This window comes from Miniopterus schreibersii, assembly GCF_964146895.1.
Source record: "Miniopterus schreibersii genome assembly, chromosome: 13".
NCBI lineage: Eukaryota > Metazoa > Chordata > Mammalia > Chiroptera > Miniopteridae > Miniopterus > Miniopterus schreibersii.
This window is the reverse complement of record NC_138113.1, coordinates 11,350,767-11,461,237: the sequence shown is the minus strand read 5'-3', so window position 1 is coordinate 11,461,237 and position 110,471 is coordinate 11,350,767. Positions and strand designations below refer to the sequence as shown.

The 110,471-nt window shown below is 51.5% G+C and overlaps 10 protein-coding genes and 1 long non-coding RNA gene across 27 annotated transcripts; 5 read left to right on the top strand and 6 right to left on the bottom strand.

Moving 5' to 3' along the window:
• The first annotated feature begins 5,099 nt into the window (after nucleotides 1-5,099).
• On the top strand, nucleotides 5,100-11,512 carry LOC308566019. Its single transcript, XR_014000102.1, has 4 exons — nucleotides 5,100-5,634; nucleotides 5,719-5,848; nucleotides 7,194-7,303; nucleotides 11,435-11,512. It is a non-coding gene; the product is annotated as an uncharacterized lncRNA (long non-coding RNA).
• Nucleotides 11,513-11,661: 149 nt separating this feature from the next.
• On the bottom strand, nucleotides 11,662-17,168 carry TCF23 (transcription factor 23; the record flags this gene model as incomplete). The annotated part of the gene is made up of 3 exons (XM_081155880.1): nucleotides 11,662-14,300; nucleotides 15,974-16,216; nucleotides 16,947-17,168. The coding sequence occupies 3 exons, from the start codon at nucleotides 17,166-17,168 to the stop codon at nucleotides 14,121-14,123; spliced, it is 645 nt and encodes a 214-aa protein (XP_081012006.1). The 3' UTR covers nucleotides 11,662-14,120.
• Nucleotides 17,169-22,848: 5,680 nt separating this feature from the next.
• PRR30 (proline rich 30) lies at nucleotides 22,849-24,138 on the top strand (the record flags this gene model as incomplete). Its single annotated transcript, XM_081155857.1, has 1 exon — nucleotides 22,849-24,138. One exon carries the CDS (start codon nucleotides 22,849-22,851, stop codon nucleotides 24,136-24,138), a length of 1,290 nt encoding a protein of 429 aa, XP_081011983.1.
• A 1,341-nt stretch (nucleotides 24,139-25,479) lies between these two features.
• Nucleotides 25,480-29,387, top strand: PREB (prolactin regulatory element binding; the record flags this gene model as incomplete). 5 transcript variants are annotated; one of them, XM_081156329.1, is made up of 9 exons in its annotated part: nucleotides 25,480-25,867; nucleotides 26,454-26,646; nucleotides 26,843-27,063; nucleotides 27,245-27,325; nucleotides 27,425-27,549; nucleotides 27,750-27,923; nucleotides 28,071-28,143; nucleotides 28,320-28,479; nucleotides 28,663-29,387. In XM_081156329.1, the coding sequence occupies exons 1-9, from the start codon at nucleotides 25,733-25,735 to the stop codon at nucleotides 28,755-28,757; spliced, it is 1,257 nt and encodes a 418-aa protein (XP_081012455.1). In that variant the 5' UTR covers nucleotides 25,480-25,732. The 5 variants fall into 5 exon arrangements, with proteins under 5 accessions (XP_081012455.1, XP_081012457.1, XP_081012458.1 ...); XM_081156331.1 differs by having other exon boundaries at nucleotides 25,497-25,867; nucleotides 26,521-26,646; XM_081156332.1 differs by lacking the exon at nucleotides 28,320-28,479 and having other exon boundaries at nucleotides 25,503-25,867; nucleotides 28,663-28,716.
• On the bottom strand, nucleotides 29,342-35,393 carry ABHD1 (abhydrolase domain containing 1). 4 transcript variants are annotated; one of them, XM_081156336.1, is made up of 9 exons: nucleotides 35,251-35,393; nucleotides 31,502-31,662; nucleotides 31,005-31,187; nucleotides 30,769-30,814; nucleotides 30,533-30,645; nucleotides 30,226-30,399; nucleotides 30,001-30,049; nucleotides 29,740-29,905; nucleotides 29,342-29,616 (listed from the first exon to the last, which is right to left on the bottom strand). In XM_081156336.1, exons 2-9 carry the CDS (start codon nucleotides 31,597-31,599, stop codon nucleotides 29,423-29,425), a joined length of 1,023 nt encoding a protein of 340 aa, XP_081012462.1. In that variant the 5' UTR covers nucleotides 31,600-31,662; nucleotides 35,251-35,393; the 3' UTR covers nucleotides 29,342-29,422. The 4 variants fall into 4 exon arrangements, with proteins under 4 accessions (XP_081012462.1, XP_081012463.1, XP_081012460.1 ...); XM_081156337.1 differs by having other exon boundaries at nucleotides 30,001-30,043; nucleotides 35,251-35,376; XM_081156334.1 differs by lacking the exon at nucleotides 35,251-35,393 and adding an exon at nucleotides 34,339-34,594.
• Nucleotides 35,394-38,138: 2,745 nt separating this feature from the next.
• CGREF1 (cell growth regulator with EF-hand domain 1) lies at nucleotides 38,139-50,015 on the top strand. 4 transcript variants are annotated; one of them, XM_081156326.1, is made up of 7 exons: nucleotides 38,195-38,242; nucleotides 38,414-38,472; nucleotides 47,516-47,627; nucleotides 48,675-48,740; nucleotides 48,826-48,896; nucleotides 49,029-49,153; nucleotides 49,363-50,015. In XM_081156326.1, the coding sequence occupies exons 3-7, from the start codon at nucleotides 47,521-47,523 to the stop codon at nucleotides 49,804-49,806; spliced, it is 813 nt and encodes a 270-aa protein (XP_081012452.1). In that variant the 5' UTR covers nucleotides 38,195-38,242; nucleotides 38,414-38,472; nucleotides 47,516-47,520; the 3' UTR covers nucleotides 49,807-50,015. The 4 variants fall into 4 exon arrangements, with proteins under 4 accessions (XP_081012454.1, XP_081012452.1, XP_081012451.1 ...); XM_081156328.1 differs by lacking the exon at nucleotides 38,414-38,472 and having other exon boundaries at nucleotides 38,139-38,242; XM_081156325.1 differs by lacking the exon at nucleotides 38,195-38,242 and having other exon boundaries at nucleotides 38,368-38,472.
• A 1,070-nt stretch (nucleotides 50,016-51,085) lies between these two features.
• On the bottom strand, nucleotides 51,086-62,361 carry KHK (ketohexokinase). 4 transcript variants are annotated; one of them, XM_081156324.1, is made up of 9 exons: nucleotides 61,765-62,361; nucleotides 58,276-58,392; nucleotides 55,909-56,043; nucleotides 55,574-55,708; nucleotides 53,669-53,741; nucleotides 52,823-52,969; nucleotides 51,723-51,811; nucleotides 51,457-51,614; nucleotides 51,086-51,370 (listed from the first exon to the last, which is right to left on the bottom strand). In XM_081156324.1, exons 1-9 carry the CDS (start codon nucleotides 61,854-61,856, stop codon nucleotides 51,285-51,287), a joined length of 1,032 nt encoding a protein of 343 aa, XP_081012450.1. In that variant the 5' UTR covers nucleotides 61,857-62,361; the 3' UTR covers nucleotides 51,086-51,284. The 4 variants fall into 4 exon arrangements, with proteins under 4 accessions (XP_081012450.1, XP_081012448.1, XP_081012447.1 ...); XM_081156322.1 differs by lacking the exon at nucleotides 55,574-55,708; XM_081156321.1 differs by lacking the exon at nucleotides 55,909-56,043.
• Nucleotides 62,362-62,598: 237 nt separating this feature from the next.
• Nucleotides 62,599-70,487, bottom strand: EMILIN1 (elastin microfibril interfacer 1). Its single transcript, XM_081156316.1, has 8 exons — nucleotides 69,815-70,487; nucleotides 68,743-68,871; nucleotides 68,065-68,285; nucleotides 64,979-66,901; nucleotides 64,509-64,625; nucleotides 64,054-64,071; nucleotides 63,759-63,896; nucleotides 62,599-63,328 (listed from the first exon to the last, which is right to left on the bottom strand). Exons 1-8 carry the CDS (start codon nucleotides 69,982-69,984, stop codon nucleotides 62,964-62,966), a joined length of 3,081 nt encoding a protein of 1,026 aa, XP_081012442.1. The 5' UTR covers nucleotides 69,985-70,487; the 3' UTR covers nucleotides 62,599-62,963.
• Nucleotides 70,488-76,528: 6,041 nt separating this feature from the next.
• On the top strand, nucleotides 76,529-77,759 carry OST4 (oligosaccharyltransferase complex subunit 4, non-catalytic). Its single transcript, XM_081156315.1, has 3 exons — nucleotides 76,529-76,613; nucleotides 76,739-76,876; nucleotides 77,528-77,759. The coding sequence occupies exon 2, from the start codon at nucleotides 76,740-76,742 to the stop codon at nucleotides 76,851-76,853; it is 114 nt and encodes a 37-aa protein (XP_081012441.1). The 5' UTR covers nucleotides 76,529-76,613; nucleotide 76,739; the 3' UTR covers nucleotides 76,854-76,876; nucleotides 77,528-77,759.
• On the bottom strand, nucleotides 77,626-97,022 carry AGBL5 (AGBL carboxypeptidase 5). 4 transcript variants are annotated; one of them, XM_081156313.1, is made up of 17 exons: nucleotides 96,944-97,022; nucleotides 96,510-96,588; nucleotides 95,599-95,685; nucleotides 94,030-94,290; nucleotides 93,640-93,811; nucleotides 93,157-93,320; nucleotides 92,427-92,604; nucleotides 91,982-92,160; nucleotides 91,123-91,579; nucleotides 90,477-90,646; nucleotides 90,006-90,141; nucleotides 89,142-89,344; nucleotides 88,296-88,510; nucleotides 80,593-80,748; nucleotides 79,467-79,579; nucleotides 78,531-78,661; nucleotides 77,626-78,157 (listed from the first exon to the last, which is right to left on the bottom strand). In XM_081156313.1, exons 4-17 carry the CDS (start codon nucleotides 94,242-94,244, stop codon nucleotides 77,986-77,988), a joined length of 2,661 nt encoding a protein of 886 aa, XP_081012439.1. In that variant the 5' UTR covers nucleotides 94,245-94,290; nucleotides 95,599-95,685; nucleotides 96,510-96,588; nucleotides 96,944-97,022; the 3' UTR covers nucleotides 77,626-77,985. The 4 variants fall into 4 exon arrangements, 2 of the variants coding, with proteins under 2 accessions (XP_081012439.1, XP_081012438.1); XR_014000137.1 differs by lacking the exons at nucleotides 95,599-95,685; nucleotides 96,510-96,588; nucleotides 96,944-97,022 and adding exons at nucleotides 79,124-79,170; nucleotides 95,353-95,503; XR_014000138.1 differs by lacking the exons at nucleotides 95,599-95,685; nucleotides 96,510-96,588; nucleotides 96,944-97,022 and adding exons at nucleotides 79,124-79,170; nucleotides 95,031-95,131.
• Nucleotides 97,023-101,526: 4,504 nt separating this feature from the next.
• On the bottom strand, nucleotides 101,527-109,869 carry TMEM214 (transmembrane protein 214). Its single transcript, XM_081155832.1, has 17 exons — nucleotides 109,661-109,869; nucleotides 108,519-108,718; nucleotides 107,748-107,898; nucleotides 107,334-107,468; nucleotides 106,995-107,077; nucleotides 106,449-106,554; nucleotides 106,255-106,336; nucleotides 105,876-105,977; nucleotides 105,368-105,509; nucleotides 104,839-104,930; nucleotides 104,510-104,558; nucleotides 104,202-104,315; nucleotides 103,874-103,991; nucleotides 103,236-103,332; nucleotides 102,871-103,039; nucleotides 102,590-102,735; nucleotides 101,527-102,380 (listed from the first exon to the last, which is right to left on the bottom strand). The coding sequence occupies exons 1-17, from the start codon at nucleotides 109,803-109,805 to the stop codon at nucleotides 102,254-102,256; spliced, it is 2,058 nt and encodes a 685-aa protein (XP_081011958.1). The 5' UTR covers nucleotides 109,806-109,869; the 3' UTR covers nucleotides 101,527-102,253.
• Between the last annotated feature and the right edge of the window lie 602 nt (nucleotides 109,870-110,471).

The following is a 110,471-nucleotide window of genomic DNA, read 5'->3' as shown; positions in this document are numbered from 1 at the left end:
TGTGCTTTTTACTTTTTATTTATTTATTTACTTAATTTATCTTTATTGTTGAGAGTATTACACGTGTCCCATTTTCCCCCCAATTGACCCCCTCCACCTTGCTCCCACCCCCTCCCCAGGCCTTCACCCCGTTATTGTGTTCATGGGTTATGCTTATACGCATATAACTTCTTTGGTTAATCTCTTCCCACCCTCCACCCCCCTTCCCTCTTTCCTCTGAAATATGGTCATCTGTTGCATGCGTCAGTGTCTGGATCTATTTACTTCATCAGATTTTTTTGTTCATTAGCTTCTTCTCAAAGAAGATCCTTCAGCTTTTCCTATAGTGCTGGTCTGGTGGTGATGAACTCCTTTAGCTTTTTCTTATCTGTGAAGCTCTTTATCTGACCTTTAATTCTCAATGATAGCTTTGCTGGGTAGAGCTATCTTGGTTGTAGTTCCATGTTTTTCATCACTTTGAATATTTCTTGCCACTCCCTTCTGGCCTGCAAGGTTTCTGTTAAGAAATCAGCTGACAGTCATATGGGTGATCCCTTGTAGATAACTAACTGCTTCTCTCTTGCTGCTTTTAAGATTCTCTCTTTGTCTTTAATCTTTGGCATTTTAATTATGATGTGTCTTGCTGTGGGCCTCTTTGGGTTCCTCTTGTTTGGGACCCTCTGTGCTTCCTGGACTTGTGAGTCTATTTATTTCCCCAGGTAGGGGAAGTTTTCTGTAATTATTTTTTCAAATAGGTTTTCAATTTCTTGGTCCCTTTCTTCCCCTTCTGGCACCCCAATAATACAAATGTTGGGCCTCTTGAAGTTGTCCCAGAGGCTCCTTATACTATCTTCATATTTCTGGATTCTTTTTTCTTTTTGCTCTTCTGGTTGGGTGTTTTTTGTTTCCTCATGTTCCAAATTGCTGATTTGATTCTCAGCGTCCTCTCCTCTGCTGTTGATTCCCTGTAAATTATTTTTCACTTCAGTTCCTGTAGCCTTCATTTCAAATTGGTACTTTATTATGTTATCGATTTTCTCAGTTATTTCCCTAATAGTCTGCTTAAACATCCTTATAAACAAAATTCTGAACTCTGTTAGCTTGCTTGGATCTATTTCATTTAGTTCCTCTTCTAGAGATTCCTTCCGTTCTTTCCTTTGTCACATGTTTCTTTGCCTCCACATTTGGCTGCTTCCAGGTGCTTGTTTCTATATATTGGGTAGAGCTGCTATGTCTCCTTGAATTGGTAGAGTGGCTTTGTGTAGTAGGTGTCCTGTAGGGTCCAGTGGCTCAGCCTCCCCAGTCACCTGAGCTGGGCATTCTAGGTGCTCCCCTGTGTGAGCTGTGTGCACTGTCCTGTTGTAGTTGAGCCTTGGTTGCTGTTGGCGTCACTGGGAGGAACTGACCCCCAGGCCAAACAGCTGTGTGGACCAGCTGCAGCTACAGCCAAAGAGCTGCTGTGCTGGAGACACCCCTATGGAGCAGGATTTGCTTCAGTGGGGCTTTGGTGTTCACCAAGTGCGCCCCTTGAGTGTCACTTGCGGATGTGGTAGGGTTGTAATCCAGCGTGGTCAAGTCTGACCACCAGGTGCACTGTCTCTGGGGCCTTCTGTGAGGGGCAAAGTCAGCCTGTGCCAGTGCCTTGCCCAGGGCCACCCAGCATGAGCTACACAGCAAACCATAGTTGGCTGCTACTTGTGCTGGGCTTGGCGGTGCCCAGGAGTTGCCAAGCTATGAGCCAATGCAGGTGCCGCTAGTGCCAGGCCTGGGGCCACTTATCAAGCTCTATGGGGCCCGCTGCTGCTTGTTTGAGAGATTTTAGGACAGTCCTAAGCATAAGGCTCGAGAGGCCACTTGCACAGAAAAGGCCCTGGAAATGGCCCGGATGAGCCTGCAGGTGGGGAGGGGCGGGGCCTCCGGGAATCAGGGGGCGGGGCCAACTGTGCCAGTCAGGTGCTGGCCACTCAAACATGGCGCCTGCCTGCCGGCTGTGTGCGGGGAGGACTTGCTAGAGGAGCAATGGCCTCCGCCAGCTCCTCTGCCCGGGAGGAAGCCGCCCTCCAGCTCTCGCCCCTACTTCAGGCAGGTTAGTTCCTCCCGAGTGTCCCGGGTCCTTTCAGGCTGCTGCCCGGCGCTGGGCTCAGAGGGAGCGTCCGAGTGAGTCCGTGCCGGGCCCTTTAAGGAGAGTCTGGGGCTCCCGCAGCCTCTGTGACCCTCAGCCATAGTCCCCGCCAGTTTTCACAGCCCGAAGTTATGGGATTTCTCTTCCGGGCCCTGGAGCCCTGGGCTGGGGGCCTGCTGTGGGGCTGGGACTCCTCCCTCCTCTGGGAAACCTCCACTGCCGAGATGTCCTCCTGGGTTTAACCCGCAGCTTTGGCTGTGGGCCCACAGCCGCGTCTCCGCAATCCGGCCCGGGATCCACCCACGTCTCCACCGCTCCTACTGGTTTGGATGCTTCTTCAGTTCCCTCCTTGTAGGGATTCTGTTCAGCCAGATTTCAGGAGGCTCTGAGTGATGGTGGTTCTGCATTTTAGTTGTAATTTTGATGTGGTTGCAGGAGGCGGTGGGTGCAGCTGCTACCTACGCTCCATCTTGTTTCTGTCCCTGCGGTTTGATTCTTGGTCAGGGCCCAGGCCTGGGTTGCAGGGCCTCCTCACACCCCCATACTGAGGATTGAGCCTGCAACCCGGGCCTGTGCCCTGACCAGGCGGGAATCAAACCAGCAACCTCTTGCTGCAAAGGGTGACAGTCCACTGAGCCATACCAGCTGGGCAATGGAGAGTTTTTTTGTTTTTGCTTTTTAAGTTTTGCTCTGCAGTGGGGCAGAGAAATGTGGTAATGAACAGGAGATCTAGGGTCAAGGAAAGCTTTTTTTAAAAATGGGAGATATTCTACTAGAGAGCGCTTGTATGCTGATATAAATGGGAGAAGTAACCAGTGGTGAGAGAAAAGCTCACAGAAGGAGGCAGAAGGAATAATTTTAGGAGTGAGGCTCTTCAGAAGGGCAAGAGCGAGTGGGATCCTGGCCCATGTGGAGGACAAGCCTGGTCCATGGGGAGCCCCGGCACACAGATGGTATAATGCTGGTGTTCCTGCCCGATTGCTCTTGTTTCCCTGTGAAGTGTGTGGTGAAGGCAAGCTGACGGAGGCAAACAGAAAATAAATGTGTTAGAATGTGGGAAAGAAAACATATCAGGGAAGGTTGCCACAGAGTGTTGAGTACCCACTTGAGATTTTTAGTGAGAATTTCAAAGGCCAGTGAGCACAGTTGTGTGTTCAGGCAAGGCCTGGATGGGAGAGAGAGTGATGGTGCTGGGTCAAGATGGTGCCAAGCAGACTTGGTGTTGCTGGCAGGATTTTGAAGCCCACCCAGGACCTCCCCTTGTGACCTGGACCCAGTTCTAGGTACCAGCATGAGCCCATTGTGTCCCACCAGCTCCCCACTTCAAATCAGAAAGGCCATCAAATAAAGGGACCCTCTCCAACCTCATGGGAAGGGACCTTATCAAGCACCTAACCGTGAATGGGCCCCTACCCTTGCCTCCACCTACAAGGAACATCAAAGATTCCTCTAGGACCAGAAGCTGTTGACATCAGAGGTAGACAGCTATCCCAAGACAGCAACAAAACCTCTCAGAAGCATAACAACCCTCAGGAGATCACGTAATCTTGTTAACTGCCCCGTAATCCAGCCCCCGCCTTGCTTTCCCCCACCTTCGTGTAATCTTCCTTACATTCCTTCCCTAATTTCAAATGCATAAAATAAACTGCAAAACTGTTACTCTTCAGATCAAGATTTGAGATCTTGCTTCCTGGCAATGTTGTCAGTTTGGCTCAAATAAACTCTTATAAAAATTCTCTTAAAAAAAAGATGTTGCCAAGCAAAAGCAGTGGGGGAGGGTGGGCACGGGATAAGGGTATTTACAAGGGAGCAATTATAATAAAGAACACGGGGTCTGGGAGGACCTGAGGGAAGGTGGTTAGTGAAACAGGTGGTGAATGAATCAGAGGTCTCAGTGTCGCCAGGGAAGGGGTTCCTGCCCCTTTAAGGATAGAAATTAAGAGAGGAAGTGAAAGGATTTGAAAGGTTTACTGAAAACAAGGAGGAGGGAGCTTGATGCATCAAGGGAGTGCACACTAGCCAAGGATTCGACTCCCCGAACTGCTGCCAGGGTCTGGCTTCCACAGGACTGGGCTCCTCACGTGGGCACGGAGGAGATCTCTCTGCTGTCCAGGTTCCCCCGTGGGCTGGTAACCATCGGTGCGGGTGCAAAGCAGAGCTCTCTGGGGAGTGCCTGAAGAGAAAGTTTACCCTTATTTAGGAGAGGCTTTATTACTGAAGACATTCCCATCTGTTTAAGAGAGGCTCATCCTGTCTCATCAGTAAGACTGAAGAGATAGATATTGGACCGCAAACACTAACCTAAGTGAGATGGAAGAATAGGAGGTAGGAATAAAAATACTGCCAAATCAGGATGCTTGAAATAGAGATTTTGGAGATGGTAAAGGGCATGACCCTAGGAGTGAGCGTGGACAGGAAGGTCAGGAGCTGAGATCCCAAGATGTTGGATAATGCCTCTGGGCAGACCAAAGACTGGCCCAATATAGAATGTATACATTAAGAACAATCTTATGAAACTCTTCTGGCTTAAAAATAAAAATAGATGTTTGAATAAGCAGCTTGTGTTCTGCTTTCTTTAGACACAGGTTTAAAAGGGTGGGAACTATGGAGGTGCATACTTAACTGGGTGAGGGATTTCTAGGGGGCAGGAGGCTGGGCTGGGTTTATAATCATTTGTAATGGATCATACAAGCCTGCAGGGGAAGAACCTGAAAGATCCTGGCCCATCAAAGTCTTAGCTAACCTTGTTTTGCTTACAAATTGCACAAACTTTTTGTTCCTTTGTTGGGCAAGCTCTGCACACATGTTTACAATCTGGTTAAAGAATCTTCCTAGCAATGACGTTATTACATACAAGCGTACACGGTGGTGCCCATAGTAACAGCATGGTGCCTCTGGAGTTTGATGTTCTCAAATTCAGTTTCATGAAGACCTTAAGAAAGACTCCATTTTCCCATTCACAGGAGAAAAAAAAGCCCAGCCAGATAGTGTTCACAAAGGTTGATGTGACCCTAGTTGTCTTCCTGGGAGGCAGTCACAGCAGTAGATCCCCAAGATCTACTCCTTTGGCTCTGGTCCATTTCTGTAACCATGTCAAGAAGCCATCGACAAGCAACCCAGCAAGGCTGTGAGGATCTGTGAACTTTATTAAACATTTTGCAACCCTGAGATTACCTGTTTAAAAGAGGAATGATATTCAATTCATTGCTGGTCAGGAGGCTGGTCAGATGCCAAAATAATTGAATCTTGGCTGCATCCAGTCAGGAGCATAAAAACCAGAGGGAGCTTCTATAAGGACCTCGAAAACCAAAGGAAACAGAGGTGACAACTGAAGGAAGCCCCTGGAGGGGCTGGGGTTAACAAAGGGAAGAAGTGGGAGTTACTGGAATCCAGAAGCTTAGAGGAAGAGCCTGAAGGGAGGTGAACCTCAGACCTTAAAGGAAGAGTTGGTACAACATGTTTGAAGTGCACAATAACTGGGGGTCCTCAGAAAGGGGAAAAGCTGGAAACTCGAACCAAGCCCAGCTGCCAAGGTAAAGAGCTATTGCTACCACGATATTCCAGGTGCCCAAAGCAAACAGCAAGAAGCAAGTCCTTTCTCTCCTTCTGCCTTGCAGGCTTCCTCTAGCGCCCCCTATTGGCAGAGCCTCGCAAGGTGCCAGCAACTAAAAGAGACATGGTTTGCAGAAGCCCAGCTCCAGAAGCCTTAGGAAACAAATATAAGTTTTCAGTTTGGGGCTATTACAGGTAATGCTGTTATGAGCATTCTTGTACATATCTTTGGATGCACTTATGTTTGGGGTTATATACCCAGGAGTATACTTTCTGGATTAATAGATACATTTATTAACCATTCTGGTTAATGTGTGGTGCTATCTCACTGTGATTCAATTTGCATATTTCAAATTACTATTGAAGTTGACCAGCTTTGACCACTTGGATATCCTTTTTACTAAGGATTAAGTCTCTAGGCCATTTATAACTTTCTTATTGCTCTATGAAGATTTTAAAATATATTCTTGATACAGCCCTTTTGATTATATGTATTGCAAATATCTTCTCCCTGCCTGTAAACGTGCCTTTTCACTCTCAATAGTGTCTTGTGATGAATAGATGTTCTTTTTTTTATTAATCCTCACTCTAGGACATGCTTATTGATTTTAGAGAGGAGGGAAAGAAGAGAGAGAAACATCAATGATGAGAAAGTCATTGATTGGCTGCCTCTTGCCCATCTCCTACTGGGGGGCAAGCCCACAACCAGGGCATGTGCCCCTACCGGGAACTGAACTGCGATCTCCTGGGCCCTAGGTCAATGCTCAACCACTGAGCCACACCGGCCGGGCCCGGTCATGTTTGATAGCTCTTGTTCCTGCATTGTCTTTTCAAATTACTCTTTGTTTCTTGAAACATATTAAACATATTTAATGTACATTTTGTACCTAAAAATGATAATATCTGCAGTCACTGCAAGTGTGAGTTCACAGTTTGATGTTTCTGCTATCACTTGCTTATGGTGGCATGTTTCCTTCTGATTTTTAGAATTGTTTGCTATGAATTTGAAAGTTTGTTAGAATTTTATCCATGGGAATCCTTCAAAGCCTGGATTTAAAGCATGTTCTTCCAGAAAAGAATTATACTTGCTGATGCCTGGAAACATTACTAAATCAAGACCACTTGAAATTTTTGCTTTCCCCTCCCGAAAAAGTTTAAGGGCTTAGAAATCTCTAAGAGACTCTCCCTACTCCCACCCTGAGACAAGAGCTATTTGGACAAGTATCCTTAGCTCTCTTTTACATACTGAGGGTGTCGGCTTTGGGGGATCCCCACCTTATGACAGTGTCTCTGACCCAATATCCTATTTTGTATGTACCACAGGCTTTGTCTCTGGTCCCCAAATTTGATCTGTTAAACCTTGGCCTTGGGCACCAGGAATCTGCAGATACTGCCAAGGCAACGCTGACCTCAGTGCTCGCTTACCATTTTTGGTTTTAGGCTTTTTTTTTTTTTAACCCCTTCTGTTATTCCTTTCCCTATCTTTCTGCTAGCTCAATGATACATTTAATAATAGATTTTACTACTCTATCATTTTCAGTGTTCTGTACCAGGAGAATTTCTCTACACATCCAGTCCACCATCTTGTCAGAAATGGAAGTCCAATCATTTTTCATAAAAAATATGTCACTCAGGCACAAGTCCTATAAGGTAGGTAATTTCTTCAGCAGTTGGTTCAGTGTCTTACAAACCCATGTTTTCTCTTTCCTGCTCTATTTCTTCATGTTTGTTTAGAATGTCTCTGGAGAAATTCCTTCTCTAACTTGCATAGTTGCCATATTGAATGAAAGCTCTGTAAGAATAGTAATTATTGCACTAAATAATGAGATGATTACCCAGGACAACTTTAAGTTGGGAGGAAATAAAGGCTATGGGAGAACTGATCAACCCCATTGATACCCTTCTATCAAGGTCAGCACCATCTTCTTTCACGATTTTGCAATTTAGGAAGAGTCAAGAGTTGTTTCAAATGATGTGATCTCCCTGAGTGGGGATATACATTTATGTGGAGAAGATTCTGCCAAAACCAGAGGAGATATTTCAACATAGATGTGTTGTCAATTTCATTTTTGTGGGCAGCTTTTAGACAATTCCAGTTCTCACCTTGCACAAAGATCGTCCTTGCAATGCTTTAAAGAAAATAATCCTCCAATAAAGGTGGTTGTCGGAAAGCCTACCAATCTCTGTCTTTTTAAGCTGGAAAGAGCATTTTTCTCCTTCTTAAAAGGGTTGTAAGAGGACCAACATATAATGATCGACTTAGGATTTTTACTGTTTCTGGGAGGCTGCTGATGGCTCTGGCTTCTCTTAATCTGCGCGAGACCAGCCCTTTTCCATTCTATGTCTTAAATAAGCATGGCATTTACAACACACTTCATCACTTCACTGCTAGGGTTTCTCTTTTTTTTAATAGGTCTTTATTGATTTCAGAGAGAGGAAGGGAGAGGGAGAGAGAGATAGAAACATCAATGATGAGAGAGTCATTGATCAGTTGCCTCCTGCACGCTCCTGACTGGGGATGGAGCCCACAACCTGGGCATGTGCCCTGACTGGGAATCAAACCGTGATTCCTGGTTCATAGGTTCACTCTCAACCACTGAGCCACTCCAGCTGAGCCACTGCTAGTGTTTCTAACAGCTGGTTTCTTGGGAAGATTTGCAATATCAAGATCTCTTCTACAAAGTGACACTGCCTTTCAAAGGAGCTAAGAAGTTCCTCAATTCCCACCCACCCCCGCCTCCTCCCCATAGCTCATACATAACAGGAACTCCATGAAAATCTATTAACCCTGGGTCCTGCCTAGAATTTCATAAGTTTTTAGTAATAGCATTTGTCTCCCATGTAGAGCTCCACCTTTCCAAGGCACAAGTAGATATTCAATTAATAGTAATATATGAGGAGCGCACCTGTCTGGGTCAATGGTATACTTTTATGACAACCTTCCAAAAGCAAAATAGGTCCGTCCTGGTCGTCCTTAAGTGCAGGGAAAGAGTGGTGGTGGCATGTTGTTTCCAACAGGCACTTAGTGAGACAGCTCAAAAGGGAACCTCACTTCTTTGGCCAGTTGATGGAGTATCGCAACCGTGTTTGGGAGGCACATTCAACCAGCCTTGGCATGAGGAGGAAGAGGAACTTTGCTGATTGGCACATCCCACAGCTGGCAGCCCTCCCAGTGTCAGGGCCAATGGCTTCTTGCAATGAGATGTAGCCCTTCCCAACAGGCTTGGCACATGCCCACACGTCAGCAGTTATAGCTGAGCTTTGTTTCAAATTCTGGTTTATGCCTCTGCTCTTCCTCTCAGAGCGTATCAGATGATGACAGTTCTAAATTCACCTGTCATGGAAGCATCAGTTATGGCTGGCTCCCTCCCAAGCCCTATTCCAAGTTTGCATGTTTAGAGAGTGAGGGTACCTATATTTTTACCAGAGCTCCAGGGGCTCTGCCAGCCACCGGGCAGTGAGCTGTGGTTTCTGGGGTGTGTGGCACAGAATCTATTTCCACCCATCTTGGACCCAACCCAGTGCCCCTGAAGCCTTGCTGTAACTGTAGTCACTGAGGCCAGCCTGATTTACTCAATGGTTTTTCTCCGTCCGGGATCCTTAATGTGGAGGATTGTTTCTATTCTGATGACTAGATCATAGTCTTTTGTAATTTGTTTTCAGGTTAAAAACCCCTTAGCCGTCTTTGCCCCGTCGCACATCTCAGCTCATTCAATGGTCCTTAGGCCCTTAGCTCCTGCTGCCGCCCCTGCTAATGTCTCGCCGACGGCTCGCGGTCAGCTCTTCTGGCTCTCAGATACCTCCTGTCAGTTACAGAGCACCCTGCTGCTCCTGCCCGAGGCAGCTGAGGTGTTGGTCTCTTGTCCTTCCTTCGTACGCTGTTCAGCAGCTGACCCCTTGATGTGCTGAGGTGGGGGGAATCCTCTCTCAACTTGAGGCTGGGAGGGCAAGGCCCCCAGAGAGGGGAAGTGCCCAATCACGTGCTCCACACTCCCAGAAGCCAGCCTGGGGCCAGATGCAGGGCAGGACCCTGAACCCTCGGACCATTTACCCAGTGTTGCCAAGACTCCTTGCCTTCCTGCCTGTGTCGTGTCAGAAGCCACCTCACTGTAAGAACCACAGCCAGGTAGCACCTATATTGTCCAGATTGCCCCTTCCGTCCCTCTCCAGACCACCACCAGACCTTCCCAGTTCCCTTCATCCCTTTGCTTTCTCCCCCCACCCAGCACCCCTTCCTCTGGTTATTTGCCTGAGCTTGGACCACCCTGCAGCAGCTGCCCTGGCTCCTCAGGAGAGCGCTGGCTTGGTGGGCAGAAGGGTCTGAGTGCAGAGAGGCACATAGCGTGCTGGCCTCTCCTCTCCTCTCCTGCTACGCTGCCTTCTAGCTGGGGTCAAAGCGAGGCCTTTCACCTTTCCACTTGAGTTCCTTCCCCAGCCCTTTGTCTCCTGTTGACCCTACCTCGATCCCTTTTGCTCTGTGTGTCCCCAGCACCTCTCTGAGGACACCACAGTGTTCTTGGAGAAGATGAGTAATGGGATGCTGAAGGGCAGCAGAGACAGGGAGGCCATGGCAGGGCCTGAGGAGGGCCCAGGGCACCAGGGGAGCAGCCCCACCTTCATCCCCAGGAGACCTCACTCAAGACTCAGGGCTCTGTCCACACTCTAGGAGGCACTCCGCTGACTCCAAGCCCTTTGTCTCTCAAAGACGAAAACCAGTTCGCTGTGTCTGCCCCAGGCAGAGGCTGTAGAGCTGCCACATACAGGATCATAGGGTGAGGTAGGATCTTTCCTTGACCATCACCAATTTATTCTAGAGCAAAAATTCTAAAACTTTTGGTCTCAGGATCCCTTGACATTCTTTAAAAGGTAGGATTCTGAAGAGTGTTTGCTTTTGTGAGTTATTTCTATTGATAGTCACCATATTAGAAATTAAAATAGAGACCTTTAAAGAATATTTATTTAAAATAACATTAATTAACCCACTATATGTGATCAGATATAACATTTTTATGAAAAATAATTGCTTCCCACATTGGAAAATATTTATGAGACGAGCGGCATTGTTTTACATGTTTGCAAGTTTCCGTAATGTCTATTGTAACAGACAGCTAGACTCTTCTCTCTGCTCAAACTCCATCTACTGTTGCAGTAGCATGTGTCATATAGCTTCTGGAAAATTCCATTACACTTGTGCAAGAAAAAGAGTGAAAAAAGGCAAATAACATCTTGCATAATGAAAATAGTTTCAGCCACTCAGAAACTATGGGTCTCAGGGACCCCCGGGGTTCCCGGTCCTCACTTTGAGTATCTCTGATATAGAGCAGGGGTGAGCAAGCTTTTTCTGTAAATATTTTCGGCTTTACAGTCTGTCGCAGCTGTTCAACTCTGCCGTGGGATCAGGAAGCAGCCATGGGTAATATATATAAACAAATGGGTTTGACTGTATTCCAATAAAAACTTATTTACAAAAACAGGTTGAGGGGCACTGGATTTGACCCACTGGCCATAGTTTGCCAACCCCTGATCTAGACTCTAAGCTGGCAGGGGCCCTGGGTTTAGGACTCATGCCACAAAAGGGAGAGGACAGTGCCATCTGATTCATCCTGGTCAGGCTCTGGAAGAAGAGAAAAGAGATTTCTAAGAAAAGACTAGGTTTCTTATTTCTAATTACTATAGTTCCCAATTTGGAAGATCTATGGTCTCCACCTCAATACGTAGATAACCCTTGGCCAGTTCCGCTTTTCCCACAGCCCATCTAAGACTCTGCCCTTAATCCTACAGCTCATCAGAAAGCACAGGCACATCCAACTCTGGGGGAGCTGTCCTCTCCATCACTGCCTCCCCCCCACCCCGATCAGGGGCACTGGGATGCGCCAGGCGGTGCCAGACAACCAAGTGGACCAGCCATCCCTCGGACTCCTGAGCCAGGCCACCTTTTTGTCATCTTGTCACTTTGCCATCTGTGCTCCTGTTTGGGAACCTCTTTTCCACATACCCGTTCCCAGGGAATAAAAGCTGTCTTTGGACTTGAGCCTCAGCTGTCTCCACTATTCTTGTCCACCCCACACCCCCATCCTGGTGGGACAAAAAGTCTCCCAGTGAGCAGGTGTTGCCCTTCCTCTGCTGCAGAGGCAAAGGGGTTACTCCTGGCTCTGGCGTGTTTGTGGATCCAAGTCTCCAAACTGATACTTCCTCTGGTTCTTCTCATTCATCCCCTGGTCCTTCCCTTGGCTTGACCTGAGCCCTCACAGCCCTTTTGCTCCCTGTCCTGTGCTGGGTGCTGTCCGGCTGGAGAAGATGGCCTTAGGACCCCACGGGATTGACTGGGCACTAAGGGAGACAGCTTTGCCTGGAAAAGGCCCGAGGCAGCCTGAGACGCCTGTAATGATGGCGCTTGCTCTTCCTCAGCCTTCCACCAGCTTCATCTTTCTTTTGTCTTCCTTGTCGTCTTTACCAGGGTGACGTGGTCACTCCCCACCCAGGGCACAGACTTGAGTCTGAGCCGGGCAGGGTGGAGCAGGCTCCAAACTAGAGTTTCCTCAGAGATGAGGAGCAGCACCATGCTCTAGGGGGACCCGCCATGCATACCCAAAGCCAGCTTTCCCAATTTCATCTCCAGAAAAAGATTGTGTGCTGCCAGCTTGGGAGGAAACCCATCCGCTCCTCTCCCTATGACCCTCAGACTCAACCAGGAAGATCCTGTTCCTCGGCTTTAAAGACAGAACACTCGAGCTGGACTTGTGTGGTCTGTGAGGACTAATGCACTCATGCCCACCCACACCTGGTCTCTGCCCCTGCCTGGCCTGTTCGGCTGCCCAGAGCAGCTCCGCGCACACTCTCCAGGCCCCTCAGCAGAGACTTGGTAGATTTACGAGTTCAGCCTTGGCTGAGGCCTTCTCCCATGGCTCCCAGCCACAGTCCAGCTGCTCCCCCACATCCCATGCAGCATGGCTAGGACGTTCTGTGTCTCCTTTCCTGCCTCCACCCCAACTTGCTGAGTCACCCCTTCAGCCCCCTTCCCCCTGCTGCCCTGGCAAGTCCTGTGGAAGAGCAGCAACTCATCACACCAGTGACTCCCAGCCACTCCAGCCTGCCCCAAACCTCACTTACTCTCATAATGGCTATGGTGGCTCTCTAAGGCTGTCCCTGTTGGGACTCTAGTCGTCTTGACTCATCCCCTCCCATTCTGAGGCCCTGAAGTTCAACAAAAAGGTGGTTCCTTCTCTGTCTGGACTTTCAGCACCTGGTTTGAAGCTACACCTGATCTGGAAGATTACTTCCAGTATGTGTAGACTCTGTAGTTAGTCCTCAAATTATTTCTTCAGGACCAGAGATAGATTCCACTAGAACTCTACCAGATTTCTGGCACCTCATGGCAGGACTTAGGGAGAGTCTGGGAAGGCAGTGTCTGTGGGGAGGAGCTGGCCCTGGAGCAGTCATTTGTAGACAGATTGTAGAAATAACTCCAGAGCCAGTGAGACTGTAGGCCAAAGTCATACAAGGAACCCACTGAACCCAGGCTTTGTTTTTCCTGGAAGTTAGGTTTCTAACACAATAGAAAGAGAAGACTGTAATTATCCCCTGGAAAAAATGCACGTCCCTCTTCTAAGGTTCTTCGAGGACGTCATTGAATCGGTCCACATTCTTCTTATGGAAGGCCTGAGGTGCTGCCTGGTGGTTAAGGTGAAGCTGCATCTGGCATAGGATCTTCTCAAACTAGTCAGTGGGCACCGAAAGTGTCTCTGGAAACTGGAATGTAAGCAACGTCAGCTTTATGGCTTAGCCTGTAAATATAACTCATCAAGAAAAGGGTGGAAGGGTGCAGGGCCCAGAGAGGGAGAAAAATGTAGTGATGCGGGGCAGCTGGAGAGACCACAGTGCAGCAAGAAGCCTCCTAAGTTCCCTCCGGCCTCTCTGACATCCAGTAAACACGTTTTGGGGAAGTAACAAAGCATGTTCCCTTCTTCAGTTTCCCTTCTGGTTATGCGACCCCAGCCCAGCTCTGTTCACACTCACAGCTGCCGAGAGCCGGTGTGGCCTTGGCTGTCCCATCAGCCCCTGCGGCTGCTGCCATCCTAGGCCCCTGTCTCTGCACCTGTGCAGCAAGCTCTGTCTTCTTGCCATCTCTAGAGGGTCTGTGGAAACTTTAGAGGGGGAAAGCAAGAGGTGGTGCCCTAACTCAACTTCCAGCCCAGTTGAACCCCTTCCTCTCCCATTTCTCTTGTAGCTACCACAGAAGAGCCCTGGGGGTGGGGTGGGGGTGACTTCCCAGGATGAGGATTTGCTCCCTGGTGCTCCTGAGCATTCACAGATGTGCCCGTGGCTTGCCCTGGTCTGCAGGCAGGAACCTGGGAGCTGAATCAGATCTGATGGGTAAGAGTCTAGAGTGAAAACAGGCAGGGCCTGGTAGAGAAGCCAGGTCCCTAAGCTTGAGTGGCAGTCTAGGAGAGAAGGGTGAGTGTGGTGATCATTTGTCACTAAGAGCTGGTGAGAGTGGCCTGGAGGGGAGGAGAGTATCTGTCCCTCCAGAGACTTGGGGCCTGGCCTCTTCCTTCTTTGTTCTTTGGCCCGAGGTGGTGGCTGTGGTGGAGTCAGGGCCAGAGCACCCCAGGCCTCCAGCATAGAGACGAGATCGCATCGGCCACTTCTGTAAGACACGAAGATGGAATGTGAGTAATGCTCACTATTGCGGCTCCTTGGCACCCAAAAGTTCACCTTCTCTAGAAGCCTCCCTACCGTGACTGCTTTGATGACAGTGATCTCTGGCTCACCACCACTCTGGCCCCACATGTTCTCCTGACCACCTGAGCCTGGCAGGGAAGCACTTGAGGAGCCAGCTGAGGAGCAAGGGTCCCAAGAGGAGCCCCTCCCAGGGGGGAGGGAAAAAGAGATGGCAGAGCTGGCTGCAGCCAGGGCTGGGGTGGGGGTGGGGGAAGGGCAAGAAAAGACTCCTGACTTGACCAGTCCTGACCCTTCTCTTGCACAGCCTCCCACCCAAGTGCCTCTGGCCCCAGATGGCAGTGCTACCCATACCCTCTAAGCTGGGGATCTCCCAAGATTGTCCATCCTTCCAGCAGGAGTGTGGGCAGTCCTAGAAATGCCAGGTTGATTCCTAGAAAATGCCAGGTTGATTTGCCCTGAGGTCTGCCCTTTCTTGGCAGGCCCTCCACATGGGGGCTGAAGAGGCACTGCTCCTGGCTGACCAGTCCCACTATCAGAGCTCCAGACCTTACCCACCTCTCATTGGTTCATTCTTCAGTACATTTATCTATTGCTTCCTCCAATGGTCTTACTTTGATCACCATTTTACAACTAAGGAAACAATTATGCCACTCCAGGGGCCACTGTCAGCATTTCAGAGTTGCCCCCATTTAGTCTCAAATTCTTGCATTTTAGCTACATTTGCATGGAAAAAAAAAAAAAAGCTCAAGTTTTAAGACATTTCAGAACTATGATTTTTAGGAGGGACAGATGGTGAAAAGTATCCTCCCTAAAAATAAAGTTGACCTCATTACAATGCTACCCTCAGGGGGGCAGACATGGCTCTTCCTTGTAACACTGTTACGCTCTCCAACCAGCAACTTACATGCCATCTCCTGGGCCTGCTTGGTGGCTGTGAGAGGGGAGGGGGATCTGAAGTCAGACACCCTGGAGTTCAAACGTTTAGCCACTTAATCTCCCTGAGATTCTGTAAAGTAACACTCCTTTGGTTCGAGTGTGGATTCAACGATAAAAAGGCACTAAAGCACTTGGCCCAGCTCCTGGCAGGCATATCTTTAGCATCCAAATAATGTTCGCTGTTATGGACATGATGATTTATTGTCAATCATACTTTTATTCATAGTCCCATTTCATGCTCTGGAAGAGAAGCGGGGCTCTGGTGGGTTATCTTCCCTTTCACGTATAATAAACCGAGGAGCGGGAGAGGTAGGCGTCAGTCTGGAAGTGGTGCTCCACCCCCACCTTGGCTACTTCTAGGGTGATGCTTTCTTAGACTATTGCTCTCCAGAGGAGGCTCTCTCCTGCGACAGAAGTCCAAGGACACTGAGGCCTTGTTCAATGGGATGATGTCCCTGAGTGCAGGACTCTCCTGGGTGTGGTTTCCTTTCCCAGGCACCAGCCTGGAACCTGCTCCTTTTCCTGCCCTGTCACTAGGCACCCCCTAGTCTAGGGGCCTCCATGAATTTCCCTGCCCTTGGAGGGACCACATGCTCATCAAGTCATTTCCAATCATCACTCCCCCCTGCAGGCATGGGGACGGCAGTCCAAGACCCCTCTATCCCAAACCCCCTTCCCCAAGGCCCTGGGCCTGTGGCCTACCTTGAGAGGGTGCAGGAAGCAGAGTCCACGCAGGAAGGGTGGCCAGGCGGGGCCAGGCAACTCGTGCCCGAGCATGCGGGTGAGGTGGGCTATGTAGCTGGTGGCCAGCACCAGCACATCCAACTTGGAGAGCTTGGTGTTGGGGGGCACGGCGGGCAGAGTGGCCTGCAGGGCCAGGAAGGCCTGGCGCAGAGTCCTCACCCGGCTCCGCTCCCGTGCCGCGTTCTCAGGACTGGCCTCACTCTGCACAGAGAACCCCCTGAGTGAGTCTAACCCGACTCCCATCTGTCCCTGGCTTCTAAGAGCATTCTAGTGTAAGGTCTTCCCCTTCTGAATAGCTAGGACCAAGGACATCACCCCAATTTGTCCACTTTTGGCCCTGTCCCTCCTTACAGCTGAGGAATTGGAGAGAAGGCCTCGCCTGGGGTCAGATGGGCCAGGATGGCAGAGCTTGGCTCAGAGTCCTGTACTCTTTCTAAGTCTCCACTGTGCCTCCTCCTAGCGCTCATTCCACCCACACCCAAGCCTGAATCCTGCTTATCAGAGTGCCCGGGGGCCACAGGGAGCACTGAGCAGTGCCCTGCTCAGCAGGGATGACCCTTGGCCCAGCGGGTCCTGAGAGGAAGAGGCAGCTGCGATAAAGAGGAAAGGACACCAGACTGGGGTCAAATCACAGACTGAAGTCCTGGCCTGCCACTGACTGTTGCCCTGGGGCCTTGGGAAATTCACATCGCTCCTCCAGGCCTGTGTTCTCAAGAGAAGTGAGTTGGGCCAGGTCCCTCAGCCACACTCTGGTTAAGAGCAGCTTTTCCCAACCACCAAAGCACAGAGCCTTAGAGTCGAAGGGGCCAGTGTCCCCTCTTCAGGGCAGGGATGGTAACACATAATGACGCTCTGCCGTTGGAGGTGACCTCTCTCAGCCCCTCCTACCCCTGCCTCCCCAGCTCCCTCTGCAGGGCCAGTGTTTCCTTACCCTGCCAAGAGCCAGGCTCCTGGTCCTGGCACCTCTAGGGGTAGGGGCAGCTCTGCTCCACGTTTGGTTGCTCCAGCTGGTCTCTTCCCACAGGTCTTGCCTTGGTCTGCTCAGGCGGCTCCTCCTCCTGTCAGTGCCTGCGAGCAACCTTGGCCTGGCCTTCGCTGGGCTCTGCCTGACTCTGGGCATAGCTGGTGCCCCTCTGGCCTTACTCTGTGACATGCAACACCCCAGGAATGTGGTGCCACAGCTCCAAGGACAGGAACACAGTGCCCGAAGGAGTCCTTGGGCTTAAGCTTGCTGGGACAGGCTGGTCATCCAGCCAGCAGTGTCTACATCTGAGGGAGTTGGCGCCAACTCAGTCCTGCCTCGGCTTCTTGCTCTGGGAAAACCGCCCACCCGGCACAGCCCCCGCAAAAAACCTCCTGCCTGCCTCCCATCCAGCTGAGGGGTGGGGGTGCTGGATGCTGGGAGTGGCCAAGCCCTGGGAGGAGGCACTGCTGAAGAAGGAAAGAGGACGGTGGGAAGGCAGCTTCCTCCTGGAGACTTGCCTGACCCTGACAGCAGTCCTATGATAGACCTGCAACTTTAGCTTTGGGGTTCAAGTTCACGGGAGGGCTCTGAACCTCCTTCTCAGAAGCCTGCCTGAGCACATCCTTAAAAGGACTTTTCCTCCCCTGCCAGTGAACAGGACCTTCCAGCCATGGAGCACTATTCTCCATCTCCCAAGCATACCTCGGATTTTCAACCCAGTGCTTTTCCTTTTACCTTTCTGTCCCCCTGGGATACTTTCCTCCCACTCTGCCCAGGGAAAGGCTGCCCATCCAGTGGGTTATGCCCTTCATTTGGGAAGGCACAGAGCCCAGAGCCTGTGTCTCCCTGTTTCATTGGTGCTCCCATTTATGCACAACCACACCCTGGCTGCCTTCCTAGCAGTTCAAAGTTCTCAGGACATTGCATGCCAGGCAGTGTGCCAAGCACTTTATGTATAGTATCTTTACCTCTCAGGTCAACCTTAAACGAAAATAGACTCTTGCATCTTCATTTTACAGCTGGGAATACTGAGGTATCAGGAGGTGAAATAACTTGTCCAGTGTCAAACATCTAGTGAGTGGTGTGGGTGGTGTGAAAACCCAGGCAGTTAGTGGACTTGGAAGGCTGCCCTCCCCCCATACCATTCTGCCTTGGGTGACTCACTCACCTGTCTGTCCGCATGCTAAACGTGAGGTCTTTGAAGGCAAGGACCAGGATGTTTGCTGAGTGGCACTGGATCCTCCATACAGCTAGTTAGGAGCAGGCAGACTGTAGAAATAGCAAATCTGCCACAGTAGCCCCTGCCTGCCCTCAAGTTACAACCTCTGCCTGCAGCAGTCACCTTGCAAGTCGCTCGTTCCTCAGTTTTGAACTCCAGGGGAGACAAAATAAGTAAAGAGAAAGTACAGAGAGGACAGAGAAACAAAGGTGGCTGTAGATACAGTGAGGCAGACACCCAGCCAACCGGAGAGAAAGGAAAAAAGAAGACAAGTGAAATTGACCTGAATGTCCACCAGTAATAGAAAGAATAAGACAGACCTCGGTATAATGACATGGAGAAACTCTCCAAGACGCAAAATTAAGTGAAAAAACCTAGTTGTAAACCAGTATGTATAAGATCCAACCATGATGAAAGACACCAAAAACAAAGCTGTAAGTGTGAAGGTTTATGTACTTATGTGAACACATAGAAAAGAGACTGAAAGATGTGCACCAAGCTTTTTTAAAAAAATAATTCTTTATTTTACTCTGGATGCAGGGAATTAAACATACACCTCAGTTCGTGGCACACAGTCTGATACACGCAGGACCAATTCCGAAGGTGAAGCCTGACTCCCTCCCCTGAGTATAGGCTGGACTTAGCCACCTGCTTCTAACAAGTAGAATGTGGCAGAAGTGTGTAACTTCCAAACCTAGGTTATAAAAGACACTGCGGTTTCCTCCTTGCTCTCTCTCAGGTCACCCGGGTTACTCATATGACTCACTTACAGCTGGGAATACTGAGAGAAGCCAGTTGCTATGTCATGAAATAGCCCCTAGGAGAGGCCCACGTGGTGAGAAACTGAGGCCTCTCACCAACAGCCAGCACTAACTTGCACAGTGTGAGTGCACCACCTCGAAAACAGACCCTCCAGCCTTCAGGTGCCTACAGCCCTAGCTGACAGTTTGAGTACAACCCAGGAGAGTCCCTGAGCCAGAGTCACCCACCAAAGCTGCTCTAACCCACAGAATTCCTGACCCGCAGAAGCCATGTGAGATAATAAATGTTTATTGCTGTTTAAGTGTGGGGGTAATTTGGTAAGCAGTAACAGAACTGATATGGTGGGAGTTGTTGAACCATGTGCATTGCTGTATGAATGAATTTTAAATTCAGTAAATGATAATACATTTTATAGTATAAATATATAATACCACTTTTGTATTAGGTATTGTATTATATATTCCATTGTTACTTCCATTCAAGCCCATATTTTTAAGTCCCCTGCTGCTCCCTGTTGCAGAGTACTCCACAGTGTGCACCCATCACATTTTGAGCTCCCAGAGCCCCAGAGATGAATATCCAGATTGCCTCCAGCTCCTCATCACCCCAAACAATGCTGTCATGAATATCACGTCTCTTCCTGGATCCAGATTAGATTTTTAAAAACATATGCCCAGGAGCAGGCTGCTGGATTAATGGACTAAGTACTGCCAGAGTGTCATCAGAATGGCTGCAGAGTCTGCACGTCCAGCGGCACTGCACGGAGCCCTAGAACCCCACATCCTCACCACTGCCTGGGAGTAACCAGGTTCCTAGTTTTACAGTCAAATAACTATAAAGGGTGATCTTGTTGCCATTTTAATTTGCCCTTATCTGATTACTGAGTTCAAGCACCTTTTAAGTATGGTGCTTGGTAGAGATTCAGTTTTATTTTTCTCCATAGAGGGAACCAGTTTTATTATCTCTGTATAGGGAGACTTTTCTCAGCATCAGCTACTAACTGGCCCATTCTCTCCCTGTTTAGTTTCAGCTCCCACTTTACCATATATTAAGTTTCCAGATTTGTTTATAAGTCAATTTCTGAGCTCTCTATTCTGTTCCACTGATTTTTTTGGTGGTGGTTTGTTTGTTTTTTGGTCTGTGTTTGAGCCAATGTCACAGTGCTTTTATTATGACTTTGTAGCATTAACATTTGGTAGAATAAACTCCCCTCTTTACTCTTATTTTTCAAGGTTGACTTAGTTATTTCTGGACCCTTAGTTTTCCAGATATATCTTAGAGAGGGTTTATTGAGTCCCTAAGAATTCAACAAAAATTTTGACTGGGATTTCATTGAATCAATGGGTTAATTTGGGAAGTTTGCCATCTTGATACTTGTTTTTTTAAATCCTCATTGGAGACAATTTTTTCCATTGCTTTTCAGAGAGAGAGTGGGGGAGAGAGAAACATCGATGTAAGAAAGACATCCCACAGGTGCCCAGACTGGGGCCAGGGATCAAGCCTGCAACTGAGATACCTGCCCTTGGCTGGAATTGAACCTGGGACCCTTCATTCCGAGGACCAACTCTCTAACCACTGATCCAAACAGGCTAGGGTACCATCTTGATACTTTTAAGTTAACCTTTCCAAAAACATGAAATATCTTTTACTTTATTCCAATTATCTTCTATATCTTTTATTAGTTTTATAGTTTACACCACAAATGTCTGTGTATTCTTGCTTAAGTGAAATCATTCATAGTTTTATTGTACTAAATAGTTCATAGCTTTTGTTGCTCTTGCAAATGTCTTTTGTCTTTTTTATATATCTTTATTGATTTCAGAGAGAGGAAGGGAGAGGGAGAGAGAGAGCTAGAAATATCAATGATGAGAGAGTCATTGATCAGCTGCAGCCCGCAACCCGGGCATGTGCCCTGACCGGGAATCGAACCCTGATCGCCTGGATCCTAGGTCGACACTCACCCACTGAGCCACGCCCAGCTGGGCGCAAATGTCCTTTTTCTTATATTTCCTGGTTGGTTATGGCTATAATCAACTGTAAAGAAATGCTATTAAAGTTCTGAAAGCTTATCTTGAATCTAGCAAACTTGTTGAACTTTATTAGTCATAATATTCTGTTGATTCTGTTGGTTTTTCTGAGTAGCTAGAATAATGACAATTTTATCTCTTCCTTTCCAATGTTTACATTTCTTGTTTCTTTCTCTTTCCTTAGGGCATTGACCAGTGCTTCCAATACTATGTTAAACAGAGCCTGTGATAATGGGCACCCTCTTCTCCTGGTCTTGGTGTATCTACCACTTCCCATTAAGCATATTAGGTATAGGTTTCTTACATATGACCTTTAGCGAATTAAGGCAGTAGCCCTCTATTCCTCATTTGCTAAGAGGTTTTTGGCGAGGAAGAAATGAGGAATGACTGCTAATGGGGATGGGATTTCTTTTGGGGGGGTACAAAATGTTCTAAAATTAGATTGTGTTGATGGTGGCACAACCGTGTGAGTTGCATACTTTAAGCGGGTGGATTGTAAGGTATGTGAATTATATCTCAATAAAGCTGTTAAGAAAATGGTTATTAAAATATATAAGCATATCCCAAGGGGGACTTGGAGCATAAGCCCTGATCAGAAAGAAGAGAAAATAAGAAGTTGGCGGGAGGGCCAGCCCAATTAGGCTGTGTGGTTGAGGAAAACCCTGGGTGGAGGAAGTGGTATATGGGCAGAGAACCCAGCTGGTAACTGGGGCCTGAAGGGACCGAGTGCCCCAAAGAATTGTGTCTGCTTCAGTTTTGTCAAGGGCCAGCCTTTGGATGATCTCTGAAAGAAGCTCCCAGAGCCTCGAGGTGGAGAGTCTATGATGTCAGCACCTGACCTTTGTGACATAGGCCCTAGATGTCATGGAGAACTGCCCCTAGGAAATGGGGCTTCTAGCTCCCAAGCGGTGTGGCAACACCGCCCCTTAGACAAAGTCCTGGTATCTCAGAGGCTTTCACCAGCTAGCCCGGCTGCTCCTGCTGCTGCTGGGTGTGATAAGCCATATTGACTAGGGCCAGGCTGAGCCAAGGGATATCAGCATTAGGGGCAGCAAGGGGACAGAGTGTCAGGAAGCCAGGATGCTCACAGAATCCCTGACTCAGGTTTAGGAGAACAGAAGCCTTCAACAGAAGACCTCACCTGGCCAAAGGAGGACTTGAGACAAGGCTCAGACAGAAATCCAGGCCAGAGTGAGTTTAGAGTGAAGGATGCTGGGGGCAGAGGGGGGTGGGTCCACTCCTTGGTGACTGTTCCTCTTTCTCCCAGGTGTCCTCATTTCTGAAGTGCCTTGTGAAACACAGCCCAGAGGAACCCTCATGGGTAAGAGCTCACAACACCAGAACACCCTCAATTCCTAGTCCCACCTCAGCCCCCATCCTCCAAACCCCCTTCTCCAACTCCATCTTACCCTCCCTCCCTCCCTCCCGATTTCCTCCTCAGCTAGAACCTTCCCTGGAGCATTTTGCCAGCTCTTCTGACCCCAAAGGTGACACGGGTTTAGGGTCTTAGTGAACCAGCCTGGAACTGGCCCCTGAGGGACAGCCAGAAATGGACTGATTATCCCATATCTTGGGCTCTGTTTCTTTCTCTATAGATCCTATGGGCTGTGTCTTCCTCCCTGGCCCATTCAGATCGTTACTGCTGCCCTGAAGCTCCCGAGACGTAGCTCTGCTTCTCCATCCCTATACATCCCTCATCAATGGCTAACTGCAGAGAAGTGAGAAGCCAAGTTTAGATCCACGCTCCTGCCTGAACACCCAGAGAGCCTGGTGCTCTGGGCTGCAACCAGAGATACTGGTCCTGACTGCCAGATCTCTAGCCTCTGGTCTTGACGAATCAGTCCTTTCTGGTTTCAAGGAGATGTTGCCTCAAAACAAGGACCAAGTGCTGCTACAGAACACAGCGCCCTCTGGGCATCCCCCTCTGGGCCCCTCACAACTAGTGGACTCCCTTCCCCAGAACCTCGAGGCTTTGCCTCCCCAGGAACCCCTCCCTGCCTCCCACCCGCCGTGCCCTCCCCTCCCACAGCCCCACTCTCCTGGCTCCCATTTCTACTCTTCTGACTCAAATCCTGACTTTGTCATCCACCCCTGCTCTTCCTCTCTCCCAAGTTCCACCCCCTGCTTTCACCAGAATTGCCTGTCTCTCTCCCCTCCCCCTTCCTCCTCTCCCTCCTACAGGCTATACCCCTCTCCTCTCCCTACCCACCCCTCCAATCCCTTGCAGCCACAGAGCTCCCACCCACACTGCCAGTCTCCTTCCCCTCTACCCAGCTCCGCTCTCACTTCCCAGAGCGCCAGCCTGCCTCCTCCTGGGGTCCACTCTAATAGGCAGACATGGCCCTGGCATCAGTATCAGGACACCAGCCCCCCTGGAGTCGTCGGGGGATGCGTGGCAAGCGAGACGGACCCTGCAGAGTTCAGACACCCGGGAGCCCTGGCCCAGGCCCTGGTGGTTCACTTGGGGTACCGCCGCATCGCACACGACCTTCGGTTACTGCTTTTGCAGAGCTTGTGGCTAGGCAGAACCAGCCAGCCTCCAGTTGTGGAGTATCCTATATGCCTGGTGTGTCTCCGGCCCCGCAGTCCCTCTTGCCCAACCCCCAGGTACAGGACTGGACCCCGCCTGCTTGCCTTCCCCCAACTACTGCCCTGTGTGCAAGGCCAGGAATCCAGACCACTCCGCATAGGCATTGGCTTTGCCCTCCGCCTGCCTCGTGGCCAGGCCAGGGCTTTGCATCTGTTGCCAGAAAGAAGACCAGAGGAAGCAGGATCTCAGAGCGAGGCCACACAGGCCCTTGGGTATCAAACCCAGGCATCTCAGGTCCCAGCAGCTCAAGCCCCAGCAGCTCAGGCCCAGGCAGATTCAGCCTCAGGCAAACCCTCCGAGATGGGGAGCCTCGTGTCTGCAGGCCCTCAATCACCAAACTCCAGTCGATGTTCAGAGCCTCCACTTCAGGCACCAAAACCAGCCACTGTCTCCCTGAAGCCCAAGCTTTCCTCCACTCCAAAGTGGCCTGCCTCTCCAGAGCCTATTCTCCAAAAGTCACCACCCTATTTCCAGAGCCACGGAGGCTCACTGGAGCACCTCCTCCAAACCCTACCACCACCCCCAGGCCCCAGATCTTGGGAAGCCCCAGAGACACTCTGAAGGGCTGGCTGGCTGGAGGGCAGGTGTGTTCTCCAGCCCTGAACCCTGGAAGTCCCTTATGGAGTCTGCTTTCTCCCGGCTGAACAGAACCAAGGGTACCGAGGCCCCATTCAGCCTTCAATGTATTCAATAAAACTTACCCCTGCAAAACTTGTGTTTGTGTGCTGCTGAGCAGACACAGTGGGTATCTACAGGGGGGCCAGAACCCAACAAGGGATGGGGGAGTCAAAGGAAACAGAGTAGCCAGGGAGAGTGGATGCCATGTACCTGAAAGGGCGTGGGGCCTGAGCACCTGAGATGTGCAGGGCTCTAGCTGGCCCTTCGTACATTTAATTCAATTTGGTGAGACAGATAACGGCATTCCAAAAGATGAAGCCACTGGGTCGCTTCCTCTGGGTGCACCTTAGGTTAACAAGGATGCATGCTGATGACGCCAGGGGAGCAACAGGCGGTGTCCTTGCAGGAAAGTGCACTCCTAGCAGTCACTTGAAGAAAACCACCGGGACCTCACACTGGAGATCAGAAACCCAAGGACCCCCTCAGGAAGCTGGAGTGTGGGGCAGAGAGATCGGCCCTGCTGGGGGCTGGGCTGCCAGCTCTGAGGATGTTAGAGGGGAGCAGCCCCCACCTACAGGAGCAGGGTCTGAGCCAGGAGACTGGCCAACTCCCACCACTGCCAACCATGGACAGGTGTTAAGGTGAATCGTTTCCTAATACGAGGCAGCGGTGGATTCGGGATTTGGAGCCAGGTTTGTTTTAAAGTCCGCACTGCTTCCATTAAGAGGCAAGAGACAAGTCACACTTCCAGTGCTGAACTTGGGACAAATCACTTCCTCTCCGGGGTAAAATGTAAAGGCTGCGCTTGCAAGAGTCTGCGGATCAGTCTGGAAAGTACAGCCCGAATCCCAGGATTTTTTTTTTTTTAAATATATATTGATTTCAGAGAGGGAGAGAGCGATAGAAACATCAGTGATGAGAGAATCGTCATTGATCGGATGCCTCCTGCACGCCCCGGATGGGGGATCGAACCCGCAACCCGGGCACGTGCCCTGACCGGGGAATCCAACCGAGATCTCCGGGATCCTAAGTTGACGCTCAACCGCTGAGCCACACCCGGCCAGGCCCAGGATTTTTTATTAAAGTTTATTAATATCCCTTAACCTTCATTAGTTCCCCCGCCCCCAACCATGCTGGACCTCCCAGCAAAGCCGAGGCGCTCCGCTCCGGCCGTGCGAAAAGATGGCGAAGCCTGACGTCACAATGGGGCGGAGAACGGAATCCAGGCGCGGGTGCCGGGTCGCCGCGCTGCCGGCTATTGCTGACGCGTATTGGCGCCTCTGCGCCTGCGCGAGGAGAGCGGGCCTGGTGCGCTTGCGCATTGAGCGTCGGCGAGAGCTGGCTGGGAGGGCCCGGGCGGAGGTACGGGGTACTGTTTGCGGTTGCAGTTTGGGCAACTCCGCGGGTGTGAGAGGGGTCGGGAGTCGTTCCCGCGGCGACCGAATCTAGTTCACTAGCGGCCCGGGCAAGCGTCGAAGGGCCGGCGCGGCATGTCCCGGGTGCCGCGGTGCGGACAGTGAAGCCTGCGGCGAGCGGGATGGGTCGGCGCCGGGCGCCCGAGCTCTACCGGGCCCCGTTCCCGTTGTACGCGCTTCAGGTGGACCCCAGCACGGGGCTGCTCATCGCTGCGGGCGGAGGAGGCGCCGCCAAGACGGGCATAAAGAACGGAGTGGTAAGAGCGCAGGGCCACTCCGGCCGGGTCGCACCACGGGCTGAGGGCGATTCCGGGAGGGGGGCGGGGGCGGGCCGCACCTCAGCTTCGGACCCAGCCCCTACCCAGTGGAAATCCCCGGCAAGCTGGGCATCCCGACGGGAATTTCAGCAGAGAACTTAATCACGGCTATTGAGAGACGCCTAAGGTAAAGTGAAAATTGTATACACATCGCTGCTTAGGCGCTTCAGCTCCGCGTCAGGAGCAGCTCCGGGGGTCTTATCCTGGCCTATTCCGGGGAGGCCACATAGACTGTCGTCCAACAGCAGCGACAGTGCTGCATTTGGCCCTTAGGTTAGGTTTTCTTAACTGTTCTAAGCGTCACTCTACTGCTCTGTAAACTAGAGGTAATGATCCCAACCCTGCCTGCTGTACAGATTTGTGAGGTTCAAAAAAGGGGCCTGGGGGTTGAGGTTGGAGAAAGCTTTGTGCACTAGGAAGTGCGGTAAGCAAAGGGTTAGGGTATTAGACATAGGATGCAAGTTTGCTCTTGAGGTAAATTCTGGGCACCCCTGAACCTTGCTCATCCTGGCTCGCTCTCCCACAGCATTTTCTGCAGCTAGAGCAGATTAACGGGCGCCTTAGCGCCTCCTTGCTACACTCCCATGATACAGAGACACGAGCTACTATGAACTTGGCGCTGGCAGGTAACATCCTTGCTGCAGGACAGGATGCCCACTGTCAGCTCCTGCGCTTCCAGACCTACCAGCAGAAGGGCAAAAACAAGGCAGAGAAGGCAGGTGAGAAGCCAGCTCTCTAACTTTTGGGAAAGGATTAAATGAGTAAGATAGGGCTCATCTTGGTCTCTGAAAAAGTGGGGCTGGAAGTGAGGTTATGGTAGCAGGCAGGAAGCTGGATGTTCACCAGCCACGTAGAATGGGGGCCAGTATTACTTACTATGGAAGCCTGGAACCTGGTGGGCTGTTTGTATTGCAGGTTCCAAGGAGCAGGGGCCTCGACAAAGAAAGGGGGCGGCCACAACAGAGAAGAAATCTGGAGCTGAAACTCACCAGGAGGGGGTAGAACTGATAGTAGAGAATTTGCAGGCAGTGCAGACAGACTTCAGCCCTGATCCACTGCAGAAAGTTGTATGCTACAACCACGATAATACCCTGCTTGCCACTGGAGGGACAGATGGCTATGTTCGTGTCTGGAAGGTATGGTTTAGGGGCTTAGGGAGGATGCATGTCGGTAGCAGCAAGGCCAGAATTGTGAGAAACCAAACATGGGTTCTGGGAGCTTGTGAGTGAAGTCGGCTGAGTGGCCATTAGAAGAGGGTAGAGATCATTGCATTCTTGCTGGGTACCTGGGCTAACCATGATGGTGGTTTGGCTGCAGGTACCCAGCCTAGAGAAAGTGCTGGAGTTCAAAGCCCACGAAGGGGAGATTGAGGACCTGGCTTTGGGGCCTGATGGCAAGGTGAGCAGGTGAGAGGGTGGACAAAGTAGGTGGTTACACTGCTTGTTCTGTAAGTGGATCTCCTAACTCTCCCTCCTTGGAATCTTGATTCCTGACCAGCTGGTGACTGTGGGCTGGGACCTTAAAGCCTTCGTGTGGCAGAAGGATCAGCTGGTGACACAGCTGCACTGGCAAGAGAATGGACCCACCTTTTCTAACACGCCTTACCGCTACCAAGCCTGCAGGTGTGAAGATCCTGGAGGGTGGCTAAAAGAGGCTCAACCTAGATGTGGTAGGGGAGTGGGAAAAGACTTGGGGGAAGCTGGGGAGGATCGTAGCTGTGGCAGGTATTACCTCAGGCCTGACCAGGGTGAAGGAGGATACAAACTCTTGAGGAGGACTAAGCAGGCCCCAGGAGATGAATAGCCTCTCTCCCGGCCCTCAGGTTTGGGCAGGTTCCAGACCAGCCTTCTGGGCTACGACTCTTCACAGTGCAGATTCCCCACAAGCGTCTGCGCCAGCCCCCACCCTGCTACCTCACAGCCTGGGATGGCTCTACCTTCTTGCCTCTTCGGACCAAATCCTGTGGCCATGAAGTCATCTCCTGCCTTACTGTTAGGTCTGAGACAGTGCTGGCTTGGCTGGGTGTGAGGGTGGCTGGGGGAGCTCCAGAAGGAGTCCTACCTGAGTTTCTGAGGACTGTTGTTAGTGAATGAATGTTGTTGCACAGGCCTCCTGGACAATGAACATTTATTGTTTGTTGCAGTGAATCGGGCACCTTCCTAGGCCTGGGCACAGTCACTGGATCTGTTGCCATCTACATAGCTTTCTCTCTCCAGGTAATGGGGTAGAGGTGGACACAGCCCTGAGGGCTCTTTGGGGTGGGGGCTCTAGGCCTGCTTCTACCCTGAGTGCAGCTAGGAGTCTGCCCAGCCTGTAGAGGGAAAACCTTCTGGGGGCAGGGGACATGTGTCCCAGAGGAATGCTTCCATTCACTTGCTCTCCCTATTCCCAGCGCCTCTACTATGTGAGAGAAGCCCATGGCATTGTAGTGACGGATGTGGCCTTTCTACCTGAGAAGGGTCGTGGTCCAGAGCTCCTTGGGTCCCATGAAACTGCCCTGTTCTCCGTGGCTGTGGATAGTCGTTGCCAGCTGCACCTACTACCCTCACGACGTGAGTCATTGGGGTGGGCAAGTACCACCCAACCTTTAGCTGTAGCAAAATTTGCCTCCTGGAGAATGGGCTGCTTGTTTATAGCCATCTGTCCTCTCCTTGAATGGAGTCAGTTGAGGGTTCTGTTTTTTGGTCTGTGAAGCCCCTTTGCCCACTGACCTCTTCCCTTATCCTCCCCTGCAGGGAGTGTTCCTATGTGGCTGCTGCTGCTGCTATGCGTTGGGCTTATTGTTATGACCATCCTGCTGCTCCAGAGTGCCTTTCCAGGTTTTCTTTAGCCTCCTGCTGCCAGGGAGTCGAGTCTGGGACTCTGTCACCTTTTGGACCAGAGTGGGAGCCTGGACCCCAGCGTTCACTTCACCTCTACCTGGGTCCGCAGCAAGGTGGCCTCTGATGAGACTTGAGCTGTCTGCCCTTCCCAGTTCAAGTTTGGATATGGCCTTATGTGACTGAGTTCTGGGAACCTTGCATTCATCATCTTTGGATCCACCCAGGACAGTGGTGTCTACAGCCTAGGCCACACCACCTGCCTCTTTTTCTTTGTCTACTAGAGGCTCCAGAGTTGAGCTTATTCTTTCTCCAGAAATGTGAAGATGCCCCAGAATTGAGTCACTGCTGTCCTCCTGCACAAGCAATCCATTTCTCCTCCCCTCACAACCTGTGGCCATTGCTCTTCACATGAGCCCCTTGCATTTGCTGGGGCAAGCACCAGCCTTGGGAAGGAAGAGGCAAAAGGAAGTCCCAGGCAGTAATCTGTGGGTTCAGCTGGGTAGCTCTAAGCCAGCCTGGCTAAATATGCAGTTAAGTTCCTAGGTGGTCTACCCTAGTCTCGAGAAAAGGGAAAATGAACCTCAGCCCGTTTGACAGGAAAAGTTGATATTTAATAAAGAAGGGAAGACTGAACGGAGACCCTCAATGGCACTGTTGTCAGCTCTTGCCTCCCTTAAGGTGAGAGAGCCCTGAGGCTGAGCAGCTCTGCTGGGTGCTGAAAGATGGCTTTGGCATACTGATGGAAGAGGCGGCTCATGTAGCAGTGCTGCCAGGGGAGCAGCCCTTCCAGGAAGCCAATGTGGCCACCCTGGGCTGTGACGAGCAGTGCCACATGGGGAGACTGTCGGGCAGCCTGTAGTGGAAGGGCTAGAGGAGGGGTTGGAGAGGATGTCAGGAGCCTAGGCCTTTACTGAGACCCGGGCTCCCTCCACTTGCACCACATGGCCCATTGTCCTTGGGGCTTAAAGCATCAAGATTCAGGGTGCTCACCATGGACTGGGGAGAAGGGGTCGTCAGCTGCATTGAGGCATAGCACAGGTGTCTGGATGGCATCGACTTTGGTTCTTGGGCTTGCTGCCTGGTAGTAGGCAACACAGTCTTTATATCCAAAGGTCACAGCTGTGTAGCGCTCATCAAATTGGCGGATTGTGCGGGCCTGTGGGTGGTGGAGGGTGGGATGGGCCAGGATAAGGATAGGAAATAAGATAATGGAAGAACAGTTGGGTGGAGGGGGCATGGCTGAAAGACTACCTGTAGCACAAAGTCTATATTGACTGCCTTTTCCATCACCTTTCTGTTTCTGCAAAAGAGAGCACAGGTTTGGCTGTATTCCTGGACCTGACCCAGAGCCCCAGCCTCTGTATTATTTCACGAGTGAAAAAGCCCAGATACAGAACTGATGCGAGCACTGGGAGAACCTGGCATGTCTGCCATCCTACCCTGTCTGCTGCCCCCTCCCACTTGCCAAGACCCTACCTGTTCACAACTTGGCAGAGCCCAGCAGTAAGGCGATGATTAAAGAGCAGTGAGTTGAGTGGGGTCTCCAGGGACCTAGTGGTCTCAAAGGAATCCCAGCATGCAGATAGAGTCAGTGCTGCCACCAACCCTGCAGCCTGCCCTCTTCGTGCCAGGTAGTTCAGCACTATTATCCTGCAGGATTGAACCAGTGACCATGAAAGAAGGGTTTGCGTTAGTGAGTTGGGACAGAGTAGATGGGGAGAAGACATGGAGGAAAGAAACAAAGGAAGACTGGGCGTTTGGGTTAAACCCATGCAGCCTTTACCCTCCAAGAGAGATGCCCACGGCCAGCAATGGTGCTTTGGAGTAGCGGTGCTTTATGTGATTCACGACTGTCTCCAGGTCTTCAGTATTGCTGGCACAAAAGGTCCTGTGGGTCTGAGGCAAATCAGATCACTGGGTAGGGAGGGAAGCCCTGGCCAGAAGGCAGAAAAATGGAAGGGCCAAGGATCTTTCAAGGGAGTGGGGTGAAGAGCTGTTAGGAGGAAGGAGGGTACTTACCAGCAGTTCTTCCCCACGACAGCCCCGGTTATTGAATACGACAGCCCTGTGGCACACAGGTACATCTTAGCCAGACCCTCCCTAAAAGCCCCTCCCCTTTGGCAGCCTTCAGAAAAACCCCAGTCCAAAGGTGCCTTTCATTTAGCAACACCTCCCCATAGCAAGTGTGTGAATTGACCTCCCTATTACCAGTTGTCAGATACCACCTAGCTCCTCTGAGTTGTGCCCATCCTTACCTATAACCATCCTTCAAAGCTTGGTCAACAAGGTGCAAGATATATGTCTCCTGGCTACTGCCTGTAATACCAGGAAGCAGTAATACAATGGGCTGGGTGGCAGGGTCAGGGTATTGACTGTTGTCATGCTGGCCAGCCCAGTCTAGCAGGAGCTGTCCTCCATCTGGGGTTTTGATGACTTCACTGTGGTTTTGGAGAAAAGGGCACACAAAGATCATTAGGAACTCCATGAGCTTCAAGAAGTTTACCCCTGCCCCACCTGCCAAAACTCCCATTGGCATCATTTGAGGGTATGCATTATGCAAAAATAAGGTGTAATAGGGACATAAAAGGTTATTACCTCATGGTTGTGCAATTAAATAGCCTTCCATATAGCCACTCTCATTGTTACCCTCAACACTGAAGTAGACGGGCAAAGATTACCTTCATTTTAAAAGAGGCAGACAGGATTGCCCTACACTTGCAGCTTGGTGTTCACCCCTTCTGTCCCTTCTTACCTCTGGTAAGGGACTGGAAGCCGAGGCTGCAGTAAGACTCGGAAGATGGTTTGTAGCCGCCCCTCAAGACACCATAACGTAGGGTAGAAAGTCTCCATAGTGATTGGACAGTACTGCTCCAGGAAGGCCAGAAACCGGGACCCAGCCACTAGGTGAGGCCTCTGTAATCACACAATACAGTCCGCCTCACTCCCCTGGTTTTTGTGCCAAGCCAGTGAGGGTGCTCAATGCCAGAGTGACCCCTCCAGAGGCCAGCCTGTATGGCACTACTTCGGGTAGGCATGAGAAGTCTAGCATGCCTCAGTCTGGAATGGCCAAGTCGCCTCCATTAGTATAGTCCAGCTAGAGGCCTGAAGAACTGCAGTCCTGGAGTGGAGTGTCACCTCTCCAGAACTGACCCTGCACCCACTCCGAACCAGGCTAGGAGCTGCTGCAGCTGACTGGGTGCTGACTCCCCCACCTAACCCCAACCTCATTTTGGAGAGAGCAGGTAATATAAATTGCCCAGCTGCTCCCCTGTAGGAAGGGTTGGGATCCCAGACAGGCTGAGGAAATGCAGCACTGTTCAACCTGTGACCTTTGCTTTGCAGTTGAATTTTCCACTGCCATCTTCCTAAAACTAGCTCTGGCTGCCCTGGCTCCTCTAATATGAGCACCCCATGTTGCATATTCCATTTCCCTACTGCGTGCTCACTGCTCAAGGGCTTCTTCCTACCACAGCGCCTCATTTTCCCTGCTGTTAGGCCATACTCTAAAGGCGGAATAGTCCCATGTGAATAGATTTTCTCTTCCTTCATGCCAGCCAGGGAGAAGGTAACGTCAGGATAACAGGGACATGAGGTGAGTGGGCAGTCTGCCCTGACTCACAACCTGTCTGCTTGGTTCTGGATAGACCAAGTGAATGAGAAGAACTAGCCATATGGAAGGCTTATGAAGGAGGAGTAGCCCATACAAAGCCAAAAGACCTCAGACTCAAGAAATAGAAGTTGTATTTCTGTCGCAGGCCCTAAGGAACCTGAGGACCAGATTCCTATCTCTCCTGCAGTCTTGGTACTCAAAGGGGGTTAGGTAAATTATGAACTAGAGAGGCCAGGTTGGTAGTGTGACTGTGCTGAGATGTGACTTGTACCCTGGTCCTTAGCCCTGGAGTAGTAACACCTGTGATTCATTGTGTGCAATATGCAGGCACTAGGCTAAAGCCCAACCTTATGAGATAGGACATTTTATAAGTGAAGAAACTATGACTCAAGATTAACTTGTTTCCCAAAATCACACAGTAAACGAGGCAAAACAATAATAGTTATATTACCACTAATACTAACTAGTAGGTAAAATTTGTTGAGTGCTCATTATGTTCCAAGCATTGTGCTAAGTATTTTACATGATTATATCCTGTGATTTTCACAACAGCTCTGGAAATAAGTAATGGGATCCCTCTGTGGATACAGGTTTGAATGTGGAATAACTTGCCAAAGGTCATGAAGCTTGCTTGCTAAAGCTAGTTGGGGAAGCTGCCAAGTCTGTCCAACTCTAGAGCTTGTGCTCCTAGTAACTGTACTGTATTACCTCCTAATCACCAAGATTTTGAGATATCTATTAAATCCTTGGTCAAAGAGCTCAGTGGTGTAGAATAAGGTCCTAATAAATTAGGTCACAGGTTTGATTTATGTGGGTCAGTTTTATTTTAACTACAGTGAAATATTTCTTGACTCATTCCTGAGAATTAAATAGTAATATGTCATTGGTCACTGTGGATAAATCAATACCAGTCTGTTACCATGCTGGGCAATCCAAATGCCATGTCTTCAGGGCCTCTGGAATGGCACTTTTCCTGCATTTTTACTAGTATAATAGAAGGTCAAGGAAGGGTTTGGAGAATGAAGTAGCAGAGGTCTCTGACTTCTGTGTGGCTTGTTGCAAGCAAAGGAACAAAAGTTTAGTTAAGGTCTGAAATGAGTGACTTTCCAATCAGACATATAAAGTAAGATCTATAGGATATTGTGAGGTTTGGACTTTTTAAATTGTTTTATTAAGGCAGACTTATAAAACACCATGTGGAAGCTCTGGAAATACAGAAAAGTCTAGGTAACATTAAAATTTCCTATTGATCTTTTTAAAGGGCTTGATTCAATACATTTCTTATTAGACTCAGCTACTTAGAACAGAGTTTAATGAAGATGAAAAGATTTAGATTTTTCTGGATATGTAAATTATGTATTTTTCTAAATTTCAGTGAGAATATAATCTCCAAGTTCATCAAAATCAACCTCTTCAGACTTTCTCACTGCACTATACATGGAGAGCCTAGGACTTAAAGCAGGGCATGAATGAGCAAGGCAGTTAGTTATCCATTAATCCTGGGCCAGGAGGGGACCTCCGCCAGCCCCGAGGGAAGCAGGCCCTGCTGTCCGAGGGGGTGGTGTTGGGAGTGAGCCACAGCCCCGCAGGCTCCGGCTCCTTCACTCAGTGCAGCTAAGAAGAAACTTAGCTCGACTGCTGGGAAAGGGAAGGCGTAGTGTGTCCATCTCCCTGCCGCCTCGGGATGCCTGCCGCCCGCTTTCCCCAAACGTCCGATCACATCCTAGGGAGCAGCGCCCCTCCGGCGCCTGAAGGGCCAGTCTAGCGCGGGGAGCATGGGGGATGCGGGGAGTCCCGGCAGCAGAGAAACGACTCCAAAAGGTGGCAATGGCAAAGCGGAGCCTGGCTGGAGCGCGGGGCGGGGCGTCCAATTTCAACCTCGCCAGCTCCCACCGAGGGCTCGGGCTCCCCGCTGGGCGCTGCCCCCGGCCCCGAGGGCCCCCACCCGCCGGCCGGAGCTCTGGACCCGCACCCCGTACCTGGGGCACACATGCCCAGTAGTAGCCCAAGTAGAGGGCAGCGCCAAGACTCAGGAGCAGAAAGAACTGCTCTGTCCAGGTGCCATTCCGGGGGCTCAGGGAGGAGCTCAGCATAGCGCTGCGGTTTCCACTCCCGAGTTCTGACCCGCGGCGGGGCCCCGACTTTGGTGGGAGCGCAGGTGAGCGCGGGCCTCGCCCGCCGCCCGCTATTGGGCCGCGCGGGCCGCGCCCGCCTCCGCTGCCCGCCCTCCGCCGAGCGCCCGGACCGCCCGAGGGCCGCTCGCCCGGGACCTCGCGCGGGCGGGGCCTGCGGCCCGCCGGCCTCCTGCTTCCTCCTCGCGGTCACGGGCGGGGCAGCCCCGCGCACTGCCGGGCGCCCTCCCGCGCGGCCGCCATCTTGGCGAGGGGCCGAGCCAGCCCCTTCCCCAGCTCCGCCAGGCGACCGCGAGTCAGGCGCCGGGTCAGGGCCCCAGCTCCGTCCGTCACGCCCGGGACTCGGCCGCTCCGGCGATGACTTTCTGCGCGTCACACAGTGCAGCCATTCACGGCGACCTTCACGCTCGGGACCTGGCCAACGCACGTGGTGACGGACCCCAGCAGTGTCACAGTGTTAGCCACTCACGTGTGTGCAGCCCTCGTACTGGACACACCCATTCACTGTCACGGTCACAGTCAGGTTTCGGCTACCGAGTGGGTGGCTCACACACACACACACACACACACACACACACACACACTCGCGCGGGATAAAGTCGCCCGCACAGCGCCATTCTCCGGGCTAGTCCCGTCGGGTCAGTGCCGCTCGCCCTCCGTGCGGCCCTGGGGCGCCCCAGGGGCGCTGTCCCGTCTTCCTCAGGACGCAGAAACAGGTCCTCTGGAGCCTGGCTCTCAGCCTCGACTGAATACACTTACCTGGGAGTTTTAAGAACGACCAGTGTCCGGGCCGCGCCCCCGATTCGGCTGCTCTGGAGCAGAGCTTAAGCATCGACATGACTGGAAAGCTCCGCAGACTCGGCGCGTCGTGAGGGCTGAGCCCCTGCCGCCGACGCGGGGCTGCGGAGGGAAGGTCGGCTGCGGGGGACCCTGAGGAGGGCGCCTGAGCTCCACCGAGGCGGGGAAAGTAGACGCGAATATTAAATGGCGACGCTCTTCAGGGAAACGGAACAGTGAGGGGCTTCCCAAGCAAGGGGGAGCGAGAGGGAACAGCTCCCGGGACGGGACCGGCCTGGGCAAAGCCTGGGCGCGACCCTTCCTAGGGAGCCCAGCGAGCCCGCGGGGCCGAGCGCGTGCGGGCAGCTGCGGAGGACGAGAGCGTACCTGCGGGAGGAAAGCCCTCAGGGAGTGTTACGGAGGGCGGGCAGCGGGGTCAGGGGTGTGTTAGGAGAATCGCGCGCGCGACTTGGAGAACGGCCGGGAGGAGAAAGGAGTGGAAGCAGAGAGGCCAGTTAGGAAGCTGTTAGCAGGACTTTGGTAGGATGATGGCTGCCTAAGGGGGGAGGGGGGTGAAGATCTCCAAGATGGGAGACTGAATGGGTAGGCGGTTGGAGGTGTGGGGGGGAGGGATCAGGGATGACCCCCAGCTGACGGCTTTGATTCAGGGGTGCGTGGCAGGACCTGTCCCTGAGATAGGGACACTGAGGGAGGGGAAGGTGCGAGGAGGAAGGCGATACATTCTAGCTCAAACACGGAGAGGTTGGGGTGCGGGTAGGTGTTCTAATTGTGTTTTCTTAGGGTCTGTATTTGTCATTTTGGCATCCATGAATCACAAAGCCAGACTGATGGCCAAAATTGTTTATATCTCTCCTGCTATATGGAGTCTATACTCTGAGCAACTTCCTTCATTTAACTCTCACACACTAGGCCAGTATTCCCCCTCTCCTAAATCAACACAGGGCCAGGTACTAGACAACTAGGGACAGCTCCTAGCCTCCTAAATCCACCAGAAATATTCAAAGTAGCCAATCCCGAGGTGTTTACCCTGCCCTACTTGCCTTTCCCGATTAATAAAGGCTGTGGCCTACATCTCCTTCCGTCTGCCTTCTGGCCTACCTTGGTGCTCCCGGCGGTGGTCCTGTGGGCGAGCTACGCCTCTTGTTTCTAGGGGAACTGTAACAGTAAACTTCTTTCCATGGCACTCACCTCTTGTGTTGTCACTTATGAATTAAGATCCAGGCACAAATCCGTAGGCTGTTCAATTTCTAAAGTGGTCTGGGACTTGGAGATTGGAATTTGAGATTTGGTAGTCATCAACATTTAGATAATATATTAGTTTGCAGGGTTGCCATAACAAAGTACCACAAACTGGGTATCTTAAACAACAAAACTTTATTATCTCCCAATTCTGGAGACTAGAAGTCCAAGATCAAGGTGTCAGCAGGATTGGTTTCTTCTGAGAGCCGTGAGAAAGAATCTGCCCCATGCCTCTCCTCTAGTTTCGGATGTTTTGCTGGTAATCTTTGGCATTCCTTGGCATGTAGAAGCTTCACCTCAATCTCTGCCTGTATCTTTACATGTTGTTCTGTGTGTGTGTGTGTGTGTGTGCGTGTGTCCATAAATTTATATGGGTACCAGTCGTATTAGATTAGGAACCCACCCTACTCCTGTATGACGTCATCTTCACTAATTATATCTGCAGTAACTCTACCTCTAAAGGTCACATTCTGAGGCATTAGGCTCAGGACTTCAACATACAAAATTTTAAGGGATGCAATTCAACCCATAATACAGAGCGCTGGAAGCTACATGATCGGATGAACACATGAACAGATAGGGAGTGAGGAAAGAGCCCAGAGAAATCTGAAGCACAAAGAAACTGAGAAGAAATGACTCTACAGAGAGATGGTGTTGCCAAAACCAACGGGGGCTGTGACCCCAGGAAAGAGCACACGATGACCTTGATGAGAGCGGGTTTGTTGTGATGGATGCTGATGGGAAGCAGCTGATGGAGAGGGAGAAGATTCCAGAGAGGTAAGAAGTCATTTATTCAAAGAACTAAGTCCTTGGGTGAGGAGGTAGTCTGGAGCCTTGGTGGAGGAACTGACCACTGTGCCAAAAGTTGGTGACACTCCATTTTGACCGCAAAGCTACAGCCACACTCTGCAATGCTCTGTGCTGGCAAACAACTGCCACCATCACCCTTAAGATGATACTCTTCCCAGACTCCCCTCCATGCCTCATATGGAGCCACTTCTCAGTGATGTGCACAGTCACAGTCACACAGTGACACTGGCACTGGACGTGGGCAGTCACAGCTGCCACTTGCGTATCTCAAGCTATTTAGGAAGCGTTCACCCAGATACCGTAACACACATGCCACTAATACCCTCCTGTGCCATCACACACCAGGCAGGCAGTCACACGTGGCCGGACTCTTTCAAGCCCACGCTGTCACACTGGGCACACGGTCACACAAAATAACCCCCCTGTATCACAAGTTCCTCGGACACGCAGCCACATACACCAGTCACAATCGCATTCTATCTTGTCGCGCACATCTGGGTCCCTGCAGGCAGTGGCCCCCGCAGCATCGCCAGGGCTAAACATGCTTCCGATGCAGAGCATCCCCACCTGTCTCTCTGTCTCTCTGTCTCTCTGTCTCTCTAGTTGTCTGTCTGTGTCACACACACACACACGCACACGCACACACGCCCTCTCGGGGAGGGGGAGGGGAGACTGGCGGAGGCTGCCGGGGGCCCAGCGGGCGGGCGCACGGGTCGGGGCGGTGCGGGCGCCCTGCCCTCGGGCTGGCGATCAGGACTCTGCCCGGGCCAGGGCGGCGGCTGCGGCGGGCGGGCGACGTGGAGCGGCCACGTGGAGCTGCCCGGGGGAGGGCCGGGCGGCCGAGCTGGCCACAGCCCCGAGCCCGCCGCCGGCCCGCAGCCGGAGCCTCGCCGCGCCGCCGCAGGTGGGTGGGAGCCCCGCCCGGCCCGCGGGCTGGGGGCGGCCCGGGGCGCTCGGCGCGGCTGCGGGGCGGCGGGGCAGCGGGGCAGCGGCCGCGCGGGGGCGGGGCGGGGGCCGGGCGGCCTCGCGGCCTCTGGGTCGGGATGCTGAAGGCGCAGTCCCTCTGCATCCCCAGGGCTCGGACGCGGCCGCGGCGGACCCGGGCCCTCTCGGGAGGGGTCACCCCGAGAGCAGGTACAGGGGTCACCCCCAGGGCAGGTACAGGAAGAGGGGGGAAGCCTGGGCCCCCTCTGCGTGACTCGGAGGCTTCGCAGTTACCCGAGGGCTTTTCCCTCCGCCTGTCTCCCTTCGCTCTGACAGCCCTGGGGAGAGGGCGCGGGCAGGAGTTTCTCATTTGACAGGCGGGTTAAAGGGGCCCGGGAGGGCCGAGGCTCCAGGCTGCAGCCCAGCGCGGGCGGGGGACCCTTGGGCCGTATAGCCACTGCCTCTCCTCTTGGGCAGGGGGAGGGGAAGGAGGAGGAGGGGAGGGGAGGTTGGGGGTGATGCTGGGAGGCCCAGGAGGCGCCAGAGAGGTAAATTAAGGGAGAGGATTCTGGTCCAAATAACTTCCTGACAGAATTAGCCAGGAATGGAATGGATACCCTGTGAGGTGCTGGGCTCCATCCTGGAAAGTCAAGCGGAGGCTGAAGGCCATCGTCATGGGTGCTGGGGAAGACGTTTTGGCACTGGATTGGAACTTACGCAAGGCAAAAGGCCCTGCCACATCCTAGAGCCTCTGAACTACTCAAGGAGCATCTGCTCCCTGCCAGCCTTTTAACCTACATTATCATGTGGCGTCCTCCCCATGCCCTCATGAGATAGATGCTATTCTGGGTTTTTAAAATGAAGATCCCAGGGCCCAGAGATGTTAAGACACTTGCCTAGACCACCCCGTTAGCACTGTGAGAGGCAGGCTTTGATCAGAAGTCTAACCCCAAGGCAGGCTCGCCTCTCGTGCACTGGTTCAAAGGCCTGAAGAAATCCGAGGTCAGAGGGCCCCTGTGAACGTGAGTGTGGATGTGTGTGCGTGTAGGATGTGAATAACTTTACTGAATTACATCATGACTGTTAACTGACGGTTGCGGTGGCTTTTATGTGGTCATAGGGTAAATTATGTTTACACACATTATAGTTATAGAAAATGATTAGGAACGTTTTTGACAGGCCGTGGTTCAATACTTGTTTTATTTCTGTTGCTTACAAATGCTTTGTAAATGCTTAGAAATGTGTGTGAACAACCCGCATTATGCCTGTCTCATTACTCATTTCTAGTGTCTGAGCCTGACTTCCTTTAAGTAATGGAGGGAGGTGGGTTACCTGTACCAAAAATGTCAAAGTTGGAAACATTGCTTGAGAGAGTATTAGTTAGATGACACCAAAAGTCCATGTGCACTTATTTAAGTTTGTGAAGTGGACTACAACCAGAATGCTAAGGTTGTCACCAGGGCCCAGGATATTCCAGGGAGAAGGTAGAACAGCTTGGGCAAAAGCATGGAAAAGTGAAAGTGAAAAGTATGTCAGGAGACTCCACTAACCCCTCTGTTTGAGGCAAAGTGTTAGTGTGACTAAGCACTGGAAGATGAGTTCACCATGATAACTTGATACCTGATTGTAGAAGACCCTGAATGCCCAGGTGAGGACTCTAGGCTGTAATAGAAATAGGGAGCCATTGAAGGTTTTGGAGTAGTGGAGTTCCAGCAAAGGAAGATTAATCTGATGGAGTATGGAGGGTTTTTTAAATGGAGAAGATAGAAAAAAATAAAATCAAAAACAAAACAAAAAACACACACAAAAAAGTGGAGAAGATAGCAGAGGCAGGTACAAGAATGAGAGGCATTAGTTTGTGCAACAAATAATTCATTATTCAATTAATATACACTCTAACCCTGTGGTGTAAGTGCTCTCTCCATTATGAAGTTAAGGTAACTAAAGTTTAGTGAGGATAATTAACTTACCCAAGGTTCTGGGGACAGTGTGTGGTGAGGCTGGGATTCAAACATGTCTGTCTGGTTCCAAAGCTCTGTTCTCCTTCAATTGCACATACTGATTAGCTGCGTAAGTGTGACAGATACATAGGACCAAGAGAAGAGTGATAGTAATTCATGCGGGCAGGGTTCAGGACCAGGTACATACTTTTCAGGGCCCAGTGCAAAAATAAAATTAAAAATTTCAAGACGATGAGAGCAGAGCATTAGACTAAGCACAGGGCCCTTCTGAGAGCAGGCCACACACTCGTGAAATCAGTTCTAATTACTGTGACAACTTAACAGGTCACCTCAAAACTTAGTGGCTGAACACAATAGCATTGACTTTGCTCATAAATGTGCGGCTTGGGCAGGGCTGTGGAAACAAATACACTTCTGCTCCATTCTGTTGGCTGAGGTAGCTTGAAGGCTGGGGGTTGAAATCACCTGAAGGTTTGCTCTCTCACCTGTGTGGTCCCTGGGCTGGGAAGGTATGAGCAGCTGGAGGCCAGAATGGCTGGGGTTCCTCAGGTGTCTCTATGTCTATATGGCTTCTCCACTTGGCTTTTTCAGCATGGTGGCTTCAGGGACCCCAGACCTCTTCCATGGCTGCTCAGGGCTCCAGAGGTGCATATCTGCATGTCATGAGAGGGAGAGAGGGAAAGAAGGAGAGAGAACCAGAACCAGGCATAAGCAATGTCACCTTTTATAACTGACTTGGAAATCATGCAGCATCATTTCATCTATTCATTAAAAGTGAGTCCTTAAGTCCAGCTCATATACAAGGAAAGGTGAATTAGAATTGAGCTTTTGTGGGAAGGAGTGTCAAGGAATTTGTAGAGCCCTGGCCGGTGTGACTCAGTTGATTGGGCATGGTTCCATGCATCAAAAGGTTGCCGGTCGGATTCCCACTCAGGGCACAAGCCCAGGTTTCGGGCTTGGTCCCAGGTAGGGGGTGTGCAGGAGGCAGCCAATCTGATGTTTCAATCTCACATTGATGTTTCTCTCTCTTTCTCTCTCTCTTCCCCCTCCCCCTTCCTCTCTCTCTAAAAATCAATAAAAAAAAATGTTTAAGCCCTGGTCAGTGTGGCTTAGTTGGTTGGGCGTCATCCTGTGCACTGAGAGGTTACTGGTTCGATTCCTGATCAGGGCACATGCTTGGGTTTCGGGCTAGATCCCCAGTAGGGGGGTGTGTAGGAAGCAGCCAATTTATGTTATGCTCTCACATTGACTTGTCTTTCTTCTCCCTTCCTCTCTCTCTAAAATTCAATAAACTATTCTTTAAAAAAAAAAAAATCTTAAAAAAAATAAAAAGAACTTGTAGACCTGTTTTCAAACCAGACTGCTGGTCTCCTGAGCAAGTAGATTAGTGAGATCTGATGGATACTTCCCCCCAATGTCTGAACTGCTACCACTAGAGGTATTCTTTCTCCTCTTTTAGAAGCCCATTGCTAGTAGGTGATATATCAAGCCTTAATAATAGGCTTTGACAGCTCTGTGGGGTTTAAATTACTCAGTGCTTCCTGTTGGCCTAGGTCCTGTCAGTAAACAGATGGGGAGGAGAAAGCAATTAGACAATGTTCTGGTGAGGAGACCAGGATGCTGGGTCAGTGTGAAGCCACTGTCAAGCAGTCCAGGAAAACTTCTGGAAGGAAAAAGGCGAGGTATTGTGCTTTACAGGTCTCGGGTCGTTTAACCTGACCACACCCCATGAGAGGTTACAGGTAGAGAGACTGAAACACAGATGTCACACAGCTAGTGAGTTGCAGAGCCTGGATTTGAAGGTAGGCAGCCTGAGGTTGAGGCCCACACTCTTAAACTTTGGACTATGTCACCTATTAGCAATTCTATGTTTCTCTGTCTTTCTGTTAATCACTGTTTTAACATTTGAATCATTTCCTATTTATATATTTGCAAACTTTAAGGAAGAAAAGGAATAAGGTATTCTACTTTATGTTAATTTATAAGATAGTGCCTCACCTATAGTAGGTGCTTAATAAATATTAGAGAAGCAAATACCATTTATGCTTATACTACAAGCTTATATTCATACTTTCCTTCCCTTCGGATGCTCACCCTCTCGGTCTTTGTCACCAGAGGTCTTAACTTCTGCTGGTGCATCCCATGGTGTCCTCTGTGGCATCCACTCCATGGTTCATACCTTGTGGCGTTTTCCGTCTGGCCACCTGGCCCTCTCAGCCATTATGTGCCCCTCCTTCCACCTTGGAGATTGGAACCCTCAGCTGCAACTGACCCCCCAAAACAACACCCCTCAAACCAGCAGCGCTGAATACAAAGAACTGGGCGAGGTGGCCATTCACCTAAACTCCCTTTCAGCCATTGCTTCCTGACCACGCAGGCACTCTACCGGCAGGGCCTTCTCTGCAATCCTCGGGGATCAGGCACATGTCTCAGCAGTTCTTCAATTTCCACTCAGTCTCCATGGGGTTTCTATGGAGATTCTGTCTTCAAGCCCCTGCTGAGGCCCAGGTGGTGGTGAACTCCTCCCTCCTGAGAAGCCACGTAGCCTTGAGCCCTAGTTGCCTTCCCTCCAGTCCTCTATCATTTGTGTCCTTGAACTTAATTTGTGGCATCTTTCATGATACAGACATTTAAGCTTTTAATATATTCGAACCTGTCCACTTTTTTCTTTACAACTTCTGAGTTTGAAATTTTTATCATATTTAATGGCTCTGTTATATAATATGATTTGCTTAGCCATTGCCTAAATGTTAGACCTCCAAGATGTTTACATTTCTTTGACTAATAGTAATAGCACAGCTAATACCCATATAACTTCTTTTCTGTTCTTTTTTTTAAAAAAATTATATCTTTATTAATTTCAGAGAGAAGAAGGGAGAAGGAGAGAGAGGTAGAAACATCAATGATGAGAGAGTCATTGATCAGCTGCCTCCTGCCTGCCCCTTACTGGGGATGGAGCCCGCAGCCCGGGCACGTGCCCTGACTGGGAATCGAACTTCGATCTCCTGGATCTTAGGTCGATGCTCAACCTCTGAGCCATGCCCGGCCGGGCCCGTTCTTCTTTATGTAATTCCCGGGATGGTTTTGTTGGGTCAGAGTTTCACAGCAGTTAATACATGTTTGCAGATTGCTTTCTAGAAATGGTTCAGGTTTACAATTCCACAAACAATATTGGTTAATACTCACTGATTTGTTCATTTCCCTCACGATTATCAGACTTAAAATTTTCTATTTTTTTGTGTCAGTTTTGCTTTTAAGTTTTTGTAGGAAATTGGCTATATCTGCTAAGTTTTCAAATTTCTTCTATTTCGCCCAGCCGGGCATGGCTCAGAGGTTGAGCATTGACCTAAGATCCAGGAGATCAAAGTTCAATTCCCACTCAGGGCACATGCCCGGGTTGCGAGCTCGATCCCCAGTCGGGGGCATGCAGGAGGCAGCCGATCAATGACTCTCATCATTGATGTTTCTATCTCTCTCTCTCTCTCCCTCCTCTCTCTGAAATCAATAAAGATATACCTATAAAAAATTTCAATTTCTGTAGTCATGTTCACATTTTCATTCCTAATATTGTTTATTGTCCCTTTCTCTTTGTTCTAATGGAAATTGTCAAAAGTTTGTCTATTTTGTTAGTCCTTTATAAAAAACACCATTGTTTGGCTTTGTTGCTCCTCTGTATTGTATTTTTCATTTATGCTATCTTTTATTATTTCCTTTTTTTTTTTTTTTTTTTAATCTTCACCTGAGGATACTTTTCCATTGCTTTTCAGAGAAAGTGGAAGGGAGAGAGAGAAACATCGATGAGAGGGACATTGACTGGCTGACTCCTGCATGCCACCACCGGGGATTGAGCCCCCAACTCGGGCCTGTGCCCTAACTGGGAATTGAACTGGCAACCTCTTAGTGCACGGGTCAACACTCAACCACTGAGCAACACCAGCCAGGCTTATTATTTCCTTTTAATTTCTTTAAATTTATTCTGTTTTACTAGCTTCTTGAATTGGAAGCTTAACTCATGAACTTTAGCTTTTCTGCTATTATAAACTTTTAAGTCAACCCATTTCCCTCCAATACCACTCTAGCTATATGTCTTGTTTTGATGTATATTTTCCTAATATTATCCAATTCTAAGTATTTACCAAGTTCCATTATCTTCGTCGATCCTATGTAAGCACGCCTTTTTAATTTCCATATATATAAGATTTTTCATGTCACTTCTGTTATTGATTTCTAATGTAATTGCATTTTAGTTATATAACAGTGTGAGACTGATTCTTGGACGTTCATTGAGCCATACTCTCCGGCGCACTATTTGTTGGTTTTTATAAATGTTCCAAGTGTTGAGAAGAATATGTTTTTGCCAAGTGATTGAAGTGGGGTTCTCTGTCCATTGGCTCAGGCTTATTGAATATTTTACTCAACATTCTACATTCTTACTAATTTTCAGTTTGCTTAACCCTTCAGTTGCTGAATGTGGTATGTTACATTCTCCCACCATAATGGCAGATTTGATCTTTTGCCTTGAAGTTGTGCCAGGTTTTTTTTAAGACTTTATTTTTCCTTAGGGCAGTTTTGGCTTCACAGCAAAATTGAGAGGAAGGCACAGAGATGTCCCATTTACCCCCTGCACCCAGACATGCATAGCTTCCCCCATTATGATCATCCCCACCACGGTAGCACATAAGGGACTGGTAAACCTATACTGATCCTAATCGTCCAAAGTCTATAGTCTACCTCAGGGTTCACTTTTGGTGTCCTATGTTCTATGGGTTTGGACAAATGTATAATGACTTGTATTCATTATTATAAGATCTATTTTATTATTAGGCCAGCTGGGGTAGAGGAAATTCTATTCCTCCCTCACACACTGTATTTTCAATAATTTATTCAGATCTATTTTCCAGTTCATTAATCCTTACGACGTCTGTGTCTAATCTGTTTAACCCTCATTGTATTTTTAAAATCAAACTTTTCTTTATATTTGCATGAGTTATATTTGGTTCATCTTAAAATCTACTTGGTCGTTTTTATGCTCTTGTTCCATTCTCATAGTTTAAAGCTTCTCTTTAATGTCTTAAAACATATTAAATATTCTTTATAGTTCGTGTGTGATAATTACAATATCTTTAGCTTTGCAAATCTGCTCTGCTTGCTAGTGTTTAGCGGGCTCTTGTTCACAGTGTCTCATTTCCTTGTGTGTTTATGACTTTTTTGGCTGGGTGTTCATGCTCCCTGAAACTTGACCTATGGAACTTCTTGGAGCCCTGGATTGTAGGTGTGTTCTTTCAGACAAGCGTACATTTTCTTCTGTCGGTCAACTGGGGGTACTGTCAACCAGGTGCCACTTCAAAATAAATGACCTGCCCTAGGTTTCTGAAGCCCAGAGGTAGCAGTAATTGGGCCTCAGACCCACATAAGAGCAGGCTTATTACACATTCGCAGGGAAGATATTTTTCTTTCAACCCTGTACCAAGGTCAAATGACTCTGTGCTTGCTGTCCTTCAGGGCAAATTTACTTTTTGTTTACTGTTAGACTGAGAGCTGAGCTGTTTGCATCTCCTACTAGTCTGCTCACATTGCGTGGGTCCAGGCTTTCTCTCTGGTCTCCTCTATTGCACAAAGCACTCAAATCGAGAGCTCCAATTCACCAGGGTTTTTGGTTTGGCAGCTACCCTTAGGGCAAAAGCTGACTGTAAACTAACTTTTCCTCTGGGTTACTGGTTTCACTGCTTTTATATTGAGAATTGCTTACTTTCTTGCCAACTCATTGCATTTGAAAAGATACTTTCTATTTTTATCCAGCTCTGGAGTTACTTTCACTGGGACATTTACTAGCATACTCCCAGACATAGAGGCCTGGGTGTTTCTCTAGCCCACCCTTTTACTGAGGGGTGTCCTCTGTGGTGGGATCTCTGAGGGTCCCAGGGACTAAGGGGATCTCAGTTCCAGCTGCCTCCCTTGTATGGGCCTGGGACTTTGTCTTCTCTCTTGGGTGCAACAACTAAAGCACAAGGACCTGTGTTGCCAGCCAATGTTTGTGAATGCCTTTGGGGCAGCTGTGGCTTCAGAACCCCTTTGGCCACTGGGGATTGTGGACTAACTGTGTAGACTCACCATATCCTTTGGGGTCAACGTATGCATGGAAAACTGAACACAGTTTCTAGGGCTCTCGCTAGTTTCACCTCCATGTGACTTCCATGTTTTGCTGCTGCTTCTTCGGGCAGCTCTGCTCGCAGCTACAGCCAGGTTCCCACGTGTATCTTCCTGTAGACCAGTTGCTCAGCTGCTCTCCGCATCTCTTAGGAAGCTGATGTCAGCTCCTGCAGTGGTTCTGAACCTTGTCTGGGTCATGGAACTCTGAGAATTTGCTGAAAGCTATGAACCTTTTTCCAGGGAAATTCAGTGCCAGCCAGTGTGTAGGGCACCGTTTCAGAGGTTCCTCGTCTTCTGCCTGGACCAAGCAGCCAAGGATTTATCTACCTAGAGATGGGCGCAGGGTCTCGGGCCTCAGGTTGGGTGGGCATCTGCTTCCTCAGGAGCTCATGCCATGTACACACCCCTGGGACTAATTGGAAAGCTTTATGCTCTGTGGTTTTGATTGAGCCTCTCTCTTTTGACTGTTTTTATATAATCAAGTGGCTTTGCTGCCAATGGGCCTACACAATGTAGGTCTAAGGGGAAGTTTTTGCTTTTTCCCTCCTATTGGGATCTGATTTCCTACTTGCACTTAGTAAGTACCAGTTCCTGGGACCACTGTTGGTTTGACCCTGGTTTGTTGCGTTTTCAGTCCCTGCCTGAGTTTTTACCTGTTTCAAGGTGTCTGTGCCTTTTTTGATTTGTTCATCTGTAAGATTTTAATAAACACAAACTAACAACCTGCCTCTCTGTTTAAGTCTTGGTCCTTTTGTGACTCTTTGCATTTCCAGTATGGCCCTTTTCTTAACCTCTCCGAGTTAGTTTCCATCTGTAAAACAAGTGGACTAAACTGGATTGGATGTACTTAAACCGCTCCCCCAAGCACCTGGGGGGCTGCAGGGTGAGAGGGATGGGGTGTGGGCAGGGGCTCCTCCCACAGGCCACTTCCAGAGCAAGTCTTTGTGCACTTTACACACTGGATCTGGAGACAAATTTATTTTGAGCAAAGTTCCAAGGGGGATCACTGATGTCCCTGTGTCCTGTCAGCTGGGCTGCAGGGAGAGGTGGAGGCAGGGAGAGAAAATGTACCTGTTTAACCCACCAATCCCCTATTGTGTGGCACACCCCCCCTCCCCCTGACTCCCTAACTCTGCTCCTAGGGAAGATGTTACCTGTTCCAGCTCCAGGAAGGATGTTACCTTTGACGATGAGAATGCTAGTGCTGTTGCTGCTGCCCCTGAGTCAGGCTGCCCCCAAGGATGGAACCACTAGGTAATGAGATTCAGAGGTCAGAGCCCTGGGCTGGGAGCAAGGAGAGTCTCTGGAGAATCGAGGGTATTGTGGGCCCCTCTGGGAAGCAGGAGACTGGGATGTACACTGCCTAACCTCTGTGTCCCTGCCCACCCCCCTCCACCTCTCTGCCTGGAGCCTGTTAGAGTGTCCCACACAATGTGGGCATGCAATCTGTGTTTGCTGGACTCATTTGGAGCCAGGAGCTCAGTTCCAATGAGGGGTGAGGGCCAGGGAAGAAGCTATGGGCCAGAGAAGGGGCTGCAGTCCTCTTATCAAGACCTGAGAGTGGGACCTCAAAGAAGTCGAGGCCATCAGCAGACCATCTCCACTCTCTCAGGATACCTTTCTTACACCTCTGCAGCGTGGATTCTGGGTGGGGTGGGGAACACACACAGGAGCAACAGCAATGACCAAGGTTGCTGCCACAGCTTCTGCCAGCTCTCTGGCATCACAGGTCTGGATTGACTTGGGCAAACAGGTAGCCTCATCCAGAACTGAGGGCAAATATTGAGCTTTAAAGACTGACAAAGAGACCGTAAGCAGCCTGAAACTCCAAAACCAACAGCTTGAGGGGAAAAGAGTCCAGTTTGTGTCGTGTGAATGGGGTCTGTATCAAAGTGGGCAGTGCCACTGAGCTCAGCCAGAGACCTGCCCCTTTGCCCAGCATCAGGGTAGAATTGTTGCTATAATCTACGTTGTCCTGCCCCTGACTGCGCTGTTTTCTTGGGTCTCCAACTTATATCGACTAGGTGTGCCCTCATCTGGCCTCTAACCAGATGTTTTATGGGGGTTTTCACTTATATACCACCTAGGTTAGGACTCTGCTAACATAGAGTCTGAGGGAGTAAGGTTCTGTTTCTGAGGAAACCGGAAGGGCCTCCTCTCCACAAGGTTTTGGGGAATTTGGGAGAGCAACTCCCTTTGGGTCTGGGGAGAGAACTCTGCCAGGAGCTTGGGGTGGAAGGCTGGTAGACTGGGCCCTCAGGAAGGCTCTTTGCAAGGCTGGTCCTCCCCTCCCTCCTCCAGGCTGGCCCCTGAAGTGGAGCAGCGGGCCCTACGCAACCCCTTCCAGCCAGGCCAGGAGCAGCTCCGGTGAGTAGGCTGGGCTGGGGCCTGAGAGTTAGGCCTGGGCCTGCAGATTGGCCTCCCAGGGGCTGATTTTCCACTTTTCTGTCAGACTTCTACAGAGCTACCTCAAGGGACTAGAGAGGATGGAAGAGGAACCGGAGCACATGAGCCGGGAGCAGGGTGAGGGGCTGGGCTGGGGGGCCACTGGAAGGGAGGCTCAGGGCGGCAGAGCAGCGACTGGCCTCAGGCCATCCCGTTGCCTCCTGCCTCCTCCTGTCCTGACACCTCTTTGATGCAGCTTCTTTTCCTTAGTTCTGCTCTACCTCTTTGCCCTCCATGACTACGACCAGAGTGGACAGCTGGACGGCCTGGAGCTGATGTCCATGTTGACAGCAGCTCTGGCCCCCGCAACCGCTGACTCTCTCACCACCAACCCAGTAAGCCCTGCTGGATAGGGACCCTTCTCCTGTGAAGGAGACCCAGCTCCCTGGGGCTTTGGTCTATTTCATCATGACTCTTTTGGTTAATCCCCAGGAATGCTCAAAGCTTGCATGACAGGGATGGGGGGAGGGGTGTTGGGAAGATCAGGGCTCCAGGAAACATCTCTGGTCCCTGTAGACCCCATGGCAGCTGTGTGCTTCCACAGGTGATCCTGGTAGTGGACGAGGTGCTCGAGACCCAGGACCGGAACGGAGATGGGCTCATGACCCCTGCGGAGCTCATCAACTTTCCAGGAGAGGCCCTAAGGCACTCGGAGCACAAAGAGCCCCTGGAGCCCCAAGATTCACGGAGGCCGGCCCTGTTAGCTAAAAGCCCATCACGACAAGACACACAGGAAGCCCTGGGTCCCAGAGAAGCTGGGGGACAAGTGGAGGCCAGAAAGGAGTCCTTGGAGCCTGTGCAGGAGGCTGGCGGGCAGGCAGAAGCTGGAGGAGAAGCCCTCAGCCCTGGAGAGGAGGCTGGGGGACAGGCAGAGGCCAGGGACACTGGAAAGGAAGCAGAAAAGCTTCCAGGGGAAACATTGGAGTCCAAGAACACTCCACATGACTTTGAGGTTCATGCTATTCAACTGGAGAATGACGAGATGTAAACCTGGAGGATACAGCTTGTACCCCTAGAAGTCTCAGTGCCAGAACATAAGTTCCAAATGATGGGGTGTGTATGTTGGGACAAGAACCACCTCTGTGTCCCCTTCCTGGTCCCAGTAGGTGGCAGGTCTTTCTCTACAGCTCATGGAGACCCTATGTTTGAGGGGCAGCTTTAGGGCCCAGACGACCAATAAAGAACTGAATAAACTCATGTCCCTGGACCACCTGTTTACTGGTCCAGCCTGGCCAGACCTCAGAGGTGCAGGGGGTTGGGGACCGGACAGGCCTCTTGGAGGAACAGGGATTCAGCTTTCCCAGTGTTCCCAGCTGGTGCTGAGAGCTCAGCCTCTCCCTGTCTCCCTGGGGCCCAAACACTCCTGTGCCCCCCTCACCTGGTGTGCAGATACCCAGTGCCCCCCTGTAGCTCAGGGCAGATATTTCCCATTACCCTGTAGCTACCCCGCCAATATTAACAATAACTACCATCTATCGAGAGCCTCGTACACACCAGCATTATACTGGGCATTTTCTATATTGTGTGTTTTTACCTCACAATAATTCTATGACCAGACCGAACTAGCTCCATTTCACGGATGGGGAAATTGAGGAAGACTGAGTTCAATAATGTACCAAGGTGGCACAGCTAATTAAGAGGCAGATCTGAATTCAGGTCCGTCTGTGGCTCATGCACCCTACCTCCACTCCCCTGTGCCCTCAGCCCTGGCTCCCCCAGGGACAGCAATGCTCTGTAACCCGGTCACATTTGTGGCTGAGGCACGGCCTTAACTACAAAGCTGCTCCAAGGGTGGGGCTTTTAGGCTGTGGGGCAGTCACTGGGAAGCTATTTTTGGACAGCAAAGGCCCCACCAAACCACAGAGTAGGATCCCTGCCCGCTGGCCTGTCAAGTTGGCTCAGCCTGAGCCACTCCTGGGGCCACGGAACTGGAGTCTGTGATGGCACAGCCTAGAGGAGCTTTTCTCATGATTTGTGGTTATTTGGAAGGTTCCCTGAGGTACAAACAGTTTAGTGTCCTCCGCAGCCAGTAAGGCTCCCTGTCACTACCTACCCTGATGGAGGGCCCGACCACAGGCACAGCTGGTGGCAAGCCTGGGGCACTTCTGCTGCTCGGGTCTAGGCAGCCCCTCCTTTGGGCTTACGTGGGGCGGTGCCTTGAGGGAACGGAAAGGAAGGAGGAACGACTGCAGTATCAAAGCCTCGGGAAGCCCCAGCCAGAGCAGCCTGGACGCCAAGGTCAAACAGACTGCCAGAAGCAAGCAGGCTCTGGGGAAGGAGATTTATTTGCTCTGTGGCTCCACAGTGTGAGATGCCAGGAGACAGGCGGAGCCCTCTCATGGCTGGCATCTGCCCAGGAGCAGGGCAGCCCGGATGCCGGGCTGGATGGAGGGGACAAGGCAACGGCAGGCAATGACATTGGCCCCCAAGGTGGGTAATGAACTGATGCCTCCTGCCACTTGGCACTCACACGATGCCATCGAAGCCCTGCAGGCCACACTTCTTGCCGGCCACCTGGCAGCCAAACCTCAGTGCCTCCTGCATGCTCTTTCCTGGAGGGAGGGACAAGTAGCTCGATCAGCCTGGCCGCCTGGGCAGGGCCAAGTGCCAACCTTGTGCCTCTTGCTGAGGTACTTACCTTGGGACAGGCTGAAGATGACAGAGGCATTGAAGGTGTCACCGGCCCCCAGAGTATCTACCACCCGGGGTGGTGGGAAAGCGTCGGAGTGGAGCAGCTGTCCATCGGGGCCCAGGGCATTGGCGCCCTTCTCAGCCCAGGCACAGATGAGTGTAGCCCTGCAAGACCCTCTACTCAGCTGGGTGTAAGCCCACCCCTGGCCCCCAGCCTCATTACTTCTCCCCAGGACAGACCCTGAGTCCAGGCTCACCATTTCCCACACCTACCCTTTCCTCACACGATTGTATAAGCCCCTCAGGGCCTCCACTGATGACTGGAACCCCAAGTGCTTGGCCACATCTTTGCTGACAAACACCTGTGGACAGTGGAAGAGAATTGGCCGATCACCCTAATTCTAGCCCCAGCTCACTCATCACCAGCAACCTAGCATTGCCCCCATGTTATGACCCCACTCCTCCAATGTGGCCACCCCAGCCCCCAAGGTAGAGTTTCTGTGCCCCACAGGAACACGTTTTCATACTTGCTCAAGATATGCCAGAATACAGCCCTGGTCTAGTTCTAAAATCAAGGAATTTCCTCCCAATTGAAACCAAAGCGCGCCTTGGGCGCCCTCTAGAGGTGAAATCTACCCGCGCCAAGTTAGACGGCCAACTCTCAGGAGCGTTTCTGTGTTTGTTTTCCTCATGCAACTGTGCCCTCCAAGTCTGGTTCCTTCATCTTAAGAACAAAGGGATAGGGGCTCAATACCAATCACACATAAGAATCGCCAGAGGCAGTTTTGGTAAAAAATACTTCAGCTCAGCCTCCACCCCACCAATCAAATAACCAACAGGGGTGGGGCCTGGGCATCCCCATCTTCTAACCTGAAGCCAAGGCTGAGGACCAGTCAGCTTCCGCAGGGACGCTAAGATTGTCAACCGGAGCCCAGTTACATGCCATGCTGCTCAGCTTCACCCTGTGCAAGGCCCCTTCCCATCCTCCCTCACCCACTGGTGGCTGCCACAACCTGACCTCCACCCCGAGTTACAGGACACCTCGGACACAGTCCCATCCCCTCATTTGACAGAGAAAAAGGCTGAGGAGGCCCGGGGCTGCCCGTGTGGGCCATCTTCGCCCTCTCCGAGCCCTCTGGCTACCCTCGTCCCTACGCACTGGGGCAGAGGAAAATCCTTGGCTACTGCCGAGGCCTGCACCACAGTCCAAAGCTGGGGGTTGCCCTCTTGCTTAGTCTCCCTCCTGCCAACACCACCAAGCCATGAGCAGCTAGCCATTCCCGGCATGGTAGGCAAGACAGGGGAATTCTCAGGCTCCTTTTAAGACCCAAATTAGCTGGCTGTGGCAAGGAGAAGCTGCATGGCATGCTCACCACGTCTCCATAGCCAAACAGCTGGAACAGCTCCTCTCGGGGCTTCTCCACCTCCACGGACACCCGGATCTTCTGCCCCGGAGGCTGCCTGGCGTTGTGCTGCTCTATCCGCTGCAGCATCTTCACCTGCTCCGACGCATTCCGGCCCTGCGGAGGGCAGCTCAGGGTCAGCGGCAGGTGCCCAGCCAGTCTGGGTCATTCTTCTCTTCCTGCTGAAATGCTGGGTAACGGGGGAGCGTGGCCGGGGGAGGCTGGGCTAGAACCCCACCCTCAATCTAAAAATTCCAGAGCTGTCACGAACCTTAGAGAACTTATCAACCAGCCCTCCTATTTCATAGATGAAGAGACTAAAGAATAAAAGGGAGCCTTTCCTAAGGAGCTACAATAAGTTAAATGGCAGGGCTAGGATTCAAACTCAGGACTTTTTGAGGCCTAGACTCCAAAACTTCTCTTGCAATGAAGATTCTAGTTCCCTTTATTTGGAGCTGGTCAGGCCCTCCCATTCCTGCCTCCCCAGAGGTAATGGTCAGGCCTCCTGCAGCCAGGCTCCCGCCAGTGTGGAGGAAGCAGGGCAGCCTGCCACACAGAAAGCACGGGACTTTGCCTGGAGTCAGCATCCTGCTTCTGGTGCCTACATCCTACTGTGTGATCTTGAGTAAGTCACCCAATCTTTGCAGGCCTTAGTTTCCTACCTAAAAACATAAAGTAGGATGGAAAGAGAGTGAGGGGGTTCAGATTTATTGATCTCTAAGGCACTTCATGGTTCAAAGAAACCAAGAAGGAGGCAAAACATGAGGAGGGGCTGGCAGGTTGAGCCCTTCGAAACACAGGTAGGGCAGAGCTTGCCTCAATGTGGATCCACTTGAACCGAGTCAGGTCAACCTTCTCAAAGTCCATAGCAGAGACATCTGGCAGATTCCTAAGTCACAAGATAGAAAGGACAGAGAAGTGGCATGGTGAGGTTGGCCAGGGCCAGGATCTCCAACAGGCTGCTGGGGTCCTAATGTCTGGCACTGACTGAAGCATGGCAGGAAGTTGGATCCACAGCACAGGCTTGAGGCTCAGCTCCGGGACAGGCCCTGTCCCAAGCAAAACTCACAACCACTTCTCGCCCCACTGGGCTCCATCCAGACAGGGGACTAAAGGCAGCTTGCTAGGGTGCCTCTTCCTGTGTTTGAGGCTGTGATATTATCTAAGGGCAAACTCAACTGCAGCAGGTGTCAAGGAGCCAGTTGGGTGTGCCGTGGAGACCATAGCTCCCAGAAATCCCCTTGCCAGCAACACACAGCTCCCAGCATCAGTGCCCCCGGGGAAACTGCAAATGCCTTGGGGATCTAGAATCCGGGCCCACTCACTTCTGGCACCACACCAGTGACAGCACCACTGTCTCAAGTTTGGCGGCTCCATGTCCCAACTGTGAGGATAAGCTTAGCGCTTGAGAATGAGTTTATATTTGACTAATTTAGGTGTGGACACCCCATAAGGGTCCGCCTTGACACTCCTTGGCCCGGGACCTACACATAGCTGATGTCCTCTCTGTATTCAGGAGCTGAATCCTTCGTCCACTTAACTAGCTGTGTCACCTGTGCCCCTCTGAAGCTGCTTCCCCACTGGTAAATGGGGATGCCCCAGGCTCACAGGCTGTGATATTATCTGAAGGCAAACTCAACCACAGCAGGTGTTGAGAAGCCAGCTGGGCAGTTGGTTGGAGGTTATAATGTGTAGATTTGCCTAGACGTAAGCCAGTAGGCAATACACGTCTTTCCTCAGAGATCTCCCCAGAGCTCTTCTGCCTCCCTCCCTGTGAATACCCATGTTGTGTCCTTGACAAAGGTTGCTACAGATTGTTGTTTAATGGGCAGATGACTAGGACTGCCCGAAGTGAATGTTGCCACTAGCATGTATGGCCCCCACTCATTCACTGGGACACAGAGCCCAGGGACCACTGACATAAAGCTTGTCCCAGAATGACTGTCCCTCTCCCCCAGGTCCAGTGGTCATGCTGGGTAGTAGGGATGGCCTGAACCCCAGGGCAGCTGAGTTTAGGCCATCTCAGCCCTAACATATTATCTGGCACATATTATGTTCTCAGTAAACTAAACCTCTGAGATTCTTCAAGGGGGACTCTGGGGATATGAGAAGGGTCTGGCCCACAGGGCCTCTCCCCAGTGGCTTGGACTCTAAAGGGATTCCCCTCCCTGTAGTTTAGCACATCAGATGGCTTTGATCTGCTGACCCAATGTTCCCCTTCATCAATGGCTGCAGATCGTGTGTGGTGTGTGGTCTGGCTTCATTATGCTGGGACCTTTGCGGGGCCTCATCTTTTTAGTTCCTTGGTGCCATGCTACAGACTGGCAATGCTGACTCTGGAAATCCCACTGGGTCCCCCTCAGGGCTTAAGATGGTTAGAATCACATCTCTCCCACCCCTCTATCCCCAGGACAATTTCCCCACACCCAAACCCAGGCTGCTGATTGAGTAATCATGGAGGAATCACATCATAAATTACATTTTTGCCGGCCTCTCCTTGGTATTGACCAAGGCCAAGTTCCCAGGCAGAGCAAAGTGCATCCCTTCCCACATCTCTTCCTCCCTTATTGAAAACAATTCAGAAATCACTGAGCAGTTTGGCATAAGGACAATTTCTGGTACAAAGAGAGAGGCCACAGAGGGTGGGCAACTGGGATGCCCGTGGTGGCAAGCGAGGGGACTGATTGGTGGGGGTGGCAGGGTGAGGCCAGGGGCCCTTACGTGTCATAGAGCACAATGGTACGGGAGCCATTGGAGTTGTTGACGATGCAGCAAGAGCATGGGGTCTCTCCCCGGCTCTGCCAGGCCACCTGAGACACGTCCACACCTCGTTGCCTGAAGTCAGTCACCAGGAAACTTGGGGTGGAGCCCGAGCCAAGGGAAGGGCAAGGAGGCACAAATTAGAGCCTACAAGTGGCCTGGACCTTCCACAGGGGTGGGGAGGGGTGCTGGAGCATGTGGGTGCCGAGCACCCCTCTTCCAAGACAAGAAGGGTCCTGTTCTGTGAGTTCAGCGGTGGTGGCGGCAGCTGGCGAGGCGCAGACAGGTGTACAAACCTGTAGGCGTGTAGGATGGTGCGGCTACCGCTGGCCTCGTTGACGATCACTGTGGAGATGGGGACAGAGCCCGTGGTCTGAAAGACCGTGTAGCGCAGGTCCACGGAATAGCGGCGGAGGTCATCCAGGACAAAACTGCCGGGGTGGAGTAACCCGGGGGAGGTGCAGTTCGACAAGGTTTGGGGGCCGGAAGGGAGCTGGCAGGGCCACTAGGGACCCAGGGTGCAAGCAGAGGGTGCTAGGAGGGAACTAGAAATCGCCGGCTGTCACAGGCTGTGCACGGAGGCGGGCGAGGCAGGAGCGCATAGGCTGGAGCTCAGTGAGAAAACACTAAGGGGCGTTCGTACAGGTCCCGACACGAAGCAAACTCCAACCCTGACACTGTCCCTCAGTTTGACTCGGGCTGGAAAGGATGGGCTTACATTCGCAAAGCTACTGGGGTGGACTTGGGGCCTACAGCACGTGCCCTGTTTGAAACAAGCAGGGCACTGTGGCCTATTTCATGCGAAGCCCAGGCAGGATTAATAATTACCAAGGTGATACTTTGCCCCCAGCTGCCCTCTGCACACTCACCCCCACTGCACTCTTCCCTCTGAAGTCCCTTCCAGTCCTACAGTGACTCCTCTCTCTCTGCACCTGCCTCCACTCTGCCCAGCCAGGAAGCGGTGCTGCCTTGGTGGGCCTGTTCATCGCCCTCCCCTCTTGCAGCAAGGTGAACCCTCCCGGGCAGCGAGCTGGTGCCCAGTGCCCGGTGGCCCTCAGTATGGGCCTGGTTCAGGACTCTTGCTCAGAATCCCTCCAATCAGAGTGAGTTGGAGGCAGCCCCTCGGGAAGGCTGCCCCAGCAGGAGAGCAAGGAGGCCAGCCCTACCCTTCCTGACCCTCTCTGGAAACGCAGTGTCCTGTGCCCAAGAGCTGGCACTTATGCCAGTCATCCAGCCATCATCCTGGCTTTTCTCACTATGACTGGAGCCCACTTCTGGCAGAACCAAAGCTGGACAATACAGGTTTGTGTAAAGGTGAAAAGACAGCAGTGCTGGGGAAAACAGAACGCAGCAGGAAAAGAGGAAGACGAAATATGAGATGAATTGACTCCATGAAGGAAGCCACAGGAGCTGAGCAGGGCTGTTGAGGACCGGACACTGTGGACATCACTCGATCATAGGGTTGCCAGGAGTTGGAGCTGACTCAATGGCATGTAATACACACCAAGTCAGGACATCGGTCCTTGTCTTACACCCCAAGGGTCCTTTAAATAGTAGCTTTTCCACAGCATAGAAAATGTGGTTTGGTTTTCCAAATAACTTTTGGTCCCCACACATGGTAAGCGCTCATTAAATGTTTGTTGAACACATGGGGAGAATTCAGAATGGCCCGCTCATCAGCATGATGACTACGTAACGGTGGGTCCACTACCCTTAGCAAGAGCCAGTCTTGCTTCTAACTGGGAGGGAAGGCAGCTGCTGAAGAGGGTTAATAAGTGACCAGCTGTTGGCTCTGGGTCCCTCTGTCCCACCTCACAGGGCAGGCTCTCGCCTCGATTCACTTCATGCCAGTTCATTAGGAAAAGAATCTGGCTGTGGCTCGGGGGGCTGGGCTCTTGCAGCAGCCCCTCTAAACCGGGGTTCAAAGGGCTGTGCTTCACAGGCCAGCAACCTGGAGCCTGCCCAGTGCCCACAGTGGGCAAAGTGTGGGCCTCACCTCCTGATAAACACTTGCTGAGTCGGCAGTGCCAGGGCTCAAAGGGCTCTTGGGTCCCTGCAGCAGCCAACATGAAGAGCATGTGGGCCACTTACGGGCTGCAGCCTCACTGCGCCTGAGCTGGGAGGTGTGGGTCTGGGTTCAGCTTTAGCATGTGGCTTTGGGATGTCCTTAGCCAGGATGCTCTTGCTGCTTCAGGGAACAATGAGGACCTGAGCACTGGCCCTGCCCCCTCAACTGGGAAAGGAACTGTAAGCCTGGAACCTCGGATCATGATGCTGGACACCCCTGAGGGAGGATGGGTACAACATGTCCCGAACTGCCTTCTGCCTCAAGCACAGCCAGGGTGAGGGATTTAAGAAGGGCAAGGTCACATCCACCACAGTCTGTTGGAAGCAAGAAAGGAGAAGGTGGGAAGCTGAAGCAGACTCCAGGGAATGGCCAAGGAACCAGGCTGTGGAAATGAAACCTTCAACAGGAGCAGCATTAATATCTGAGCAGCAGATAAGCTACACCAGGGAGGCTCTGGGATGCTGGTCTCTGCTCCGTCCCCTCCCACCCATTTCTGGTGGGGACAACCATTCCTTATAGCCCACCTGTTCAGGGTTAAGACTGTCTTTTCCCCCCACCCTGTGGGCTGGCCTCCCCTGCTCCCTCCCCAACTCACTCAGCAACATGGCCCGGGGCCAGTGAGCCCATGAAGGCACAGGGGGCTCCTAGCAGGGAGAGAACGGTGCAGGAGTTGGACGCATTGCCTCCACGCTGCCATCTCTGGGACAAGCATCTGCAAAACACAAGGAAGGTCCCTGCAGCTCCAGCAGGCTCATCCTGGGATAAGCAGGGCTGACCACAGTGCCCTGGGCAGGGCCCACAGAATATCTAGAACTCCCTCAGAAAGCATCCCAGCCAGGCCCTGGCTGGATAGCTCAGTTGGTTAGAGCACAATCTTGATACACCAAGGTTGTGTGTTCAGTCCCTGGTCAGGGCACATACAAGAATCAACCAACAAGTGCATAATAAATGGAACAATGAACTGATGTTTCTCTTTCTCTTCCTCCCTTTCTCTAAAATCAATAAATAACAGATTTTTTTAAAAAGCATCCAGGACAGTCTTCTTATTTTCTAGATGGGGAGCCAAAGCTCAACAAAGGGTAGCGGCTTGGCTGAAAACCAGGTCTGCCTCCCCAGCCCAGGCTAAATTCAAGTTCACAGCAAGTAATTTCTATCTTCCACCTATTCTTATGACATCAGGAAACCACTCACTGAGGGTTCCACTCCCTCTGTGTTGGCTCCTCCTCAGTGACAATGGCTCACCTCCCCCCCAGGTAGAACTGCTATACTTTCGGCCTCCCCTTGAGAGCTGGGTAACTCCAAGTGCCAGTTCCCAAAGGTATTAAATCTATTAGGCGCTCCTGTTTTAGGAGAGCCGTTTCAATAACCACTCAGCTTAAATGACAAAGACAGGAAGTGAACCTGGACAGTGTGATCATGTAAGAGGAGGGGGAGCTAACTTTTACAATGTCAAAAGTTAAAAAGAGCCCAGCCTGTGGGCTCAGTGGTTGAGCATCGACCTATGATCCAGGAGATGGAGGTTTGATTCCAGTGAGGGCAGGTGCCCAGGTTGCGGGCTCCATGCCCAGCAGGGGACGTGCAGGAGGCAGCCAATCAATGACTCTCATCATTGATGTTTCTCTCTCTTTCCGTCTCCCTTCTTCTCTCTGAAATCAGTAGAAATATATTTTTTTAAAAAGTTAAAAAGATTATTGGGTGAAGACCAGTTTTTCCTCCATCTTTTTTGTTTGTTTTCCTTTTTTCAGCTTTATTGAAATGTAACTGACACATATCATTTTGTAAGTTTAAGAAGCACAACGTGATTGGACATATTACATATTGTGAAATGACCACCGCAAAAGGCTAGCTGACACATTCAGCACCTCAGAGTTATCTTTTCATAAATTTTTTCTCCATCTTTACTGAAAGTCTAACAAGAGGAAACTAACTCAAAATATACCTGTATGGCTTCATTGTCATCATCAAGAACAAAATAATAACTTATACATAGTAAAAAAACTTTAATGGTTTCTCATTGCCATTTCTAGTCTACCCATTCCAAAAGACTAATAATAATAACTATGGCAGACTGAAGTACCAAAGAATCACTAAGGAGAGGAAATAAATGCAGCAGAATTTTTAGACAAAGGTTTATTTGTACACAAAATTTAACCCTGGACTTCCCTTCAGCCTTGGGAAAAGGGGACTGTGATCTCATTAGAAAGGATACTAATTTGTAAGGGGTCACATGTTTCTCAAGCTATGAGCTTTAGAGAAACTTTCAGGCAGAGAAGAGAGGAGCCTAAGGGAATCTAACTTGCTCAAAATCACACCAACAGTTAATGACAAAGCTGATGCCAGAACCCAGGTTTCCGGACTCCCAAACCACAGCAGTGTACTCTGTTTTTTAATGGAGAGTAGTTGGGCTCCACTTTGGATGAAGTTTCAAAGAAAGAATACACAGTTTTACTCTGTGGAAAGCCTTCAAAGTCACACCGATACCCAACTTCATGAGCAGAAAGGATCTGCTGAACAGGAGGATGCTCTCTGAAAGGCTCTTCTCGGCCTGGACTCTGGGAGGCAGGGCCACTCCTCAGGGGTCTGGTTGAGTACCAGGTGGCAGTTCCTGACAGTCCCCAGCTGCCTGTGGAGCACAGAGAGCCTGGGACAGGTGGGGCTGAGATGGCTGGGAAGGACTGGGTCCCCACTCAAGCTTGTTCATCTGGGAGGCACAACAGAGTCCAGGAGCTGGGCTGGGTGGGATGGGAGCACGGGAGAGAGGCCCTAAGGACAATCACAGTGCTCCACTGAGCAGCAGAGCCATGGGTCTGGGGAGAAAGCGGCACACCCTGAAGAGCAAGGGGCATGGAGAACATGGGAAAGGTCAGCAGCAACGGGAAGGAAAGGGAACACAAGAAATGACTGCTGAATGAGGGCTGAAGCACTGGACTTGGAGTTAGGAGACTTGGGTTGTGATTACTGCTCTGCCACTCATGGCCTTACAAAAATTTAATTTCTCCACATCTTCCTCATCTACAAAGAAAGGGTCTTTACACACTTCCCATGGGCTGCTGTGAGGAACGTGTGATAATACAGGTGACAGTGCTGTATGGACCCAAAGCCTGAGGAGTGCCTGGCCTCTCCCCTCAATTAGCTTCACAGCTATCAGCACTGGGGTGTCTTGCTGAGCTCAACCTTGAACTGGTCTTTTATCCAGCTCGTGGCTGAGATGACTGATAGCCAAGGAGCAATTCTTCTCGGTATTCCGAGTACTGGACTGTCCCAAGAGAAAGCTCTATATTCTGCCCACAGAAATGCTTTCTTGGGATTACAGCAACGGTGTGGTTCTTATCAAGAGTAAATATAAGAACCAACAGATGACTCTTGGACTTCCACCACATCAGCGAGAAGGATGTTTTCCACTATGTTGCCTGCTGACTTTTGTAAAAAGGACTCTGGTAAACTCCTTTCGGAATTTAACACCAGGGGAAAGTCTGTCCTGGCACATGAACCAGCTCTATCCCTAACCCACAGCACCTCCAAAGGTCCCTCCAGGGCTAGCGAGCCCCAAGCTATAGTGAAGCTCAAATACCATGGCTTTAAATGTTCCTGACCTGTCTAACAGACTATACATACTTCTCATTGTAAGCTACCTCGATTTCCTTAAAGAAATAAATGAGATCTATATGTGATAAATTAGAAGTAAATGCTGGTGAGAGGCAAGTGCATAGGTCTTGTTGTTAAAACAAAATCCAAAAAACAAACCAAACCAACAAACAAAAAAAACTGGTCCTGCGAAGGACCAGCCGGGTGCCCTTGGATAAATCAATCACTCCATCTCCCAGAGTCTCTACTTGCTTATGGGTAAAATGGGGATAATCATGCCTGACAGTCCCAGTGTTGAAACGGGAATCGGCGAACACACCGCTATCCGAAGCCTGGGTCCTATTCCTAAAGGGCTCAGTTCCTTCTCCAGGTCCCAGGCAGAGGGCACGGGGCACCGGCGCCGGAGGTGGGACTCACGGACCCAGCCCTGTAGTCTTGGCCGCCAGGCACGGAGGGGCTGCAGCAGCCCGGGGGCTCCGAGGGGCCCGAGCGCCCCTACCTGCTGTCCGCGTCCTCCTCGGGGTACTTGTCCACCACATTGATGATGTCCAGCACCACCAGCCCCACGCACAGGATCTGCTTCTCTTCCATGAGTTCGCTCCCGGAGCTCTTCTGCCCGCCGGGCTCGGGCTTTTATACCAAAGGATCCCGGAGGCTGCCCTGGCTCCTCCTCCGGGTCCCGAGCTCCTCCTCCAGGGAGCCTCCCGGAGCTGCAGGGGGCGCCGTAGGGGGCAAAGGACGCGGGAGGGCCTTTGCTCCCGGCGCCCACCCACCGACCCCAGCGGTCCTGGGAGCGCAGACCCCGAGGCCTGGGTCCCCGGCCTCGCTTTAGGCTGCGTGGCCCAGCAGGGGGCAACGCCTCCCGCTTCTCGGCCTCAGTTCCCCTACTTGTCAGACGGACTCGGAGCCGCTGCAGACCTCTCCAAAGCGCGGCGAGGCAAGCTCAGGAACGCAAAAACAAAGCGCAGGAAAGGCGCCCCGTGCCCGCCCCCCCGCACCAGCAGCTTCCGACCCCGGGGTTTAAGCCGGCCTCGCAGCAGCGGCCACTCCGGCCCAGCCAATCCCCGCACAGGCCCCGCCTCCACCGCTGGGGCCCGCAGTGAGCGGCGCTGGTCACGTGACGAGAGGCGGCGCTGAGCGCCCCCTAGCGGACACTGGCGGGACGGGCGGGACCGGGAAGAGTCCCGCTGGGGCTCTAACCCGCAGTCGCACCTAGCGGCCCGCGCGTCCATTGCAAGTGCGAGCAGAGCTACGCCGCGCAGGGCTCCGTGTACTCCTACCTACCCTTGAACATACTGAAGCAGCCGGTGTGTTTCGTTTTGTTCTGTTTTTTATAAAAACCAAGTGTCTTTATTCCTGAATAGTTTAGTATGGCAGTGGGGACCGGAGCACCCCCGGGAGACCCCTGCAGCCCAGGGAATCGGCCTAGAAGCCAGTTGGGAGAGCTTCTAGGGTACCAGGGTCTGCTCCTCTGCAGTCCGGGCCCTGCAGGGGGCAAGGATCAGGCCGAAAGTCTGGACGAAGGGACTCCGGAGACCCCAACCTGACGCGCTCCGTTCGTGGGGAGGAGGCCGCTCTGGGCGCCTTTAGGTCGGGTCTGGAGAGGGAGATTCGCCCCGGAGCCGGGGTGCGCGGGCAGTGCCCAGCCCGGGCGGGCACCCCGCCGCCCCAGATGGCTCTTTAGCAGGCATAGACTCTTCAGGCCGGTCGGGCCCAGCCGCCTGTGGACGCCTGTTCCAGCTCCAGGTCCCCGTAGAGCAGGGCTCCGCTGAACATGGTGAGCGGCTCCTCCGAGTGCGCCAGCTGCCCCATGACCAGGTCGATGCAGACCGTGTCCCCGGCCTGCAGCGGCAGGATGAGGCTGAAGACGCCCAGGGCGCCCGGGCTGGGCTGGCTCTCGGCCACCGGCTTATTCTCCAGGCCCTCGGGCTCGTAGCCGCCCGAGTCGATGCGCGCCACGCCCAGGTTGGAGCGGGACAAGACGGCCTCCACCTTTTCGTGCCGGTGCCCGGTCAGCACCGCGCTCAGCAAGTAGCGTCCGGCCAGTGGCGCTGTGAACACGCCTGGGGGCAAGGATGGCAGTCAGGAGCAGACACGGGTGGCAGGGGCCGGGACCCAGAACTCCTGGGCTAGGAGAGGACCTGCTGGGTCTTTTCACCTCTCTTCCACTAGAGTGTAAGCCCCACAAGGGCAGGGGATTTGGCGTTTTGTTCATTCCTGCATCCCTGGCACTCAAAACGGTGCCTGGGCAAGAGCAGGCCCCCAATGAAAAGCGGTTGAAGGAATGACTCTTCCCCTCCCCGCCCATCCCAGCATCAGCCCGAGCTGCGGTGAGAAAGAATAAATGAAGGAAAGAATAGAGCTCGCCCCAAATCAGAGCAGGAACACTTACCTTGTCTAAAGGGGCAAGAATGAAAACCTATCACTGCATAGCCCCTGCACTGGTTCTCCCCATCCTCCCCCCATGCCCAGCCAGCCCCCTACCAGGCTTACCAGTCTCTGGATCATAGAAGTCCCCGTCATTGAGCAGGACTCTGTCGAAGGGCACTGTGCCTGGTTCAGACCTGGGCAAACTCAGGGCAGCGGAAAAGGCCACCCGGGGCACAGAGGCTGCTGGTGCCCCCTCCACTCCTGGGTGGGGGTAGAGTGGGTGTCAGAGTAGATGCTCAGGGCAGAGCTGCCCAGCCCCCTTTGGCTCTGGAGTCTCTACCCCCAGGGCTGCCTGAGGCCTTCCATCCTCCAACCCCTAGTTCAGTTCTCCTCCCTGCAACATCAAATGAGAACTTACCCTGCTCACCCTGGGGACCTGTAAGAGGAGGAAAGAGAACAGTGAGAGAGCGAGCAGCTCTCTCTAAGTCATTCAGCACACATCTGCTGAGTCTGTCCAGCTGTGCTAGGTGCTGTACAGACTTCGAAGCAGGAATGGGGTACCAAGAAAAGGAAGAACAGGTCCACACTGTTCACCTGCTGGGCCTATGCCCTTAGCCCCCAGTCTTTCACACCCTACACAACCCTTGTAGGCTTAGCCTTGGTCTTCAATACAGCAGTGAGGCCATCATAGCCAATTAGCTAACACAGTGACTGTCCCAGCTCCTAGTCCCTTTCCAAATCACTATCAGCCATCTAGGACCCCCAATTCCTCACCCCTTCCCCCCGTCCCTATCAAGTTCAGAAAGGAATGTCAAGCCTGGGGCTGCCTAGAAGGGTGGTAACCCTGTGCAGCAAGAATCTCAGCCCACATACCTGGTGGCCCAATGGGCCCTTTTTGTCCATCCTTGCCGGGAGATCCTGGAGGCCCAGCAGGGCCTGGGGGTCCCTGTACTCCAGGAGGCCCTGGGGGCCCAGCCTCACCTGCAGGCCCTACAGTGACAGAAGTTTGTTGAAGGAGAACCATAAAAGGAGTTTCCAAAGGACAAAGGTGATGGCTCCATAGACAGGTTGATGGGATCCCTCGCTGCCTGGCTGGCTGAGGAGCACCCCACCTCCACCCACAGCCCTGTCTGAGCTACCAGGGGAGGGCAGGAAGCTGGGATCTTGGATCATCTCTTGTGGATAAACCAACCCTTGGGACAGTGATGGGTCTGCAATTCATGCTGGGCAGAGCAAGGAAAAATTAAATGAGGTTAGGCTGGGCTGTTGTGCGAGAGGGAGAAAGGACTTGAAAGGGGTTTCCCCCACACCCCACCACCCCAGGCCTCCTCTTGCCCCCTCACCAGTGAGGTCCTTCAGGCTAAGCTGGTGAAACCGATCTTCCAGGAGCTGCAGTGAGCTGTTCAGGGCACTGAGCCGCCTTCCCAGGCCAGCTTGCCCCCCTAGCAGCTTCTCTAACAGGGCTGCCTGTGTCTGGCTGGTGCTGTTGGTTTCCCGTAATCCAGCCCAGAGCCCAGCCACATGTCTGGAAAGGCCCTCGCGTAGGCCCTGCAGTCCCCCGGCCACAGTGTCCAACCGCTCACAGACTCCCTCCAGACGGCCCAATCGCCCCTCTAGGCTGGGGCACTGGCCAGCCTGTGCCTGTCCCTCCTCCAGGCCTCGGAAACGCTCCTCACTCTCCATAACGTGTTCTGTGGCTTCCTGCTGCAGCCTGTTAATCTCAGAGATGATGCGATCCTTGGTGGCTCCCAGGTCAGCCAGATCAGCGCCCTGGCCCTCCACAGTGGTCTGGAGCTCATGCAATGAGTCATTGAGGGAGCTGAAGGTGAGAATAACTTCGGAAAGCTCTCCTTGCAGGGCCTGTAGAGCTGAGCCTGAGCTGCCCCCGAACACGCTGAAGCCATCCAGAGGCCCACGGCTTGGTCCCCCAACACCGGGGCCAGCCCCAGGGCCCCGTGGAGGTAGCAGGGGGCAGGAGCAGCGCTCCACACCATCCCGAAGGCGACCCAGTTCCTCCTGGACACCACCACAGGCCCCACAGCCCTCATCCCCACGGGCCTGCAGCAGACCCTCTAGTTGGCCCAGCCGTGCAGCTGTGAGATTCAGCTGAAGTGTGAACTCTGCAGCTGTCTCATCCTGAGCATCGACACGACCCTTGAGCTGGCTTATGACCCCCTGAAGTCCTTCCAGGGTGGCCTGCCGGGCCTCCCCAGCTGCTCCCACCTTGTGCAGGCCGGAGATCACCAGCCGCAACTGCCCCTCATTGTCTAGCATCCTGCGCTCCAAGGCACTGAGGGTCTCGCTGACCTGGGAGTCCTTCTCCCCCAGGGCCCCAGAGCAGAGCTGCCCACATGCCTGCACAGCCCCTGCCACTTGCTCTTCCAGCAGGTCCAGCCGCCCACCCAGCTCCCCACTCACATTGGCTAGCAGCCCCTCCAGCTTCTCTAGTCGGCCCCGGGCAGCAGGTAACCAGTGGCTCAGTCCCCCAGGATGCCCAGGCCAGCCCTCCTGTTCCTGCGAGGGACCCAGGGTAGAGTTGAATCGGTCCTCCAGGCGGGAGAGGCGGGATGCTAAGCTGGTGTAGCCTGGGGGATGGCCCCCCTGCCCGGCTGCACCTTCCAGCTCGGTGCCTCTCCGCCCACTCAGCACTGTCACTGAACCAGCCACGACCTCTAGCCTCCGCTCCAGCTCTGCCAGTCGCCGTCCCAGCTCTGGAGGGCAGCATTCCTGAGGGGGCCTGCGGCCCACAGCCTGCCCTGCGAGCTGCCGCTGCCGCTCCTCCAGTAGCTTCTCCAGTCTTCGCAGCCGCTCCCTGTCCTCCTGCTGCTGCCTGCGGAAGCCATCTAGCCCCGCCAGGCACACAGAGCAGGACTCCTGCAGCCGCTGCTCCAGCTCCCGCAGCAGCTCCTCGTTGTAGCCAGGAGACGCTGGGGCTGGGTCCAGGGCTCTGCCACCACTGCCACCACCGCCACCACCACCGCTGTGATGGTTGTTGAGATGGCCCAGCTCCTGGTCGTGGGTGGAGACACGCTTATCCAGTTGCTGCAGCTGCTGCTGGATTTCGCTGAGGGTTTCGTGTACACCAGGGCGGGCGGCTGCATCTGCTGGCTGCTGCCTCCCGTTAAAGGCCATCTCCACAGCCTTCTGGACATCTTCCACCAGGCGCCCACTCAGTCCCTGCAGGACACCCCGAAGGCCCTGCAACTCCTTTTTCAGGCTCTGTACCTGCTCCTCCAGCTGCTGCACCTTCTCTGACTCCCCAGGACCTGGCAGAGAGGGGAAGACATAAGGCATAGGGGCCGGACCTCAGTGCTCAGTGACTATTTCCAGGTCCCCAGCTCCAACATGAGGTCAGAGGTCCTAGCTGATTTGACCATGGCTTAGCTGGGTGATTTGGGCGAGAAAAGACAAAAGGAAACTCATTCACTAAATGCCTCAAGGCCAGATCTTTCCCCTTACAGCTCCATTGGGCAGCTATGGTTAGCTCTTCCCATTTTGTAGAGTAGGAAACAGAGGGTCAGAGAGCTTAAGCAACTGGGGCATGGGTTACAAACTAAGTAAGTGGCAGTCAAGTTTCAAACCCAGGTCCTCTGTCTGCCCACCAAGCCCATGTCCTTTTCACTGTCCAGAGGGCCTCTTAACTTTATGGAAACTTTCCTCATCTGTGAAATAGGTCTGACACTACGTCACTCCCTCAGGGCAAGGGAAATGGGAATGTGAAAGGCACTGTGGTCTGCCAGACAGCGCTATTCCTGGGCAGCACCTCTCCTCAACACCACAGGGGACAAATGCGGTTCTGCGGCAAGCCTGTGGGGGCTCCAGCTGGCTGGGGGAGGGTCAGCCAGAAGTTCCTGTTTCCATAATTACAACATGGCTTTCTCCCTGGCAGGCAGACACTCCACATCCGCTGTGCCCAGCGCTCTCGGAAGGCAACAGAGACTGCTGCATTCTGGGACCTGCAGTCTCCAGAGGCCACGGAGGGGCCTGGGACCTGTAGTCGGTCGCAGTGCATGCTAGGACTTGTAGTCTCAACCGGCTGTCCCCCTGGACCAAGCTTCTGAAGGAATTCCCCCTTCTTCCCACAGCTGTTCCCAACTAGGAAGTGTCCTGGCCACATGTGGGTGTGCGCAAGCTCATTCACTTTCTCTGCCTCCTTTCCCTCTGGTCCCTCTCAATCTCTCCATCTCTGTCTGGTACACACACACACACACACACACACACACATGCATGCACACACACACGCGCGCGCGCACACACACATGTGCGCACACAAGTGCACTCACATGGACGGGGAATCTCAGGGATCTCATTAACTCTTTTCCATCCCTTTTTTCTGACTTGGAACATGGGGCTTTCCCTCAGCAGCCTGGCCCCACATTTTCCGCCCAGCACCGTCTCCCACTATCCTCTCCAGGGCTCCCATACTCACCTTCGCCCCCTAGTCCACTCAGGTGGCTTCCTGCACTGGAGCCGGAGAGGTTGGGGCGGCCAGGCTGGGGTCGAGGGCGTGGTGTGGTAGGTGCAGAACCCAGCCCTGGGGCCGGACTCTCAGCACAGTCATCACCCCCGTACCCCTGGCAGCACCTCCACTCCATATCTGTCACTGTTTTGTAGGCCACGCGGTAGCGAGGACGGAGGAAGCTGCGGTACCTGGGAGAGGTGGAGGGAGGGCTTTATCCTCCCGTACCATGGCCCCTTCCTCAGAGATGGGCAGCCGCTGGTGAGCAAGGCCTGTCCCTCAGGCTGGGTCCCCCTTACCATTCAGCATGTGGCCTTGCTCAGCTGACAGCTGTCAGCTAGCTTGTTGGCCAAGGGCCAAATCGCTGTCTTCCTGCCCTTGTCCTGTGCTGGAACCCTGAACTCTTCTCCTTGAGCACGGCCCAGCTCAGAGGGGGCATTTGGGGGCTGGCAGAGGGGTCTAGTTAAGTGTGTCCTAAGTATCCCACCAGCCAAGCTGTTGCCTCAGCATCTCCTCAAAATGGCTCTGACTGAAGCCCCTGGTCCTGCCCCTTGCTCCCTGCTTTGTATAGATTCCCTAAGCTGGCCACCCGCCTGCTGTCCTAGCCCAGCCCCCACCAGGTACCCATTCCCCAGTGCTGGGGCTCACATGAGGATGCTGCGGGGACACTGGGGCTGGCCCCAGCCACAGGGCTGGTAGTCGGGCTTGATGAAGGTCTCCACTCCATCCTCAAGGACACAGCTCACTGTCCGAGTCACCACATAGGCACACCAGTTCCTGCAGGCACAACCCCACCTAGGCCCAAGAGCCAGGAACACCTCCCCCCCCCACCTAGAGGAGGGCCCAGGGGCTACCAGAGGGGCTAAGGGAGGGTAAAAGGATGAAGAGCCCCTGGGGACCAGTGGGAGCAGCGCTTTGGCAGGGGCAGCTCCCCCACGCCTTCCTGTATGGCCAGAGTCGATAAAGACTTTTCAAGACAGGAGAGGAGGCACAGAATGGAAAACCACAACTATGAGAAGTCGATCCTCATGGCTGGGGAGGGGGGTCCTGGGGAGCCTCTGGATTCACCCATTCATTCGTGTCCCTTTTCTGTCTCAGTCTCCCGCTTGGCTTGGCCTGTGTGAGCTGGCTGGATGGGGCCCTCTGGTGATTCCCTGGATGCTGGCTTCCACCCACCCCTCAGGGGAGAGGACCAGGCAGGCAGGGTTAAGCAGAGAATAAGCCATTGATGAGCCCTGTCCCCCATGGGGTTTGCTGGCGTCTGATCTGTGTCTGGCTGGAGAGCCGAAAGGAGTAGAGCAAAAATGGTGTCAGAGTCATGGGTTTCTGGATGGGCCTAGGACGCCCTAGAGAGTGATGAAAGGTCTCCGGAGGATCCCAGGCTGGTGCGCAGCTGGCAGGGGGGCCTGGCCCATGCCCCTCAGGGTAGTCTCCCTGGACACCTAACCACAGATCCCATGGGGAGGGTGCAGGAGCTGATCCCCCTGAGGTTAGACAAGGAGACCTATCTATTCAGGGGAGGCCTGGAAACGCCCAACAGGAAGGTGGGTACATGAGGAGTCATCTGATGGATGGGCTTCCTCTCCCCCTCTTCCCTACATTGGGGAGACAGCCCAGGAGAGGGTAGCCAAAGTAGGGGCTGGGACACCACCCACCATCTGACCCACCCTCCCACCTACCTTCAGCCTTGGACTGGGGACCCTCTTCACCAGACACTTACCTGTGGCGGCTGGCAGGCCGAGGGCTGCTCTGGGCCTGGGGTCCCCCAGGGCTGAGGGCCCCACCGGTCCCCCTGTAGAGGCTGTAACCGCGAGGAGGGTAGCTAGCTGCCCCCACAGCTGTGGTCAGTAGGCAACAGAGGTAGCAGCTCCAGAGGGTCCTTGGGGCCATGGTGGGGGCACTTTGCTGTGGCCCTCAGAGGCACATCCCGCCTGACTACTGGCGCCTCTGCCTGTAGTGGGGATGCCCGCTGCTCGGAGCGTCGGGTCCTGTCCCCAGCTTCCTGCCGGCAGCCCCCAGCCACACGCCTCCTCCTTGGCCTCCTGGCCTGACCCCTCTCCCCCTCCTCTTTCCTCCTCAGGCTCTCGTCTGTCCCTCCCTCGGTTCCTTCCTCTCTCCTCTTCTCCACCTCTGAGGGGAGTTTGTTCTCGGTGCCCCCCTGGCCTCCTGCGCCTGGTCCCTGCCCCGCTCGGATGCTGCTTCCTGGGCCCCCGCCCCCTCACCCCAGCTGGCCCTCTTCTGGCCTCCTTAACCGTTTTCCCCAATGACCAGATCCTGGGGGGTGACAGGACTTTACCCCTGTGGCTGTTCAGAGGCGCAAGAGTGGCTGTGTGGGGCGGGCCCTGGCCTCCTGCCTCCCTCTCTTGCTCACTCCCCTCCCTTCCCCCCTGTCTGGCTGGCGGTCCAGCCTCCCCCTTCCTCCCCCCACCTCTCCAACCATCGTGCGCCACATCTGCTTCTTGTTAACTCCGGGAAAGAGAGGGAAAAAAAGGAAAAACAGAAATGTGGAGTTGCCGCAGGCTTGGGGCCAACCTCTCAGACGGGCCACATGGAGTGGAGCCGGGGCCAGGGCTGGGGAGGAGGCCCAGGGCTGGCTGCTTAGCTGGGGAACAGGAGCTGGAGCCACAGCTCTCCTAGGGCTAGGGCAGGCCTTCCCTGGGAGGAAAGACCTGAGAGAGCGACCCAGAGGCCAGAGGAAGAGGAAAGGACTGTAAAGGGAGAAGAGCTTGGAGAGCTCAGCAGGATATCACTCACTGTCCAGCCCAGTTCTCTCCTTTCATAGATGTGAAAATTGAGGCCCAGAGAGGGCAAGTAACTTGTCCAAGGTAACACAGCGAATCAAGAGCAGAGCTGACATTAAAATCTAAATACCCAGGTCAGTGACTCGGGAGAAAAAAGGGCAATAGGAGAGAGGGCCGCTGGGCCACAGAGAAGGAAAAGGACTCCACTGAGGCAGCAGGAAATTCAGAGAAGCCAGAGAGGAAGAAAGGAATCTGGAAAAAGAAAGGAATTAGAGAGGAAGAAAGGAATCTGGTGGGGGTAGGGGTGGGGTACTTGACTTCTGTCAAGCACAGAGTACTTGGGCAAGAGAGGACTCTCATTCTAAAAAGGCTGAATGAATATAGGCCCAACTTGTCTTGGTGAGGGTCAGGACATTAGTAGGGGAGGGGAGGTAGATAAATTGGGTTCTATCTGCATAGCAAAGGAAGTCACTCCCTAGCCTGGAGGGCGAGTCTGATAGCCTCTGTAGCAGGCGAGGAACTCAGTCAGACTCAACTGTCAGCTCCTCCTGAGATGTTTGAGCTGTCAGCTGGCCCCCTCTTCATCAGATGGCCCCTCTCCACCACCTGGCCCTCAGTGCTGTGTCCTGGACTAGGTCTCCCTGTGGGAAGGGACACTTGGGAGAGCTAAGAGGAAGTACTAGAAGAAGGTGCTGGGTGCTGAGCACTGTGGAGGCGCCCAGGTGCAAAGGCATATACGTATAAGACTAGCAAGGAGCAGCTGGGCTACTGGGGAATGGGACATAAGCTCCAAAACAGAAACTAACAAGGCAGGACGGACAGAGTGCCAAGGGGGACAGACAAATGGAGGAGGCGTATTCTGGGTAAGAGAAGCGGAAAGACAGCTGGCTGCTGGGGAGTCAGAGAGGAGCTGTTGGAAGAGATAGAGAGGTTTTGGGTTGGGAAAAGCCTTCCTCAGTTTCCTCATCTGTAACATGGGAATAATAATAGTACCCTCCTTCCTAAGTCTGTGAGGGTTAAGTTAATACATGTAAAGGGTTTGGAATAGTCCATGGCAGGCACGTGGTAAATGCTCAGTACAAGTTAGCTCTTATTTGTGTCAAGAAAATCAGAGAAGTCGATTGCGGAAAAATGAGAGAGAGACTCAGATGACTGGTTAAGGATTACAAGGTTTTGGGTAGGGGTTAATACACATGCAGAAAGAAGACACCATCGGCAAGAATAATGGGCAGGGTGTTAGGGCACAAGGATGCTGGTTCTAGCTCCTCCTCTAAGTATGTTATCACTTAGAGCAAGTCCCATGACTCCACTGGGGATCTGTTGTCTAGGGTCCCTTCCAAATTCTACATTACAAAGTGATGCAGACCTGAAAGAGAAGGCTGTGACTGCTTTGGTGACTGCCTGGGTAACAAGGGACCAGATGGAGGGAGACACCAGGGAAGATGCCAGGGTTCTAGCCAGGATGGGTAAGTTGAGAAGAGGAGCAGGTTTGGAGGAAAGATGACCTTATTTTAAACATACAGGCATCTCGATTTATTGCGCTTCACAGATGTTGCTTTTTTTATAAATAGAAAATTTTACAAATTTTTGCAAATTGACTTCCTTCACCAGCAAAAAGATTACGACTCGCTTTATTGGGATACTTGTTTTATTACTGTGGTCTGGAGCCAAATCTGCAACATCTCCAAGGTCTGCCTGTACTGAGTTTAAGATGAGAGTAACACATCTCAATGGAAACCAATGTCCAGGAGATGATTAGAAATGTGGGTCTTGATTCCGGGAACCATCTGCAGGGCAATGATTGGAAGCCATGAGAGGGTGCCACCAAATCTTCAATGTGACTCTCAATGATCTGCCTCTGAGGTCCTATGAGCTAGAATGGGATCCTGAGGGTTGGGAGCAATGTAAGAAAAAGACAGGATGGCGAAAGTAAGCACTGGAACCAATAGAAATGGGAGCTTGTAGCTGCCCCTGAGAGGTGTGGGGACCAGCACACAGGGAGACTTGAAGGAATGGTCCTAGGAGATCTCGGTTTCAAAGTTGCTGCCAGTGGAAGGTTGCAGCTTTGCCCCTGGCCTCAGCATCAGTTGTAGGCCCTGGCCCTGGCAGGAAGCCAACCCACTTCCCCTCTAGGTTGCCCGGTCTACTGCTGTGGGCTTGCTTTCTCTTCTCTCCCTTCGGGAGGCCTCTGGCAGCCTGAGGAGTCATCCCAGCCATCTCATCACTGCCCAGTTGTCACCCATTCCTTTGCCTGCCTCCTTAAGTTTAAAAGTCTGTTATATTTTAAGTGTGTCAAGTCAGAAATGTTGGCTTTGAAATACAATTGCAGTATGTTGCGTATCATTTAGTCCTGTAATTAGGGGCTAAGACCTAGGGGCTGACATGAATGTTTGTGAAATCTCAGATAAATCAGTGGCTTTGGGTTCAATGGTGAGGATAATTCCTGGGTTCACTGGGGAGGCCTGAGGTGTTGGGCAAGCAGGCTGCGATGGAGACTAAGGTTAGAGAGAATGCAGTGGTGGCTGTTGTGGTGGTATTGGTAGATAGCCACAAATTTCCAAAGCAATTGGAATTCCTGCGATCAAATAGGTAAGCCCCTGGGGCACTAGTACAATATCTATTTTATAGCCTCTCCAAGATTGGGAATTTCCGAGGGTCTAGTGCCAATGGGAAATCTTGTCTATACTAAGCAACTAACTCATTCAGTTAACTATCACTGACTGAGCAATGAGCTCATGTGCCCAGGGCCAGGACAGCCAGGGGATACCAGCAGTAAGGAACATTTTATGTCTAACCGTCCGTCAGAAGATGCATATTGGGAGGGGGAAAAGGGGAATTGCCACGACTGGTGCAGGAAGGGAGGGATCCTGAGAGGGAGTGACAGGAGATTAAAAAATATAGAGACATGTAAGACAGCTAAAGCCGGGGCTGGGTGGGACACTGCCCTCAGATGGAGAGACAGTGACCCCGAGCAAGCTCAGAGTCTTTATTATATACATCAAGGTAACAATTCTTCAAGGAAACTGCGGGTAGCTGAAAGGGTCAAAAACAATCCCTTGGCAAACTTTCTCAGAACATACTGCTTTGCTGTGCCCAGAACAACATCTTGGGGGTTCTCTATTGTTATACGCTGCACCCACTGTGCCTGGAAGCTGGCACCTGACCGCTGCTCAGCCGATCACATATCCTAGCCTATGGCAGGACAAGTTGCACGCAAGCATAGCTCTGCTCAAGCCAGCGTCCGCCTGCACAATTGGCAGGGGAACCTGTATCCAGGCATGGCTTTGCCTCTGCCCCGGACAAGGTCCCAGGGTCTTCAGGGCACAGCCTTGCTCCTGCCCGAGTCCCGGCCAGCTTCCAGGTTCAGCTGCTCTCCACAGGGAATATGAATTGGGCCTCAGGTCATGCAAACCCAGATGGGAATTCAAGCTTGTGGGGACTCTTGAGCAAAAGTCCACTCCTCCTCAAATGCACACATTTCCTTTTCCTTCCAACCCTTCCTACAGGTACAATCCTTCAGGTGCCAACCTCCTCGGACTCAAGGTCCAGTCCCCCTTTTTCTGGGTCTTGTTGCTTTTTCTCTCCTGAGTCTAATCCTAAACTGATCTTTTCCTTGAAAATGTCAACCTAATCACAAAGATTAAGCTGTACATGTTCCCCCTCCAGATCCTCTCCCTCCCCCAATTCCCCATAGGTTGAGGTTTTGCCTCATTTCCCACGTACTCTTCCACCCAAGCTATTTTCAAGTTTTATTCGTTCTTAGCTGTGTCTAGTTTTGTCCTGAAGACCATTTTTTATTTCAGTTCCTCCAGGCACTAGGCCAAATGACCCATTCAAGGCTGATAAAGTCTCACTGACCTAGGCACAGGAAGTTCTGGGAGGTGAAGGACATTTCTGGATGGTTCTAAAACAAATCCTTTTCCTCTTGTCCTTGACCCAGGACAGCCTACTGAGTTCACAGTCTGACACAATACGGAATAGAGGAAAGTGAATCAGTGACACTGTCTCTGACCAGTTGTGGAAACTTGGTCAAGTCAATTACCTTCTGGGCCTCAGTTTCCCTCTTGATAAAATGATCTTGAAGGCACCCTTCAGCTCTGACAGTCTAGGAAACTTTGCACCTGGCTCAGCGGGTTTCAGGACGGCCTTGAAAATCTGAAGCACCTCATGTCACTGGCAATCTAGAAAGTCTGCTCTCCAGAGTCTAGTTCTATTCCAGTAGTAGTTCTAAGATCTGGCTGGAATTGAATCTGCTTCAAATTTCCAGGACACCTGAGGGACAATGGGGAGAACCCTTTGAGACCTGGACCCTCATTCTCCCAGAGCACAGCTGGGAGCAGACCGATCACTCAGAGGCACATGAGGAAGTACATTCTGGGGTTTCAAGGTTATGTGGAGGGGACATGGGCTTGGGATCCTAAATAGAAAACTTCTGGGAAATACTGGGTGGGGGCTAGGGGTGATTGGGGGGGGGGCAGAGGAACTACAGCCGACTAAAGGTAGAGACTAAGCTTAGGAGTCACTGGACTGGAGCCTGGAAGACAAACTGCTGATGGTCCCAAGCCAGGGAAGGCCACTCTGGGCTAGTGCACCCCAGCTCACTGTACACACAGGGGGCAAATTGGTCCCCTGGTCCAGCTGTTCCAGCCCCAAAGCAGCTCCTGTAGTTTTCTTTGGCTCAGAGAAGCAGAAACGTCCCCTGAGCCCTGGCCCCCTCTACCGCAAAGCAACTGGCTTCCATTACCCCTGACAGCTCCAGAGCAACAGCCCAGCCCAGCCCCCGGCCCCAGCCCCAGCCTGGCGCAGTGCCGTTCCCTTTTATGGTGCTGAGGAAAGCAAGGGGGGAGGGGGAGTAGTTGCTGGCTGGGCAGAGGGTTATAAAGCCCCAGAATGCCTCTCCCCTCACCAGAGACCCTCGGACATCTACCCACCCAGTCATCTTTCCTCTTTCTACTCCGTGACCCAATGTGCTCCGAACCCGTGACCCCTCTTGCTTATCCCAGCCATTCCTCCTCTCCCCCCTCCCTCGCATCCGGGGGGTGATTTCCCACTTGGCCGACGTCCCACGATTTGGGTTTAGATTGCGGGAGGGTCGGCCCTATTTCCGACGCCTACCTCCGGGAGTGGGGTGGTGGGAGGGAGCCAGGGGAGGGAGGCACTGGTCAGGTCACGGACAGGATCGTTCGGCTTGTGGGATGTGGGGCAGAAAGGCTGGCTCCGAGGAGAGGAGCACCCAGTCGCCCAGCCCTGTCGCCATTCTGCACCGCCTCTCATGCCTCTCTCTGCCGCTCGGACCAGGGAGGGGACCCTGAGGGCAGGGCGCAAAGGAAGCACCTGGCTGGGCCGGGGGGTGGGGGGTGGGAGGGTGAGCAGCAGCGTGGGGGGTCGGGACAGGAAGGGGGGTCAGAGTCTAGGGTCAGGCCAAGCCTTCTGCCCGGCCCCGCTGCCGCACCCTCGCCCTAGTACTCCGTGGCTCCCGGGAGGCGGTCACCTTGCAGTTAAACACGTCCCCCGCTGCGCCAGCTGCGACCAGCTGCGACCAGCTGCGCCGCGACCGCGGGACCCGAGCAGTCCTCCCGCAGCCCCACCCGAGACCCCGCCCCTTGCGAGCGAGCCGCAGAGAGCAGGCGAGACGGCGGGGCTAGAGAGACCGATCCCGCCGAGCCGCACGGCCGGAAGTGCCTGGCCTGGGCCTGAGCTGGCGCAACACACTTCCGGTTCAGGTCTCTACCGTGCACTAGTGCGCAGACCGAGTCGGAGCCGAGCCCAGTTGGTCAGGTGAGAGGCGCTCAGGTGCAGTCCACAGCCCGTCTGGCGGTGGCTGGACCACGGGGGCGAGGACCGGCCCTGGTCTGGGCAAGGAGTGTGCTGGCCCGAGGCTCAGGCCGTCCTCTTCTCCGCAGGATGATCACGGACGTGCAGCTCGCCATCTTCGCCAATATGCTGGGCGTGTCACTCTTCCTGCTTGTCGTTCTCTATCACTACGTGGCCGTCAACAATCCCAAGAAACAGGAATGAAAGTGGCGCTTTCTCCGCCCCAGGTAATGGTCCGGGGCTGTGGCGCCCAGCCCCCGGAGAGTGGAGTGGCGAGGCCGTGCCAGGGTCTGCAGGGTTCGAAACTTCCAATCAGCAAGTGTCGGGCCAAGCATGATACAGTTCCAGAACTGGGCCCCTTTATCCGCACAGAGAAGAGAGTGCCTTGCCCCCCCCCCCCAAACTGTTCCCTTCTAGAATGGGGGTGGGTTTCCTAACACCACCCTCCTCAGCCCTCAACTTCATGTGGTCCCCAGATGCCCAAGTTGGGGGTATGGGTACAAGGGGCTACCGACACCGGTAGGAATAAAGGTACTGACTGTGCCATCCACAAATGAGGACTTGACTCTTCACTTGAATAGTCCTCACTTTTCCAAGGTAATTTAGACGTTTATTTAGACAGGTTTTTGTGTGTATGTGAGGGGTTGTAAAGATACAGAATTGTATTTCCATGCTCTGGGGAAGGCACGGATTTAGGGGTTGCCTGCTGCAGAACCAAGTCATAGAGGAGGGGGTGGGGCGGAAGGGCTTGGAAACCAACCTTAAGTGTGGGTCAAAATGTAATGGGGGGAGAGGCTGAATGGGAGTAGATTCCTGAAGGATTTCTTCAGAGGAAAGCTGCATTTTCCTTACCTCAGGTCTTTCCCCCTCTTTTCTAGGGTTCCAGGACATAGTCTGAGGCAAGATGGAGGGTGTGAGGGGCCTTCACACTTCATCCCTTCTACCCATCACAACATATAAAGCAACTACACCTGGATTTTTCCAAACAACTTTTATTTCCTCAAAGTCTTCCTTAACCCTACGGAACAAGAAGCTGCCACTGAGTAGGGCCCAGTATAGGGGCTGCTTTCTTTTCTACTCCCTCCCCCCGATATAAAAATATAGATTTTTTTTTTTGTGGTCCCAAAATCTTGTGCTGTGGAGGGAGGGAAGGCGTGGCACATTCCCTGCTTTGTCCTGTCTCAAGGTGATGCTTTGCGATGCCTCAGAACAGTGTGGGTGGCATTCCAAGGAGTTATAGTTGTCACATGGAATCAGCAGCTGAGGGAGGGAACTAGCACATTTCTCACTGTGTTCCCCATCTTGTGGCTGTATCCTGGGCATGAAGGTCAAGGCATCAGACCCGAGGAGAAACAGTGAATGGGGGAGATTTAGTGACAAAACAAACCTCAGGTTGGCCCAAGGGCCCCCTGCTGTAACAAGTCCGAGACTGGGAGTCAGATAGACTACAGGAAATAGGAGAAATGGCAGGGGCAGAGTGGGGCCGTGGGGGCCCAGCCTGAGGCAGCCTGCAACAGAGAAGAGAGGAATAAGAGTTGTGAAAAGGCTACCCCTCTTCTGGTCTGTTAGCCAGGGGCTGGGAGATGAGAGAGGTGAGATGGGTAAGGATAGGCTGGTTGAGTATTGCACAGTGGTCTGATGCTGGAACCAGCCAGCTCCTAGGCCTTAGACCTTAACAGTTGTTTTCTTGTTCATTGCAGTGAAGACTGAGGCCATGATGGGGGGGAAAAATCATCCGGTACTAAATTCCTAATGAAAGTACATTTAGTCTTTTGGGGGTCAGAAGGATTTGGGAAGGAAGAAAGTGATCCTGAATGGCAGAATTGGGAATGGGGGGATAGAAGCGAGAGGTAGGGTGAAGGACTGGACCTCGGTGCTCACCCTGGTGCAAAGCGGGGTCCCGGCTCCGGCTCACTGCTCTCCCTGGTCCGGAGGATAGGGGATGTGGGGCCTGAAGAGCCTCTCATCCCTCTGCGAGTCGGCGGTGAGCCCCGGCCCAACCTGGGCCTAGCCTGTGGACAGGGGGTGGGCTAAGAGACTGGGTTCTTCCATGAATATTTGTGCTTCTAGTTTCCATGAGTAAGTGTGTAGTTTAGCAGTTAACACAAGTACTGGTACCTTTAATCCCTGGGCACTGTCCCCAGCTGAGAGGGTAAGGCAGGATAACACAACTCTTGTGTTCAATCTATAACTATATATTCTTGAGTCTTATTTAAGTAGGGGTGGCAAAAGGATCCACCATTTAACCTCCATGGCTGGCTGAGTAGAGAAGTACTGTGTAGAAACATGTTGGAAGATTAGTAGATCTTCCTCAGAGCCTTTCATGCCTCAGCCTCTGCCAGACCAGCTTAAGCTTCACCCAACCAGTCACCTTCTGCCTATACCCAGCGTTAGCCAACTTTTAGTATGGGGATCTGGACTGAATTGGAGTTGGTGGCACAGCTGTTCCTAGGAGCAGCAACCAGATGTGTTACCTGGGGAATCCGGGACCCCTCCTGGCGGGAACTCTCCTCGGGCAGGTCTGGGCAGAAAGAGAGGAGAAACTAAGGGCAGGGGCAGTGAAAGCCAAAGCTAGCAGGCTGAGGTTGGGGTATATCCAGCAGGGACACGGTTGGAAGCAAGCAAGAGACCTGGCTGAAGGGAATGCGGACACTGGACAGACAGGCGCTTGGACACCAGAACAGCTTTCTTACATGGTTGGGGGAGAGGTAAAGCAGTGCTGGGCGTTTCCCCTCCTACTACCCAGATGAACAGTTCCTTGTTGGGTTCTGCCATAGTTGTTTTATGCTGGGGAACGGGAAGACCCAAAAATGTTACCTGCAATCGGGTCCTGATACAGGGGATCCGAGGTCCAGTTCCTAGTAGACCTTTCCCAATCACCATGACACCCTCTGACTTATCCCCTGAGGACAGGAGTGAACAGCTGCTCCCTAGGGAACAAAGGAAACTGATATCAGGGTAGGGGGCCATGGAGAAGAAGGGATAACTTCCTTTAGATCAGGGTTTCTCAGTATTGGAAATGTTGACATTTTGAGCTGGATAATTCTTTTGTGCCATTTTAGGATGTTCCCTGGCCTCTACCCACTAGGTAGTGTTTCTTTCCCTGCCCCCTCCCCATTTATCTTTAGACATTGCCAAATGTCCAGGGGTGGTGGGGTGGTTGCCCTTGGTTGAGAAGCTTGGCATGTTTTAGTCTGGTCCATGGGGTAGAGCAGCAAATCAGAGCTTGAATCAGAGCTCACTCAAGCTGAACTACTATGAATTTATTGATGTTAGAGCCTGTTCCAATCAAATGTATGAGCACTTAAGGATCAAGTTAGCAGTACCCAAGACCGGTGGGTTGAGGGAGTTAACAGATTAGGAGTAGCAGGCTCCAAGGGAGGTGCAAGATGCTGGACTGGAATCTTAGACATCCTTCCTATCCAGTCCCTTACACAGCTGGGATATAACAGAGCCAAGGTTCTGTGTGCATGATGTGGTCACACGTTTGCAGTGATGAAAGGGGAAAGGCCTATGTTTTTCTTCATTCTGCACTATTGTCTAATGTTGCCCAGCTCCTGGAGTCAGGGAGCTTCAATAAGTAGCAGGTAGGAAAAGTCCTAAGGTTCCTCAACTGTAAAAGTGAGGATTACATGAAATAATGTGCTTAGCGCAGTGCCTGCCCCATAGTAAATGCTCAATAAATGGTAACTTATTTTATTACACAAAGACATTCATTAAATTCCAGCTTCCTGTACAAGGGCATAGGTGTGTGGGGTTTAGGATAATCCAGGAAGATAACTGATACCCCTGATCTGGAGTGGCCTATAACATCAACTCAAGAAGGAGGTCCAGGTCAGGTGGAGCTGCAGGGATTTCTTCAGGAGCCTGCTCTACACCCTGAGTGGTAGGGAAGGAAGGAGGAATCCAGCCAACCTAGATTTCAGTGGCAGTGGGTACAGACCTGATAGGCTGAGTGAATTGGGCAGTAGGCAGGAGCCCATATTGCGTGAGGAGGCTGGGCTAGAACTGGCAGGAGTTGGGGATGGGGCCAGGCTGCTTGAGGTAAGGCGATGGGTGAGTGGCTGCTGTCGCCGTCTCCTGTCCTGGCTTCGGGGCTCTGAGTGGAAAGGACACAAGCAGATAGGGCAAGTAAGTGAGGCACTGTCACTCCACTGCCCTGCTGGCTCTTCTTGGTCAGAAGATGCCTGTTTTCAAACTTGTCATCACACCAGCATCCCTTGTCTGAAGTAAATCTAAGATGAGTAGAAAGACCTCTAATACTTATTCCAGTTATCCAGTTCTCAGCCAGCCCTCATTTGACTTCGCCTCTGTGTAGCTAACCAACTTACCCACCAGTTCATTCTTTTGGCAAAGGAGTTATTGAGCTTGGCTTCTAAAACACAGTTTTCCCAGGTTCTTTTACCTCTACCTGCTTCTCTTCAACTGCTCTTCCTGTCCCTTAAATGTCAGTGTTCCCCTACCATTCCATCCTTGGTTCTCTCCTGCTCAGCATACTTCAAACTCCCAAATCTCCCTCTAGCCCTTCTCCTGAGCTACAGCTCTATCCACTGGGCATTCCTACCTGGCAGTCTTTCAGGACCCAAACAGTACATTCTCTCCTGCCCTTCCTTTTGGTCTCCCCATTGGCGGGAAGATCCTGCTGGAAACCTTGTTCATCTTCCAACTCTTCCCTCATATTTATGTCTCTGACCAGATCTGGACGGGTCTGCCTCTGCCTTCATTTGAACTCCTTTACCCTCCCTTGCCACTGCCAGATGCAGGTCTTTAGCTCATTCAGGCTTTTGAAAAAAGTTCTTCACTGGGCTCTCTCCCTTTTTACAATCCATCTTTTATGCAGGTGCCAGAAAATTTTATCCTAAAACACAGACCTGATCAAAAATCATTTTGGCTCAGACAAGGGGGAGATACTGAAGGTCTTTTAAAGGAGAGAATCTAAACCTTTGCACACAGCATTCAAAACCCTGCCCACTGTGATTCTGGTCTACTCATCCTTAGTAGGATGCTGACTTGACACCCTCAGCTACAACCCCTGAGGCTACTAGCTGCGGGGTTCCTCTGAATGTCCTTTTCTAGTGAAACCTTGGATATCTTACTTGTCCCATGTCAGATGTTGCCTCTGAGAGAATTAGTTGTTCTCTTGTCATTGTCCTTTATTCACTTGGCTAGTAACTGTGTATGGCTCTTCCTTAATCAAGTTAGTACATGTAAAGGACTTAAAATGGTGCCAGCACATACTGAGTACTTAATAAATGTCTGCCGATATTCTAATTAGAACTTGAGTCTCTTGAGAGTAGGGAACTTCTCTAATATATAGACTAGTGCCTGTAAAACAGAACCCTTAATAAGCATCTTGTTTATCTGAATAGCAGACACCCACTATAGATCATGAGCTGGCTCAGTAATCTCTGTCTAAGGGCATATGGTTATACTCTGTGAGGGCAGCTCTCTGGTCCGTTCTTTGTGGCTAGAGCCTCACTGTTGCAAGTTCTGAAAGGTGTTCGCCCACTGGTATAACTGTGACCAGGTGGGGTAGGGAGGCTTTCAGGTTTGGTAGGTCCTTCCTCACGAGAGGGATAGCAGGTGCCAAATGCTTTCAAACTGAATGAGCTATTAACCTCCATGGAGCTGAATTTGGTGGTGGTTCCAGGATGCAAGCTGACACCTAACAAAGCAACATATGCTAGGTATGTAAAGCCTACAAATTAGGAAGTAGGTGACAGTAACTTCATCTTGTCTAGCTACACTGAGCAGTAGTCAGCAGTAACAAGGATACTTCTGGAAGGTCCAAAAACAAAATAATACTTTGAAAAAGATACATGGATAAGGAGTAGAAGAAAGGGAGAGATCTCAGGATGGAACCTAGTCTAGCTTTGAGTTTGGGTACCAATTAGTCTAAGACCACAGCCAAGAGTAAAAAAACAACCAGAACTTAGCGGGCTAGTAAGGGTTGGTACAGCAGTGCCAACAAGACAATAGAAGTCAAGAGACTCAAGGCCACAGTCAAATAACCTGCAACATTACCACCACCAATGACTTAGAGATGCTATAGAGCCCATCCCTGGGTAATTCGTTGGTTAAAACGGGCTCAGCGGTTAAGCATCAACCTAGGATCCAGGAGATCGCGGTTTGATTCTCAGGGCACAAGCCCAGGTTGCAGGCTCGATCCCCAGGCGGGGGTGTGCAGGAGGCAGCCGATCAATGACGACTCTCATCATTGATGTTTCAACTCTCTCTCTTCCTCTCCCTTCCTCTCTCTGAAATCAATAAAGATATATTTAAAAAAACAAAAAACCAGGGATGTCACTATGATGTACAAGTGACAGTGCATAGTAGGCAGAAATAATAATCTTGATAGAGGGGGAAACAGCAGGTTTCTAGATGGTCTGAGAAATCTTACACAGACGCATGTTGAAGACACATTAAGGGATGAATGTGTCTTCACCCCAAGAAGGGATGAGAGGGAGCAAGCAAGAGTGGGAGCAAGACTTTGGGACGTTTGTCGGGTCTAGTAAGGAACTGCGTGATAGTCAAGAAGGTGTGAAGCAAAACAGGCAAGTGACGTAAAAACAAGTCAGTGTGAAATGTAGGGATCTTGGGCAAGATACTAAAGAAAAACTCAGGAATCCTGCCCCTAAGGAGAGTTTCAGGATGGAAGACAAGGTCTGGTTTAGGGGGGAAGCCTGATCTGGAAAGTGTAAGGCATTTAGAGATAGCATTTTAAATCATCTCTTAGAAGACTATTTTAAGATCTGGCCAGGCCTGCTATAAATCCGGCAATGTGAGCGCACAGCCAGCCATTTCTCATGTTTTGGCTCTTGGCCTACTCAGTTCCCATTGAGACAAGAATTAAAGGGAGGAGCCCCAACCCTATTACTTCTTGGTTCTGAGATACAGAAATGGCGGTTTAAGGCTGAGTACAAGAGTGATACATGATCAGCTCTGCTTCCAGAGGTTGTGAGATGATGTTTTATGGTTATCAGCTATAGGTTCCATTTTGGGACTGGCAGGATTGTCTGGGGCAAAGGTCTGAGAGGGAGAGCCAGGCTGACTTCAACATTGTATGAATTACGATGGATATTCTAAAGCCTCGCGATTTAGAGGGGCAGTTATGTGACTTGTGCCTATGTCCTGCATCATCACCCCCCAAACATCTTTGGAACTATCCCTACATGGCACACTGCAGATCTTATTTAATCCCTGGATGATTGCAGACCTGATGCATGCCCTCTGAGGGTTAGGAAGGTAAGACAAGCATTCATTCAGCTCCCAACTTCTTGCCTTTTATTTGTTCAGCAAATATTTGTTGATCGTTTAATAAGTGCCATGTACGGTGCTGGGTGATAAGGGAATAAATAGATGTGTTAGGACACATTCCCTGCCATCAAATAAGTTGTAACCTGCTATTTAACATGAAACTAGTTTGCAGTGGAAAAAGTAAAAGTGGTGATGGTGCTAGAGGCGTTCTTCCTGTGTCCTTTGACTCACTTAGCAAAGGAACCTCCCCTTACTGTTAAACTTTAGCTTCTCTACCAAAAGCTGCCTGTCAGCTGAGTCACAGCATCACAGAGGCCAAGGAAGGGTTCTAGTAACCTCAGGTTTCAGCGCCAGAGCTAGGAGGAAGGAGGGCACTGGTGGTAGGACAACAGCTGAAGACTTTACATTTAAGTCCCTTGTCTTGTACCCCAGTATCCCACTGGGTGGTCTGGAGGGCCAGGGCATATGTTTGTTATTGAGACTATTGTTTGAATCCAGGGCCAGGACTGATAGGAAGCTAGTGAGGCATCTAGGGTACACTTGTCAGGAGGCCCTTGCCTGATTGAGAGCAAGTGCCTTCTCATGTTGTGTGGCTTGGGCACCTCACTGGCCTCCCCTAGTCCTTGCCCTCTTTTTGTCAATACAGATCCAACAGGAGAAGCTGGTTACCTCTCCACCCTCTCCCTGGCCCTCCTTTGAGCTCTGCACCTGCTTTTACACCAGTATCTCGCAGACCTGACTATCCTCACTCCATCATTGTATTAGATATTCCCCAGTGATCTCTCCTTCCTCCTCTGTAGTAGCTGCTGATAATGTCTGCGCTTTTGAGCCAGTGGATGGGAACTTGACCACAGGTCTGGGAAGGTGGTGCCCACAGCCTGTTTTGCAGTGGGGAGGAAGGAGGTATAGAAGATCCTGGCCCTAGCCAGTTTGGCTCAGTGGTTAGAGCGTTGGCCTGTGGACTAAAGGGTCCTGGGTTCGATTCCACCCAAGAGCACGTATCTTGGTTGCAGGCTCGATCCCTGGCCCTGGTTGGGGCGCGTGCGGGAGGCAACCAATTGACGTGTCTCTCTCACACTGATGTTTCTCTCTCTCTCCCCCTTCCACTCCCTGAAAAGCAATGCAAAAAATATCCTCCAGTGAGAATTAAAAAAAAAAAAAGATAATCCTGGCACTATGGTCAGGGGCGCTGGGAGTCAAGCCTTACTCAGAGACTTTTCCAGCCTCCTTCCCCAGGGAACATTCCTATTGACCCCAAGTTGGCTACTTCCAGCCTCTGAGGACAGAACCTATCAGACTAGCTCCCTGAACCTGCCTTAAGCTTCTGACTGGGCTGCCTAGATCTTTTCTGATTATTCCTGGATAGCCCAATCTCACATTTTGTTCCAGCCAATAAAGGACAGTCACTAATTAAATGTATAGTTAAGTGTGATATAATTTTTATACATTGGTGGAAATTTTCTTATAAATTCACAAGACAAAAAAAATCCTTTATCAAATCACAATCCCATTTTTGGGTTTGGGAGGTATAGATACAGGGGTCGTGTTTTCCTGTCTCAGAAGACCAAGTATGTCTAGATGTGGCAGAGGCCGAGGAGCCAGAGGTGAGGAAAAGGAAATGTCACAAAGCTACAGTACAGACAGATTATACTAGACAAGTTGTTCCAAGGGTTGAAGACACCAAGTCCAGACACCACAGTCTGCATCACAGGTCCCTGTCCCAAGCCAGGGCTAGTGTCCCATCCTGGAGTCATATCAGGGACTTTAAGAGATGAAGCAGCAAAAACAGCACCACCAGTAAATGCCCAAGAGAACACAGGCGGCAAGGTTTCCAGGCTCTGACCTTTCAGCTCCTTATAGTATTCCTGGTTTGGAATCATTAGCAACCCTCTTCTTGACCCCTTTACTTTAGACATAGTTTCTTAGTTCTTACAAATATTTATTCAAGTCCCTGGGATGCCTCTTTACTCAAACCAGCCCTTTTTCTGCTTCTAAGCTTGTTCACCTGGGGGAACATAGCTTCTCACTTGGTTTTACCTGCACCTGTATGTGGATGACTCCTAGATCTAACCCTGATGTCACCTTTTCTACAGTCTGGCCGTTTTTTGTCTGCAGGACATCTCCATATAGATAGTCTATGACATCCAAGCATGTCTAAACTAGATAAACTCTTCACGTTTTCTTCCAACAGTGTCTCAGTGTCACCATGATCTTTTCCTTTAGTGTGTAGGCCTGAAGCTCTCTCAGTTCGTCCCTCTTCCACCATCACTGAGTCCTGCCACTCTGCTTCTAATATGTATATTCACCTCTCCTTTCCAGCCCCCGATATGGGTGCTAGTCTTCTCATGTATAACCGCTCCAAGGATCCCCCCTCCCCTCCCCTGCCTGATATATACAGTTCAGACAGCTCTCTTAACGTCTTTTGTTCCCATCATTCTCAGAAGCACATATGTCTTGTTAACTCATAATCTTTGTTTTCAAGACACTTCTTCCTCCTCCCACCTCTCTTCACCTGACTCCTGTGGTAAAGCTTGGCCCTCTGAGCCAGCTAGTACACTGGTCCTGGCTACCATTCTCAGCTCTGGAGCGTTTTGTCAAACCATATGCCACCACCCATGCTTCAAAACCACTCAGCTAAACATTCTTTGGCTAATTACCCTTGTGTTTATCTATGACAGTGGCGCCCCAAGTCCCTTGTATGTTTATAATGTGTGTGTGCTTTTATGTTGTGTTTACTGTCCTGTGTCCCCTATTAAGTTTCAAATCGGCTAACTAGAAATTACTTTGTACTAAGAAACACAATTCATGCCCCTCACTCAAGGAGCTTAATACAGCACTCCTCATTGGGAGGGGGACAGAGAGGATGGTTAAAACTGCCTAGAATCCTCCAGGGAATACCTAGAATAGGTTTTTTACTATTTCCCTTCTGTAGAAAGGGAACGGGAATTTATAATCCTGATATTCCTTCCTAGGAACTATGAGTTAAGAGGAAAAGAAATTAGAAGGGAAAAAAAACTTTATCCAGATTTAAGATGGGAAACTCAAGTACACTGGGGCATGAAACAACATCTGTGAATAACTCTGCCACTAAATAGCTCTGCAAATTTGGACAAGTCACCCTTAAATAGCCTCAGTTTCCTCATCAGAAAAATGGAAACGCCATCCATCCCACAGAGACCTCATGAGGATTAAATGAAATATATGTGATACTGTTTTGTTTACTGTTTAATGTTATTTAAATATAAGGCATTATTATTACTTTAATACTCTTCTTCAAACACAGTGTGCAAAAGTACCCTTTTCAATGAAGATAGAATCTCAAAGAATAGGACTTGGAATATAAGCAGAGGTAGCTATGATGCATGTCAGGGATCAAACACCGTACTTGGCAAAGCTGGGAAGGACCACTGGTCTCCTCCGGCTACTCTAACCAGCGCCATCAGATTTCCACAGCAGTGACCCAGTGCATGTTTATGGTTTCCACCAAAAGCCTGGATGCAAGCTGAGTAGCAGGGAAGTGCTAACAAGGATGACTGCGGCTAGAACAGCAAAGCTTTTAGTTCCAGCTTATAAGCTTCCATACTCTGGCAAGACTAGTGCAGCCCAGAAGCCACACGCAATATGATTTGTGGCTTGGTGCACTTCCAGAAGTGGCACTGCAAGTCTACCCACCACAGCCCAGGCCACTCCCAAGAAATGGCTCCAGAGTCCTTTCCTCTTTTTTCCCTAAAGGCCTATCTGTTTCTGGTATACATTTGACCCAGAATCTCGTCTTATCAGGCAGAGTCTCATCAGGCCAGACTAGGGGTACTGATGCAAAGTTGAGCAATTGTGGCCACTGCTGGAAGGGGCTAGACTGTTGCTTTGTAAGCCTACAACAGAATCTGTCGTAGTTACATTTCTCTTTGGAAAAATTAGAATTCTTTTGATAACACTTTCTGAACAGGCTCTGAAGCCAGGAACAATTTCAGCTTATAGGACCTTGGACAGGATCCTCCACACTCTGCAGTGCTGCAGCTTGGACTGTGAGGCATCTCCTTATACCGCCTCCCACAAGGCAGCCTGGCACTGTCCTTGAAGTGGAGGCTCCATGTCTCAGTGTGGCCCTGCCTCAGCTAGTGTTTCATCCTTAGAAACTCCCCTGCCTCCCAACATGTGCTGAAGCGCAGACACCCAGGACACCTACCTGTGCCACACACAATGCCGCTGTGGAGTTCAGGCCGCAGGGAACACCAAGTTCGCAGGAGAGGCTGCAAATTCTGCTATAAACTAATTTTATTGATTCATCCCCTTGGTCCCAGTCCAAGTATATATCTTCAAGCTCTCATTTCCCCCAACAATGCCCCAAACAACTGAACACCTGCTGCAGGGGCTCCCAGACTAGCTTACCTCTCATGGGGCCCAGCACCCGGTGGCTGACCTTTTGGGTGCTAGAGCCCAGGCCTGGCAGCCCTGCACACCGACTGCCATGAAAAGGAAAGCTGGGGGAGTTCTTCATCTGTGGAGAGTTTTGTTGGCTGCTGCTGCTACCGCCAGCACTTGTGCCAGTGCTAAAACTTCGCGCTCGACTCAAGGTATTTTCAGAGCAGGAAACAGGCAATCCACTGCAAAGAAGCAGATGCCAGTTAACCATGGGCCAGGAGGTTGTGTCCCTAGTCTTTCCCCATGGTCAGTAAAGCTTCACTTCTGCAGTGAAAAGGCATAGATAGGGACTCTTTCCAAGGGAGAAGGGAGGAATTCTTGTTGCTGTCTGAGGTATCTAACCTGGGGCATACCAGCTGATCTCCGAATGCCTACAAACACTTGTTCACATACACATGCTCCTGCAGAAAATATACCAAGACCTGGAAGGGCCACCCCTGGGCAGCTTAAACTCCCAGTAAATTCCTCCCTTGTTGCCTTGGTGCTGGCCTTTGGACCTCTCAGTCAGTTATTCACAACCACTGGAAGCTGAGTCCTGGCCCCACCCCAATTATATTTGATTTTGTGCAGGGCTCTGGAGCAGGGAGTCCTCTGGCCTGATTTCCAGATACCTAGAAAGCATGTAGTGCCAGGTAAAAGGGAAGGGGATCCATTTTTTAAAAATGAGCTGATCTTACTAATTTTAATTTACCCTGAAATATTTACCATGTGGTCCTTTCGGAAGTGGAAAAGGAACACAAATCTCTGGGAATTCCTTGCCCTAGAGCCCTGTTCCACTCTAGTACCTTCTCCCTTCCACCCTGCTGGTCTTACTTGTTAGTTTTGGGTGGAGTTCGAGAGCCTCTCTTCTTGTTGACACCCATGTTCAGAGTGCTGCTCGGGCCTCGAATGCTACGCACATGTTTTAGCATCCAGGCCCGGAGGTTCGTGAGGCTGCTGTGCTCTGACAGCACGATTCGGGGCCATGGATTGCATTCTGCCATGTCCAGAGCTGCAATGGCCATAGCTCGTCCCACCTGTGGGGGAGTCCAGTTTGGCTCAGTGTCTTGGTCTTCCAACCAAGGCTGCTGTGTTGGGGTGGGGTGCACAGCACAGTGGAAGGGGAGGAGAGGCCAGACCTCAAATGTGTTCAATGAGTACTCTAACTTTTGTGCCCAGGCTGTTTATCGCAACTGGATTTACAGCTGCTCCCTAAACCATTGTTCATTTGGGGGCCCTCATCCATTATGAGCTGAGGCAGGTGTGCTTTCAGGCTGGCACCAGGAAGGAGCTCTCCCAGCAGAAGGTGTTTGAGTCTCTTCTATAACCCACAGCTCTTTCTACTACTCTTGTGTGTCCTAGGACACCAGGGATCATCAAGACCACTGCAGATGAGGTGCTTTCAGTCCAGGACTGAACTAACCCAATAGAAGGAAGATGAGCTCAGAGGCAAAGGATCTGACTCAGATGTGTGTGGGGGGTTCTCTGTGGTGGGGGGTCAGAAATAGTGCCCACTTATCCTCTCACCACTATTTTAGTCAGAGGCCTGCTCCTATTAACTGAGGAAAATAACCACAGTGGTGAGATGGCAATAGTAGTGAGCCTCCCATCAGAGGCCCTTAGAGTCAGGCAGCAGGAGTGAAGGCCTTTCCAGACTTTGGGGTTCTCCCTTGCCCCACTTATCCCATGTATTCATACCTGCTCAAACAATTCCACAGTGTATCTGGAGGGGAAAGCCGGCGGGGGAGGGGGGCTGGCACGCCCGTTGTCATGGCAGGCGGCAGGGATGCTGTTTACTGAGCGTCCAGTGTTGTAGTTGCATTCAAGTGTGTAGCTAAGACACAGAGACTTTTATCAGTGTCCTGCCTGGAGAGAATCAGGACAGAACTATGGGGACAGCCTAGGTGGTCTAAGAACGTAATCGCTTGGGGGAAAAAATGGATACAAATAGAAAGTCCTAATTCCTAGCCACCAGCCTGACCTCGGCACTACAGCACATGCACAAGAAGTCCCAAAAAGGTAGAGTCCCAGACTAAAGCCAATAATGCTAATGGGGAGCTTGCCTTTCCAGAAGACTTGGGCCATCCCCTGCCCCTCAAACCCCCTAGCCTGGATATTGCTTTCATTAGGGAAGCTATTTCATCAACCATATTCCAGTTTCCACCCAACCTGTGGATTATCCCTGAGGCTTTGTAGATTGCAACCCGGCCGCTTCCCTCCTTAGACTGGCCATCTCTGCGGTCTCGGGCATACATGTTCTTCTCTGAGAAATTGCAGCCCTGGAAGTCGAAGTGTGCTGAGTTCAAGGAGATGAGCTTTGGATACAGCATATTTTCCACCTGTTTGAGGGAGGAAATAGGCAACTCAGAAAAGAAAGAAGGCATGAGGGCAAGGAGGAGAGGGCAAGCATGGCTCCATGTGACTTAGATACCCTCACAACCATCAGCAATAGACCGCGTTTCTTGAATTTGAGAATGTTTGACATTACATCCAGCTGTTGGAAAGGTGCAATTCTTCTTTTTAAGCTCTTAGCTTCTTCTCTCCAATAATGCAAAATTTTCCTTTCCCCTCAGTTTCCCAAACTCTAGAAAAAACTACAATGCCAACGGTTTGACACTCTTTCAGGGTCATGATATAACAGGTCCCAGTGCCATCCCTTCTAGGCCCTTTAAAGCTTGTTCAGAAGTAGTCCACCTTTTGCAGCCACGGACCTTCCTGACCTGACAGAAGGTCACCTTCCCTCTGTTCATGGCCCAACCTTTTGTCCTAACCTGAAACACTTCCCACATTCATATGACATTCTGTGGATTCCTACCTGGGTGCTCTCATCACTAAAGCTGTTTCCATACATGAAGCAGCCCCTTTTGGAAGCATGTCCGTGCAGGTCCACATAGTAAGCAACACCACTCTCTTTGGGGGGGATGGTGTCAGGGGCTGGCTGTTCAACCTCAGTGGACTGTTCGGGCATAATCCACACACTGCTGGCCTTCTTTTCTGCTGGCTCAGTCTGTGGCCAGCCCTCAGGATTATCCTCATCAGATGAGTGCCCAAGGTGAGCTTCATTTTGGAGATTGTTGGTTTTCTCAAGGTCAGAAAGGGGGGCATCAGGACAGAGATGAGGACTGTGCTGTTGCGTAGAGGGACTCTGGGAGTTCAGACGGGAGTGCACATGGTGGTAGAGGAGCACAGCTTTAGCCCCGTAGATGGCCGGGTGCAGGATTGCATCAGGCTTCAGGTACTGACGGTTTAGATTCACTCCACGTGAGTCTGTGCTGTAAGGAAACAAGGACTGAAGCAGGGTCTAGAAAGCTGGACCAGCAAGGGAGACACCAGAGTAGACGAAAAGAGACTATGGGAGACTAACTTACAAAATGAGAGGCTGAAGTTGCATTAGGAAAGAAAGAACTGAGAATAGGCCCTCTCCTTGATCTGCTATCACTCCTTCACAGAAACCTAAGGATAACTCCCAGATAGACCTGCAGTTATTCTAGCTCTGCTCCTTCCCAAGAATGCCAGTAGATGGGATCCCATTCCTTCCCGAGGCACTGGATGGTTAGATGGGCTTGCCTTTGTTAGGGTGAAGAGGACTGGGAATATGGAAGGAAGATGAGAGGCTGAGCTGCGGGGCATGAGGGGGACCGCAACAACCCAGAGAGGTTGGGGAGGCTGCTTACCGGTAGTGGCCCCGGACCACACCATCGGGGTTTAACATGGGAATCAGCTTAAAAACAAAGAGGCGACGTAGGGTTTGGGCCCGGGGATCATCAGGTCGAAGGATGAAGTCCAAAAAGCCATTGAAGACAAAGCTAGATGGAGTCTCTCCGGGGTGTACCCTACTGCTTAAGAAGAATATCTGATGTGGAGAAAAGAGCAGTCATTAGGGCAGTTACACTACAGTTGCACTGGAGTAGTACTTAGGGTGGGGGTGTGGGGAGAGGATGAGGCAGAAATAGCCACTGGATCTCCAGCTGGCTGAGTGTGCAAGTGGAGTGGGAGCTGTCACACTTGCCTCAGCTCACAGGCTGAGGCTGTGTCCAAGATGCCTACAGATGATGTGGCTTTGAACTTCCCTGGACTGGGGAAAGGTCAGGGTCCTACCTTTACACTATTCCCACTCACCTTCTTGCCTGTGAAACGGAATGGTCTGGGGGTGCTGATATCAGGAAATAGCTGCTCTAGACGGGGCTCTCGATCTTCTTGAAGCCCATGGCAGGAACTGATTGTTAGCAGATCTACACGAAGTCCATCCAGAGAATAGCAAAGGATTTCCCGGTGGTAATAGATGGTATCCAGAGGGCTGTAGGGATACAAATCATTAAGCCAATAGAAGTCCCTAAAGTCCTAGCAAGAGGTAGGCCTTGTTACGAGCCTAGGATCTGTAGGATCTGGTACTTCACCCTAACCTTTGGGGCCTCACAGTCTCTCAGTGTTAAAGGAGGCTGAGGATTTGGGTGGATCTGCATTGCCAGAATGCAGAGTACAGGGCAGGATGAACTTGTTTTTTACCCATTTATGGCTCCCTAGGACAGGTTACTTTGCATAGACAGAGAGTTGACCTCTGTTGGGACAGAAAAAAAAGGTGTGCTGAGCAATGGCAGTGCTGGCTAAATTCCAGATAACTGATGGGAGCTGGGATATTAAGGGCTTGAACTAGACGGGTGAGTGGAGTGTAGGTGGTGGTATCAAGGTCACACAGAAATATACTTGTCAAAGATACTGAAAGTCCCACACTGTACAGAGAAAAGAACTGATGACGTTTTGGTTCAGGGCTCTTAGGGTAAGTTCCAGAAGTAGCAGAGGTGCTGTCTGATCCAGGACTGTGTGACAGGAGTAAGAATGGGGTTGGCACCTGCTATGGGTAGGGTGGTTCTCCAGAAAGCGCTGGTCTAGCTGGTTTAGCAAATCCTGGCAGTCACTGTAGGAGAAGGGGTAGCAGAAGGCGAAGAAGGTGGTGGCCCCACGGCCCTCCACGAAACGGTGAACAAAGGATAACACAAACTGCGTTTCTGTCATCTGAGGAGCAGAGGAGGAAGAGGGAGGGGCAACATGCCATCGGTGTCAGAACTAAGATCCTATTGGAGTCACCAGGAACTGACCTCACACCCTCACACATTTACCAACTTCCCTCCCTCTGAAACTGTCCATGACAACCAGCTCCTTTGAGGCTTCCTGAGGCAGGGGCTTATCTTGGACTCCTGCTAGCACCGGAAAGCTGGTACCAAAACCCAGTGTCCTGCCTGCCTAGTGCTCAGTATTGAGGGTAACTCCTCTTTCCTTTCCCTCCTCTACTTTTAGCACCCAAGTCTTTCTTTCCTCCCCATGGATAACTTACCTCAAAGGTGGGCCGGTCTCGAATGCGTTCCCAGCGTGGCCGGGTGGGCAGTGTACGCACAAAGGGGGCCATGCCCTGGGAATACAGCTTGCTTTGCTTGTTCATGTTCATAATATTGATCTTGATGAGTTTCCCAGGAGATCCTCCCCGGACACTGAAGTAAAACCATGACCTGAAGGCCAGAGTAGGAAAGACAGGTCACCATATACGAGAGGGGTAGACAGGGTATGATATGTGGGAGAGTAGCAGGAGAGGGAGAAAGGGGGGCAGGGAGAGAAGTAGTAGTGTGTGGGCATGGACTGTAAGCGAAAGGGCAAACTGAGCATGGGTTTGGGGACAGGGATATCCCTTCTCTTGTCCTTCTTCTGCCCTCCATTACTTTCCTCTTACCTGTTCCCATTCTCAAATTCTGTTTCAGCACAGTCTGGTCGGGTCCACACATTGAACTCATAGTCAGGGGCAGAGGCAGTGCCGCTGGTGGGGGCTAATGCGCCCCCTGCTACTCCTTCCCCATCACTACACACAGATTCCACTTTCTCCACATGGGCTAGGTTTCCTGAGTCAAATCGAGAGCTGAACAGCAGTCCCCCACAGCGCAGCTCCATGGTGGGGCTGGGAAAGCATCCTCCTGCTCCACTCGGGCCCTGAGAGCTGAGGAAAAATGAAAGGTTTTTTTGATATCTCCAGACATATGAGAGGTGCTTTTAGGGAGTGCCCTACTAAATAAGAGGCTCTCTCCCTGTCAGAGAAGGTAGAAGTGGCCTTCCAGCAAAGGCCAACAGAAAGCAGTATTCTGGCCCCACACTAGGGGTTATAACTGACCTAAAAGGACTCCATTTTACCACAGCGTGGCTATTCCAAACTGAAATACTCAGTGGCTTAACTAGGTTGAGAAATACTAAGAAATACTAGACTCTAAGCTTCTTTGCAGCCCAAAGATTAGAGAATATAATCAGAGAGGTCAGACTGCCCAAAACTAGCCCAGATACTCCCACCACAACACATGGCCATCTTGAAAGACGGGCCATTCCGGATCTCTGCTTCCTAGATTGGCCCCCCACTCTCCAGCAAAGCAGAGTGGGAAGAGCCAAGTTTCTAAGTTTAAATGGGGAGCTTCCTGTCGTCACTCCTCTGTCTTCACAAGTACTGACCAGGTATTCTTCTGTTGCTCCCCGGAGCCCTGCAAGGCCCTATTATGGAAGAAAACTAGAAAAGTGTGGCCTTTGCCAAGCCAAAGGAAACTGGGCAGAAGGCACTTGCTCACCTAGAGACTGCAGCTCAGTTCCAATTAGGGCACGGATCTGTTTCCACCCTTCTCAGCCCAGTAAGCACCGGAGTCCCTGAATAGCTACCCTGGTAGTTGTGGGTGAATAAATGGGTGTTGTTAGTACCCGTAAAAAAGTGGCTGGTAGACACCCATCTGACGGCAGGGGGGTGGTTCTCGACCCTAGACTCTGAAGGACCAGGATTGCCCTGGGCAAGGTGGGGTTTGGAGGCGTGGAATCGATCAGTAGACTCACGGTACAGGGAGGGCAGGAAGGCAGGGAACAGGGGTCAGAGGTGAGGCCACCGGAGTGGGGGTGGGGCCGGGGGAGCCCGGGTTGAGGGGCGGGGTGGCATTCCAGAGGGGCTCGGGGCTTAAGGGGCAGAAAGGGCTGAGAAGGGGGCGGCGCCGGGGCAGGCGGGGCCCGCGCTCTACGCACAGCCCCTCACCTCTCTCTGGGCCGGTGATCCCGCTCCCTCTCCTCTCCCGCTAGCGAGGCGCCACCTCGGGCCCCGGCACCGAGGCCCTCCACCCAGGACCCAAACAAAACCCGAGCGCCGCGGTGCCGGGACCCCGCTCTGCCAGGAAACAAGAAGTCTCTCGCCTATTGGCCGCGGGTACAGCTGGCTACCCGCCCAGTAAAGCTCGCTGCCATTGGTCGGTGCGCAGGGGTTCCCTTGCACGCGAGCGAGTACCTGAGCCAGTGCCGTTTGGGGGCTCGGCCGGCAGGCCGGGCGGGAGGGTTCCGCGCGCGTCTCCTCCGAAGATAGTCAACCGCCTGCCTGCCGGGAGGGAAACACGAAGTGACCGAGAAGTAAACTGGAGAAGACTTACCTTAAAAATAAAAGGACAATGTGCGAATCTAATCCTTTGCCCGCCGTGATCCTCTGTTGCAAACAGAACGGGTTCAGGTGTCTCCCGTTGGTCAAAGATCCTGTTCCGCGTGGGCAAAAACCGAGTGGAGGATGCGGGCATCGATCCCGCTACCTCTCGCATGCTAAGCGAGCGCTCTACCATTTGAGCTAATCCCCCGGCTGTAGCTGTTTCCCTTCCATTTACCTTACAGGTTGTTGCAAGCTGGCTGTAGACCAGTAGAAAAAACGAAATTTAGGACATTTATTTAGCACCACAGTACCGTGGAACCATGGGCAAAATTTTTAAAAGTAGGAATAACTACGCGTCAGCAATGGTACTAAAGCCAAGTTGATAATATATAAACACGTTACTATATCTGCATTTCACCCACAAGAGAGTACGTGTACGGATCCCGGCTCCTTAGTGCATGTTTCACCGAACATCGACAGTGCTCACGGAAAGTCAGTCTGCGTTCGAGTAAACCTTTCTCCTCACAGGATAACTAAATGAAATTAAGTGGAAGTTTAAAAAAAAAAAGTGTTGTACGAAGTCCTTCGAGCCGGAATCGAACCAGCGACCTAAGGATTGCCACAGGCTCACCCACTACAGTCCTCCGCTCTACCAACTGAGCTATCGAAGGCCCCGCTGATTCAGCGGCCTGCATATTCTCCTCTAATGCCTACCGAGGCCTCGCCCTCGCAGGGTTTTAGAGCCTTCTGGAGCCTGGACTCTACTTTCTAAAGCAGCTCACCTGGGCCGAGCCCCTCCGGGCCACACAGAACAGAGGGAGCCGGAGGCAGAAGCGAGAGCAGAGGATCCGCTTCCCAGCCCTGGACGGAGGAAACACGGGCAAACACTTCCCTTCCGTTTCCCTCCTTCCCACAAACAATACGCCCCCCGCCCCTCCTAGTGGCTCCCACAGGATCGCGGGCGCTTAGAGATCGCCCGCAGCCCCGAGCCTCTGGGCAGCGCTGCCCCGCGGGGCCCGCACACACGCAGGCTCTGCAACTGCGAAGCGCACGCCCCGTTCGCAGCGCCGACGGCTCGCTTTGGCTATTTCTGCTCCACATTTCCCTCCGCTTTCTCCCCGGAGCCAATACAATCCCACTGCTCTCCTGGTGTGAAGTACATTCATTCAGCCCTTAAACCAACGTTCGTCCTGACCAGGGCAAGAAAGATACAAACCACAGAGCCGCTCGAGGTTTGCGGGGCGGCGCGGGATCCGGCGGCGCCGAAGCCCTGGGAGGCGGGACTGGCGGGCGGGGCCGGGAGAGGGGCCCCGGGTACGGCCGTGCCCACCCGGCCCCCGCCCCTACTCCTGGCTTTCTGGGGGCCTGCAAAGCCAGCCCACAATCCTTTGCCCACCAGAGCTCCCGGGGTTTAAAAACAAAGAAACCAACCTAAAACCCCACTCCTCTGTGAAGCCTTGCTTCGTAGCCTGGCGGGGGGTGTGTGCGGGAAGACCGGACCTCCATTTCCGGCTCTGTGGTCAACTGCCTGTGCCACCTGGGGTACGATCGCCTCGGGCAAACCCAAGCCAGGCGAGGACTTCGAGCCCCCTGCCGCTCCGACATTTTAGGGGTTCTCATAGGCTCGGCGTTAAATCTGACGTCGCAGAGCACAGCGCGGTTTCCCGCCCACCCACAGAGCAGGGTGTTAACATCTCGGGTTAACTTTGCTCAGTTGCTGCAGATGGTACCGTTGTGTCCCAGAGCGTCAGCTTGGGGTGTTTACCACTCTTCCCGGGAGGGGGTGGGGGGCTGGGCAGCAGACCATATTTATGTTGAGCTTTTTTTTTTCTTGGCGAAATTCACATAAAAACAAATTTAAAGTATGAACAATTCATTGGCATTTAATGCATTCACAGTGCTACGCAAATTACCACCTCTCTAGTTTCAACCACCTTAGAACACCTCGTACCCTTTTAAGCAATTACTCCCCCCACCCTCCCCTGGCAACCACTAATCTCTCTCTGACTGTATGGATTTGCCCAGCCTGGAGATTTCACAGGAAAGAATTAATAAAACATGTGACCTTTTGTGTCTGATTTCTTTCACTTATGTTTTTGAGACTCATCCACCTTGTAGCCTGTATCAGTACTTCCTGTTTATGGCTGAATATTATTCCCTTGTGTGGATGTACCACTTTGTCCATTCATCTGTTTTGATGAACATTTGGGGTATTTCCACCTTTTGGCTTTTATGAATAATGCTTTTATAAACATTCGTGTACAAATTTCTGTGTGGATATGTTTTCATTTCTCTTGGTTATATTCCTGGGACTGGAATTGCTGGATTTTATGGTAATTATAAGTTTAACTCTTTGAGGAACTGTCAAATTGTTTTCCATAGTGTCTGAACCATTTTACATACCCACCAGCAATGTAGAAGGGTTCCAATTTCTCCACATCCTTGTCCAAACTTATTTTCTGTATTTTTTATTATAGCCAATATTTCAATAAATTAAACTCAATTATAAGCATTTTCTTATATCATTAAAGAGTCTTTGGAATCATTTGAATAGCCATTTCCCATCCTTTGATTTTAGCACAACTTATTTAAATATTCATCTTATTGTCAGACACAATTTATATCCAAATTTTTATTGTTAATACTGCTATAATGAATGTTCTGGAATATCTTTGTCCATATTTGTTTACTTTTCTATTCTCCAGAATATATATACTTGTTAATCTTTTATAATTATTATTTTTACATAGTTTGGAACCTCACACAATTTTAATAACTTACAAAATTATGCAAAAAGTCAGAACATATTTTTAGGAGTGGAATTACTTGGTAGAATAATATGAAACTTTTAAACCTTTTGATATTACCAAAATTACTTCCCAGAAATATTATACCACTTTCTACCATAGCATTCACTGAGCATATTATCACTTTAAAAAATTCTGTTGATATACAAAAGTCGTATCTTATTTTAAATTTGCACCTTTTAACCAATGAAATGACTTTTTTCAAGTCGATGGTTCATTTGCATTTATTTTATAAATTATGTCTTTTATCCATATTTTTATGATTAACACTTTATTGATTTGTAAGTGTTCTTTAGCATTAAGGATGTGTTTGTGACATGCTTGATAAGGAAAGAGGCCTTGATCAACACAGCAATTCGACCTAAGAAAAACATACACAGAGCATTCCACCCACCAGCAGCAGCACACATGTTCTTCTCAAGCACACATGGAATATTCTCCAGGATGGCTCACATGATAGGCAACAAGTCTCAACAAATTTAAAAAGATTGAAATAATACAAAGTATGATTACTGTAAACTACAAACTTTGGATCCAGACAGTGATGCGTCACTGTAGGCTCACTGGCGTTGACAGTGGGAGAGACTGTGGAAGTGTAAGGGAAAGGGTTGTGTACTTTTTGCTCAAGTTTGAACTTAAAACTGCTCTAAAAATAAAGTCCATTTAAAAAATGTAATAACTGGTATGCTAACACAGTAAACAAATTATCCCAAGGCATATCAAAACTGTGTCTGAATTCAATTTTTTAATTGATAGAATATTCAATAAACATTCACTCATACCCTGAACAATGGAAGCTCCCCTCTGCCCTCAAATTTCTTCTACCTCAAGACTGCGGCAATGGAAAATACCCAGTAAAAATGGAACACCACGTAGGGAAAAGCAAGGTCCTTTGTTCCCTCAAGCCCTTTTGCGACAACCATGAAGAGCGTGTAGAAAAAAGATGGATCACTGTAAGTGTTCGCTTAAATTCAAACTCCTTTAGGAGAAATAACTATTAAAATGCCGAGGTCATCCAACCATTGAAATTTCTGTGTAGTTGACAAGTGGGTCATTCTGGAATAGGACAAGGAAGGCATGTCTCTCTGTGGGAAACTTCATCTCAAGGTGGTGGCATTTGAGAATGGCCCAGCAGTGCCACAGGTGTGAGGCCAGCAACGTTATCTGCCCGGCAAGATTATCTATCATAGTGAGTCAGGCCGGCCCATCCAGTTGGCGTGCTCTAACGCTGAAGACTGGGTACAGATAACCAGAGGAACGTGGAAGCATATTTTAAGACTTAGAAAAATGGAAAGAAGTGTTTCAAAGAGTCATGTGATATAATTCTGCACAATTTGTAATAACTAAAGTTAGTAAGAGATAACCATATTTGTCCTTCAGTTTTATGGAATGTTCTCTGTAGAACTCCAGCTGTGTGAAAAGTTACATCCAGATGTGACCCTCTGAGGTGTCAGTTTACTTCTGTTCTAATAATACCAACAATCATTGCCTACCTGTCAGCAACTGTGTGTCCCACTAGTCCACACTGGTTCAACTCACTGGCTCAGTTTGGATTCCTGTTTGTTGAGTTCTGAAAATAAAACATCTGGATGTCTGGTGTAGCTTTAATGGACAGCAGGTGCAGTGCTGGACTACTCCAGAGGAAAAATTCTGGGCAATTCCAAAACTGGGTCAACCAACTGCACCCATCAAACTAAGCCAATTCAGGTAGCAGTGTCCTTGTGAGGCTGTTGAGACCTCAGCCTAAGCTGAAGAGATATGTTGCACCTCAGGACTGTCAAAAATGAAATAAACCCAAGTAGAGTACACACATTAGAAACCAATGAAGCATTGTAAGTGGCATTCTCTGAGTTACCGGATTGAACGAACTCAGCCCAGCAGCCTTGGCTGGACTCAGTGTCATTGTAGGATAGTGTCATCACTTTGTCTTTTGCTGTTGCCAATGCAGGATCATACCAGCCTTTCCTTCTACCTGCCGTGAATACAGGCCATTTCCAAAGCTTCACTATTCCTAAGAATAGAACCCATTTGCTTCTGACTGGTGAGGAAGAAATGAGGAAATGGAACACGTCTTAGGACCCTTGGATAGTCCTGCTGAGCAGTCCTAGACCATTGCTCTTTGCCAGGCACGGTTTCTAATTTCTGTGAAAAATGGTCACGGCTAACTGCCACTAGAGCGCAGGGTTCTGCCCAATGTGGGGTATTTAATTCCCAAGAGGTAACATCCTAACAAGGACAGGGAACAAAAATATGAGAGGGCAGTGCACCTCTAGTACTGCTTGTTTTGAAACACTCAAGAAACTTGAAGTGAGAATTGAAAACCCTTGTAGTTATGACATATAGTCTCATGTCAAAAATTAAAAGGGAACCAAAGAATTTATATGCATATATGCACAACCCAAGGACACGGACAATGGTGGGGAGAGGGACTGGGGAGGGGGATGGGACAGGGTGGAATGGGTCATGGGGAGAAAAAGGGACATCTGTAATATTTTAAACAAAAATTAAAAAAAAAAAGAGGAGAGAAGACATAAGAGGAAAAAAAAATTAAAAGGGACTTTGGTGATAAACCCTTGATCCTGTGTCTCTTGGAGTTCTGAATCTTTGACTTGCTGCCTTATAAAACAAATTAGTAAATTAAGATCCTGAAACACACCCTGCTTGCTGGCCAAGAATTCCACTAGGAAACTCTTCCCTGCTTTTCCGAGCATAAAATACTTAAGTCGTCAAGGCAAATCCCAACTGGGACATGAATCACAGTGACGAGTGAGACAATACCACTAGTGGAACAAGAGAAGTGTGTCTAGAACCCTCAATAGGCCAAAATTTAGGATGATAGGTGTGGGCTTTCCTTGCCAGAAGCTCAATTACTGCCAGTGGCTACAACCCCTAGGAGGGCAGGGGGCCAAAGGGGAATATGCATGTGCCCATATTTTGTTCTGTCCACAACTATGGGAATTCCTATGTGAGGATGCAAAGAGGAAAGCAAAAATCAAAAGTGTCCTTTATTCTGCCTAGTAGGCATATGCTGAATCCTGTCTCAACAGGCTGCTGGAAGGTTCCCTGGGCCCAAGGCACACAGCTAACTGGGAGATCTCTCTCCAGAGAGATCGTAAGGGTGGACAGCAGTGAGAAACTAAAGCTGGGGGGAGGGGAATGGTGAGAAAGAAGGATCAGGATGGGGGGCTGTGAGGGGCCTCGAAGGATCTACGCTGGGCATTTTGAGGTGAGAGGCTTTTCCACCCGCCCTCCATGTCCAGGCTGTGGGTAGAGGTGGAGCTGCTGTTCCCCACTGTTGTGCTATATCCTTCTGGAAGTCCCTTTTCCTTTTCCTGCTGTGGATAAAGTGTGGGAGCAGAAATCATTCATCAGAAGAGTGCAGAAGCCACTCACTGGAGTCTCAGCTTTGGGGATGAGCTGTTTGGGGCTTCAGGAATGAAATGGAAGGCAGGAGACGAGAGGAGGCTAGAGAGGCTACCAGTCCAAGGACAGAGGCTCGGAGCTATGTGCAACAGGGCCAGAGAAATGTTCAGTGGAATTGTGGATAGGAGGCTAAGATACCCCTGGGCTCAGTCACCACCAAGGACGGAAAAACTGGGGCAGAGGCAACTGACCACTTGCCTAGAAGACAGAGCTCAGGCACCAAGTAAAAAAGATCCCACACAGAACTGCCCCCCAGCAGTCTCAGATGACCCGTCTCCGAGCCAAGGAGGCAGGGCCTATTGCTGGGATATCATGGCAAGTGCCCAGTCCAAAAAAGCCACTGTGATGTCCTGTAGGCAGAGCCAAGTCCAGCGGGCAGCCTCACTGAGCTGTGTCTTCATGCAGTCCCAAGTCACCGGACCTCTGGGAGGAAAGTAGGACATTTGTTGGGAGTAGTTGTGTGCAGCTCTATTAAGTCACAAGGCTGCAACTCAGACCCACAACTGTGTTCCACAGTGTCCAAGGGACAAGCAAGGGGCAGGGCAGAGAGACTGAACAGAGGAGCCTTATTCCTGGAAAAAGGGCATGGGGGCCATTGGGGCTCCTGCTGGAGCCTTGGATAAGGGTCTCACCTGCATGCCTTTTCGCAGTGCTGCTGGGCCTGGGCCAGGGCCTCAAGCAGCATGTGCCACACTGGTAACAGCACGCTGTGGTAAAGAAGCACGAGCAGCTCCCTCAGAGAATGGAACAGCTGGTTCAAGATATCAGGGAGCTGGAGCTGGACCATGGAGAATGAATATGGTTAGGTGCCCTGGGGATGCATCCTGGCCTGAGCACCCAGTCCATGCCCCTTCCCAAGAACTCAGCTGCTGGGGAGACCAGCCCTTCTCTGACTCCTCTGTCTCTGGCTTACCCGTTGAGAGAGACTGGTGAGGCTGTCACCAAAACAGGCAAGGTGGGAGGCACAGTGGGCAGAAAGGAAGCTGACTGTGGCATTGATATGGGTCCAGGCGAGCTGCAAGCTGGGCCTTACCACAGTCAGCAGGTGAGAGCCCCAGGCTGGCAATGTCTCCTCTAGCCAGCTATAGAAGACAGGAGAGAGGAGGGCTGAGTTTCCTCAGACAGCTCAGCTCCCCAAACACAATTGGAAGGGAAAAGAAAACCAAAATTACTTCCCACTGACTGTCAATGCCATCACTACCCTCAACACCCAATCCCTTGCTCTCTCCTCTCCTGCTCTCTCCCCTCTCCCTCCTCCCGTCCCTGCAAGGTGCTCACCTGTAGCCTTGCAGGCTGTAGGAGTAGATCTTGAAACACATTTTTTGGCCAGCAGGCAAGAAACCAGATGACTGAAGCAATCGGCCAGAGAGGGAGGCTGGGTAAAAGGGGCCTCTGGTGAGCTGGGAGGTGGGGGAGGGGAGGGGAGGGACTGGGGAAGCAGGCACTTCAGGCTCCAGAGCAGGCCCACTGAGGAATGAGGCAGACCTTATTGAAGGGATGCAGGCCTGGGGAGCTGAGCCCAGTTCTCCTGCTGGGTCAGGTGAGCAGGAATGGTGCAGACAGGTGGAACCCTGGACTTAGGCATCAGAAAGCCTCGGGTTTGGTGTCTGTCCTTCTAGCTACCAGCTGTGATCTTAAACTAACTGATAAATCTTTCTGAGCTTCAATCTCCTCAAGAGTTAAAAAGGAGAGAACACCTACTTAAATGAGACCATGAAAACCACGCAAGCACTTCTACACTGCAAAGCACTAGTCCAGTCTGAGGTGGTAATGTCACAGTTGTGGACACAAAAATCTGTCTGAAAGTGTTTGTTTTGCAGCATCAGGGCAAAGCTGTGTGCTGGGGACAGGGGTGCTACACCTAGCTCAATGATCTACCCCCATGCTATCTGACTTGCCTGTCAACCCCTGCTTACCTTGGAAAGAGCTGTGTGACCGGAAGTCATGGTATACGAAACCTAAGGCGAAAATCAGCACCAACAGGAGTAGTCGTGTCCAGGGCGGCCGGAAGCCCCGAGCCTGCTGCAACAGACCCTAGGAGGAAAAGAGGTAGGAGCAGTGCTTACAAGGGAGAGGGGTCCTCAAGCTAGGCCTTCCAGGGAAAAGAGCAAGCCCTCATAATCCCCAAGGTAGTGGAGGCTCCAGGGACAGGTGGGGCAGGAATGTGATATGGGCCCAACCCAGGGTGTGCCAAGACAGAGATGCAGAAGAGTGTGTGGGCAGGGGACGGCTGGGTGCTGACACCTTGCAGGCCGAGTCACAGGTGACAACATCCTGGTTATTACAACTGTCTTTCCTTAGCAGCTCCTGGTTGGTAAGCTTGAAGGACTGAATGGTTTCTTGCAAAGACTTCTGTGCCTATAGGATAAGAAACATCTGGGTTGAGAGTGTAAGAGTTGGCCCATGAGGGAACCCTGAACCTCCACCATGCTTCATTTTCCATGCCCAATGTACTAAAAGAGCACCTTCTCAGGGAAGGGGGGACAGTGGCTGGGGGTACGAACCCAGAACCCAGACGAGGCTCAGCCTGCCATGTCCTTCCAGCTCCTCACCTTCTTGGGAATCTGCTCCCAGGACCTGAGCAAATGCTCCAGCAGCAGGCTGTGGGAAAAGCACAACCCCTTCCGATCAGGGGGCCCACTTGGCCCTTCCCATCCTCCATTAGGCCCCTGGCTGCTTCAGGCTGAAAGACTGAGCCCCCTACCAGCAGAAGAACAGCTTCCACAAGACTACGGACAATGTTCCCACTAAACTTGAGAGGCATGAGCCCCAACAACAGTAACAAACGTTCCCCTTCTGCTTCTAGGACAGGGACAGGCTGGGAGGCATGAACTAAGGCTTCTCTGTGGTGAGAGGTAGGTGACCCCCGCCCCCAACCTGCCTGGATTGTGACAGGTGCTTGGGGTACAGCTGCCTCCAAACACTGGCACTGAGGGGGTCCACTGTCAGGCATTCAGTCAGGCTGCTCAGGAGCTGCACAGGAGACAGGAGAGAGAGAGACTGCTGGGCATGGGGCTGGTGGAGAAGAGAGTGCTGAGAAAGTAATTCCCTTCTCCTAAGAGAGAACATGCAGGCGACAAAACCACCCTAAAGGGTGGAGAAATCGTGCCTAGGTTCCAGAAATCTCAGAGGCTCTAGAGGGGGAGGCTGGGGTCCTGAGCTAGACCTTGAACTCAAAGATCACTCATCTGCAAAAGGGAAGACCAGAGAGCAGCCAGACCTGAGTGTGCTCTCCTTTCAGTTGTTCTTCAGAGGGCAGAACATGACAAAGAGTAGGGCAGGGGGCTGTCAGGAGGGAGCTAAGGGATGTTCAGGAAACGGATCCACGAAGGCAGGGCCTTTGTCAGCAGATAGGGGCCTCTGCAGCTGACCCCTGGAAGGGAAAAAGGAGCCTCCCACCATTTCCTCACCTCTTTCTTCATCTCAGGAGGGCAGTTAGGGGTGGCTCTGGACAGGAAGGAGGGGAAGTAGATATGCAGGGTGGATTCCGGCTTTGCCCCAAATGCCAGCACCTTCAATCGGGGGTAGAGCTGACACAGCTGCTCCTGAAGGCTGGGGTAGGAGTGGGGAGGAGAGCCAGGCATATGCTCTAAATGGAGTTGTGCACCATGTCCCTTTTGCCTGCCTCGGAGTCCACACCCTACCTGAGGATGGGAGTCTAAGGGCTTTGTGATGGCTCTGAATCTTTTTAGACTTAGAGACTCCTTGGAAAATCTGCTGAAAGTCACAGATCCTCTCCCCAGGAAAATGCCCACATGCCAATCATACTCAAGGGTCCATATAATTTCAGGGGGTTTACTGATCCCTTGAACTTGCAGGTTGAGAGATTTAGGGTGGGTGAAGGGACAGGAATATATTGCCTGCTTCTAACCCCTCACTGGGATCCGTCACAGCAGGTGGGTCCCAGAGTGATCCTACCTGGGTGTCAGGGAGTTGTTTGGCATATAGGCAAAGTCCAGAAGTGGGAATAAGTCCTTGGGGCCAATCATGCCAAAGCCCTTGGTAAGATTGGGGTGCATCCTGTGGGGGGAAGAAATAAACAAGCTTGTTGGAGACCACAACCTAGGCCATGATCCTAGCTAAGACCAACATCTAGGAAAAAGGGCATAAACTCTACCCCCCACCTAACCCCTTAGTGGTTCCCTCCCCTTCCTTCGTCACCATCACATTCTGAGCTGGGAGGAGCTGGTCCTGATTTTCCTCACCCTATGGAGACCAGGATCCCAGCATCCCATTTTACTGAAACAGCCACTTGGAGACACCTGGGCCCTCCCCTTGCCGTCCCCCCACTACTCACAGGAGCAGCCGATCCAGGTATGCAATGGCGAAGGGGGACAGGGACTTGATGCCCAGCACAGGCAGCATGATCCCCAGCCACACTGTGAAGACAAAGGTCAGGGAGGAAGCCTCAGGCTCAGATCCACTGGGGACATTAAAGAGGAGCTTCCTGGCTCCAAGACCATCCCTTTCTCTTCGCCACTGCCTTGTTACCTTTTAGTCCCTCGGTGAGGTTGGCAAAACCTGCTTGACCCAGGGCCCACATGATGGTCAGACACTTTGCTGGTCGATTCTGGTGGGACCTCAGCAGTTCCAGGAACTGAGGAGACCAGTAGGAGAGGCAGGCTGGGATAGGGGAAAGCATCAGGAGCACCCCCAAAGTGAGGTAGGAAGAGAGCTGTCAACTGGGAGATGGACAGGCTGAGGTACAGTGGAGCACTATAGTAGTGTGATGCAGAGATTCAGAGCATGGGCTCTGGCACCAGACTGTGGCCTTCACCCATACTTGCCACTTACTAGTTGACTGACTCTAGGAAAGTTACTGAACCCCTCTGTGGCTCAATCTTCTCATCTATAGAATGAGAGTAACAGCAGTACTTGCCTCGTATATATACAAAGCAGACACAGCGCTAATAGTGTCAGCTATTGACTGGTCTTACAGGGTTTTCCACTAGCCCTTAATTGGGTCCAACAGTGTAGATTCTGCCCAGCCTCCCTAGCCCTAGCTTTGTGGTGTCCCTACCACCACCCTGAGCTCACCTTGCCCAGGTTCATGGTGGCAACCTTGGGCTTGTCTTGCAGAATGGCCTGGATACAGATACGGTAACCATGTAGCGATTCCCCTGGAGAGATACATGTTCTTAGACCCACACACAGGAATAGGCATCCAAAACCTGAACTCTCCCTATTGGCAGCTGTGAACCCAGAACCCAGAGCCCAGAACCCAGGCCAGCAAGTCCTAACTTCCTTCTTCCTTTCCAAAAGTGTCAGGATTAACATGTTTCCCTACTAGAAACAACCACCTAGCTGCTCCTGAAGCAAGAAAAGGAAATAGGCCCCCAAGATGGGGCTGGGCTATCCCTCATGGGCCCCTCTCACCTGGCGTCTTATCCAACTCTTGCAGCATGGTGAACAGACAGTGGTCAAAAAAGAGCTCCAGAGACCCTGCTGCCTTTGCCAGTAGCCCTTGGATGATCCCACGCAGTTCACGGCTCACCAGGCTATAGGGATAATCTAGAATAGGCCTCCACATGAGTGCTAGCACCAGCAACCTCCCAGCTCTGAGCACACTGGTGTGCTAAGAGCAGTGAGTGGAGCAGAGGTCCCTGCACAGAGGCTGGCATCCTCCCTACCCCAATAAGGCCCAGAACTTTCACAGCCATGATCTGAGAACAGCCCCACCCATATAAATCATGGCAGTAGAGGGCACTAGGGTCTGTTACTAAGTAATGTGCTTACACATAGCCATTTCAGAATTTTCTTGAACTTGTCGGAGCTTGAGGGAGAACTAACCGTGAGTATGCTGGCTTAGTGTGGGTTCACTTAGAGGTGCTTGGAGCTTGTAGTTGAGATAGCTGGCCAGGTCCTTCAACCACACAGATGGGTTCCCAGAGAACACACTCTGGCTCTTGTCCAGTTCCTTCTGTAGAGCTGCCACGTCCAGCTACCAGGGACACAGGCCCCACATGGTCAGTTGTGGGTGAGTTGTGAGTGTAGAAAAATGGGAGATAGAGGTGGGAAAATGGTTGAACTAGGTGGTGGTAGGAAGAACAAGGGGTTTCTACTTTTTATTATTTATTTATTTTTTTTGGGGGGGGGGGGTGTTTCTACTTTTTAAATAAGGATGTGGAATGCCACAATTTTGGTGCATCCAGATTTTTAGAAAGTTTAGGACAGCTGGAATTGCTGATCTTAAGGCCCAGCACTCTTAGGCCCTTCACATGTTCAAGGGGAAAAACAAAGAACAAGATGCAAAATGAAAGATCACTGCTTCCATGGGGCGAGGAACCACAGGTTTCCTAACCTCTCCTTGGTATCTCTGGGTTTCAAGGATCTCTTCTCACTCATCTATGTTTCCCTAGAAACTTCTCATTTCCTTTTTATCCTGAGCAAACATTCTATCCCTTGGGGTTTCCATCCTTCCCTGAATGCCTCCTGCAACCACTGGGGCCCCAAATTCCACAGGTCCCTCAGCTGCCCGGCCCCTCCTGCTCCTTTCATCTTCTCCACACCCCAGGCCCCCATTCTTTGCCCACCGACCACCTAAAGCCCAGGCACACTCACAGCTCTCAGTGCCTCCTCCAGGCTGCGGAAGCGGCCCTGCTTGAGGTTCTGGTGGGTGAGGGCCGCAGCCTTCTTGGTCTGCTTTTTGTTCGTAGGCTTCTTAGGCTCCACAGCGGGGGGTGGAACCTGCTCCTTATTCTGCTTCTTCATGATTTTCTCAAAGCCCCGCTCGTAAAGGGTGCTTGTCGTCTGGATGGGAGCTGAGGTGGTAACAGGCAGAGAAAGAGGGGCCACCCCTGGGTCATGAGGACCTCACGGGAATAGCGGTCCCTTCTCTCGACCTGTCAACTAATTCACCACCAGGGAGGAGCTGCCTCAAAGCCCCTCCACGCTGCCCCGCTTCGGGAGCAGGCCAGGGAGCCCTTTGGGCTGCTGCTTTCAGTCATCGCAGCTCTCGAGTCCATGGGCTCTTTCACGGAGCTGAGGCATTTACTAGTAAATCGCAGCATGTGGGAACTAGTGGAGGGGCTGGAGACAGAGGGTGGGCTTCTCTGTTGCTAGTCTGGGAGGTCAGGATTTTCCCATCTTGGTTCTATCCCAGGTCCTCTTGGTTCAGATGCGACAACTCTCTGACCAACAAGTGGCACCCGTTCTCCACTCCTCCGGGAGATTTTGAGGAAACAGGCGCCACTTAGACTAAGGCTTGGTGGGCGTCTGGAGCGTGCGGTGGGGCATTTCCCCCCCCCCCGCTGGGCCTCGCGTCCGTCCTCCCCTCACCCCACCTGCTGGTTGCTGAAGGAGGGGGCCCCTTACACCATGAGCAAGGATGCCTCTCCCCAGCTCTCGGCAGCCTGCCCAGGGAGGCCAGACCAGGGCCCGGTAACGGCTGGCAGGGTGTGTGCGGTGCGCTGGGCGTCCGCAGGGCGGAATCCTAGTCCCCTCTGACAGTGACCCTGGGCAAGGCATTTAACTTCACTGGGCCTCAGTTTACTCATCTGCGAAGCCAGGACCTCTCCCGCGCTGTCTACCATTTGTGAGGCTCAAGACACAAGGCAAGGGGAGCGCTCGCTGAACCGGGAGGCGCCGACTGGCGGGAGAACTCGCGCCTGGAGGAGCCCGCGGTGTTCGGCCGCTCGGAAGCCCCCTGGAGGGGCAGGCCGGGGTTGGGCGGCGGCGCGGGCGGCGGGCGGGCGGGTACTCACGGGTCAGGTCGTATTTCCACACTCCGTTCGCCTCCCCGAGCGCCCGGCGGTCCGCTCCGCCGCCTCGCCCGCTGCCGCCGGCGCCAGGCCGCCGCCCCTTCTTCACCACCTCCCATCGCCCCCCACCCGCCGTCCTGGCCGCCATGGCTCCGACCCTCCAGCCACTGTCAGCCACCTCCCCGGGCTTTCCCGTCGGTGTGCTCTCGCCGCGCTCTGCCACGTCTCCCCGCAGAGCCTCGCGGCGCGTGATGCCGCCGCAAGGCAGCCTGGGACTTGTAGTCTTTCGGTTTTGCCAGGTTATCTCTGGCGAGGGGTCCGGTGAGGGGCGGGGCTTCGCTGCTGCAGCAAACTTCCCTGCAAAGGGGTTGATACGCGAGGCTGTCACATTCAGCAAACTGTTACGGAGCTCGTTCTGGGAGAAAGTCGCAGCATCAGGTGACTTGCAAATTTAACCGTTGCGGTTTTTCTTTGTCTTAGTGCTAGAAGGATGGAATGGAAATAGTTCTCTTCGCCTCCAGGCAGAGTTTGTAGATTAATGCTGCCTTCCTTCCAGGAAAGTGTGTGTTCTGTTGCTAGTGATTAAATTTTGAGTTTAATGGGCTATAAAAATCTATTGAAGGAACAAGGAAGAGGTTGGAGCTTGAGGGAAGAGGCCGGTTTTGGAGGGTGGAGAGTGGAGAGTTCTGATAGGAGGCAGAGAAAAGTCTGGGCACCTGGGACGGCCCGGGCCGGGTTTCCTGTTCCAGACAATAGGCAAGAAGCGGCTCCGGGCTGCCCCGAGTCCCAAGTCCCAGATGTGGCAGAGAAGTGA

What these genes read in the sequence shown, in the direction of transcription:
- CGREF1 (XM_081156325.1), top strand. Translation starts at nt 38,382, where the DNA reads ATGCTGAAGGCGCAGTCCCTCTGCATCCCCAGGGCTCGGACGCGGCCG. An exon ending in CCCAAGGATGGAACCACTAG is followed by an intron (nt 47,628 to 48,674) that starts GTAATGAGATTC and finishes TCCCTCCTCCAG; the next exon opens with GCTGGCCCCTGAAGTGGAGC. An exon ending in CCAGGCCAGGAGCAGCTCCG is followed by an intron (nt 48,741 to 48,825) that starts GTGAGTAGGCTG and finishes CTTTTCTGTCAG; the next exon opens with ACTTCTACAGAGCTACCTCA.
- TMEM214 (XM_081155832.1), bottom strand. Translation starts at nt 109,805, where the DNA reads ATGGCGGCCAGGACGGCGGGTGGGGGGCGATGGGAGGTGGTGAAGAAG. An exon ending in TACCTGGATCGGCTGCTCCT is followed by an intron (nt 105,978 to 106,254) that starts GTGAGTAGTGGG and finishes TTCCCCCCACAG; the next exon opens with GATGCACCCCAATCTTACCA. An exon ending in GGGAGCAGATTCCCAAGAAG is followed by an intron (nt 104,316 to 104,509) that starts GTGAGGAGCTGG and finishes CTTATCCTATAG; the next exon opens with GCACAGAAGTCTTTGCAAGA.
- EMILIN1 (XM_081156316.1), bottom strand. Translation starts at nt 69,984, where the DNA reads ATGGCCCCAAGGACCCTCTGGAGCTGCTACCTCTGTTGCCTACTGACC. An exon ending in GAGTGGACTAGGGGGCGAAG is followed by an intron (nt 66,902 to 68,064) that starts GTGAGTATGGGA and finishes CCTCTCTGCCAG; the next exon opens with GTCCTGGGGAGTCAGAGAAG. An exon ending in TAGCCTGAAGGACCTCACTG is followed by an intron (nt 64,626 to 64,978) that starts GTGAGGGGGCAA and finishes CTGTCACTGTAG; the next exon opens with GGCCTGCAGGTGAGGCTGGG.
- AGBL5 (XM_081156312.1), bottom strand. Translation starts at nt 95,059, where the DNA reads ATGGGTGTCTACCAGCCACTTTTTTACGG. An exon ending in GAATTTGAGAATGGGAACAG is followed by an intron (nt 93,812 to 94,029) that starts GTAAGAGGAAAG and finishes TCTGGCCTTCAG; the next exon opens with GTCATGGTTTTACTTCAGTG. An exon ending in GGACCCCGCTTTGCACCAGG is followed by an intron (nt 78,158 to 78,530) that starts GTGAGCACCGAG and finishes TCTCTGTTGCAG; the next exon opens with GCTGCCTCAGGCTGGGCCCC.
- ABHD1 (XM_081156334.1), bottom strand. Translation starts at nt 34,452, where the DNA reads ATGCTGAGCTCCTCCCTGAGCCCCCGGAATGGCACCTGGACAGAGCAG. An exon ending in ATATAGACTTTGTGCTACAG is followed by an intron (nt 29,906 to 30,000) that starts GTAGTCTTTCAG and finishes CACCACCCACAG; the next exon opens with GCCCGCACAATCCGCCAATT. An exon ending in CCCCTTCTCCCCAGTCCATG is followed by an intron (nt 29,617 to 29,739) that starts GTGAGCACCCTG and finishes CCCCTCCTCTAG; the next exon opens with CCCTTCCACTACAGGCTGCC.
- OST4 (XM_081156315.1), top strand. Translation starts at nt 76,740, where the DNA reads ATGATCACGGACGTGCAGCTCGCCATCTTCGCCAATATGCTGGGCGTG.
- KHK (XM_081156324.1), bottom strand. Translation starts at nt 61,856, where the DNA reads ATGGAAGAGAAGCAGATCCTGTGCGTGGGGCTGGTGGTGCTGGACATC. An exon ending in GAGGAGGACGCGGACAGCAG is followed by an intron (nt 58,393 to 61,764) that starts GTAGGGGCGCTC and finishes TGTGTTTTGCAG; the next exon opens with ATGCTTGTCCCAGAGATGGC. An exon ending in GCCCCGGGCCATGTTGCTGA is followed by an intron (nt 56,044 to 58,275) that starts GTGAGTTGGGGA and finishes CCACCCCGGCAG; the next exon opens with TTTTGTCCTGGATGACCTCC.